Consider the following 144179-nt stretch of genomic DNA (forward strand, 5'->3'; position numbering starts at 1 on the left):
TCGGACTGCTAATCAGGACCCCAATCTCTCTGCCTTCTCCCTTAAATTGTTATGTAAAGTATTTAGGTACATCCCAGTTTGGATACTGGGGTACCCTTATAAGTCCTTAGTATATGGCACTAAGGTAACTAGGGCATAGGTGCCCCAGAGTTCCCCATGGGCTGAAGCATCCATGGAAGAACATTCAAGATGGAACTACAGGCCTGCCATTGCAGCCTGTGTAAGCTGGAGCTAGCACCACTTACTAAAGATATAGGTTTTCTATACCTAGGGTCACTGCACTTAAAACCTATAAGTCACCCCTCTAGCAGGCCTTTGCAGTCCTGAAGGCAGGGTGCTTGGTTCTAAGTGAGAGGGTGCCCCTGCATGAGCAGGACACCTCTCCAGCCTACGGAGTCGATTCTCCCAGGTTGTCAGTGAAGCAGCTATATACTATATAGAGGGGCACCGCGTAATTACGCAATTACTATCTTGAATCTGGCTGCAACGAATCCTATCATGTTTGGTATCAAACATGTTGGAATCATACCCCTATACCATAAACGGTGTGGGATGTATGATTCCAAGCACTGGAAGAGCCCTCCGTTAGGCTCTCATTGTTCCCGGTGCCAGCCTTCTAGACCCGGACAGCACAAAATGATTGCTGCCAACCATTTCTGCCTTCCTGCTTCTGAGCCAAGCTTGAGCAGGGGAAGGCAGAACAATAGGCATTCTGTCACAGGGAGGTGTGACCACCTCCCAGACAGGATTTAGTATATTGGGACCAGGGTGAGATTGCCAATGCCACTAAGTCTGCATGAGGGGCACATTTGGTGTCCCCGTGCACAGTCTAGTTCAAACCAGTCCTGGGAGCCGTTGGCTCCTGCTCTGGTGAGAAAGCTGACAAATGACCTGTCCAGACCGTCCCCTGGGAGGGTCCCCTAAATCGTCCCAACCCTTTCCTTAGGGTACTTAAGGGCTTACCTGGGTGTAGATCCCTAGATTCATCGTGGGACAAGATTCAGATCAGACACCACTTCTTCTTCGCAGGACTTTGTTTGGGCTCGACTTCGTCTCCCTTCCAGTCTGCTGCATCTTCTGTGCCCCGTACAGGAACATTCCAAAGCATGTGGGCATCAAAGACACCCAGAAGAATCTCCCTTGAAAAGAAGGAGTCACTTACCAGCATTTGCAGGCACCGCAAATATGTCCACTGGTCGGCTGATCCTGAGCTCCTCTGGACTCCGTAAGGTTCTGCAACACAGGTAGTGGTGTTCCCCTGCTCTCCAGGCCTGCTCTGCCCTCTCACCAAGTTTCAGGCCATTATCCCTTGTGGGGGCTGCAATAACGGAACCCCTGTGAACCGCATCAACTTGCAGTTGCAAAGGCTTGTTGGCTTCCTTCAAAGAAGATCTTTGGGCTCCAAGTACCCCACCTCACTTCCAGTGACCAAAGTCTTCATCCACATCGCATCGTTTGCATCGTGGCCTGCATCTTTTGGTGAGCTGCTCGAGGTCCTCTCGAGACTCCAGTGCCTCCGGCCTATGGGTCCATTTGAGGGTCACCTTTGTTTCTTTTGGGCTCCCCTGATTGCTCGGGGTCAGCCCTGACCTCCCTGCTTGTGGTGAGTTCCCTGGACCTTGCTGGTCCCGACGTTGCTCCTTCTTCAACTTCTGCATTGGTTGCATGTGCCAAGGCTTGTTGGTGCTCCCGTCGGACACCGACCCCTCAGCACTCGACATCCTTCGTGGGACAGCTCGTGCATGACTCCTGGTCTTCCCCAGCATCGCCAGGTCCTCACAGCTGCAGAGTCAAGGTCATCATCATCTCTCCTGCAACACCTGACATCGGAGGGAATTCGCCTTCCAAGTCTCCTGGTCACTCCTGAGTGACATAGACTCTGTCCCCTCTGCTTGGGACCACTTATCTAGAATTCACCTTCAGATTCCACCGGACACTTTCTCCTTCGTCAGCAGAGGCACTTTCCTGAAGTCATCCATTGGGTTCAACGGCAGTTTCTGACACCACTTCACACCAGTTCACACCTATGCACCGGTTTCTCTGGTGTAGGTAATGTGGGTACTAGGGTATCCACGAGTGGGGTGGCTCTCTAAACTTCTGTCTTCCACGGGGTTTCTTCAGGGTCCACTGGAAAGGGTCCTTAATCTTTAAAAATCCAACCGCAACTTACACATTGAGTTGTACGGATCACGCTGTCATGTTCCCACACTGCACACGCTCTCCGTGGGGTTCCTAGTCATTCACCTTGGGTGGTTCCTTGGGTCCCCAGCACTTCTACATCTTCTCGACATTGTCTTGACCCGGGTCGTGGTTCTTATACAACTTTCTTACTATATGGTTTGCCCCACCGGGGTCCACGGTGTATTTTGTGTTGTTTACTGTATTTCTATGTAAAGTATTGTGTGCATTGTGTTTATCTCCATGTAGGAGATATCTAAACATATTAGAGAGTCTTATATAATAAATATATATTTTTATAAATATATTGTGTGGTTCTTTTTTGATTAATCTATACTATAAGATTGCATTCTCCACAGCTACCACTTAAAGAGCTTTCTATGGTTGTCTAAGACCTCTTAAATCACCATAAGGGTTGTCTAGACTGGTGCAGGGGGCCCACTTACATAGGTGGACATCATATACCAGGCCAGCTTCTCACAGTTGTCTTCCCTAAGTTAGCATGAGCATGATGCAGATTGTCCGCTGCTTTGCGCACTACACAAGTTTATTTTGCAAATGCTTTATTGATATTTTCAAATGAGAACCTACTGCTCTGTTCACACTATGCAGGTTGCTGGGATTTAATCTGAACATTGTGAACAAGGTCGAGCAACAATGCCCCTTGTTATTCCGTTCTGATCAGGCCCTAGCACCTCGACAAACATACAGATGCGGCTGTTGTTTGGGAATACGTACTTTAGTCATATTGGAATACATGGATAGGTAGCACACCCTTGGAGATGGACCTTTCCAGGGAGCATGACACTACCTAGGATGTAGGTCCACCATCAATAGACAGGTACGGGGTCTGCAGATAACGCCCAGAGATCTTCTAAAATATAATCATCCTGTTTCTATACAAGGGGAGGGAGGTTAGGCTGTGCTATCTTTGACTTTGACTATGACAGCTCCTTTTATGATTTACAGACTACTTGCTATGCTGACCGTATTTGTGTTATGCATTTTTCTGCTTATTGTGGCACGTATACTGCATATTAGAGCACGTTAGTTAAAATAAATATTTTAAACGTATTCGTGTCTCTGTCAGATCTTATTGTGGATGAGTACAAGAGTGTGAGCGAAAGGGTGTGTCTTGTAACTGCGATTCCTGAGAGAGTCGGGAGTGTTGTGATCTGGGGTGTCCAATCACTTGTTCCTCTGTGAGTGAGTAGAAGGACAATTGAGGCACTATAGCTAGTTGTTCATGGGCTCATGGGTACTAAGGTGGTAGGATGACTCAGTCCCTATATACTAAGGTCCCATAATCCTATGCATAGTTCTTTGTTTGACCACAATCCCTGCAACCAGGGCTTTAAGTGGGATGAAAAAACTGGGGGGCATGAGGGGCGTGGCCAATGTAATTAAGGGTGTGGCTTAAAAACACGTAAGCTAGAAATCTGTGCTGAGCATAGTGTGCCGCCTGATTTGTATTTTGCTCTTTCTGTCATTGCATCCAGATTTATGATACAACAAGTAACATCATACCTGCAAGTCAGGACACTTGGCTTTGTCAATGGTTGTTAGTTGCATAAGATAAATAAGCAGCAACTATGTCTTGTATATAATATTAAAAAAGCTTCCACTTAAAGCCCTGGTGACACCACAACAATGTTGCTGCTCCTTAGTTTCCAAAAGGGAAGGGAAATCCAGAGAGAAAATGACTCTCTTTGCCGTCATGCGGTAACTTCTCCACTAGTGAGAAGTGAGCAGTGTGAGCACGCACACATCGATGTGCCTGCTGTCACTGCAGTCAGCAAAAAATGGACCGCCTGTGCCAGGGCACAATACGGAGCCCGATAGAAACCTGTTTCGAGGCCCCATTTAAAAACTGCCAGTGCTCAGCACCGGTGAGACCTGGCCCACTTAAAGCCCTACCTGCAACAGTGTCACTCATCAGAGGTTACAGTAACACAGATATGGAAATTTCCCTGCATCCCTCCAGTTAACATAAATGGTGTGCCAGGTGAAGTGCTATTTCCAGGTTCAGGCTTATTGGCCAAGACACTTTAACACTGACACCATGCTGCAAAGCTTTCATCAGTTAAATGAATCATGGCTAGCATTTAGCTGCTGCCTCTCGCCTCTGGTTGAGAAGCTGATTGCAATGGTTGCAGGTTTGGGCCCAGCACACTGAGCTAATAGCCATAGAAACAGTTTGGTAATTGATGCAAAAAGAAGGGAAAAAAGTGCAGTGCACGCTTTCTGCACTGGGACACTTTGGTGGAAGTAACTACGCGCTTTATAAATCACTTTATTATTATTATTTCTGCTGCCACTGACCTTCCAAATCGGTGACAATGAGGTGGTCCGGTCCTGGATGCCAACCTAAAGCTGTAAGCTCCGGACCACGCACCCCAGCGGCCATTGAGGCTGTGCTGGTTATTGATAAGCTGCAGGAGAGACAGGCGACTACCTAGTGCTGGATAGTGTGTGACCTATCATCATAGTTTATCCGTGCTCAGGGGTGATTACGCTAAATTGCACCCTTGTCTTCCTCCTACAATTAGCGCTCAGGATCTTTTATTTACCTACTAAATGTAGTGGAGGGGAAAAAACATTTCAGAACAAGAGGTTAATATCATACCTGGAAATACCACAGACTCTGACTTTAGGTTTGTCAATTTATTATAATGCCAAGAATAATAAGATGTATACACATCGTAAGATTAGCATGTATAGCTATAGAAAAATCAATACAGAACCGATTCTACGAATATGAGTAATTCAGCATAACAAGAATACAATAATAAATTCAAGGATTAGGATACAACTCAGAATAGAAGCAGAGTCTAAGTCTCTTCTCATTAGGAATAAAACAAATCTGTCCCTACACTATACTGATAGGAGATGCTATCTAATACCCTTCCATCTATTCCCAAAGGTGTCAGCACGTGTTGACTTCCTGAGAAGTACTCACATCAAATGGGTTAAAATGCTTAAGGCTAGGAGCGAGTTCTAAGATGCACCTTTCGCTCTGAAAGCCAGCAGAAGTCTGAGGTTTCTGTCCCTGCACATCATACAATATAGAAATCAATTCCTTGCTTCATCTTGGTAAAACTTTCCATTGCAACTTTTTCTATGTGGGGAGGTTCACACTCTTTTAATTAGTATTCCTTTGTTCAACAAGTGGCCTTGGTTCCCAGACCAGCCAGACACGAAAGACATCCTCCCTTTTCACTTCTAACTGTTTTCAAAGCATTCCTTGTATCTTTTCCAATCTGAAAATAACGAGTTGGCATTCCGATACCTGCAATAGGATGAAAACACTGCTATTTCTTGAAAACAACATGCATTTCATTATTTATTTCTCGAGAAGCCAAGGCGGTGCAAAAACAAGTACAGTCTTGGGCCTAGGAAGTCGGGCAACTTAAACAAGAAACGGTTACATTATATGGTTATAAGCTGTCCTGCTCTCGTTATATGAAGGCATGACGATACATACATGATCATATTAAGACATTGCACTACAATTAATGTTTAAATGAGTCTACTGGATACATGTTCATGATCATAAAACACTGCAAACGATATACTTGTATATAGGTGCATGGCAACCATGACTATAATGCACCCATACAAAATAGAGTGTTGAAAGCGCTCTATCAGGGGTGTAGCTATCACCAGTGCAGCAGATGTAGTGGCAGAGGGGCTTGAAGGGCCCACAACATCCCAACTACAGCTGTGATTTACTACCCAACGTACTACTGGACGTTGCCATTCAGGCATTTGGTGAGCATCCATGTGGCGACTTCTGTCATGCAGCATTTGAAGTTGTCTTTGGTTTCGATGGGGTCTTCTGAGAGGGACAGGATGAGTTGCGTGTTATCAGTGTATACCGTGTATATAAGGTACTGGGACTGCACACATTAGCACCCAGAGAACATACAAATGTCAAAGCGGAAACCCAAAAATTGGCAACTATGGCCAAAGATACTGCTGCACAGGGCACCATAACGGGCCATCGGGATAAAGCATACATAGTATTACAGGACAATAGGTAGCCCCTACAAATCACCCCCAGTCTACCCGCTCAGGAGAGCCCATTCTAATATTGATGATGCATAAAATAGTGGAGGGTATTAGTGCAGATGCACAGTCGGACTGCGACAGTAAAGAGGTTCGGGCACCAAAATAAAAGTAGCCCCATTAAAGTATCAGGCAGCTAAAGAAAAAGGGGCCCTCGTTTGCAAATTGGGGCAGTTTTGAACTTGTAAAGATGCTGGAGCGAGGTTTTCCCTAAGAAACGTATACCTCTTCCATTTCATCATTTTGAATCAACATGAATAACTGATTAACATTAATAGTATTAATTGTTTGCTGTGGGTTTAATTAATCAACATTACTAATTAGAAAATACACGTGGGAATCGCATTTGCATGGCTTGATTGATACGTAAACTAATTTCGTACGCATACTAATATCAGATATTTAGAATTTGCATGTTTAATGTTGCTTTTGTGATGTGACTTGTGAATCGTGCTTTAAATTGTGAGTATAAACTGCAATGCGTGTTGCTTTTGCTAGATAAATACATACACATAGTGGGTTTAGTGAGGGAATAACATTTTAATAGTCATTTCCATGTATTAATTACGTTTTATGTTTCTTTGCTTAAGTTGACCTTTCTGGAGTGGCCACAAAATGGCTGCCATCCCTATTCTGACGCCCCGACATAACACAGAAGTCACTGAGTGAAGTGCGCCTGCGCTAAAAGATGAGCAACAATAACCTCGTCCTGACCCCAGGCAGACTGTACCCGTGAAGGTCATCCTGGGAGAAGCGCCAAGCACCAAACAAAGGATTTACTTAAACTATGAACTGTTATAATTGATGACACAAAGGACACGACCCCACATGGGAATAAAACATGCCCTGAATGGACTAGAAACTGTTACAAATATACTCACAAATTGAGAAGTTGCATCAAATGCAACATTTGATGTATGAGAAGCAGGAAGAATGATCCTGGTTAACCAATTCAAATTGTTCTGTAACATGTATTGAAACATTTGCCGATAACAATTTACTATAAAAGTAGACTAGAGAGGGTAGGACATTAGTCGTCTTCTTCTTTTGCACACCATCACTTTACTAGATTGCCCGACGTTATGCTGACTGAGAGGACGGTGACACTGCTGGACAGCTGCTGCCAGAGACTCTGATGGACTGATCAGATGCCCAATTAATTTACGAACTGATTCTTTGATTTATGGGCATAGAGACGAAAGATCTGAAATTGACATAGAGGACGACATTTAGCCAGATTAGGTAAATATGCCAACCAAAAATATTGAATGCTATATGATTTCCTTATGCTTTAATTAGATAAACATATTGTTGCATTTAAAGAACTGTGTCGCGTTATTATTTGAAGTATTTCAATGTATATTGTTTAGAAGAATTAAGGGTTGCTATTCCCAGCAACTGGCTGATCCATGGCCAATAACATGGGAGGAACTGTTAGGTTTTAATGTATTTGAGATCCTGGTGAGGTAGGGAGGTATAGGTAAACTTGTCGGTACTCATCAGGTGGTGTACACTTCCTCCCATTTCCAGCGCATGAAGTAAAGAAAGAAACTCCCCTCTCTTGAGGACCATTGATACTGAAAGTAGAATGAATGATTGATTGGTGTTATGGGCCCCACCAGTGAATGAGTGAGTGAAATGTGGTCCGGTCTGTAGCGAGGGGATTTGTGGTGTTCAGCGCTGGAGCTGTTTTCTTGGTAGCAGAATGATAGTTAGCCATTGTTTTGGGTTTAGCGACGGTTACTTGTAAATAGCTTATTGATTATTGATTGGTATTGATTTATGTACTAACACTCTATGTTGAGTCGCGTCGAGTTATATGTTGTTTGCACGGCTTCTGGGATGTAGCAAGTCGGAAGTTTAACGGTTCCGTAGTAGAGCAGAGGCAGATGCTGCTCTCGGGAAAGACGGGATTGTTATAGCCCTGTAGGCACACAGGGGAAACGTGTGACAAGTGAAGTTGCACGGCGCATTGTCTGGGTTCGATTCGGTGACATCGTAGTGTGTTGCCAATAGAGACATTTCCTGTGTGAGAGAAGTGTGTATGATAGCGAAGGTTACCTGTGAAATTTTGGTCTTTAAGTACCAGGAAACCAATTGGCATACCGATAACGCTTATCACTGAAAAGGTAGCAGGTGTTCTCTGAGCTTGTTAGACGGACAAAGTAGAGGGAAGCGCTGCTTTGTTAACGAGTGTCATAATTCTGTAGTAGGACAGACTGTTCGCTGTTCTCGGGAAAGACAGGATTCTGTGCGTATGTACTACATTTTCTTGTATGAATAAGTGTGAATGAAAAGGCATTTGGGTTGATTGCGAAACTCTAGGTTATTTCTAAAATACCAGAGAAACAATTAGCTAATGCTTGCTAGAAGGGTGAAGTAGAGGGATGCGCTACTTTATCAACGGAAGTAACGATTCCGTAGTAGGGCAGAGGTAAGCACTGCTCTCGGGACAGACGGAATTCTTGTGAGAGAGGTCCTTTGCTGTTCTTTGGTTAGCGAAGCAGACAATGGAGATGTTTTAGTGTTGTTACTAATCGAATCATAAAAAGTTACAGTAAGAGTTCACGGAGCGGTCTTGTAAAGGAGGGATAGACGAGAGCAGAGCAAAGCGAGTTGCTGCAGCGGCTGCTGACGTCAGAACGACCGCGCTGGGATTGGACAGTAGGTTAGAGGCGTAAAACGCTCCGGATTGTTGCGTTAGTGTAATGCCGCGCTAGGAGTGGAAGAATACAGAGTGACGTAACGCTCCCTGATTGGTGCGTTAGTGTGAGTCGCGCTGAGACTGGAGGATTGGGATAGTGACGTAGACACTCCTGATTGGTGCGTTAGTAAGAGCCGCGCTGTGAGTGGACAGAATAGCGGTACCATTGTAAGTGGACTAAACGGTATACGAAAAACGAGAAAATGTTTTACCAACCACCAGAAAAGAAGAAATCGTGGTTTGGGAAAATTAAAAGATGGTTCAAGAAAGATAAAGTAGTTGAGACTAGGGAAGGACAGTTACTTCCTCCACCGAAAACCCCCGCATCTGCAATGATTGTGAAATATGGGTATCATACTTGTATTTGGTTAGATAATTGGGTAAAATACACCAAGGACGATGGAGTCCTGGCGTTTCCAGAACATGGTTCCTTTAATTTAGCTGTTTTGAGAAACCTCTGAGACAAGATGATGAACTTAGAACCGAGACCTAGACCGACGCAGTTTGAGGCATTGACGGAATGGGAAGACGAGATGCATGAACGAGAGAAACAGAGAAGTGGTAGGGGTTACAGATATATGTTTGGTAGATCATACGACATGAGACACATGACGATAGGATGAAAAGGTGGCGGAATGCAAGTATGACTGATGGTCTGTATCCCGTGAGAATGATAGGAGAAAATGAAGGGAGAAAATGTACTGAGAAAAGGTGGAATAAGGATTCGAGTGGGTATGAAGTGAATGAATCAGAAGATGATGTTCTTGATGAAGTGTTTTACAAAAACCCACCACCGTATCGACCAGAACCAGAGGCATTGACACCAAGTGCCCCAATGAGAGAAACCTTATGAATAATTAAAACAGAGGCCATGTCCCCAGAACTAGGGAAAAGTAACTCTGCGAGAGAGACAGAAAAACAGACAGGAAGTAGGGTAAATGATGAGAATTCAGTGGAACTGGCCAAAACTACCCTAGAGTTGACTGCGAAAATAAGAGAATTGACCAAGAATCTAGAAGCTGTAACAGTTCCAGTAACGATAGGTCCGGAAATGCCCATATTTGAGAAACAAAAAGATACTGAACATTGTTTGACAGTGCCATACAGAGGCCAAAATACAATTGAGAATACTGAACGGAGTCAAACTGACAATCCGTGGGGACCGACAATGAATATGTTTGAACCAAATGTTTCAACTAATCCATTTGTAAATCAGATTTACGCTGAAAAGAGCAGAATGACCATGGAAACATTATTAGAACCACAAAAAGCCCCAGAACAAAATAATGTAAATAATTCAGTGGGACCTTCCGTAGATGAGTTAAATGAATGGATCCGAGAGTTACAGAAAAAGGATCAAGAATCCCAGTCAATAGATGTGGCAAATTTACGAATGGTATTGGAAGAATTAATTTTAGGAACTATCCCTACTGAAAAATTGAAAAATTACCAGGATGAGGAATTGTTGTTTCTTTGCAAGAGTGCAACCTGGAGAGCGAAAAACTTGCATGAGAGATTAGAGGAAATTGCGAATGAAATGGGAATAGATTTTGAAAGAGTAAAAGCACTGCAAAAATCCTATCGAGTTGATTTCACTGAGAAGGATATAGAGAACCTGAATACCGCAGGTAGGATAGGTCAAATTAAGGACATAATTGGTTTGTTGAGAAAATGGGGAGATGTTGACAGATGGAGAAGCAAGTGGTGCAGAAGACGTGATAATATCACAGAAAAGACATTTTCAGCATTTCCTGTTAGAGAGAAAGAAAAAGTGACGACAGAATACCCCATGAGATAGATTCCAGGGGGAGGGTATGTCCATGTTCCATGGACAAGGCAGGACATTTTGTCTTTCACAAATGATTTCCCTCGACTACGCGAAAAGCCCGTCGAGTGGTACCGGCAGGTAGACAGATTTGTAAAATTGGCAAAGGTATTATGGATAGATTTTAAATAGTCTATTTGATATAATAGTACCAGCAGATCTGTGGACAGAATGCAAGCTGATGATAAATTGGCCCACTCAAGAGTATCCTAGGGACCCTAAGACAGGAGCTCCTGATCCAGAGGTAATGAAGAAATATGAGCAAGTTATGGCATTCCTGAAAAATGATTGGGTAAAGATTGACAGGACCCAACAGGAAAGCAAGGAGTCAGTACATGCATATTATGAGAGACTAATTCAGGCTTTTAAACAGTTCAGTGGAGATGAGAACCTGAGTGATAAAGACTTGTGCCATTTCGTATACAGGTTTGTATATGGTTTACGCCCAGAAATTGGTGATATGATAAAGCAGCATACAGTTGATTGGCAAAATATGAAAATAGATGAAGTTTTGAGACATGCAAAATATTTCAGTGATGAGATTGAGGCAAAACAACGAAAGCTGAAGGAAAAGGCAATGTGGGCACAGGTAAAGGTAGCCGAACGACAGGAAGCTCAATTGGTAGAACAAGCAAACAATCCAGAAGTGAGACCCCGATTTGATACAGGGACAGGGAAAGGTAATATAGAGGAAGCCAAAAAGAAATTCCCATGTCACAATTGCAGTGAGTTAGGGCATTGGAAATCCGAGTGTAAGAACCCTCCAAATACTAATATTGAAAATCGATCGTTGAATCCACAGGTGCGGAAAGAGGTGGGTGGTCAACTGCAGCAACAGCAGCAGGTGGTTACTTCCCAGAACCAGGTGCCAAAACCACCTTTACCACAGAACAGAAACTCACAGAAGTATAGTAGAGAATCGGGATTCTACAATGAAGAACAGGTAAATAAACCATCACGTGCTCGCAGTGTTTCGCAGTATTGGCTGCAACATGATGAGAGTGATTCGGAAATGGATTATTGACGGTGCCGAAAGGAGGAAGAAGAGTGCGTACTTGGCGCAACTCTAGAAGTAGACCAGACAGGACCATTTGTAGATGGGAAGATTAATGATGATAACATTATTTTCCTAGTGGATACTGGCGCTACTCGATCTACTGTTAGATCAGCAGATGTTAAGAACCTTCCTCTTTCGGATGAAACAATCCAAGTAGTTGGTGTATCTAACCAACAGTTAAAAACACATCTTACAGAACCTGTAAAGGTTAGTATAGGGAAATTTTCTGACATGCACCGATTTGTGGTGTGTGACACCAGTCCTGTGAACTTGCTAGGTAGGGACCTACTGTGCAAGATGAACTGCACTATATTTTGTACTCCAGATGGAATAGCTTTCGAAACACCAGATGAGGATGTATTGTACAAAATGACCATAGCTAACAGAGAATGTGAAACTATTGGAACATATGCAGTATTTAATCCAGATGAATTGCCCAGAGAATTGAAGCTGTCTCTAAAAGCAGAGGTTTGGGATTTTACTGGAGAAGATTTATGGCTAATGAGAAACGTAGACCCAGTGAAAATTACTATTAAAGATGGAGTTAGTTATCCAAACATTTCTCAGTACAGATTTACACCTGAAATAATTGAAGGAGTAACTCCAATAATTGAGAAAATGATCAAGCAAGGAATTCTGAGGGAAATATTGAGCAGTCCATGTAATTCACCCATAATGGGCCTGAAAAAGCCAAATGGGAAATTCAGAATAGTGCAAGACCTGAGAAAGGTAAACAAAATCGTTGTACCATGCTGTCCCATTGTGCCAATACTTCAGTGATTTTGTATCATATTCCCCATGATGCAGAATGGTATACAGTAATTGATTTGTGCCATGCGTTCTTTTCCGTTCCATTGCATCACGATAGTCAACAAATTTTTGCATTCCGGTTTGGAGACCGTATTTTGGCATGGTGCCGAATTCCACAGGGGTATACAGAAAGCCCCTCAATTTTAATCAGTTGTTGAAAAAGTCATTGGAAAGTCTGCAAATGCCCGAGAGTTCAATATTAGTACAATATATCGACGACCTCCTTGTGGGGTTGAAAACTCGTGAAGCTTGTGAGGAAGACACTATAGCCTTACTAAATCACTTGGCAGATGGAGGATTAAAAGTGTCCCCAGCCAAACTGCAGTACTGTAAGAAGGAAGTACAGTATCTGGGACATAACATTGAAAAAGGATTGAGGAAAATAACCATAGACAGAATCAGAATTATAAAAGGAATGAGAGCCCCCATGACTCAAAGAGAAGTGAGAATGTTTCTGGGAATGGTAGGGTACTGCCGCCAGTGGATCAGCAACTTTTCGCTGATTGCAAAACCTCTGGTACGGCTGACAAGGAGTGATGTAAAAGATCCCCTTGAATTGAACAAGGAAGAATTGGCAGCATTCAAACGATTGAAAGATGGGTTGTGTGAAGCCCTAGCATTGGGAATGCCTGATTATGAAAAAGAATTTGAGTTATATTGCAGTGAAAGAAATGGATGCGCACTTTCTGTGTTAATCCAGAAGCATGGAATATTGAGGAGACCAATTGCATATTATGGATGTATGACGTTACAGCGCGTGCTGTTACAACGCGTGCTGTTACAACGAAACTGTTACAACGCAAGTGGATTTACAACTCATGCCATTACAACACAAGTCTTTACATCGACTTGCGCTAGATGGCGTGCTAACATTAGAAAAGTGTAATTTACTATTCCAACTCCAGTCCACTTAATAGTAGGGAAGGTGTTGGGATAGTAAACTACACTATTTGTAATGTTAGCACGCCATCTAGCGCAAGTCAATGTAAAGACTTGCGTTGTAATGGCATGCGTTGTAAATTCACTTGCGTTGTAACAGTTTCGTTGCAATGGCAGTGCGTTGTAAAAGTTGTGTTGTAAAGGTTGTTCCCCCATATTACTCATCAATGCTTGACCCAGTAGCTGTAGGCTTACCTGGATGTCTGAAAGCAGTGACTGCAACATGTCGAAGTTTGGAGCAGAGTGAAGGAATCGTGATGGGATATCCTTTGAAAGTATTTGTACCTCATGATGTGGCGATTCTTTTAACAAGGAGTCGTACGCAGTATATGACACATAGTCGGCTGACTAAGTATGAGAAAGTCATATTAGGTGCAACGAATGTGAGCCTTGCAAGAGGTGTGAATGTGAATCCAGCAACGTTGTTACCGGATGCTGAGAATGTGGAAGTAAGAGATGAAGCAGATCATGATTGTTTGGATGTGCTTGAGTATTGTACGAAACCACGACCAGACATAAAAGATGTACCTTTGGCCGAAAATGAGTATGTAATGTTTGTTGATGGGTCATGTTTGAGAACAGAAGAAGGAGTGTTGAGTGCAGCATATGCAGTATGTACGGTTTCCACAGTGATGGAAGCATCCTATTTGAAAGGAGTAAAATCTGCCCAAGTAGCAGAGTTAGTGGCTCTGACTCGAGCATGCAAAATTGGGAAAGGTGTGAGAGTGACTGTGATAACTGACAGCCAGTATGGCTTCGGAGTTGTCCACGATTTTGGCCAGTTGTGGCTGCAAAGAGGTTTCCTGACCTCAAGTGGAACTCCTATAAAGAATGCTGAAGTGGTTGGAAAGTTGATTGAGGCGATACAGCTGCCTAAACAATTGGCTGTGGTGAAATGTGCTGCCCATAACCAAGGGGAGGATTATGTTACTGTTGGCAACCGTTATGCCAATGACATGGCACAGTACTGTGCTAGAAATCATTATTCAGTCAATCGGGCAAAGGAGAAAGAAATGACTTTCTATTCCTTAATGTTTACTAACGTTGTAGGGACATGGGAAGAAGTGAGACAATTGCAGGAGGAAGCAGGAGATGAGGAAACAAGGCAGTGGGTAAAAGCAGGATGTGCACCCAGGGAAAAGGATCATGTGTGGGTCTATTGAGATGGAAGACCAGTCATGCCTGATAGCATGTTGTCTACCATGGCACGGATGTATCATGGCCAGGGACACATAGGGAGAGATGCCATGATCAGGTCATTTAAGCAGACCTGGTACAACCCAAAATTCAGACTCATATCAGAAAGTCTATGTCAGAGATGCTTAATTTGTCAGCAGTACAATACTGGGAGAAAGACAGTGGTGAGTCTGGGAACTATAGGCCGAGAAGGAGGGCCTTTTACCAGAATGCAAATAGATTTCATTGAGATGCCAACATGTAACAGATTGAGGTACGTCCTGGTCATAGTCTGCCTATTCTCCAGGTGGGTAGAAGCATACCCGACAAGGAGAAATGATGGATTGACAGTGGCAAAGCTGCTTTTGAGGGAATTCATCCCCAGGTTTGGGTTCACAGTGACCCTTGAATCAGACAGAGGAGGGCATTTCTATAATGAGATTGTAAAATTGGTCAGTGAAGCATTGAATGAACAACAGGAACTGCACTGTGCCTACCGACCAGAGGCTTCTGGTGTGGTTGAGCAAATGAATGGTACAATCAAGAACAGAATTGGGAAAATGTGTTTAGCCACAGGAATGAAATGGCCTGTTGTCTTGCCTCTAGTTTTGATGACCATACGTGCAACCCCAGATAGAACTACAGGGCTAAGTCCTCATGAAATAATCATGGGACGTGCGATGAGGCATGCATACATACCAGTCAACAAGCTGATGATAATTTCTGATGACATGGTGTTGGAGTACTGCAAAGGCTTGGCTGACGCAGTTCATTATGTGTTTCATCAGGTTGGAGCGGATGCCACCACCCTTGAAAAGAAGCAAGCCCATGATTTAATCCCAGGAGATTGGATGAGGATAAAGGTCCACAGAAGAAGAAACTGTTTGGTTCCCAGGTGGGGAAAGACAAGACAAGTCATTCTGACCACGACAACAGCTGTGAAGTGTGCTGGACTGAAAAACTGGATCCATGCCAGCCATACCTTGAGAATACCAAATCCGCTGGATTGCAAGGAGAAAGAGTACTATGACGAATCAGAGTCAAGTACTGAATCAGATCACGAAGAACCAAAGACACGTGAAAATCCTGAAAGGGGGGAAAACTAACCAAAGCAGATTCTGGTCCCCAGAAGTGTCTCTCTGAGAAGAAGATTGCACATTTCTGACAGCTCAGATTCTGAAGACGAGCAGAGAAAGAAAGGTCCCAGTAAAGAACCTAAAAAGAAGGAAGGAAAAGACAAAGAAGAAGCAGTAAAAGAAAGTCAAAAAGAACAAATCCCAGATGAAAATTTGAGAGAAATTCCACCTGAACTAATAGATTTGAATGAAGAAGGGACAGTTACAGAGAGAGAGGGACAGATTGCGGAAGACCCCCGAGGAGGTGTAGGGAACTGCAACATCCAGCTAGGTGAAGGGACAAGTAGTCAGCAGGAAGATTGCATGCCGGAGATTCGAGGAGGGAAAGAAGTAGGGAAACCAGAACAAGTGGTGGATAAAGAAACTGGTGAAAAGGAAAAGCAAGTTGGGACAGAATCAGAAGAGAGTGGAAACGAAATACCTGAAGGTCGAGTTCTGAGAAAGAGAGCTTGGAGAGAAGAAAAGAATGAAAAGAATGTTAAAGAAAGTAAAGTGAGAAAAACAGTAAAACCAGAAGTTTGGCCGAACAAAATAAAAAGATTAAGATATCGACTGTCTCGAGTGAAATCACCCAGAGCTGAACAGGTGAATGAAGTCACAAGTCAGGAAAAATCAAAGGAAAAAGAAACAGTTGTAACAAAAGAATCCGGAAGAACAAGGAAACCTAACCAGAAGTATAAGTCGCCGGAATGGACGTATATGGCCCTGCCTGAAGAATCCCAAGAGGCAGATAGTCAAGAAAATCCAGAGGAGGCTTTACTGAAAGTGGTTAAAGAAGAAGAAGAATCAGAAATCCTGAGAGTTCTCTTGTCCGACATTGGAGAAGAAGAAGCGGAGATTCAGGAAATTCTGTATCCTGATTGGGTGAAGGAGACAAAGGACGATGAGATGCCAAACTGATTAATCAAAGAAGCTGTTGATGTGGAGAACGATAATAAAAGAAAAGAATTAGAAAACTAATAGAACCAAGTAGAGACTTAGAAGCTTTGGGGTAGAAACTGGTCACAAAGTAGAAGAGGCTAAGTCAAAAAACACGGTCTATTTTAGAAAAATGGCTAACATAGATGGTAGTAAAAGTAGATGTACATTCATGAAGAGATGGTGTAAAACATGTTGCTGTTGTACAGGATTATTAATGCTTTTATGTAGCATCTCAGCTCTTGTAATATCATTTAAAGTCACAATAGATACATGTGACGATGTCAGGGGGTACCTCGGACCAAACCCCAGTTGGTCACCCCTTTCTTCTCTCTCCCCACAGCCTCACGGGGAACAGACTCCGACCCCGTATTGGAGAACCGAGGCTGAGACACAAAAGGGCGACTGTTTCTTTAATTGGGCGGAGTTCGACTATCCCGGACCCGGCCCCCTTCGTGACGTCGTCTACCCGGAACCAGAAGTATCGGGAAAGGAGAACAGCCTGGCGTGTATTACACCCGGAGGATAGAAGTGTGGAGTACTACGAGTCGAACAGGAGAGCGGAGGAAGCGGAGGAGAACAGGAGAACGGAGGAACTGGAGGAGTACCGGTGAGCAGAGGGAGCGGAGGAGAACAGGAGAGTAGAGGAGGCGGAGGAGAACAGGTGAGCGGAGGAAGAGGAGGAAGAGACGGGAAGTCCGGGTGGGGGTGCTCGAAACATTGCCAGAAGAGATCATCATCGGCACCGATAATCCCCATTTTCATAGCCTCTTTACGGTGTCTATGAAGGGGCCCCCTTTCCCCCTCCCAAAAGCCGTTCCTACCCTACTCTCCCCTGATCCATGGGTCACCGACAGGAGCTTTAGGTTCGCGCAAACTAGCGACCCCTCGTTGTTCAACGAATGGGAACGAGCACACGCGGACCAAGCCAGCTCCTCCCCGAGTTATCCTCGCTTCATGATACAAGAGGGACTCCTCTACAGACAGGGAAAAGCGGACGACCCCTTACAATTATTGGTCCCCACGTCATTCAGGGAACAGATATTGTTTTATGCACATACTCACTTATTGGCCGGCCACGTGGGGAGTGAGAAAACCACCCACAACATCCTGAGATATTTTTATTGGCCAGGGGTGTATCAGGAGATAAAAAACCACTGCCTCTCCTGTGAAGTGTGCCAACGGAAGAACACTCATCGCCCCCCTGCGGTACCCCTACAACCCCTCCCCATTATCGGTACCCCTTTTGAGCGAGTTGGGATGGATCTCATCGGCCCCCTCCCAAAAAGTCGGAAAGGTAATCTTTACGCCCTGGTGGTAGTGGACTATGCCACACGATTTCCCGAAGCCTTTCCCCTCAAAAACCCAACCTCAAAGGCAATAGCAGAGAAAGTCATCGAACTATTTACGAGGGTAGGATTCCCAAAGGAGGTCTTAACAGACCAAGGGACTCCCTTCATGTCCCGCTTGATGCAGGAGGTATGCAAGATACTTAACGTGCAACAAATAAGAACCTCTGTGTACCACCCTCAAACCCACGGGCTCGTGGAGCGCTATAATGGGACCCTAAAGTCCACCCTCAAGAAAATGCTGTCAGTAGGTGGACGGGACTGGGATCAACTGCTGCCGCTGGCCTTGTACGTGATATGCGGACAAACACAGAGTAGTCTCGGCTGTTCTGCATTTGAGATGCTCTACGGACGCCAGCCCCGTTCTCTCCTGGAGATGACGAAGGAAGCCTGGGAGGAGGAAAAAAATGAGGAGAGAACAGTATTGGATTACAGCTTGACATCGTCACAATACAATAGAAGGAAATGGTCAAAACAAAACTAACATAGGTAAAATTTCAAAGGTAGCACCGACTGTAGCAACAAACATTCATTTGCATAAAGATAGGTCTATTAATGATTTCTCTAATAATGTGTTTTCAAAATTATTGTATGAATATGTAAAGACTATGGACGTAAGGGACTGCTACGTCTGCATGCAGTTACCTGCTTCTGTGGCAGAAGGAGTGACTTATCATCACCTTCCAGCTACTTATGGAATAACATGTAGTGTAATAGCTAGTTTGTTTTATGAGATTGGGAAATTAGAGTATTATTTTTCAGATGTAGATAACATTTTTGCATTAGTGCCTGCTAATAATAAGTTGAATAAGGTAAGACCTGCAAAGGTTTTAGGTGAATTGTTCCTAGAGACTAGTGAACTAACATTAGAAGCTGTGTTTAAATATAATTTGACATGCAGTTTGCAGAAAGAAGAAAAGACATTTTTGGATATGGTTGGGGAAAGAAGGCGATGCACAAAAAGGCATCAGAAGGAAAAGTTGAGAAAACAGCTTGGGATATAGAAATGGAGAAACACCTGACAAAAGGAGAGTCAACACCAACAATAGCTTTACACAGGCCTCAGAAAGGAAAACTTTGTATAAGAAGGAATCAAACTGCTTATGATAACCTGTTTGTAGGCAATAGTGAGTGCCATGATACATACCGAATCATGGGTGGATGGGGATTTAAAGGTGGAAGAGATCCAGTATTTCCTGGAATATATTTTATCTGTGGGAACAGGGCATATTATCGTTTGCCAGACCATTGGTATGGCACATGTTATGTAGGCCTGGTATTTTCAAAAATCTTTCACATAGACAGAGAGGAGGGTGTAAATAGTTTAAATAGTCATTTAGTGCGTAGAAAGAGAGAATCTTGGGCAGAAATTGTGGGTGACATCTTTTGTGCATTGATACCGGCAGTGGGAATAACTCTGAATGCAAATAAAATTAGAAGATTATCTACAATAGTGGATCGCTTGTCAACAAGCACTGCTCATTGATTCTTATTGGTTAATACTGAAATGGTTGCCATGCGTGCTATGGTGATGCAAAATCGACTTGCCCTTGATATTCTTTTGGCAAAAGAGGGTGGAGTCTGTGGAATGCTGAAAGTTCAACATTGTTGCACTTACATTCCAGATGAAAGTAAAGATCTAACAGTTTACATTAAAAATATTACTGAATTGCACAATGAACTTGTACCACTGAAGGTTGAAGATGTATGGACAAGAATGGGAAAGAAAATAGCTGCTATTAAAAATTTCTCAGCTAAAATAGGTAGTACTGTTATAGGTAAAATTTGGTTTCCATTAACATGTGTGATAGTTGCAGTATTAGTGATAAGATTAGGGTGCATGTGTTGCAGGAAAAAGAAAACAAATAATAAAATAAAAAGAGATAAACTTAAGAGAAAAGGAAAAGATTCAGAAAATGATTTTGAAGAAATAGCTTTAGATGAGTGGAAAGATAATATGTACAAGAAAACAAAAAGAGATGATTATGAAGAAACTGAATTTTGAGCTATGAGTAATAAGTCATTTCAAATCTTCATAAAAGGATCAAAATGTGGGTGTTTTGTGGTGATAAAATCACTAAAGGGGGGATTGCTGGAGCGAGGTTTTCCCTAAGAAACCTATACCTCCTCCATTTCATCATTTTGAATCAACATGAATAACTGATTAACATTAACAGTATTAATTGTTTGCTGTGGGTTTAATTAATCAACATTACTAATTAGAAAATACACGTGGGAATCGCATTTGCATGGCTTGATTGATACGTAAACTAATTTCGTACGCATACTAATATCAGATATTTAGAATTTGCATGTTTAATGTTGCTTTTGTGATGTGACTTGTGAATCGTGCTTTAAATTGTGAGTATAAACTGCAATGCGTGTTGCTTTTGCTAGATAAATACATACACATAGTGGGTTTAGTGAGGGAATAACATTTTAATAGTCATTTCCATGTATTAATTACGTTTTATGTTTCTTTGCTTAAGTTGACCTTTCTGGAGTGGCCACAAAATGGCTGCCATCCCTATTCTGACACCCCAACATAACACAGAAGAGTGAAGTGCGCCTGCGCTAAAAGATGAGCAGCAATAACCTCGTCCTGACCCCAGGCAGACTGTACCCGTGAAGGTCATCCTGGGAGGAGCGCCAAGCACCAAACAAAGGATTTACTTAAACTATGAACTGTTATAATTGATGACACAAAGGACACGACTCCGCATGGGAATAAAACATGCCCTGAATGGACTAGAAACTGTTACAAATATACTCACAAATTGAGAAGCTGCATCTAATGCAACATTTGATGTATGAGAAGCAGGAAGAATGATCCTGGTTAACCAATTAAAATTGTTCTGTAACATGTATTGAAACATTTGCCGATAACAATTTACTATAAAAGTAGACTAGAGAGGGTAGGACATTAGTCGTCTTCTTCTTTTGCACACCATCACTTTACTAGATTGCCCGACGTTATGCTGACGGAGAGGACGGTGACACTGCTGGACAGCTGCTGCCAGAGACTCTGATGGACTGATCAGATGCCCAATTAATTTACGAACTGATTCTTTGATTTATGGGCATAGAGACGAAAGATCTGAAATTGACATAGAGGACGACATTTAGCCAGATTAGGTAAATATGCCAACCAAAAATATTGAATGCTATATGATTTCCTTATGCTTTAATTAGATTAAAAATATTGTTGCATTTAAAGAACTGTGTTGGGTTATTATTTGAAGTATTTCAATGTATATTGTTTAGAAGAATTAAGGGTTTCTATTCCCAGCAACTGGCTGATCCATGGCCAATAACATGGGAGGAACTGTTAGGTTTTAATGTATTTGCGATCCTGGTGAGGTAGGGAGATATAGGTAAACTTGTCGATACTCATCAGGTGATTGGTGCACACTTCCTCCCATTTCCAGCGCATGAAGTAAAGAAAGAAACTCCCCTCTCTTGAGGACCATTGATACTGAAAGTAGAATGAATGATTGATTGGTGTTATGGGCCCCACCAGTGAATGAGTGAGTGAAATGTGGTCCGGTCTGTAGCGAGGGGATTTGTGGTGTTCAGCGCTGGAGCAAAGACACGCTATATGTGTTTTTCAAAGTATGGAAGATGCATGAATTTGTGTTTTCTGTATGCAATGTTTCAGTAATATCAGAGAACTGTAAAGGGGAACAAAACGGCCACTAAGCCACAAAACGTGCCAACAAACAGCCGAGCAACACCCATTGGACTCAAAGGGCTTCAGCCAACCCCCCCCCCCCCCCCACCGTGTGTGGCAGCCCGGGATGAGACAGCTTCCCGGGCGCTCACACAGCTGCACCCGAGCACTTCACAGGTCTGCCTATTGCTTAAAGATTCAGCCCCCCCCCAAAAAAATTCTTAGACCCCCCCCCCCCCCCCGAAATTTGGCTCTAGTTGCGCCTCTGCCAACAAACATCCAAAATCGGCCCACACTCTGACCTGTAAAGGCCAGCCATTCTGGCGCTGCCAGAGTGCTGTATAAGCTACTAGGATCCTGTGCAAATGCAATAGGAGATAAAGGCACGCCGACTTAAAAGAGCGCACTTGGCGAAGGTTGCCAGTGCAGACTACTTCAAAGGGGCCGCACACCAGCTCGAGTGCTGCCAAACATTCAACTTCGAGAAACATTGTAAAGGCAATGTGGTCTTCTAAGATGGCTGCCGCATAACACCCTATTTGCAAGTCTCCTTTCTGTAGCGACTGCAACGCTTCTCTTCCTTTTGACACGTATTTTCGCCCTCCCTTTGGCATTATAGGGATGTAGTCCCATTCCAACATGGTCGCTGCGCCCAACACTTGGTGACGTTTCTCAAGTGCAGGCAGTGACCTAAGGGCGAATAGCGAAATGAAAGTAGGCGGGGCTTTACAGAGCGTTCGCATCCAATGGCGCGGGAAGAAGGAAGAGAGGCGGGTGCTTAAGAAACTCGTAGATGCCGGGATGGCGGGTGAGTGAGGATGGAGCAAAAAGAGCGCACCTGGGGTGACCCTTGGCACGCGGCTGCAGTCCAGGTGGAATGCGATTGGTCGTTATGTGGGCCCCTCATTATCTGGGCACTCGTTGCAGGGATGTGATTGGTGTAGGTTACTTTGACGTGTTTCCGTTGATTATGGACCGGGCCATGCTGCCGCATCGTCTCCTTAATGTTTACCCCCCACTCCCACCCCCGATACTTCTTTCCGGCCCCTAGCAAGGGTCTGATTCCACAGCACAGTCTACGGACCCCAGGGTGAGGACCGTGTCTTTGGAAGCAGGGATAGTCAAAGAGGTTCAAGCATTTAAATGCTGCAGCTGTAAATGTTAACAGTGCAGCATCTCTGGGCCCCATGGCTCCCCAGAGAGCGGTCCTGCCAACCACCGGCTGTGCCCCAAGAGTCTGGGGTCAATGCTGGACGACCTGCTTCCTCTCAGTGCAGGTTTGTGCTGTGCATGCTGGGACTGGCAGTTCTAGTCTTGAGTATCCTACTATAAAACCAGAAGTCCAAGGATGTAAAGCTGAAAACTGTCCTAGGGGACATACGCGCATGGACCTGGGAAACGTGAGAACTCTGGCATCATGCTCTTTACCAGCACTGACCCAGGCTCTTTTATCTCTAATTCACCCCAGCTTTAGAGACACCTACAGCACAGATGCCAGGTCCCTGCTGCTTTGCGCACTCTCCTCCAGTCTCATTTTGCAGTTCCTCCCTTCGGCCACCTACAGAAATTGCATAACCTCCCGGCCCTACTACTTCCATTTACCTCTAGCCCCACTCCTTCCATGTAGCCTCTTGTGGTGCTCACTCATCCATATTTCTACAACACTAAGGCACTTGAAACCTCCATCATAGACTCTTCTCGCTGCAGTGGTTCCTACATTCAGGCATCTCCATACATTTTCTTAATTTTGACCCTAGAGAACTCCTTCCCTGCGGGTGCACAGAGATTCTTCCCATCTGGCACTTGCATCGTTGGACATCTGCTGCACGCCATCCATTTAAGATCATGAAAGACTCGCTTCACTTCAACACAGCCCTCAGTGCATAGCTGCCAAGCGGCTCTGTGTCATGTGTAATTAACTTCCAAGTTCATTCGGTTCTGACAGTCTACCCAACACCCCTCTGCATTCTGGGCTTTGAGGTTTTGTTGTTGCAGCTGTACCTGTAGGCTTAAACATACCAGCAGAGAGCTGCCCCCTAATAAGTCAGGAGTGTCTGAAACGTTCACGTGATATGGGACTACTGATCGTCTGTCTTTCTCGGGCCAGTCCTTAATACAGTATTTAAAATACCTGCCTTTTTGAATATTTTTTAAACATTTCTCCTAGGTATTTGGAGTTCTGGAAATAGCGTTTGAACATGTTAAAACAGCTGAACTAGCTAATTAAATTTGAACGTAAGAAGCCTTTTTGAGCCCATAACCTACTGCCATAGAACCATGATCATAAGATCCTTCTAAAACTTTCAACCTTCTTACAGAGACAGGCGGCCCACAGACTGATACAATCATTTTTAGATCTCGCCTACGCAGCGCGCATGCGCTGCATAAGAGACCTTTAGCCGTCGTACAGCTCTTTTTTCCAAGCACATACTCGTGGCGGCATACAGCTTGCGGGATTGAGTTACCCCAATCCTGTAATATCTGGCATTGTTCAGGGATTTAAACTCGAAGCTGCCACCAGGAAACCGTTTAACCCTCACATCTTATTCGTGTCTCGTGTATATGATTACTAAGAAGTTTTGCATAGCGCTGAGTTTAGATATGCAGTAATTTTAGAGTGCTATATTCGGCCACACATGCGCGAAGCACTCCTCCCACCTAACAAACAGCAGCGGCTTGTACCTTAGGGCCCCAGAGTGCCCCCCTCTGAACTGCAGGCATGTTCATTAAAATGTATTATTTATCTTTTTTAAACTATTGCATTTTAGGTACGTCACTACCGAGGTACATAGTGAGACTGGCAGGCCAGTCCTGTGCATTTGCGCATGCATCATCAAATCTCGATGCCTGGGTGACGGCATGACGCTGGGCTTACCTTTTTACAGCCCGTGTTTTCTCTTGAGACGAACTGGATACTTCATATTGTTCAGCGCTGATTAAACTGAGGCCTGGTTGGGCGCTGCAATCTGAAGCCCTGCGTGCTATAAGCCATGTCACACATGGGCAGACACTCCACTCGTTAGACTATTTCATTGGCCCCCCCACCGTTCATGGCAGTCTTTCTTTACGGCAATCTGTCTTCACTTAAAAAAAAAAAAACAGGCTGCCTGCCACCGAGATTGCCCTTCTTTTGCTACTAAGCACCGGATCGAAAGGAAGGCTTAACTCAGAGATCAGCAGAGCCTGATTGATGTGAGTGTCTAATTAATTGTGCCTCTTGGGTCAAATCTACTTCGATAACAGTAGGTACACCAACAGAGCTGTTGCTGCTGCCCCAGGTAAGACTTTCAGTAGGAGGAAGTAACTTATTGCAAGGGAAAGCCCTGGAGCGAAGTCGATCTGGTTTCCAAAGAGTCAATGCCACTATAATTATATAGTGCTTTTTTGTCTGTTAGCGCTTGCTGCTATGTCGCTATTTTGTTTTAAAATTGCATGCCTTTAAATAATACCAGCAAAGCTAGATCATTCATTCATTCAAAGGAACTGAAGGGGTGGCGAAAACCCATCTCGCGCGCATGCCAGTTTTTTCAGTCACCGCCTCTTTTCTCGGATCTGGAAGCATGCATGAGAACTTTAAAAAAAAATACTTTCTATGGCCTGCGTGGTCAACAATTTTGTGCACACACATGTACACAAACTCTGTCTCGCCTTGTAAAGTAATAAGCCTAACGGCCTTTGTGACTGGAGGTATAGATGAAATATTGCATTTGCTGACAGTGGCTTTAGGTGCGGTTGTTGAGCGTCTCTCGGAGACGCCGTAATGTGCACACGAGTGCACACAGCTGCTTTTAAACGAGGGGCAATGGTGCCATTGGCCCTGGTGCATGCACTCAAAATGTCCCAACTATTTCCTCGTTTTAAAGTAAAAGCATCTAAACTTTGTTTCTGGTTGAGGAAGAGCACATTTTCAATGTAAACAATACACAATAAAGTCCACAAAGCGAGTTTTGATATTCTTGGCAACGAAGCAAAAAAACAGTCAACGCATATCGTTCCTTCCGACTGTGGCACTTCGGGTGAGAGAATGTTTTTGTTCATCACATTGAACTGCTGATGCACTAATTCCTTGTCCGTATGTGTTTTTACATGCAGTCACAAGTCAATCAAGCTGCATGTGCTCCACATTTCATGTACAATTTGGTTGCATGGGGCACCTCTGACCTGGCAGCACGGAACGACTGATAGCTATGTGCATTTTCCTCTCACAAAGACTATGTGACAGACCATGTCTGAGCTCTCTCGTGAAAAACTTTCTCTGCACACTGTATGTACACAATGACCGTGCTCTAAGCCTCTCAAAACCAAACATGGGGCCACCCTTGAGCACTTACAACCACTGTACTTTGCACACAGACAACTATGCACAATTCCTTCTGTCATAGAGACAGTATTCCAGATGCACTCTTCTGCTGTCTACATGCCCATACCAAAGAGTGTCTCAATTCCACAGTTTTTTTTCACATGACACACATGCATACAACTTTATCATATTTTCATGAAATTGCACGGAGGCCCATCAGTGGCTGTGCAGCCCTTCACCAGTGCACCTGAAGTAGCAGTAGATGTTTCAGCACCCATGATAATGTGCTACATGGCTAAATACTTATAAGGTCCAAATGGCGATACCTATTGACTATGCCAATGCTTGTTCTTCATGCAGTATTTTTTACATTTTAATTGGTGGTTTGTAAGTTCTAAAATGGAGCCTTTGTAGAATTAAAAGTAAGGCTTCATCAGTTGTATAAACAAAGTTAATTGCCAAACTGTCTGCAAAAAAAATTCAGTGCGCCAGTCAGGATGATGAAAAACATGACAATTCCAGTTACACGCAGTGAAATATCTCCGAGGCAGAGATAATGCTGTTCTTTATAGATTGAAGTAGCAAAGGTTTTGAGAGAGAGGATTTTGTTGTCAACATTTTGCATCTTAGACAAAGGTTGAGACAGAATAACATATCGGTATGGTTCAATGTTTGTGACATCAGGTGTATTTGTCCGTGCAGGGGACTTGTGCCACGAGTCACTCCAACGGATGCTCAATAAACATTTGTTTTCCTCGCCCATACTGTGCTAGATTCTATGGACACAGGGTATACACCCGAAAGGGGACTCCTGTCCCTATGACCGGGCCATGACACAACGAACAGTTGGTGGCAGCTAATTAATATTCATGAGGTGCTGGGTTTGTGTGTGTGTAAATCTGAGTTGTCTTTCATGACTAGACCCCATGAACCCTGCTGACTGCATGTGATGTTAATGAATAGTTATTGGGAAGTGATATGCAGGGTAACTATACGTGTTTCTGTCTCCCTACGCTGCTCCTTCCTCTCCATGTCCTTGCACAAACATCATAATACCAAGTGTATGTATCTGAATTGAATTCACATGAACCCTGAATGTCTTATGACTGTCTATGCTTACCCTCCTGGAAAGAAGTCAGCTCCATCTGGTCAGCAAGTGGTCCCAGAGGTACAACGAGCGGCGGGCAAAGGCGCGACGAGAGCCGCACACCTACACAAAATAGATCAACTCCATGCCCTTGCCCCACATCCTGTGTACTAAGCTGCTGATGAAGCAAGAGCCCAGCAACAGCCCCACGTTGGCCAGCGGGCTGTCCACCTCCAGTCTATAAATAAAGGGGCATTATAGGGTGCCTGATAGCCCCATGAAAGTAAGGTGACCGTTCTTTTTTGGTAGCTGGTTGCCTATAACTAGAGCTAGGCAACACCTAAAAACAAATGCTCTTTTTAATGGTGTGTTCCCACTGGAACTTTCTGGACAATTTTAAATCTGGGTGCTCTCTTGCTCAGGGGTTAACCTCTACGTTTCTGAATACAAGCTAACTTGCTTTTTTCTGAGTTCACCTTCTTACTAGGAAGAGCACTGTACATCTGTGCAGAGATATAAGCTGGCAGCAGGGACAGGATCATGTGGCTGTCTAACCCGAGAGAGTAGGCAATTCACACCTGGACGGCGTTAGAGATTTTGATGCTGCTGCCTGAAGCGATTAGGAGATGAACTACTTGGCACACTGCCATATGTTATCTCAGAGCCAGAGTCTAGCTCTCCATTGTGCTGCTGAGACTGTAGAGACCAGAGATCTGCAACCACTGACCAACATGCCTTTGATTATAACTTTTGAGTGAGCCATGGGATGGATAGAGTGAAGATCTAGTTGACACAGATTGCAAGTGAAGGCTCTCCAACTTGGGCGTCGCAATCATCCATATGTCATCATGTGGGTGAGGACCCAGGAGCCTATGCACCTGCAGCCTCCACATCCATTCATGTGTTGCTTCTGATGCACAATCAACCAATCAATCAGGGTTTTGTAGTGGTGAGTGAAGAGTTGACTATGATGCCGAGGTTGCATGGGTGGTCCGTTTGTGTGTGTGGGTTTTTGAGCGTGGGGTGCCAGGTGTCGTCCCATGCGGAGGGGGTGGAGCTGTGTATGAGGACTTCTGTTTTCTCCGAGTTGAGCTTCAGCCAGCTGTTGCTCATCCAGGTCGTGACCTCTTTCATCCCTTCTTGGAAGTTGCGCCTGGTGATGTTGGGTTCCTTGGTGAGGGAGAGAATGAGCTGGGTGTCGTCGGTGTAGGAGACTATGTTGAGCCCGTGGTTTCTGATGATGGCTGCGAGGAGGGCCATATAGACGTTGAAGAGTGTGGGGCTGAGGGAGGATCCTTGGGGTACTCCACATCTGATCTCTGTCAATTCTGAGAGGAAGGGCGGGAGTCTTATGCTCTGTGTCCTGCCTGAGAGAAAGGATCGTATCCAGTCTAAGGCTTTTCCTTGGATGCCGGCGTCGTGGAGTCTGCTGGCTAGTGTGTGGTGGGAGATGGTGTCGAGGACTACTGATAGGTCCAGATGGATGTGGGCTGTCGTGTGCCTTTGTCAAGGAAGGCGCGGATATCGTCGGTAGCGGCGAGGAAGGCAGCCTTGGTGCTGTGGTTGCTGCGGAATCCGGATTGAGAGGTGTCTAGGATGTTGTTCGTTTCTATGAAGTGTGCTAGCTGGGCGTTGACGGCCTTCTCGATGACTTTGGCCACAAAAGGTAGTGAGATGGGCCTGAAGTTCTTGAGGTATGTTGGGTCTGCGGAGGGCTTCTTTAGTAGGCGGTTGACTTTGACGCACTTCCAGTTGTCTGGGAATGTGGCTGTGTCAAGGGAGCAGTTGGTAGTTCGGCGTAGTTGGGGTGCGATGGCAGTGGCGGCCCTGTGGAAGATTTGGGGCGGGCAGGGGTCGAAAGGTGCTGCGGAGTGGATGCTCTTCATTGTCTTTAAGGTGTCTTCTGCAGTGAGAGAGGTCCAAGTGAAAAGGTTCTGTTGGGTGCCGTCATTGGGGGTAGAAGTTGAGGCGTTGCCGTTGTCTTGTTAGTTGTCATAGAGCGTCTTGATCTTGAGGTGAAAGAAGGATCTGAGTTTGTTGCAGAGGTCTTGGAAGGGAGGGACGTCGGTTGTTTGCTGTTGGGTTTGGCGAATCCCTGTATGATGGGGAAGAGTTCCATGAATTTGTGAGCATTGGAGAGGATTATGTCTTGGGTGAAGTTTTTCTTTGTTGATTTGATGAGTTGGTGGTGTGCTGTGGTGGCTGTTTTGTAGGCAGAGCGAGCTTCTGGGGTTTTGCTGTTTCTCCACATCTTCTCCAGTCGTCAGCAGGAGCGATTGGATTCTCAGAGATCCGTGGTGAACCAGATGGCTTTCTTGTTGTCGTCTCGTGGTGTCCTGGAGAGGGGCAAAAGTGTTGGCGTAGTTGGCAAACCATTGGTGGAAGTTGCTCGCCGCTGTGTTGGCCTCTGTTGTAGTAGGGGGTGGAGTGCAGGTGAGGGCGGAGGTGAGGTGCTCTTTGGAGACTTTGTTCCAGCTTCTGCGTGGGAGGCGGCATGCAGGCTTGTGTGCGGTGGGATTCGTAAAGCAGAAGTGGATGCAGTGGTGGTCTGTCCAGAGCAGTTCCATGGTGTAGATGAAGCGAATATTGTTTCCTCCAGTGAAGATGGGGTCGAGTGTGTGTCCTGTTGTGTGCATGGGGGTGGAGACAAGTTGCTTCAGCCCTATGTTGGTGAGTTTCTCCAGGAGGGGGGTGGTTTTGGGATCAATGTAGTTGTCCAGGTGGAAGTTCAGGTCTTCGAATGGTATGTAGTCCATGGAGACGAGGGCGTGGGGTGCGATGTGGTTGGCGATGACGTTGGTGAAGGGGATGCGGGGTCCAGGAGGTCTGTAGGCGATGTTCCGCCGAGCATCGTTCTGGGGTTGGGATGATCTGGAAGTGGATGTGTTCCATGGGGGGCGAGGTGTCCTCTGTGTTGGTGGTTGTCAGTTGGAGTGAGCACTTGTGGACAATGGTTGGGCCTCCTCCTGGGTGGTGTTTTCTCATGCTCTTGTATCCGTCGGGGATGGCGCTTGCGATGTCTGGTGCGGAGCGGTCTCTGAGGAATGCGACGTCTGGCGTGAGAGTGTTGAGGAAGTCCCAGATTTCTACGGCCTGTCTGTGCAGGGAGCGTATGTTTAGGAGGATGCAGCTCGGTGGTTTGTGTGCATTGGCGTCCAGTGGTTTGGGGTAGCTGCTGGGGTCCAGAGGTGGGTGAAGGTGTGGCGGCATTGTTGGCAGGAGATGGGCCTTGGGTGTTGCTCGGTGTCGAGGGCTGGCAGTTGTTGTTGCGTACGGGGTTGAGTGCACTGATTAAATAAGAGGGACGAAGCGCAAGATATGTCTGAGTCTTCTTTAGAACTTGCGAGTCTTTGCAAGACTTATTTCACGGCTCATGCACCTTCACCTGTGAAAGACAGGATTCAAGAATAAACCTTCATTGGTTGGTTAAAAAATCTAAGCATTACAGATAGCAAAAAGTAATTAGTTATTAAATTAAGTATTAGCATCAATAAAATAGTCAAAAGACCGTTTTGCAACAGCACTGCCATAAGGTCAGCCTCTGAAGGAAACCCAATGATTGAACTAAGTATTAAGCAAATAGACAGACTAGCGCAGTGTCTGCCCCAAAGAAATAAGGCAGCTTCTATAATGTTTTCAGACCATTGAAAGACACAAATTCAAAGTATGACATTATGTACATGGGCTGTTCCTCTACGATGCTCTTCCATTGCAACAAATCAATTTATTAATTCACAATCACTAAACACATTGCCTACACCCAAATTAGTGTGATTGGTTAAACAAATACATGCTCTAAGTACAGAGAGGAAATGGACATGAAATGAAACTGCACAATGAGCTTCTTCTGCATAGTCAAAACCACGGACATACCCATGTAAATTACTACTTTTCATTGAAGTGGAAGGAAACTAATAAAATGTTATTTACCAAGTTAAAAACACAGAGACCTTGATTTGCTTCTGAATTAAAATTATTTTCTGAAAGATAACAAACACATGAGCGTGCGCTTAGCTTCTGCATAGTAGCAAATTAAGGAAATATTTTGACATTTTATTTAACACAGCATTACAATGGTTTGTTCAGCTAATGAAGAACAAAACCCATGCAATACACCACCAGGAAACCATGGCATGTTACGAAGGAAAAAACTGAACACTGCTTCCTAATAGAAGTGAGTCTGCAGCAGTATCCGTTTCCTGTAGTTTCAAGGACAATGGAATTATTGCCTTCCATAGGACCCAGAGAACTGGCACGGCACTTTATTTTTATGAATCCAAGCAAGAGCTTGGAGGCCAGCACTAGTATCTGATAGGTTGGATTTGGTCATGTACACTAAAATCATGTTTCGTACCTTTGTTTCCTTGTCTCTTAGTGACGAGCCATCACAAGTGGTGCGAGTAGGCTAGATTCTGCTTCAGTCGACAGTACTACAGGCTTATGTTGCCCAGTTTCGGACTGTTTCTTCCCCCATCTTGATGTTGTAACCCTGCTGATGCCGGTGTGCTGTGGGCATAATCGGCAGGCGGAGGCGTCTACTCACAATGAAGTGCATCGTCACTGGGGGCAACGTGAAAGGTGAGATGAATTTAAGTTTGAAAGGAAACCGGCTTCCCTGATCTTCTGGGACCCCACTCTGTGTGACATCCTTTTCGCTGTCTCTGTTGGTGCATCCTTCTGAGGCTTTTCTTTCTTCCAAACTCCCTTCCTTTTTTCCACCCTTACCACCCCTTCTCTTTGTTTAGCTCTAATTGTGGCATTTTCCCAAGCTGATCCCTCCTAGATCTGCAGTCTACCTCTGGGTCTGTGGAAGCTAGCCTTTGTCGTTCTTGATATCCAGCCTCTTGTCTCGCTATCTCTTTATGCCAGGATAACTCATAACCTTCCATGCAATCCAGAATTGCATCTCCGGCAGGTGCGCGCCCTCATGGAACAAAAGCTCCCTTTCATTGTACAGTAATAGCCCTCATAAATGTCCAGATTCAAGATTTTCTTCTTGGTACCATTTGTGTTACGAACAAGGAGCCAGATTTCAGCTGTTGAGCCAGAAGAGTACTCGTAGAACAATCAACAGGACTGCACACTAGGAAGCATAGTTTAGGAACAAGAACCCTAAAGGTTTGCCTTCCCATCTTGAGACTTTAAACTTAGGGTGGTGAATAGTTTGGCTGCTGCAGATCACTGAATCGGGAGTACCTAATAAGGTGCAGTTCCAGGTACACTGGGTGGGCATAATAGAAGATTCTGAACAAAATACAAAGAAGTTTTTTTTTTTCTTGTTCTCATTCAAGAAAGAAAGTGAGTGGTCAATAAAGCGGTACCAAGGCACCCTCCTGGACCCACTAGAGGGGACACGCTGACCTGTAGATCTTTTTCCACCTCAAGTGTTCCTAGAGTCGCCGACCGCATGACTCTTGGGAATTGACATGGATAGTATCGATCTCTCGGTTTCTGCATAAGCCATCTTCCCAAAAACTCACTTATTTCATAATCATTGGACTTTAATTTATTCTAGAAAGTTGCAATACCTACGTTATTAACCCACTCTTCCCATATCCCCCAAAATCTAGCTCTTTTCTTTGACATACATCCCATGTCCAATTTATGGACTCTTTTAATGGAAGTGACCCAATCTAAAAACTTTGCGGGTTCGGGGATACCCAGTTTAAACAGATTTCCCTTCTTGCCAGATGAAATTAAAACAAACAGAAGTGAGGCTTGGCCATTTGACAGCTTATTATTAATGCTGTCTTCAGACAAAAATCCAAAGATAACTAAAACCAAGCTTACCTTAATTTCTTGGCTAATTACATCGGAGATTGTCTTACCCACTTGCCTCCAGAAGCCCTGGATCTGAGGACACTGCATAAACATGTGCACATCATCAGCGCTCCCCGTGGTACATTTCACGCAGGACTTCTCTCCTCCTCCTCCCAGCTTGGAAAGCTTCTTCAGAGTCCAGTAGGCTCTATGAAGTGTAAAGAGTTGATTTCTCCTAAATTGTGCAGCCTTGACAACCCTCCATAAAGTGCATACTTGCCAACAGGATGTGACATCGCTGGAAGGCTGTTCTCTTCTCCAGGGCTCCTCCATAGGCAATGGCGGTGGATCTCCTTTAACCAGAAGCCAGTACCATTTAGAGACTTCTTTGCGTTGATGGAGGGGAACTAAGAGACTTGCCCGCGGCCATGTTCCCTCAAAATACAAATAACTTTTGAAAGCAATCCTTTCTGACTGGGAGCCGGCGCTGCAGTTTAAGCTTGCCTGAGCTGGATTCTAATTTATGAATATATTAAATGGTGACTTGGCTGAGACATTTTGTATGTGTTGAAGTGTGTGAAGTTTATTCGTATGAAAGCATATTCGTCCAGAGTGAGATGCTAAAATTTGGAGTCACAAGTACTAGGGACAATTAGTTGGGATCAGCACTTCAGTATTTGAAGGGTTTGATATGCATCCACTTTCTGAGCCCATGCAGTGCTTTAAGTGCCCCGGGGTCTGAATCCCCCGAACATCCAACAGTATCTGACTAGCGTCATCATGCATAATAAAACTGAGCCCTAGGCAACGCAGATGACAGGCCAGTGGTTATAGATACTTTCAGATTTCTTGAGGTGAAAAGGCCAAGTGAAACCAATTGCTTCCTATCGCTAAGAAAGAGGCAAATCATTTTAAAGTCAGCCTGCTTAGAGAGGTGTAAGTCAGTCAGTGAAGGAGGATCTGGTGGTCTGACGGCCACTGACAGCTCAAATAGGACCAAGGCTCCACGCCTGCTCTATCCATGATGGTTCTGAGGTCATCTAGAACTAACACGGTACTGAGACCAGAGCACAACCCTGACTTATGAGAATCAAGAATTTAGCTAGTCTCCATGTGGTCTTGCAGTTCAATAGTCACACATTTTTCCTACAGTATGAAGGTGTAGGGGGAAAATTATATGAGGCGAAAGTTAATTGGTTCCTCAGGAGACGTAGGTTCTTACTATCACTGTCTGAAATTCGGGTGGAAAAATCCCAGAATGAGCGAGGCATTGGCAGTACCTTAAATGAGAGGACTGATTGACAAAATCTAGCTCCCGTGACGAGGGAGTGCTCCAGATGGAGTGTCCAGGCTAGCAGATGTACACTTCTCTTCTATTTGCTCTTTTGAATCATTTTTTACATTGACCGCACAAGAAAAAAATGGAAATAAGATACATCGAGACCCCTATAAAGTATTGTGGCTAGACAACGAGATACTGTCCTGCTGATGTTGTTGTCTGCTGTCAATGCTCATTCCATGGCCGGGAAAGGAACGAGGGGGCCTTGTGAAATGAGGAAGAATCCTTAAACTCACAGCACACATGTTGGGGCCCTGGGTGTGTTACAGAGCCACACATTGATGGTTACTCTTCTTTCGCCTCGTTCATGAAGTTAATTCAAGCTACTCGACGGCCCTCTCTCCATCCGCTTTCTTTTCTCACGTTTTCCTTTCCTTTAGTCCGATTTCTGTCTGAATCTCTTTATTTCTCTCTTACATAGTCGTGTCTTTCCACTCCGGACCTCAATCATTTTTTGAATCTCCCGCTCCTTTATCTCTCAAAATGTCTCCTCCTCCACACCTTCTTGTTTGTTAAAGGTTTATGCTCTGTCCCCCTCTGCAGTGCTGGGGAGGGCGATCCATTCCCTCTCCCGGATTGGAGATGAACTGTACTTCGAGCCTTTAGAAGATGGGGTAAGCACTCCGTTTGCGTCTGTTTAATGTTGATGGTCGTTTTGCTTAACCTTGCTGTGTCTCTCCTTCAGGGGCTGACATTGGAATGGTGGGTGAATGTTGAGGACTCTCTTCACCTCTATCTCTCTTTTCAGGGTCTGTCTTTGGTGAACTTGTAAGATGTATGGCTGGATAACTAAGCTGCAAGGGAAGTCCTTGTTTCAATATGGTCTTTCGGCACAAATGTGTATCTGGTCAAGGCCTGTCTTCTGTCTAGTCTAGAGTATACCTCTGGTTGAACTGCACCTAGAACTCTGTCCTCATCATTGTCTTTATCTCTGGGTTGTTGAGAGCTATCTCTACTCTATTGTTTCTCCTTCCCATAGTGTGCCTTGGATCTAAGCAGCCAGTGTCTCAGAGGGCTTTGTTGTGTGCCTTCGGGAATGTTCGTATGCCATTCTTCAAGGTTTACAAGTACACTGTTGGTGTTGGAAATATGTCTGTTGTCTTATTGGTTTCTGTGTAAAGTATAGATTCTCTTCATGTTTCACCAATAGGCCATCGCTCCAGAGCAGAGGCCAACTACACTGCAGACAGGATCTCTTGAAATGCCATGCTTGACCCAAACACTTTGTATTGCATTGTGTGATCCTTGCACACATACCATCCACCCTGAGTTTCCTAGGATCACAAACCTCTCACATACTAACTGGTATTCTGTGTGGGATTTAAAAGACAGAATCATAGCTTACTTGTCTACCAACCAAACTGCAATTCAGATGGGAGTTCAGTGTCCCGGGCAAGCTTTCGGAAAAGTACACAAATAAGAAGAATTTATTAAGACCCCCCTTCCTGGGATTACGCAAAGATATGCAAACTCAAAAAAAGTAATCTTGAAATAAAACAATTTTGTAGCTATAGTAAACAAATGTAATTTCCTTTCTCATTTAAAAATAGCCAATTCAATTTAGCGAGTCGCGAGTATAAGTAAAGTGACTGAAACTGTCTTCCACAAATACTTTTTACGGTATCAAGAAAAAAAGATACTTTTTTGTAACGTTTTATATTTGCATAAAAAGTAAACACAAGCCCTGTACATATAAATGAATAACCAGGGCCAAGCCTAAATCAAAATTATTAAACATGTGCATTATAGTATTGCATAGCTAGACTACGATACACACCCGTAATAAGGAAATCTATACGTCATAGCATAGTCTATATCATGAATATTCTTATATGGACTCGCTAATCAACTGATTCTGAAAAAGGGAGTAGAAGGCGTATGTAGGTAATCCTGCAAGTAAAATAGGAAGGGAAGTAGAATAAAAAAATAATGGTGTGTGGCTAGACAAGAGCAGACTGCTACAAGCATTGCATAATGTGTGTATAATGCAATGTTCCCTGTATAGTGTTGACCAAACTGTTTCCATATGGTCTCAAGTATATGACATGAACCCCCTTTTCAGGCTCCATAATTACTCTTTTGCATGCATGGGAGGGTATGTATTAGACCACAGTGAAGGCCGTTAAATACTGAACGCTTGTTATTATCTGACGGCCTCATTCGGAGAAGTTCCTGTGGCAGCAATATGCGTTTAGTACATAGTAAAAAAACATTTTAGCATTCTCAGATCTTGTGATTTTGCAAATTGCAGGGTTTGCCAACTCATATTGTTTTTTTTTTTTTTTTACATCTGGCCCAAGGTTTTATAAACTACAATTTATAAATCCATAACCACCTGTCTTAGTTTTTTCCAGACTCTGTAGGAACGTCTAAAGCAACTTACACGCTGGCTTTAAATCTTTTTTCTTAATGTATTCATGACATGCCACTAAAATGGTATCCGAACAAGAGCAGTACATCTATTTTATTAGGATTTATCATACCCCATTAAGTGATATTAAGATTATCCCTTATTTAGTAGTCCCTTTCTTCTTTTTTTTTTATAGTGCCCTCTACATCAACCCTTGGAGGCCCAACAGAATGTTTGTACATAGACCCCAGATACATTTAGGAGACCATTTATTGTCTAAACTTTCCACGTACCCCTTATGGCAAGATTTAGGAATTTGGAGCACTTCCGTTTTAGAGAGATTGAGTCTGTATCCTGAGCACTGGCTGCAAGCCTCAATGTTTAAAGCTTGTGGTATAGAGCTGCCAGAGTTTGGGAGAAGTAGTAACATTCTGTTGGTGTAGGCTAGCATGTTGATATTAGATGTCAGGAGATGTACCTTCCAGACGGAGTACGGTCATTTCTTTGATGTAGAGGTAGGGGCTCTAAAACTAGATCAAGGAAAATTTGATATAATGGACAGCCAGAAGAGGTCCTTTTCTATATATGAAAGGTACTGAATATAAATCTACTGGCTGCTGACTTTGAAGGCTGAAAATGACATTGTTCCGTTAAAGTAAGCAGCATTAACAGTACAGCAGCTCACACGCTGTAGCAGCAGTTACTTCAGTCCGTAATAATCATCTCCGCATTACCACCACGAGGAAAGGGGGCCCTTTGACTGTGTTCATAGGCTATATATGTATATGGGTTAGTATACTACACCTGTACTTTATAAGGCTATTGCAAGTAAGTGAGACATTCCATGACCACATAAAGGCAGAAGACAGAAAGCAGAGTTTTTAGAAGGGGATGGAACGCTGTGGTGGGTTGCTATGGCCTCATAATGCACCTTGTTGGGGGTATGTTATCTCATATAATGGATGGCTTCATTATGGTGCTTCGATAAAGGCCTCTGCCCAGACACAATTCTTTCCTCTTTCAACTGACTCCCACTTCCCAGGGGCGAGGCAACAGAGGGAGTAAGTGGGATAATTGCATTTGCAGCAAATTTGCTTATGCCACTACTTGCATGCAAAGGTTTATTATAATTGAGTAGTGATGTCATTTTCTTTTTGTAATTGTATTCTGACATCAGCAGAATAAACCTCTCGCTTAGTAGCTGTTTTAAAAGTGCTATGGTATTCTTAGAAGTTAAATGAACTGTTAATTCCTAATGGCTTTAATAAGGAGAACTAGAATAATAGGTAACTAATCCTTTTGATGAAACCCTCCGATTTTAGAGATATGGCTGTAAACATGTTAACATTACCAGAATTGAGCTCTTGGGACAAGATTCTGTACAGTCACATTGTATTCCTTTGTAATAATTCCTTTTTAGGTTTCGGCCTGGCGAAAGCAGCACATGCGCTGCTCTGCCATGCAGAGGCCTTTTGGAATCGATACGATTCCAGCGTGCACGTGGGGAGACAAACAAGACAAAAGATATGCATGCGGGGTGCCATGCAGAGGCCTTTTGGAATCGATATGATTCCAGCGTGCACGCGGGGAGACAAACGAGACAAAAGATGTGCACGCGGGGATTGGATGCTTTACTGGCGGCGTGATACACTGGGGACTTTTTTCCCCCCCGCCAGTAAAGGCAGTCCCCGCGTGCACATCTTCTGTCCGTCCCATGACAGGCCGCGCTTGTTATGAAATGGCTAGTGTCCAAATACAAACATCACGGATATAAGTTGTCCACCATTGAACGCTACGCAAAATCTCATATTTCAGATTTGTCACTTCTTTATCTTGAAAATAATGAATCGTCGCTTTAATGATGAGTGCCGATTTTCAACGAAGTGGGTCTGTTGTAAAGAAAAACTTGCATTATTTGTCATTTTCGTGGGTAAAAAAGTTCTCTATCTTAAATCTTTTTCATGTGGTAATTTTAGGAAATAGACAGCAGATGGCAGTGTTGGTCAATACATAATGCATTAAACCTATTATTACTTTGAGATAAAATCTCGGCAGTGTTTCTCGTATGAACTTTCCGTTCTGTTTTCAAATCAGGTTTGCATTTAATTAATCTTTATAAACTCGTGTTGGCAAAAAAAAACATAGCTTATACCTGAAATAGAGGGCTTAGATGTTGCTGGCAGCGAGGGTGACACTTAATTTCTGCTTTAGTATAATGGGGAACCTTTTGCATTTTAAAGAAGAAACTAGAAAGAAACGGGCAAAACATTATTTTGTGAACGTTTAAGTGGCACTATGCAAAGTAACACTTTAAAAACAAGTATGATGTAGCCTCTAAGATTTGTGAACATGTTAGGTTTACCAAGGGCTTTGAAGCCTTGTCTGATTGGTTGAGTGCTATATGTTTGGACTGTGAGGCCTGATTGGTTGAGTGCTATATGTTTGGACTCTGAGGCCTGCCATTGGCATAAAATTCTCTATACGGATATGTAGAACAAAAGATAATGTCTCAAATCAACTAATGCAATAAATATAATTACTGATATAAACACAGAAAGAACATGTAGAGGCCATTACACCTTCTAACAAGCATTTGCACTGCTATAGGTTTCGCATTTACGCGAGTTTGAGCTATTGACATTGCAAATAACAATGCCTTTTATCTATTTTTTCGTTTTTAAAACATAACTAAAAGGCATTGTCATTTACAATGCCGATAGCTTAAACTCGCATAACTGCGAGACCTATTGCATTGCAAATGCTTGTTTAAACCAATGATTCTTTCCCAAAGTATGTCACCTGTCATTACTAACGAATGCCTTATTTTTGGACTAGTTTATTCTGTCTCAGCAGAGTGAACACACTAGGTGGGATGAGTTACCATGGATAGAACCTTTCCTCCACCTACAGTCCTCCACTGTTGAACTTGTAGCATCAGTCCCTCCTGTGGCCACTTCTTGTATTGTGCGGGCCTGTTGTGTGGTCTACCAGATTGTAGGCAAAGGATTATTTACCCAGCACTATCTCGTGCCTCATTGTCAGCCTCTAGTGGATATCGGCAGAGGCCTGTGATACTGTCATTCACATCAGTCTGTTGCCTAAGTCTATTTCTGACGACTAGTCGTTCTAGTCTCAGCTGTTATTTGATGGACAAGTGGCAGCTGTGAGCCTTCTACTCACCCTGGTCCTTCTCTCCCATAGCTCGCACTGCGCACAGTCAACTCCTCGCGCTCGGCCTACGCTTGCTTCTCCTTTGCGCCGCTCTTCTTCCAGCAGTTTGAATCTGGCATCGGGGAGGAGCAGGATGGAGACCAACCTTTCCGCTGTAAACTTCTCATGAAGGTACAGAGAGCCTCACATCGCAGACGGCCTACATGGCCACATTATTGTCACTTTTGTCCCCCTGTGCCTCCTGTCTTTCTTTCTTCTCCCTCAGGTATTGTCCCTTCCCGTTATGTTAATCGCTTGTCTGTGTTCAGCTTGATGGAATGGTGCAGGAAGGGAACAATTCCTGCAGGTCCTGAGGAGACTCCCAGGTAGATGGTCAGATTACAGAGCCCATCCAGATAGCTTTCTAGAGGAAGAATGTCCTGTTATTTAGCCTCTTTCTCTCATGCCCTGTAATTTGTATTTTCTTCACTGTCCTCTCTTACTCTTTGGCTTCTTTGCTCCGCCACCGCCCTTGCTTTTGACACATGCTCTGCTTCTCGTCCCCCGTTCTCCTTATTTCTCAGCCTCTGTCCACTCTGTCTCTTTGAACGTCTTGCTCTGCCATCTCGTTTGCGTTTTTCCTCTGTCTTAGCTCAATAACTTCCTTCACCTCCTACACTTTCATTGAATCTTAGTTCCCCACCTACTCTTCCCTCCATGTTCCGCCTCTTCTCCCTGCCTGGTTTCTTTGCTTTGCTCTGTGCCTTACCTCACCTCTGACCCTTTTTTAACCTTAATCCTTCTACTTTTCTTCCCTACTTGTTCTGCCTCTTCACCCTGCCTCGGTTTCTTTGCTCTGTGCCTTTCCTCACCTGATACTTTCTTTTAACCTATCCTACTGCCTCTTTTCTCTTCATGCTCTGGCTCTGCCATACCTTCCATCTCTTTTCTCTTTGGTCAGCCCCACCCCACACCTCTCTTTGTTCAGCCACCTCTCATTCCTAATGTGGCATCTCTTTCCTACAGTCGGTGCTAAGTGTGTTCCGCTCCCTTGCTTCTCTGGAAAAGACGGTGGAACGCTGTCGAATCACCCTGAACCCCAAAGCCAGCCGCCTCGTCATCCAACTTCTCTGCAAGTATGGTGAGTGCCCGGGGGCGGGGCTCGGGGTGCTAGTTTATCTACTGAGACCCTGTTCAGGCTTTCTCCATCACTCACTCCATCGCTTTTTTTCACTTTCTCATAGCTTATTTTCAAATGGGTATTTATCCACCTTTATGCAACAGATTGAAACTTGCACATTCAATTGCAGGTGCCTCATTTAGCAATGCTTGTTTATATACGCCACTTTAATGATATACAGTCTACCAAGAAACAAGTAGGTTGGCGAATACACTACAGCGCCGTACGTGTGCTGTAGATTATTACATGGTACGCATCAATTTATTTAAGAAAAAAATATATTGGCCCTATCCAACAGTTTGTTAGTGATGCATATTCCGATGCCACAGCACTCATTGGTCGCAGAAGCCTCACGTCTGGTTTTATTTGCTGGGCTAGTAACAGAGTTGCAATCTAGAGGATATTGTCGAAAGAGATACCGCCCGATGGCTGACACACGGGGCGATACTCCTACCCTTGAACATGATCGGGGAACGGACCACACTACCCAGGCAGCTCCACGCCCTTCATTCACCCTCAGACCGGGCGACCCAGCCCGTGAACCCTACCCTATCCTCGTTAGCAATTGCCTTTTAAAGTTTTTTTGTGTGTGGTTGACTGAGGGAGTGGGGATTATATGTATACTGACTGATTTCATCGGTTATTCCTTCCTCACTAGGAGAAGTGGATGGCTGTTTTCTTTTCTTATTGAAATTCTGTTCGACTACTATGCATGTAACTGTTGCTGCGGGAACACACAGTCTATGGTCTGAATTGTTTGAAAAACAAAGAATTGCAAACAAAAAAGGGTATTGCCCAGTTTTACGCCTCGGCACACCCATCTGACCTCTTTAATCACTCCTTGCTATCCCCTTCTTCAGTCTACGTAGCGTCTCCCTTTCCCGTTGTCTTACTACCAATTCACGCTCCTTACAGAGCCTCTCCCACAATTACACTGAAGATGGCGGCTCTGTGCTCTCCTGCATGATCGCTGCACGCCGCAGTCGAACCAACCTATTCCATGCTCAGCAGGGAACTGCCACAACCAGTGGCTTTCATCTGAATTTAAAGCAGAACTCCAGACTAGGCAAGCAGAAGGGAAGTGGACTTAAGGGTTGGAACTGAGAGGTGTCTACAGAAAACTGTATAATCACCATGAGCACTACTTACTTACACCATGGTTGAAAAAGAGGCCTTCATTTCGGAGCACATTACCTCTACTTCCAGGCTTCTTCCTCTCATGAGCGGGGTGAGAATGTGGGCACCTTCTTTACTTGAAGGATACTTTATACATATAATTCCCTGAAAGAAGGGGAGCCTGGGGGAGCCCAAGGGGCAAATGTTTTCTGAGGTGTTCGGGAGTCTAGTGAACTTGCAACCTTAATGTCAATGTTCTAGACCAATGGTTATACCACCATCGCTGTAATGCTCGCTTTTGCTGTGGTTTCCCTGGCGAGGAAGAGTAAGGTAGCTTCCACCACCCTGTCTACTAGGTGAGGAAGACTAATAGGAGTTCCATAACACTGGGCTAGAAGAACAAGACTAGTATGGCTTTTGTCTGGCCTAGGAGATGGAGACTAGGATGGTTTCCACTACCGAGTCCCCTAGATGAGGGAGCTTGACTGGCTTCTTTTAACTAGACAGCTTGGCAGTGGTTGAGGGCTAGGCCATGTGACCACTCTGTCCTAGGTGAAGGTGAGTCATATTGTGTGCAAGGCTGAATAAGCGTAGAATGACCCCTACTCTCAGACTGCTAATGTCTGAATACACTTCTGGATTGAGCTTTTTGGGACTTGGACAGATATATATATATATATATATTTTATGCTGTGTCATGGAGGACTTTATTCTCCTGCATTCCCGATCAATCGTTTTTCTGGAAAAATAAGCCCCAGCTCCAAAAAAAAGCATTTGCAATGCAATCGGTCTCACCTTTGGGACCTTATATGTATTTCGCTATGCAGCACATTAGCCTGGGTTCTGAAACCTCTAGGGGTCATGCATGGATTTCTATGAACCCCCAAGGCCAATCAAACCAGCCCTTGGAAAGAGACGAATATGAATTAAAGTCCTTTACTTCTAGGGTCAGCGACTTGATACCGCATTTACAGCCTACCTTCGCGAGGCCTTAAGCGAGGCATGGTCTAATAGATCCTATCAATGTTTCAGCAGCAAAGGCTTGACTTGTGAAGAACACTATTGCAGTCAGCTCTACAGCAGCCACACAGTCCGATCAGAGGCAGGGGCCTGACTTTTGACTCAGTCGTTCCTGGTACTACCACCATATCAAGAGCATGACTTTTGACGGCCACTGCACAAGCCCTAACAGGAAGCAGGTCAAGCATGACCTGCAGCTGTCTCTTCCCAAGCTCTACTGGTCTTTCAGATCCACTTGTCAGACATACAAATCCTTATGCAACAGCCCTATCAGAGGTGCTAGAATACCCATCTCTTACCACCCAAGCCCACTTATGTGGCCACACTAGAGCTGGGCTGTCCTTTAAGATTCATCCCGAATTGGATTAGTGCATCAAAAATGGGGTCAGGCATGAGAAGATCCAATGCCCCACCTACCACTGGACGCGTCTGCCACGATTCTCTCTCAGTCAAAACCCAGGTATGGACAATGGGGATCATAAACATCCCCTGCTGAATCTTTGTTCCAAAGATCCACAGATAATTCTTTACTTCCATACATTAGAATGCATTTATCAAATGGCTTTTGGAGTTCATACTGACAGCACTGTACACGGTGTGGTGGAGGAGCTCTGTGGAGACAGAGTTCAAGTTGGGTACACTGAGGTTACTGCACAGCTAGGCTACCATAGTAGAGGCCTGTGAAGCAGAAGTGTTGTTCTGGCAGTGAGTAAAAAAACTAAAGGCGAAGCAATGGCCAGACAGAGAACAGGAAGAGTTAGTGAAGTGCATTTTAAAGAGAATGAAGAGGGAGAAGGCCTATGCACTCATTGAGCCGGTAAAACACTGCAGACCGTGAACGGGGGGAAAGTGCTGTGCATACAGTGGTCAGTGTAGAATGGCTGGACAATGAGTTGAGGAGAATGTCTGTACAGACAGCGAGTTGGGCAATTTGTCGAGAGAAAGTAGGGTAAATGCACATGGGCAGACAGTGCCCCTTCCTTCCCCATGACATTTAATTTCCCAGAAGAACCTAGGACAGTTGCTCACGGTACCAATTACAAAACAGAGCATGGTATATTTCTAACCTACACTGGTCGTTGGAAATTCTGTTAGTTATTGCACGATTTGCTAGGAGTAGACTGTTGTTACTGACGTTTAAAAAAGTAACGACCTTTTTGGGGGGGTGGGGTTGGGGGTTGTATAGCTACTGCATACTGCAGTTAGCCAGGAACCACCAAAGGATTCGATTATGAAAATGGCCTTGGAATATTTTTAATCTGCAGCTTCTGTATTTTTTGCATAATTATGAATTGACTGCAGCGTCTACATAACCCACCACATGTTATACTACTTGTAGATTGCAACACAATTAAAGCTATAATTCTAGTTCAAAGAGATCAAAAGTTACTAAAAATGTACCACACGTGGAGCTGCCTATAGATCATCTTGTCACATTTCAGTTTATGATTGAAGCTTTCAAATGTTACGCTGATAGTAATAGAGTGAAACTTTTTCCCCATGCAGTAAGTGTGTTGAAATGACAAGAGTGTAATAAACCTGCCATAAAATGTACCGCGATATATTGCATAAAATGCATTTTTTTTGCCACTTATTCAAACCTACCACATAATTTTGTCAACCGCTGCCGCATATACTGACAAGAAGTTTTACACTTGGATCCGGACGGCAAGTACCAACTGGAGCAATTCAGGGCAGAAACCCCCCAACCTTGACTTTTGCCAAGAAGCAACAAATAGGGTGACATACTTAAAGACGGCCATGTCTAGACCACTGTACCACCCAACGATCCCAAAGTCTCACTATTGTCCGGCTTCACTTGCTACATTGACTTTAAGGGGGCACACACATGTAAATCGAGATACTCATTCCTAATATTAACTTTTGGTCACAACCCTGCAACGTCACCTCAGTATAATCCTGGAACACATGCTCTTTAACTCTACCCATGCCCAATAATCATCCAAAAGGCAAATGTGCTAATGTTTTTCCCTACAAAGCTCACCCATATCCCCACCCCCTCATCCCATAGGCACTTACAGGATGCCGGAACAAGACGTGCAAACGAAGGAGCCCACATTCATGTTGGAATAGGTGGGTCCACGTTGGTCACAGTCCAAGCACTTGCAGTTGTGCGGGAGGCTCGTCATCTCCCGTAGCAGCTTTAAGTGCTTTTCCTCTTACTTGTGCTTGGCGGTGGCGGCAGCGAAGGTGGGCTCAGTGCCAGTTCTGCAAATTCAAGGGGTGCACCTACTGACACATAACACCTACAGGAAGGCGGCACCGGGCCAGCAGCAGACAAGCAACGGCCTCCGCTCTAACCTCTAGCCCGGCAGCCGCTGCCTGGGCGACCGCGCAGGAGGCAGTCGGGCAGGGCGAGCGCTATAGACAGAGAAAAGGGACACATTTTTAGGTGGCGGCGGCAAGCATAGAAAATGGACAAGGATGCAGAGCTCAGGTGAACCTAACCCATTTTATAGTGATGTTTTTCCATTCCCTACAAAATAATTATTTCTCTTGTTAAAAATACTTTTCCAGGTGCGGCAATTAAACCATTTGAAATAGCACAATCTGCCTACCTTAATAGAAATTCAGTAACCCTAATGATCGCCCATTTATCTGATCATCTTTAGGTCTTCACTAAATAGGCTGAACGGTGGTGATGTGTGTGGTGGACAACATGAATAACCACACCGATCCTAAGCCTCAGTTTGAGCATGGAGACCGGATACTGGGGCCCTTTGGATAGTATATTTGTCTTTTTTGGGCGTTCAGTGCAAAATCGCCACTTCAACGATTCTAGTAGGGGTGTTACTTCTGTGAATGGCACAAATAACATAACATTTTTCTGCATGCCCCTTCTTCTCAATGACTTCAACTCATTAAAAAAGAAAGGGTTATTCTGAGCTAGAAGAGGGTTTAGGCAGAGAGCCACGGGCCATTGGAACTAGTAAACACGCTTTGGTCCAGTGCCAAAAAGAGTCATGTTTATGGCAGTGAAGGGAGACCATCCATCAAATAACTATTGGGATAAAGAGGCCTCCTTGTGTCTTTTCTCAAGGGACAGATTTTGTACAATCTCAGGTTTGAGGCAGTGCAACTCATCTGAGTGTTTCCCTTTTGATGTTCTGGGGCAAGGGTATCTAACAATATTTTAGGGTCAGGGGGGCTTATTCATGCCAGACAGTCAGGATAACCTTTGAGGTTCATTGTATATAAATGTATCTTACGTGACTATCATGAAAATGTGGCATGTGGCTTCCCTTCTAGACCTCATTGCAATCTCATACTCTAGAGCACATGCAATATATAAACCTTACCTTTTTTTACGGTCTTTTTATTAAGTTTCTACAAAACAAATATTGAAAGGGGGAACTAGTCACCATGTTTTTTACATAAAAGAACCTCTTCTCGAATTTCACCATCATCTGCCTTCCCTCAATCCCCAGGAAGCAGACTTGAGTGCCCAACCCCATAAACAGAGCAACGATTTTGAATGCCCCATGCAGAGTGGACATCTGTCTGCTGGAGAACTCCCCATGCACTTAGTGAAGACCTATTTTTGACTCTCTTGCAACAGCTGAGGCTGTCGCTCTATTGACATACAGCCGGCTATCCGTTCTTGGTTCTCCCTTTGTACCATCTATATGTCTTATCTGACCAGGGTCACCTAATGGCATGCTGATGCTTCATAAAAGGTTTCATTTATGTGTTCCTTCTTTAATCATTCATTCATGTAGCACCTTCCCATGTATTCAAAGTGGATAAGGTATGGTTTGTAGTAATAGCGTAGCTCCCTCCGTGGGCTCTGCTATAAACCCCACACTTGAAGGGTCAAGTGGCTTATGAGCCGGCCCAATGCTGATAGTGAAATGGATCCTGACATTTTGTCAGACGTTTTACTGTGCAGAGGGGACATATTTCTGCACTTTTTGCGTATCCCAATAATTCAGCGCAGGGGCAGGTTTTGACAGCTGTAATGTCCTTATTTATTGCACTTTGTAATAGGAAGTTGAAGATTAATACCCGAGGCAGAGCCAATAAACAGAGATATGATGTTAATTTAAATTTAAAATAACCTCTTGGTGGCCAAAATGAGTTGCAGCATACAGGGTAGTAAATGCCAGAACTTTCTTCTTTATATTTTATAGACACTTTTGAATTGTCTGGGTGCGATATAGCTGCCCCATATGAAGGTTAACCCCACCTCCACCCATAACTCCCTAATCTATGTGGCTCCCTTACATGTTTTTTTTTCATTTTAAAATCTAAATCACGCATATCTGGGGCACGCAAGTCTAAAAGGAAAGGTAGATTTGCTAAAGAAACTAATGTGGAAGTTCCAGTTACCCGGTGTAAGAAAAGAACGACATTAAAAGAGGAATTTATAGGTACGAAGGCACTTATATTTAGTGTTTCCCTACAATAATTGCCACACCGCTGTTTTGTTCTTAAGAAAAAAAGTGTCAATAGTAAAGGGCTGTTTTTTAAAAGGAGTAAATAGTTACATTTCTGCAATGTTACTAAATTTCGCAGACATTAACGCCAATCTTCTGCTCACTGGTGATTTGCAGCCATGTTGTTAATAACAAAGTACTTTTGGTAAGTTCTACACCATTTCAACGTGCTTCTGCACCAGCCCTTTAATGCTGCGTTGCACTGCCGTTAATTTACCGCCACTTCTTGAAATGCAGGGAGGGTACAAATGTGCAGTAGCTCATGACACCCATATACTTGTACACATGTGAAAAATCACAAAGGCATGACTCTGCCACTAAACCTCAAAGCGGCAGATATATTGGTGAATGTTCCACTAAACAAGCATGTACCCTGAATAAAAATACCCAGAAAAAGACTTGTTGGGCTACTATGCTGGTGGGTGGCTGGTTGAGGCCTGTGGCTCAGGGGTGTAGCTATTGGCCCACTGGATTGCTAGGCAGGCATTGCAACATGTCCACAGTCTCTGTGCACGGAGAGGTAAAGGAGTCCACCCCTCCGTGACGTATTTTCATTGCTGCAACTTAATCAGAAGTGTGAAAAAAATGCTTCTTTCTCACTCTCCTCTATCTCCAGGCGTCCTCACCTTCCTTCCGCCCCATATCTCACCGTTTGTTGAGCCGTTGATGGGCTTTCCTGCATTTAGAAGACCGTAGTAAACACCCATCCACGGAGGGGGAGAGAATGCGTACAATTCGACCAAAGAAGAGCCAAGCAGGGGGCAGGGTGGCTCAGTGAAAAGACAGACAGAAGGTGGCGAGCTGCTGCCGAGATCCGGCGCTTCTCAATCGCTGCAGCCCCCGCGGCTTCTCAGACCATCCACAGGGGATCAATTGTATCTGTTTATCGGATCTTACACTTGGGCTGCCAGACAATTATTCTGTCTCTGTCACTTTAGGTGTCACATTTATAGGGATGGAAAAGCAAGTACGGCGAGGCAGAAAAGAAAAAACATTAGACTCCACACACCACCGGCAACCCCCACCCAGCACAGCCTCAGTCTCCCGGGCCCGAGAGAGGGGAGCCTGCGATCACCAGCTGCGGGGGAAGTAGTGAGTGCTGCAACAGCGGGATGTGAGGCATGTCCGCGAGAGGTGAATGTGGTGTGCGCCTACCTCAGCGCTGGCAGGCCGGAACAAGCCTGTACCTGTGGTCTGAAAGAAGCAGCAGCCTCCCTCTGCGCATATGGAGAAGAGGTGTACGTGCCCCATCTACCTGATAGATACCACCCCCTGGGATTGCGGGACTTGGGGAGCACTACGGTGGGTGGGGGGGAAAAGGAGTCGGACTGCGGGAGGGGGGTACCTCGGGAAGAAAGTAGTCTGCAGTAAAGTGGCCAGTAGCCATGGAAGGACACGCATGACGACATCTCCGTCATAAGGAGGGACTAATGAGCCTACAACCAATCAGAAGGCAGCAATTACCACACAAGCCAATCAAAAAGATGGGCGGAGAGTGGGTGGAGCTTCCACAAAGCTTCCGGCTATAGTGTATACTGCATGCCTCGCAAAGCGTGCAGCGCATGCGCTGCAACGCTAGGCGAGACCTAAAAAGTTTCATCTCAGTAGGTGTTATGAACACTCCCCTAATGCGGCTGGTGAAGTGCTTTTCGTAAGTAGCAGGAGTCGCAGAGTATGTTCCACGGTAAAGACCAGGTTAATTGTGCTCTTGGAACACATTCCCCTCCAGAGGAACAAAGACCAGACTTTCCTCTTAACAGTCATCCGAAGTACTTTATACCCCGTGTAAGGAAGTGGGCTTCTGTTGCAGTAACCCCCCCACTTTTTGCCCGATACCTGATGCACTTTTACTTGGTGTGCCCTGGGTCCCTGCCAATCCGGTACCCAGGGCCTGTGTTCCTTCCCTAAAAACTGTACTAAAGCCTAAACCAAATTGGCATCTCTGGCCACATGTCATCCCCTGGTAAAGGGTACCCTAGGTACCCAGGGCATTGTGACCACAGAAGACCTCTAAGGGCTGCAGCACTTATTGTGCCACCCTTAGGGGCCTTGGAGCCTGAGTGTCCTGGTGCAAAACTAAACAAAGAGTCGACATGGCACACATCCCTGTGTGACATGCCTACAAACCCACTGCCCTGGCATACATCAGCCACCCCTCTAGCTGGGTGCCCTATGCCAGTGGTGTGGGCACAGGTGCATGAGCCCTGTACCCCTACAGTACCCAGGGCCATTCCTGGGCACTGTAAGTGCATTGATGCCATTAAGAGTATATGGTGCTGGGAGGTTGTCATTACGAACTCCACAGCACAATAATGCCTACACTGAAGACTGACCAGTTTGATATCAAACTTCTCAGCACATTAATCCCCACTGATGCCAGTGTGGGATTTAATCTTAGAGATGTCCCCTGAAACCTAACCTACAATCCACGTCTTGTCTGAGAGGCTGCCTAGGCTGCCACACAAGACATGTTTCTGGACCCTGGGTGGATAGCCCCCGCTTTCCTGGGACTGCAACAATGCACATCCTGGGCGAGGTGCTAGGTCTCCTCCCCCAGGATGGGCAGGGGTCGCTTCAAAGGCATGCCGCCTTTGTGAGCTTATCCAGGCCACTTGCTGTACTCAGCAACTGGCCCCCACCGGTTCTGACCCCCACTCTGGCGGGAAGACTGGCAGGAAACCCTACGTGAGGAAAGGGGGTGTGCCAGCCTGTGCCAACTCCACCCCTCAGGTGGGAGAGGCAAGGTGAAGCACAACTCCGGGCTCCGGTCATCTTGAGGATGGGGAGCCCTGCCCAATCAGAGATAGACTCCTGCCCCCCTCCCACAGGAGAGGAGCAGGATAGGGGGTGTACTCACCCCAGGACAGGGACCTATTGGTCCCTGCCCTTCCCTGACCTGTAACGCACCTAAATTTAGTATTTAGGGGCATCCTAAACCTTCCTTCCTCAGTTCCCGATACCGAAACAAGCAAGAAGATCAAGAAACAAGACCTGCTGTGCAGCTGCTAAGAAGAGGACGACACCAACTGACTTGGCCCCAGCCCTACAGGCCTGTCGACCCTCGAACCTGCTCCTGCAAAACCCCTTCTGTGGTCAGCAACCTCAAAAACCCCGGAGGACCTGACTGCCTTGTGACTCTACCAAGACTGGGAATCCCACGAGCAGTGGTTCTGCTCAAACAACAATACCCCTGGTGACAGCCAGGAACCGCGAATCCAGCCCACTCTGCACCCGCCGAGCCCGGCCTGTGCCTGAGTGAACAAAGACCCTGAGGAGGTCCCCCCGCCGATTCTGACCTGGAATACAGTGCCCAAGGACCCACCTCGACAACCCCTACGACGCCTGCAGCCTCAGGACAATGGTCCCCTCCAACCGCGACCAGCAGGGGGTAAGATTTCCCGACCTCAAAAGTAACCCCTGCACACGGCGCCCCACGGCCCCCTGTGCCCAACTCCTGGGTGCCTACCTATCCTCCAAGATCCTAACTTACCCCTCGAAGTGTTGGTTGCTCCAGAAGATCCTCCGTCCCCGAGCCTGCAGCCTTTGTTCACTTTCCAAGAGCTCCACTGAATAACATTGAGTGCCCGACGGCTCAAAAGCACCCTGCACTCAGCCGCCCAAGTGCCCCTGGCAGTGCAACCTATGTCCTAATCTACTTCCCCATTTGCCCTGAGCAAGTAACCAGGAGCCCAGCTCCCAAAGCCGTGTGGCCTGCTAGCCAGCAGCCACCAACCGAAGGCCCCCTGCCTCTCATTGGATAACATTGGGCCTAACTACCTCTGCACCCGGCTGCCCTGTGCCGCTGAGGGTGTACCAACTGTACCTACCTGACCCTGGGAGACCCCTGAGTCTATGCCCAGAACCATAACTCTGCCAGTCGAGTACTTACCTAAAAGCAGATAACTCACTTTTCTTCCATAGGCTAACATTGACTGGTTTCACTTGGAAATTCTTCTAAGTGTGGAGTTTTGGAACTTTAAAATATTCATCTAAAATCAGCCGAACAACGAATTCCGACTTACTCACCTGTTATCAGGAGAGACCTCAGTGCTGCGTCTTTTAGCCCAGTACTGACCCTGAAAAGTAATTTTAACCGTACTTACCAGTAAACTTGAATTTCCTTCCATAGGATATCATTGGCTGCTTTTTGCTGAAAAAGTCTCTAAGTGTCGATTTTTGAAACTTACAAATATTCTTTAAGAATCGTGCCAACGATAAAAACGTAATTACTTGCCTGTTTTAGATAGATGTCCCAGTGCTGAACCTAGGAGCCCAGCACTGGTTTACAAAAGTAACGCAAACATACTTTACCTGCAAACTGAATTCCCTTCCATAGGATAACATTGGTAATTTTACCTAGAAAAGTTTCTAAGTGTCAACTTTTAAAATACAATAATATTCCTTAAAAATCACTACTGTAACCAAAACGCTTTTACTTAACTGTTTACAGTGCATATCCCAGGACTGAATCTAGGATCCAGTCCTTTGGTTAGAAAAGTAATCTACAAAGTAATTAATTGCATTTAACTAGAAATTCCCATTGAGCTCAATGTTGCATTGTGTTTGAAATTGTGTTGCCTATTGCAACAACTGTAGCTATTGTAATCAAACAGTCTATTGCCTATTTGAATAGTATTTAACTAAAGAAATTCATTCTGAGAAAGTATATTTTGATACCTTGTTGGTTCTAAAATAAAACAACTATATCTTTTGATATAAAACAATTGGCCTAGAGTTCAGTTCTTGAGTGTGTGAGACCATTTGCTGACTGAGTGTGTACAACAAATGCTTTACACTGTCCTCTGATACTGCCTTACTGCTCGACCAAGCTACCACTTTAGAGAGTAAGGTTATATCTAACTATAGCCTCTGCCAAACCTCTGGGGACTGTGGACTCTGTACCTTACTTTGGTGCAGTATATATAGAGCCACTTTCTTACACCCCGCTCCTCACTTTACTTTCATTACACAACCGCTCTGGCTGCTTCTTCTGATTTTTCTCCGCTTTACTCGCAGCCTTCCCTTTACATTGTCTATTTCTTTCTGATACTCCCTTTGTCTCACCTGACTTTCTTGCCATTGCAGGAGTGACGAAGACCCACAACCTCTCTTTCCAGGAATCGGAGTCCCTGCAGGCCGTTTTTGCCAAGGACGCATGTCTCAATGTACTTTCTGCGCCAGCCAAGTACGTAGGGTTGTGTAGGAATGGGGAAGATAACCAGGGATAGGATGAAGGGACCCTGAGGAGAGGCAGGGAGTAGAAGGGGTAAAAAGGAAGCCCTTTGTAGTTATTTATTTGAGGTTTATGTCTCGCAGAGTATGTATAGGTGGACTTTGGAGGATTTAAAATGTGTGTTATATGTAAAGCACAGTGGTTAAATATAGTATTCACAATACCAGAGTAAGAAATTGCATTTTAGAACAATGGTGGTTATATTGTATATCAGTCAGTCAGTCAAAAAGCTTTTATTTCGGCATAATGCCATAAAAAGACATAAATAATTCTGTACAATAAAACACAATTAAATCACATATACATAGAGTGCAAGCCATAAAAACATTAAAACTTTATGCTAAAAAATTTGCACAGAGAAACAAGATAGATTATTTCCACAAGGAGCCAATTGTTGAAACTGTGACCAAAACCCCAGGTAATCTCAAAACACCGGCAGATTCTAGAATTACAATAATAATAATACCGGAATCAAAAGGGTTATGGGACAATGATCATCTTTTTGGACCTGGTGAGCCACATGGAAAAAAGAAATTTAGCCATCGCAAAGACTATCAATGGGGTGGTATCATATTTTAAAATTCTAAAGACTAGCTGGTAGTCCCTAAGGCCCCTAGACTTACATAGCTGAATAATCCATTTCTTCCTAGCCTTGATATAAAGGGGACAAAAAAGAACAACATGCATCTCGGTTTCACAAGTGTCAATACAAGCAGGACACATGCTTGAACGATCAGATGCGTTAGACCATCTATAAGTGAGGGCCCTCAAAGGTAACGAACTGTGACGAAACTGGATGTAGAGTTTCTTTGCCAGGGGGGGTTGGATAACATCCAGGAAGGTTTCGTACTGGGGGCTGGACTTAATGTCCAAAAAGATGTCAGTGAGCCTACCCAGAGAAGAATGTAATAACATTTCCTTCCGATAGAGACACAAGGCCTCACTCAAGGCTTTCTTGGATAATGTGCCGCTTGTCTCTTCCGGGGCGGTCCAAAGGTCCCCCTTCCCTATGGCATAACACAAGGTCTTAACGTATGTTAACCAGGGAATCTTGTTCAGTTTCCCCCTTGTCAATATATCGGCCAGGTCAAGCCTATAGCTTGCAAGCTCAGGTGTTGACCAAAGTCGTCTCCAAAACAGGAGAGGGCGATTCAGGGCAATTTCTTCTATAGGAACTAAGCCTAAATCCCATCTCAAGGGGATTAGGGGGGTGCTTGCAGGTAGTTTCAGTAGACGCCTGATAAAGGAGTTCTCAATTACCGCTAAAGAAGCAGGAGTAGAATACCCCCAAAGCTCAGCGCCATATAGCGCGCCCCCTCTTGCTTGGGATTTATAGATTTCCATGGGGGGGCCCAAAGGTTTGGAAGAAGTGTTATTAAAAACCTTCAGTAAACCCCCCACTGATTGAGCTAGCTTCAGGTTTGCCTTTGCCATGTGAGACCCCCATTTCATTTTATCATTGAGGGTCACCCCTAGATAGTCAAAGGTAGCAACCCTGTCTAGTTCTACATCTCCCATCTTAGGGTGGGGGCAATTGATTGACTTGGGACTAAAACCCATAAATTTTGTTTTGGATAAGATCAGTTCCAAATCCCTTTTTTCACAGAAAGAGCAAAAGGCCTCCAATGTGCGCTGGACGCCCATGAAAGATTTAGATAACAAGAGCGTGTCATCCGCGAACATAAGGGCCGGTATCCTACGCCCCGCGAGGATAGGAGAATCCAAATTAGCGGAGCGCAGGCGATGCTCAATCATCCCATTGATAAAAAGGGAGAAAAGGGTGGGGGCCAGGACACAACCCTGCCGCACACCCTTTTCAACCGGAAAAGGCCCTGAAATTTCCCCACATCTCCCATATCTCACCCTTGCATAGGTGCCTTGGTGTAGGCGTTTGAATAGATGACAAAGGTAGGGGGGGAACACCCATCTCTAATAACAAAAGCCACAGTTTTTCCCTTTGGACCAAATCGAATGCGGAGCGAAGGTCCACAAAGATCAAATAAAGATTACCAGCTCCCATAGTGACTGTCTTCCAATAGATCAACTGCAGCCTAAACAGTTGGTCGATGGTAGAAACCTTTGCTCGGAACCCTGCCTGGAGCGAGGTTAAGATTTGATGATCCTCCATCCAGGACTGCAACCTTGTTAAAAGGACTCGGGCAAACAGCTTCTGCAGGACGTCAATCAAACTAATGGGGCGGTAGTTGACTGGGTCCAGGGGGGAGGATTTTTTATGGATAGGTATTATTTCTGCTCCCAACCAGGTATCCGGGATCTCAAGGCCCTGCAAAATGGCATTGAAGTATACCAAAATGTAAGGGGCCCAAATATTTGGCTCACTTCTAAACAGATCACCGGGGATCCTGTCAAGCCCTGGAGCCTTCCCTGCAGCTAAGGTGCTAAGAGCCAACTCTATTTCTGGGAGGGAGAAAGAACGACTCGCAGAGTCTTCTTGGTCCTTCTGGTTCAATGGAGTAGCATTAGGCGGGGTTACCAGAACAGATCCTCCCCAGGGGACACTTAAAGAGTATAGGGGTTTGAAATGGGCAAGCCAGACCTCCTCACTAAGGTTAGGAATGATAGCGGGACTACAAGCTGCTGAACCAGTTCGGACAATGTTCCAGAAGGCCCTCGAGTCATGCACTGCTAGTGCTTGTTTCATGTTTTGCCACCTAAGATCCTCCCACTCCGATTTTGCCTCCTTAATCAAATTTTTATAAAAGGCCCTTGCCACCTGGATACTCGACAATGTGCCGTTTTTTACCTCATTAATCAGGGCAGTCTTGGCCAGCCTGCAGGAACTGTTGTACTAATGCTCAGGCCTTGGGGCCCGTGGCCTTGAAACAGAGGCACTATAGAAAAAAACGGCCAGGCCACCGAGGAGTTCCTTATGGATGTTTTGGAGATCAAGGAGATGGTTCTGTTCAATATCCCCGTTGGGGCTCAATAGGAGGGAAACCGCCTCCAAGGAACGAGTAACACTACTATATAAGGCTGCAAGCTTTATTTCATCGGTCACAACCCTTGCCCACCTAATCCGTCTACCACCTGCAGCTAAAACCAAGTTCTCACTATTATGTGGCGGCTGGCCGTGTAGGCTTGCACTGCCACCAATATTACTTATCAACTCTAGTGACAGTAGGTTATGATCGCTATCGACCCGCGGAATAGCAGAAAATGCTGCTAGATAGCCCCAAAATTCCACGTTCACCAAAATATAGTCGATAGTTGAACAACTCCCGGGTCTATTGAAGGTGAAAGCTCCCGGTATGTCAGGGCACAATCTACCATTACAAGCCCTCAAGGAATGTGCAATAGCTAACTTATTGATCTCGAGGGCTAAAGGGAGGAGACGCTTGGCCGGGTAGATGGTAGGGACGGGGATTTTATAGTTTTCGTCCTCATCACAGGTAAGGGGAGGGATCCCGAGGAGAGGTTCGTAATGGCAGTTAAAATCCGCACCTAGTAATTTGTGCGACGCAGGAGGAAGGGAGTGTAGTACCTCATCCAAAGCTCCCAAAATCGACAACCCCAGCTGAGCCGGATAGGGGCGTAAGTAAACGTTTAGGACTACCAGCGAATATCCGGCAGGGAAGGTAAGTAACAGGCACAAGATATCAGGGGATTTTGTATCAATTGATTTTACAGAGCAACCTAAATGGGTTGCAACCCAAATAACTAACCCCCCCGATGGTCTACCCCTTGCGCCTTGAACCGCGGGAATAGAATAAGTTGCGTAACCCACCCTCGCTGGGCTGTACCGGAGCCAAGTTTCTTGAAATAAACAGATATCAAATTGGTCCATTAGCTCTCCCCACTCAGGGTCAGAGAGTTTGGTCTCTAGTCCGGCCACATTCCAGGACCCTACTAGTGGTCTACGAGAGGGTGTGGAACAAGGACTGGCCACCAAGTGGGGGGAAGTAGGGGACTCATGCGAGGCAGTATGTTCAGGGAGACCTAGCTCAGGGTATCCTTCCATAGGGCTATTGTTCAGATGGGAAAGGGGGAGGGAAGTAGGACGACTCCCGGTACCAGATGTAATCAGGGAAGAATCCCTCACCATTCCATAAGCCTCTCTACCAAAGTTCCCCTCTATACGCATGTGCCTACCCTTGGTGTTCCTTCCGGATGATGGTCAATCCACGGAACTAAGCACATCAAAACGGTTAGTAACCGGGATATTGAATAAAAAAATTATGAGAAAGATGGTGGGAGTGTGAGAGTCCTACCGGGTTCCGGACATTAGGATGAGAATAAAAATACCCCAAATGGAAAGTATCAATAGAACCTAGTTTAAGCTTCCCACCCAAATCCAGTATATGTCCCACTACTCTAGGGTCCCTAAAGTTGATCAAAACACAATCCCCACTAATGTCCTTTGGGCGGGTCCCTAGCCAACTAACCCTACGAACAAACAGAATCTCCCCATTACCAGCTCCATTCAGTGGTCTATTTTTGGACAACCAATGTGTGACTTTGTTTTTTAATTCATAGTAGGTTTCCCCCTTAGTACTAGGTAACGGAGGAACTCCTGTGAGCACAATCACATACGGGGCAGACTCGGGGGGGAGCTGTACAAATGGCAGAGGATTAACCAGATTCTGAGAGGCTAAATTCCCTCCCGTAATAGGAAGGGTCCTACCCCCACCAGAACCCCGTGGGCTATGTTCCTTATTGCTCAGAGGCTGATCACATGCTGATGGAGCAATAGAGATTCGGGGAGCGTTCCGGGGAGTAGGGGAACCAACAAAAGGAGAAGGGGCAGTTGGTAGAGCCAGAGGAGGCTGGGCTAAAATAGAAGAAGTTGGGGGCAAGCAGGCACTAGGCTGACCCTGGGGAGCAGGATTAGTACTCTTAGCTTGGGTAATACTGCCTACCGTACAGCGAGAATTGGGCAATGGAACAGGATGTGACTGTTGTGGCCCTATACCTTTGGTATTAACAAGGGATACCAACCTGTCTATTTTAGATGACAGGGTTTTTAGGAGAAGGTTTAGGGAGTGATCAATATGCGATTGAAGATCTAATAATAAGTTAGAAGCCCAAACCGGTGGATTAATAGTAGCAGGTTGTTGGATCTGGTCTAGAGAGGCAAGGCCAGGAACAGGGTGGGCAGAGTTGAAGGTCCTTTGTTTTGTTTTCTGTTTATTTTTCTTTGGCTTTACCCGTTTCGTGGGGGCCACTATAGAAACAAAAGAGGAAGATAATGGACCAATTTCTGAGCGCTCAGGCTCATCTGCAATCACCTGCGCACAAGGTAAGTGGGTAAAAGATGGCAGCATAGATGTCATAGCTTCCATATCCACCTGATATGTGGACACATCAGCCGAGCCCTCGTGTGGGGGTTCCATGGTAAATGCAGGAGTAATGGACAGCCGTCTTTCCGTATTTTCAATGGCTGTAGCAACCACCCCAATTGTTTTCTGCAACATTTTATCTATCGCTGTCAAACTTGGCAGCGGAGGATTCAAATTAGCTAATTGTCTAGTCATGGGACGACTCGAAGTGGGTTTAGTATGTTTCCCCATAACTCAGTTGGGGACTAGCAGACTGGTGCGGTGCAGTTAGAAACCCCTCTAGGTACAATAACTGAATACTAAAACAAACCAGAATAAAATAACATAAAACACGCTATGTAAGCTTATGACTGTATACTGTGTAACGATTAAAACACTACTCGTTGTTAGTGAGATTTTACAGTCCAAACTAACCCGAAGTCCACAGCCAAGAGGTATTGCCCGGCCCGGCCTCTTCCGGCCCCGGACGGCCACAGACGGTCCCGCCCTTGTCCCGGGCTTAGCCCGGCGTCGCCCGGGCGCGTCCCGCGATGCGGAGGGCAGAGTCAGTTTTGAAGCGTCTTCTGGCGCGAAAATGCGGCACTTCCGGGTTGGCAAGGCTCTTGGGAAATGTAGTTTCCACTACTCTCCCCCCACACGGCGGTCGCGTTTGTCCGGCGACGGCGGGAGGGAGACTCGCAATCCACAGGGGCAGCTCCACGGAATGAAAGGCAGGTAAGAGCACACCGAGGCACCCTCTAGCTCGCAGCAACAGCCCCCGCTCAGCCGAGGGCAGAGTCAGTTTTGAAGCGTCTTCTGGCGCGAAAATGCGGCACTTCCGGGTTGGCAAGGCTCTTGGGAAATGTAGTTTCCACTACTCTCCCCCCACACGGCGGTCGCGTTTGTACGGCGACGGCGGGAGGGAGACTCGCAATCCACAGGGGCAGCTCCACGGAATGAAAGGCGGGTAAGAGCACACCGAGGCACCCTCTAGCTCGCAGCAACATACAGTATATACAGTGGGTATAAGTGCATCTTTTTTTAGAGCGCCTTTTCAGTTTACATAAATTGTGTGGCGAGATGAATCTGTTCGAAGCACTTTTTCATAAGATGCTTTCCAACAGTCAGTTGCATCTTATGACTGCAGCTTTTTTAATTTGCATGAGTGTTGTGCGTTGTCAGATGTTACTGCTCTGAATTCCCTTTTCAGATAGAAATCTTCCTTTTCAGTTTTTCAACAAGTTTACTACAGAAGGTTGTATCTCTTGGGCCTTGATTGCATTTTTCAAAAAAGTACAACAGGCTTTCCAAAGATTGTTATGCCAATTGCAGTGACTTAGATCTTGGAAATGTGGCTCTTGTGACCTAATTTTATGTATTTGTATGCACAGTATCTTGTGATGTGCTTATCTCCAGTTTTGAATCTCTCATTCAGCCGCTAGGTCTGCTTCTTATCCTATTTGAGTTGGCCCATTAGGGGCTGTTCTGCCGACCACAGAGTTGTTGTACGTTGATCTTGCATAGTTGGCAATAGGAAGTAAGATATTTGTTCCCCTTCATCGCTTGTGGCATGCGATGCAGATGGCCCGTGGCCCAGCTCACTCTCCATTAACACATTCCTTGTCCACTCTGTTTCCAGGGTACTGGTGGATGCTGTGGTCCATTTTCCACCGATGCTGGCGGAGGTGACGCTTGTCCCGAGTCGCTCTGGAAAAGTTCTCTTTAGGAACTACCTGGAAGAAGAGACGGGTGAGAGAAAGAGGAAGTTCAGTTCTTTATGAGGGTGAAGTATAAAGAGGGAGCACACAGAAATCTGGACAGTGGAAAACTGGTGTAGAAGGAGAATGGGAGTCAACACAGTGGGCAACATGGACAACGTAATGGTCTCTGGGATGGTAGAACGAACAGAGATGAAGAGAGACGAGGGAGTGCGTCACGAACCAGTCCTGACCCCTGGTATTTCCTAGCACAGGGGTATGTTTCTCTCCTGATTATATTATTTCTTCTACTATAAATTAATGGAATTAGTTTCCAAATACCTGAGGTCTTAAAAAATAGTTTGAAAACCCCGATCAGAAACCTGCTCATCAGCAAACACAGTGCCTGCATCTGTAGCCCCTGGTTTGCTTTGTAAATATTGACATGGTGCTGTCTATTGTTAAGTGTCTTGTTGGGGCATACAAAAGACTGGACTAGTCATCAGTAAAACGGTTAGGGATGTGTTCCTCCGAAGCCATGAAAAAATCCCTTCTTATGGCACCTATCGGATTCACGCAGACGCACACATTTGTGTGGCCTAGGTAGGCATACTTGTGTGTCTGGTGCACTCCTTGACTGATCTCAGGGAATGTTTCTGTGATGCATGAGTGCTGAACGTGTCCTGAGCTCATGGCTCAGAAGGTTCAACTTCTTACTTATTTTCTTTTGTTGTAGCTCTGCTCCGCGTGGACCAGCAGTCAAGATTCATTCATTTGAATGCCAGAGGTGCTCCCAGTATCTCTGAGCCAAGGTGCTATGTAGGATGAGGTGATGCTGCTCTTTCCTGCTTAGATTTAATGTTGACTCTGCCTGGCATCAATGTGTGGTCCGATATAAAGAGGGTGGATTGGTAGCCGCCTTCATCCTGGGAGGACACACAACAACTGTGGCCAGGAGAAGGCGCGCCATGCGCAAGAGAGTGACTGGGCTCAGCGATGGTCCTGAGGCAGGCTCACCTGCGTACAGATTCCCGTTAAGAGCTCAGCGATGGTCCTGATGTGGGCTCACTTGTGTACAGATTCCCATTAAGGGCTCGGTGATGGTCCTGAAGCCGGCTCACCTGCGTGCAGATTCCCATTATGGGCTCAGCGATGGTCCTGAGGTGGTCTCACTTGCGTACAGATTCCCATTAAGGGCTCGGTGATGATCCTGAGGTGGGCTCCCCCGCGTACAGATTCCCATTAAGGGCTCAGCGATGGTCCGGAGGCAGGCTCACCTGCGTACAGATTCCCGTTACGAGCTCAGCGATGGTCCTGATGTGGGCTCACTTGTGTACAGATTCCCATTAAGGGCTCAGCGATGGTCCTGAGGCGGGCTCACCTGCATGCAGATTCCCATTACGGGGTCAGCGATGGTCCTGAGGCGGGCTCACTTGCGTGCAGATTTCAATTAAGGGCTCAGCGATGGTCCTGAGGCGGGCTCACCTGCATACAGATTCCCATTAAGGGCTCAGCGATGGTCCTGAGGCGGGCTCACCTGCGTACAGATTCCCATTGAGGGCTCAGCGATGGTCCTGAGGCGGGCTCACTTGCGTACAGATTCCGGTTAAGAGCTCAGCGATGGTCCTGAGGCGGGCTCACCCGCATACAAATTCCCATTATGGGCTCAGCGATGGTCCTGAGGCGGTCTCACTTGCGTACAGATTCCCATTAAGGGCTCGGCGATGTTCCTGAGATGGTCTCACTTGCGTACAGATTCCCATTAAGGGCTCGGCTATGGTCCTGATGCGGGCTCACCTGTGTACAGATTCCCATTAAGGGATCAGCAGTGGTCCTGATGCGGGCTCACCTGCGTACAGATTCCCATTAAGGGATCAGCAGTGGTCCTGAGTCAGGCTCACCTGCGTGCAGATTCCCACTAAGGGCTCAGCAATGGTCCTGAGGCGGGTTCACCTGCGTAGATTCCTAATAAGGGCTCAATGATGGTCCTGAGGCGGGCTCACTTGCGTACAGATTTCAATTAAGGGCTGAGCGATGGTCCTGAGGCGGGCTCACCTGTGTACAGATTCCCATTAAGTAAGATTAAGTGGAGGTCCCATCCACAAAGCCTGCAATGTGCAAGTCTGAGCTTCGGTCCAGTAGCTTCTATTCCAGCTTGAAACAAAGCTGTTCCTTGAAGACAATTCCGCTAGAAGCAGGTGGAGAGAGATGTTTTATTTACATATCGATCATGACTGGCACTCCCGCCTGTGTGGCTGACAGGGACTCTTATCAAGATAGAAACGCAGAAGAAGCCCTAAGAAAATAAATAAAATGTAATTCCTAAAACCAGCATCCTACCTGTTAATTAAATTGCTTCCTTTTAACAACTGCTAACTAGCACAGCTTTAGAACATCCAATAAGTGCCTCTCACTGGTTTCAGCCAACCCCCTCTAAAAACCGGGAAATTAGCCACAATTGCCGAAATTTGCCGGCACAGCTGGTGAAAACCCAGGACTGTCCGGGCAAATCCGGGACGCCTGGTCACACACACTACAGCCAAGATGCCATCAGATGAAGGTGAAGATGGGCAAGAATGGGAAAACAAGACGACAGTCCTTCTCCGTCTCTGTACACAGGATCTGGAAGGGCGTCCGCTTATCCATCAGGACTGCGGCAAGAGCTGAAGACGCAACTATTTAAAGAACACCGTCCACTTCCTGTCTCGGGACCCAGCCACACATCCTGTCACTAGTTCACTGAATTTCTGCGTTTGATCCTGCACATCGCTCCATTTCCTTTTGGCCAGGAACGGAATTCACAAATGCTACATACTTTCATGGTGCTATCTTTACGCTCCAGGCCAATCTTATGATAAGCTCATGGTTGTACGTGCCACCTCAGCAGACATACTGTGTTTATGCTTTACTACTCGGCCTCTTTTACTTTTCCCCTTTTTCTGTGTAACACTTGCCTTTTCTCTGTGCTGCAGTGCTTACTGTGGAACAGAAAGCAACACAATCTAACACCATTTCAGCAGTTGCCGCAACAGTGACTTTTTCCACCTACCATGTGGTCACATTTTTTGACAAAAGTATATTTTCGACCATGATTATAATTCCATTCATTATGGAAGTGGAATAAAAAAAATTGAGCAACCAAGGTGTGACTGGAGGACAGGCCCTGCGGCTGATGAATGCAGTCTGCAGCCATCTCCCTCTGTGCAGGGTCTGGCTGGAGGACAGGCTCTGTGGCTGATGAATGCAGTCTGCAGCCATCTCCCTCTGTGCAGGGTCTGGCTGGAGGACAGGCCCTGCGGCTGCCCCCGTTATGCAAGGCTGAAGGCTTGTGCACCTGGGCTTGGCCTCCTCTGGCTAATGAATGCGGTCTGCAGCCATGTACCACTGTGCAGGGTCTGACTGGAGGACAGGCCCTGCGGCTGATGAATGCAGTCTGCAGCCATCTCCCTCTGTGCAGGGTCTGATGGAGGACAGGCCCTGCGGCTGATGAATACAGTCTGCAGCCACCTCCCTCTGTGCAGGGTCTGGCTGGAGGACCAGCCCTGCGGCTGATGAATGCAGTCTGCAGCCATCTCCCTCTGTGCAGGGTCTGGCTGGAGGACAGGCCCTGCGGCTGTCTCCGTATGCAAGACTGAAGGCTTGTGCACCTGGGCTTAGCCTCCTCTGGCTCATGAATGCAGTCTGCAGCCATCTCCCTCTGTGCAGGGTCTGGCTGGAGGACAGGCCCTGCGGCTGATGAATGCAGTCTGCAGCCATCTCCCTCTGTGCAGGGTCTGGCTGGAGGACAGGCCCTGCGGCTGATGAATGCTGTCTGCAGCTATCTCCCTCTGTACAGGGTCTGGCTGGAGGACCAGCCCTACAGGTGATGAATGCAGTCTGCAGCCACCTCCCTCTATGCAGGGTCTGGCTGGAGGACAGGGCCTGCGGCTGCCCCCGTTATGCAAGGCTGAAGGCTTGTGCACCTGGGCTTGGCCTCCTCTGGCTAATGAATGCGGTCTGCAGCCATGTACCACTGTGCAGGATCTGACTGGAGGACAGGCCCTGCGGCTGATGAATGCTGTCTGCAGCTATCTCCCTCTGTACAGGGTCTGGCTGGAGGACAGGCCCTGCGGCTGATGAATGCAGTCTGCAGCCATCTCCCTCTGTGCAGGGTCTGCTGGAGGACAGGCCCTGGGGCTGATGAATGCAGTCTGCAGCCATCTCCCTCTGTGCAGGGTCTGGCTGGAGGACCAGCCCTGCGGCTGATGAATGCAGTCTCCAGCCACCTCCCTCTGTGCAGGGTCTGGCTGGAGGACCAGCCCTGCGGCTGATGAATGCAGTCTGCAGCGCCCTCCCTCTGTGCAGGGTCTGGCTCGAGGACCAGCCCTGCGGCTGATGAATGCAGTCTGCAGCCATCTCCCTCTGTGCAGGGTCTGGCTGGAGGACAGGCCCTGCGGCTGTCTCCGTATGCAAGGCTGAAGGCTTGTGCACCTGGGCTTAGCCTCCTCTGGCTCATGAATGCAGTCTGCAGCCATCTCCCTCTGTGCAGGGTCTGGCTGGAGGACAGGCCCTGCGGCTGATGAATGCAGTCTGCAGCCATCTCCCTCTGTGCAGGGTCTGGCTGGAGGACAGGACCTGCGGCTGATGAATGCTGTCTGCAGCTATCTCCCTCTGTACAGGGTCTGGCTGGAGGACCAGCCCTACAGGTGATGAATGCAGTCTGCAGCCACCTCCCTCTATGCAGGGTCTGGCTGGAGGACAGGCCCTGCGGCTGCCCCCGTTATGCAAGGCTGAAGGCTTGTGCACCTGGGCTTGGCCTCCTCTGGCTAATGAATGCGGTCTGCAGCCATGTACCACTGTGCAGGGTCTGACTGGAGGACAGGCCCTGCGGCTGATGAATGCTGTCTGCAGCTATCTCCCTCTGTACAGGGTCTGGCTGGAGGACCAGCCCTGCAGGTGATGAATGCAGTCTGCAGCCACCTCCCTCTGTGCAGGGTCTGGCTGGAGGACAGGCCCTGCGGCTGATGAATGCAGTCTGCAGCCACCTCCCTCTATGCAGGGTCTGGCTGGAGGACAGGCCCTGCGGCTGCCCCCGTTATGCAAGGCTGAAGGCTTGTGCACCTGGGCTTAGCCTCCTCTGGCTCATGAATGCAGTCTGCAGCCATCTCCCTCTGTGCAGGGTCTGGCTGGAGGACAGGCCCTGCGGCTGATGAATGCAGTCTGCAGCCATCTCCCTCTGTGCAGGGTCTGCTGGAGGACAGGCCCTGGGGCTGACGAATGCAGTCTGCAGCCACCTCCCTCTGTGCAGGGTCTGCTGGAGGACAGGCCCTGCGGCTGATGAATGCTGTCTGCAGCTATCTCCCTCTGTACAGGGTCTGGCTAGAGGACCAGCCCTGTGGCTGATGAATGCAGTCTGCAGCCACCTCCCTCTGTGCAGGGTCTGGCTGGAGGACAGGCCCTGCGGCTGCCCCCGTTATGCAAGGCTGAAGGCTTGTACACCTGGGCTTGGCCTCCTCTGGCTAATGAATGCGGTCTGCAGCCATGTACCACTGTGCAGGGTCTGACTGGAGGACAGGCCCTGCGGCTGATGAATGCAGTCTGCAGCCATCTCCCTCTGTGCAGGGTCTGCTGGAGGACAGGCCCTGCGGTTGATGAATGCAGTCTGCAGCCACCTCCCTCTGTGCAGGGTCTGGCTGGAGGACCAGCCCTGCGGCTGATGAATGCAGTCTGCAGCCATCTCCCTCTGTGCAGGGTCTGGCTGGAGGACAGGCCCTGCGGCTGCCTCCGTATGCAAGGCTGAAGGCTTGTGCACCTGGGCTTAGCCTCCTCTGGCTCATGAATGCAGTCTGCAGCCATCTCCCTCTGTGCAGGGTCTGGCTGGAGGACAGGCCCTGCGGCTGATGAATGCAGTCTGCAGCCATCTCCCTCTGTGCAGGGTCTGGCTGGAGGACAGGCCCTGCGGCTGATGAATGCAGTCTGCAGCCATCTCCCTCTGTGCAGGATCTGGCTGGAGGACAGGCCCTGCGGCTGATGAATGCTGTCTGCAGCTATCTCCCTCTGTACAGGGTCTGGCTGGAGGACCAGCCCTACAGGTGATGAATGCAGTCTGCAGCCACCTCCCTCTATGCAGGGTCTGGCTGGAGGACAGGCCCTGCGGCTGCCCACGTTATGCAAGGCTGAAGGCTTGTGCACCTGGGCTTGGCCTCCTCTGGCTAATGAATGCGGTCTGCAGCCACCTCCCTCTGTGCAGGGTCTGGCTGGAGGACAGGCCCTGCGGCTGATGAATGCAGTCTGCAGCCATCTCCCTCTGTGCAGGGTCTGGCTGGAGGACAGGCCCTGCGGCTGATGAATGCTGTCTGCAGCTATCTCCCTCTGTACAGGGTCTGGCTGGAGGACCAGCCCTACAGGTGATGAATGCAGTCTGCAGCCACCTCCCTCTATGCAGGGTCTGGCTGGAGGACAGGCCCTGCGGCTGCCCCCGTTATGCAAGGCTGAAGGCTTGTGCACCTGGGCTTGGCCTCCTCTGGCTAATGAATGCGGTCTGCAGCCATGTACCACTGTGCAGGGTCTGCTGAAGGACCGGCCCTGCGGCTGATGAATGCAGTCTCCAGCCACCTCCCTCTGTGCAGGGTCTGGCTGGAGGACCAGCCCTGCGGCTGATGAATGCTGTCTGCAGCTATCTCCCTCTGTACAGGGTCTGGCTGGAGGACCAGCCCTGCAGGTGATGAATGCAGTCTGCAGCCACCTCCCTCTGTGCAGGGTCTGGCTGGAGGAAAGGCCCTGCGGCTGATGAATGCAGTCTGCAGCCACCTCCCTCTATGCAGGGTCTGGCTGGAGGACAGGCCCTGCGGCTGCCCCCGTTATGCAAGGCTGAAGGCTTGTGCACCTGGGCTTAGCCTCCTCTCGCTCACGAATGCAGTCTGCAGCCATCTCCCTCTGTGCAGGGTCTGGCTGGAGGACAGGCCCTGCGGCTGATGAATGCTGTCTGCAGCTATCTCCCTCTGTACAGGGTCTGGCTGGAGGACCAGCCCTGCAGGTGATGAATGCAGTCTGCAGCCACCTCCCTCTGTGCAGGGTCTGGCTGGAGGACAGGCCCTGCGGCTGATGAATGCAGTCTGCAGCCACCTCCCTCTATGCAGGGTCTGGCTGGAGGACAGGCCCTGCGGCTGCCCCCGTTATGCAAGGCTGAAGGCTTGTGCACCTGGGCTTAGCCTCCTCTCGCTCACGAATGCAGTCTGCAGCCATCTCCCTCTGTGCAGGGTCTGGCTGGAGGACAGGCCCTGCGGCTGATGAATGCAGTCTGCAGCCACCTCCCTCTGTGCAGGGTCTGCTGGAGGACAGGCCCTGCGGCTGATGAATGCTGTCTGCAGCTATCTCCCTCTGTACAGGGTCTGGCTGGAGGACCAGCCCTGCGGCTGATGAATGCAGTCTGCAGCCACCTCCCTCTGTGCAGGGTCTGGCTGGAGGACAGGCCCTGCGGCTGCCCCCGTTATGCAAGGCTGAAGGCTTGTGCACCTGGGCTTGGCCTCCTCTGGCTAATGAATGCGGTCTGCAGCCATGTACCACTGTGCAGGGTCTGACTGGAGGACAGGCCCTGCGGCTGATGAATGCAGTCTGCAGCCATCTCCCTCTGTGCAGGGTCTGCTGGAGGACAGGCCCTGCGGCTGATGAATGCAGTCTGCAGCCACCTCCCTCTGTGCAGGGTCTGGCTGGAGGACCAGCCCTGCGGCTGATGAATGCAGTCTGCAGCCACCTCCCTCTGTGCAGGGTCTGGCTGGAGGACAGGCCCTGCGGCTGCCCCCGTTATGCAAGGCTGAAGGCTTGTGCACCTGGGCTTGGCCTCCTCTGGCTAATGAATGCGGTCTGCAGCCATGTACCACTGTGCAGGGTCTGACTGGAGGACAGGCCCTGCGGCTGATGAATGCAGTCTGCAGCCATCTCCCTCTGTGCAGGATCTGGCTGGAGGACAGGCTCTGCGGCTGATGAATGCTGTCTGCAGCTATCTCCCTCTGTACGGGGTCTGGCTGGAGGACCAGCCCTACAGGTGATGAATGCAGTCTGCAGCCACATCCCTCTATGCAGGGTCTGGCTGGAGGACAGGCCCTGCGGCTGCCCCCGTTATGCAAGGCTGAAGGCTTGTGCACCTGGGCTTGGCCTCCTCTGGCTAATGAATGCCTTCTGCAGCCATGTACCACTGTGCAGGGTCTGACTGGAGGACAGGCCCTGCGGCTGATGAATGCTGTCTGCAGCTATCTCCCTCTGTACAGGGTCTGGCTGGAGGACCAGCCCTGCAGGTGATGAATGCAGTCTGCAGCCACCTCCCTCTGTGCAGGGTCTGGCTGGAGGACAGGCCCTGCGGCTGATGAATGCAGTCTGCAGCCACCTCCCTCTATGCAGGGTCTGGCTGGAGGACAGGCCCTGCGGCTGCCCCCGTTATGCAAGGCTGAAGGCTTGTGCACCTGGGCTTAGCCTCCTCTGGCTCTTGAATGCAGTCTGCAGCCATCTCCCTCTGTGCAGGGTCTGCTGGAGGACAGGCCCTGGGGCTGATGAATGCAGTCTGCAGCCACCTCCCTCTGTGCAGGGTCTGCTGGAGGACAGGCCCTGCGGCTGATGAATGCTGTCTGCAGCTATCTCCCTCTGTACAGGGTCTGGCTGGAGGACCAGCCCTGCGGCTGATGAATGCAGTCTGCAGCCACCTCCCTCTGTGCAGGGTCTGGCTGGAGGACAGGCCCTGCGGCTGCCCCCGTTATGCAAGGCTGAAGGCTTGTGCACCTGGGCTTGGCCTCCTCTGGCTAATGAATGCGGTCTGCAGCCATGTACCACTGTGCAGGGTCTGCTGAAGGACAGGCCCTGCGGCTGATGAATGCAGTCTCCAGCCACCTCCCTCTGTGCAGGGTCTGGCTGGAGGACCAGCCCTGCGGCTGATGAATGCAGTCTGCAGCCATCTCCCTCTGTGCAGGATCTGGCTGGAGGACAGGCCCTGCGGCTGATGAATGCAGTCTGCAGCCATCTCCCTCTGTTCCTGGTCTGGCTGGAGGACAGGCCCTGCAGCTGATGAATGCAGTCTGCAGCCATCTCCCTCTGTGCAGGGTCTGGCTGGCGGACAGGCCCTGGAGCTGATGAATGCAGTCTGCAGCCATCTCCCTCTGTGCAGGGTCTGGCTGGAGGACCAGCCCTGCAGGTGATGAATGCAGTCTGCAGCCACCTCCCTCTCTGCAGGGTCTGGCTGGAGGACCAGCCCTGCGGCTGATGAATGCAGTCTGCAGCCACCTCCCTCTGTGCAGGGTCTGGCCGGAGGACAGGCCCCGCGGCTGATGAATGCTGTCTGCAGCTATCTCCCTCTGTACAGGGTCTGGCTGGAGGACCAGCCCTGCAGGTGATGAATGCAGTCTGCAGCCACCTCCCTCTGTGCAGGGTCTGGCTGGAGGACAGGCCCTGCGGCTGCCCCCGTTATGCAAGGCTGAAGGCTTGTGCACCTGGGCTTGGCCTCCTCTGGCTAATGAATGCGGTCTGCAGTCATGTACCACTGTGCAGGGTCTGACTGGAGGACAGGCCCTGCGGCTGATGAATGCAGTCTGCAGCCATCTCCCTCTGTGCAGGGTCTGGCTGAAGGACAGGCCCTGCGGCTGATGAATGCAGTCTGTAGCCATCTCCCTCTGTGCAGGGTCTGGCTGGAGGACAGGCCCTGCGGCTGATGAATGCAGTCTACAGCCATCTCCCTCTGTGCAGGGTCTGGCTGGAGGACAGGCCCTGCGGCTGATGAATGCAGTCTGCAGCCATCTCCCTCTGTGCAGGGTCTGGCTGGAGGACAGGCCCTGCGGCTGATGAATGCAGTCTGCAGCCATCTCCCTCTGTGCAGGGTCTGCTGGAGGACAGGCCCTGGGGCTGATGAATGCAGTCTGCAGCCATCTTCCTCTGTGCAGGGTCTGCTGGAGGACAGGCCCTGGGGTTGATGAATGCAGTCTGCAGCCATCTCCCTCTGTGCAGGGTCTGCTGGAGGACAGGCCCTGGGGCTGATGAATGCAGTCTGCAACCACCTCCCTCTGTGCAGGGTCTGGCTGGAGGACAGGCTCTGTGGCTGATGAATGCAGTCTGTAGCCATCTCCCTCTGTGCAGGGTCTGGCTGGAGGACAGTCCCTGCGGCTGATGAATGCAGTCTGTAGCCATCTCCCTCTGTGCAGGGTCTGGCTGGAGGACAGGCCCTGCAGCTGATGAATGCAGTCTGCAGCCATCTCCCTCTCTGCAGGGTCTTGCTGGAGGACCAGCCCTGCGGCTGATGAATGCAGTCTGCAGCCATCTCCCTCTGTGCAGGGTCTGATTGGAGGATAGGCCCTGCGGCTGATGAATGCAGTCTGCAGCCATCTCCCTCTGTGCAGGGTCTGCTGGAGGACAGGCCCTGGGGCTGATGAATGCAGTCTGCAGCCATCTCCCTCTGTGCAGGGTCTGGCTGGAGGACAGGCCGTGCAGCTGATGAATGCAGTCTGCAGCCATCTCCCTCTCTGCAGGGTCTGGCTGGAGGACCAGCCCTGCGGCTGATGAATGCTGTCTGCAGCCATCTCCCTCTCTGCAGGGTCTGGCTGGAGGACCAGCCCTGCGGCTGATGAATGCTGTCTGCAGCCATCTCCCTCTGTGCAGGGTCTGGCTGGAGGACAGGCCCTGCGGCTGGTGAATGCAGTCTGCAGCAATCTCCCTCTGTGCAGGGTCTGGCTGGAGGACAGGCCCTGCAGCTGATGAATGCAGTCTGCAGCCATCTCCCTCTCTGCAGGGTCTGGCTGGAGGACCAGCCCTGCGGCTGATGAATGCAGTCTGCAACCATCTCCCACTGTGCAGAGTCTGACTGGAGGACAGGCCCTGCGGCTGATGAATGCAGTCTGCAGCCATCTCCCTCTGTGCAGGGTCTGGCTGGAGGACAGGCCCTGCGGCTGATGAATGCAGTCTGCAGCCATCTCCCTCTACAGGTTCTGCTGGAGGACAGGCCCTGCGGCTGATGAATGCATTCTGCAGCCATCTCCCTCTGTACAGGTTCTGCTGGAGGACAGGCCCTGCGGCTGATGAATGCAGTCTGCAGCCATCTCCCTCTGTGCAGGGTCTGGCTGGAGGACCGGCCCTGCGGCTGATGAATGCAGTCTGCAGCCATCTCCCTCTGTGCAGGGTCTGCTGGAGGACAGGCCCTGGGGCTGATGAATGCAGTCTGCAGCCATCTCCCTCTGTGCAGGGTCTGGCTGGAGGACCAGCCCTGCGGCTGATGAATGCATTCTGCAGCCACCTCCCTCTCTGCAGGGTCTGGCTGGAGGACAGGCCCTGCGGCTGCCCCTGCCATGCACGGCTGAGGGCTTGTGCACCTGGGGGTGGCTTCCTCTGGTTGATGAATGCAGTCTGCAGCCATCTCCCACTGTGCAGGGTGAAAGGCCTTGCACAGCGCTGGTAGCCCCCGCAGCTACCCCCGCTGCAGTTTTCTATGAGGAATTTTCCCAAACATTTGTTCATTATTTTGAACAAAGTCTCAGACTTTTCTTAGTCTTTAGGGGTGTTGCTTTCTTATCCTGGTTTTCATAACACTTTATATTTTGTTTGATCGAGTTTCAGTCCTTGAGTTGTGGGTTAGGTTTGAAAGTAAGGCCTGTGGAAGGAGAAAATAACAATCGCTGAAGGAGTAAAACATTTTAAAGCCTCAAAGGGAATTCTCTTTATCTCGGAGTATCTTGAGCACAAGGTTTAAGACTGTTCTTTTGCAAATTCATGTTTGTGGAATGTATTGGCGTCGCCAGTTAAAGCATTGTTATTGTTGCTGTTCAGTTTTGAAAGTCTGCGGCTTGCAGCACCTCCCACTCCTCCACCTGCTAGCATCTTCCCACTGCACTGCACACCCTGACAAAATCCTCCCGCTGCAACTGCTGCCTTCAGCCTCTTTTGCACAACATTGCCATAGTTCCCGTGCTACACAAGCTGCCAGCATCTCTATGCTGCACCACTCAGCATACCTTCTGCACAGCCTGTAAGCTTCCCTAAGCTGCAATGAAAGGGGCAAAACCATGGCGCATTCGTGGCGGGAATACTGGAAGCAGCAGAAATGGCAGGGATGTATGCCCTGCATGCGCCTAGAAGAGACCGTTGTCAAATACCTAGTCGGAGATTACTGGGCCGGATCATGTGTGGGTATAATAGTTTACCACTGATGGACCAGAACTACGGTGTTGGTACACGCTGAATAAGCAAGCTACCTTCTAATAGAAGAATGAACCTTTTATTTGCAGGTGCGTAAACCGTGCTAGCTCTTGCGACTTTAATTTGTTTGCTTGTGCTTATGTCTCTCGCACTGTTTTTTCCCTAACTGTGACCCTGTGGCACAATGCTCGGGAAAGCTCTTGCAACTCTTCTTTTTACTACAAACTCAGTCGATGGGCAGAGGTGCCGACAAAAGGGTACAGCGTGGCAGCATCGCTCTGATGTGTCTGGCCCTCCAACGCCTTTACATGCTCGGTGGGGTGTTGGGAGCATTTGGGAAGCATTTCTGGATGTACTGTTGACCAAGGATACTTCTCCTTGACCCCTTGTCTTCTCCTTTCCCCCTCATTTGGGTTCTGGCCCTGGCTTGTCTGATGCCCTTTATACATTGCTGCATAGTTGAGATTCTACAAACATACATTGTGCTTGTATTACAATTGTCAAGGCTGTGTTCCCTTAACTTGTATGTCAATAAGGGTAACCTTGTGTTGTATTGTCGCAAGATAACCTGTTTTTAAAGCAAACCGTATCAGGATCTGTACTGGTCTCTAGTTCTGGGTTCATTACGAACAGCTCAGTGGGCTTAAGCCTCTGTTACTCTGTTTCTAGGCAGAATTCGTAACCAATGTTTGCTACTTAAAGCCATCCCCCCCCCCGCCAAAACAAGGGCCCCACCCGCGCAAATTCAAGGGCGAAGTTTCAAGGTGCCAAAAGTCTTGTTGTCTAGTTTGTTGGTGACCGGGGAGTGGGTGGGGGCGGTTCTGGTAACAAATGTCCAGATGGGACATAGTTTACTTAAGAGACCAGTTAAGCACCTGCTAGTGCTCTGAGTCTATTCAGTGGGGTTCAGATGAAGGTGTGGGGTTCTAAGAAACCACAACGATGCTTCAAGGGTGGGCAACTTTAGGGTCCCATATCTCAAATGGCCAACGGAGCAGAGATTGGTTTTCTTTTGTGGAGGCAACCAGTTCACTGGGAGCACCCAGCAGAAACCAAAGCTTCACCAGTTTGAAATGGGGGTTGGACTTAAGGTTTACAGACCAACAGTGAATTGAAACTGCAGTATCTCCGGAAGCATCAGGGATAGAAAAGGGGTACTGAAGTCAGGCCAGAGGCTCCAGCCAGTGAGACCAATCGCCACCCGAGAGAGGTGAAGGCTCAGAACTTCAGATCCGTTTGGACCTGGAAGGTACCTACGGGTATGGAGTGTCAATGGTGCCAGCTCACCAGTTATGATGCAATAAAGTATTTCTGCGGCTCCATGACCTGGTGATGCTTGTCTGTGGTCTTTATCATGCTTGCAGAGATCTTGGTTCCCAGAGGCATCCTCCTTGTAGGCCAGTCAGTCCTCTGGACCATGTGCAGATCTTCCAGCAGTCAGGGCAGCTCCTCTCCTCACATGGCCATCCAGCCCCTCTTCTTCCACGTTTCACAGCACTAGTGTCTCGAGGAAACAAGGTTTGTCCTCCACCTGATAAAAAAGAGAGTAACTCTTCTATGTACTTTGGGGCAGATTTATGAGGTTTTGCCGTAGGGAAGCGCAGCAGGCCTTCCTGCTGTGCTTCTCTACAGCAAAAGAAAAGGGCAGGGATGCGCCGTATCTATAAAATGCGGCGCATTCCTGTCCTTTTTCCCTGCGCCGGCGCACAATGGGCTGCCTGCGCCAACGCAGGCACCTCTGCACCATGGTGCAAGGGTGCCTGCGTTGCGGGGATGAATATTTTTGTACAGGAAGGGAAACCTTTCTGTACAAAAATAATCAGAGGCTTTTTCCTCTTTGTATGGGTGCTGCAGAATGCAGCACACATAGAAAAAGGAAAAACGAGGAGAAATAAACATATTTCTCCCCGTTGCGCCTCCCTTACGCCTCTCCTGGGGAGGCGTAAGCTTTTAAGCGCTGCCTCAGATTTACGATTTCTCGTAAATCTGGGGCAGTGTCAAAAGGCCATGGATGTTGCTGGGAACGCCCCCAGCAACACCCATTACACGCCCCTTTAACGCAGAACACTGCGTTAAAGGGACTGATATTTATGAGGCAGTATTAAGCCAAAATAAGTGGCTTAGTGCTGCCTGATAAATATCACGCAGGCTTCTGCGCCACGGAACGTCACAAAAAATGACGTTCCGATGGCGCAACGGGCCTCATAAATGAGGCCCTTTGTATCTAGAGGATGTATGAGTTACTGTCTCGAGTGGGCCAGTATTTATCCAGCGGGAAGCCTGAACCAGTCTTGGAGACCTGCATCTTCCTTCTTTGTGTCCTCTGTTCTTGACTTCTTGGGCAGAGCCCAGGGTCGGATTAGTAAGGACTGGGTCACAGTGTGTCTGTAGATTCACTCCTGATGGAGCCGAAGGGCAGGCAACTGTAACTAGGTGACCTGTAGCAACACAGAAAGAGAAGAGTGCCGGGACTCACTGCAAGAGGAAATAGACTTTTCATAAGGCAAGGACATGTCGAGACTTCCAGCACTTCCCACCCACAGGCAAGCGCCGGTAGTCGGCCATCCCGCTTGGGACACGTGCAAAGGCCTGTGGCACTTTACTGGGCTCACACTTCCACTGACGATGGTCACCTCCGCTTGGGAGGAGGGGCAGTAACTACCCTACCCAGGTTTGAGGTTCACTGCAAGTGGTCCCAGCCAGCAGAGCTTAGGTCTGCTGACAAACAGCACAGCAGAAATTCTGGACATGTGATTGAATGCACCATGGGTGTAGGAGGCTGACTCTCTTTCCTCTCTTCCCAGATCCCACCAAAGTGATGCTGACAGAAATGACTCTTCACGCAGAGGAATTCCTTCACTTCCAGGTCCAGACAGAAACGGAAATTACCTTCTGTCTGAAGGAGTTCAGGGTGAGTAGCCGAGGTCAGACCCTAGGACTGAAGATGCCTATGGAAAATTGGGGGAAGGAAGAAGAGGCCATGAAAGAGAACTGTGATCTGCGCCATCTTGGGGAAAGGTGCCCGCTGGCCTGGTGACAGAGGGATAGGGGACCTCTGTACAGTGGGAGAACTGGGGGTGGGGGCTGCTGGCCTTGGGAGAGAGGGAGCCTATGGGAGGCATGATGACTGAAGTCTGGGTGAAAAGGCTATGTGGTTAACCCTGGGAGCTAGGTGGACTGTTATATGTGAGGGCATTGCATCTGACATGTAGGACAAACCAGAACTACTGACACCTGAGACAGGGATGCTGCCACATGAGGTGGGGGGGAGACCCTCCTGGCACTTGAGAGAGGGATGGTACCACATGAGGTGGGGGGAGGCACTACTGACACCTGAGAGAGGGATGCTGCCACATGAGGTGGGGGAAGGCACTACTGACACCTGAGAGTGGGATGCTGCCTCATGAGGTGGGGGGGGGGGGGAGACCCTACTGGCACCTGAGAGGGGGATGCTGCCACATGAGGTGGGGGGAGGCACTACTGACACCTGAGACAGGGATGCTGCCACACGAGGTGGGGGGAAGACCCTACTGGCACCTGAGAGGGGGATGGTACCACATGAGGTGGGGGGAGGCACTACTGACACCTGAGAGAGGGATGCTGCCACATGAGGTGGGGGAGGCACTACTGAGCCCTGAGAGAGGGATGCTGCCACGTGGGGATGGGGGGGGGCAGACTCTTCAATCTTGAAGGTATTAATGGTGAGTGTATTGGACTCCTTGGAGACTGAGGGGCTGTAATTTCTTGGGAATCGAAGGACTCTGACTCCTAAGAGATCAATGGGGCTCAGATTCCTCGGCGGAAGAGTTGGCACAGATGCCTATGGAAGTTGGAATCTGACTCCTAGGAGGACGTCCGAATCCTACTTGTGAAGGTCTCTGTTGCCTTAGAGCGGGCGCGCTATAAACCCCAGGAGAGTGAGATGCTTTTACCGTGAGGATCTGAGTCCTCAGGGAGTAGGAGAGAGTGTGACTCCCAGGCTAGTGGTGGCTTTGATTGTAAATAAAGCAGGATCTCTGATTACTCAGGAAGGGGTGGGTTGACTTCAGGGAGGGATCTGCCACACTTGGGAGAGAGGGGGTTTCGGACACCTAGGATAGTCGGTGGCCTCTGACCCCTGTATTTAGGAGGGCTAAAGGAAGGTGGCTCTGTGGCACCTGGTGAATGGGCAAAGGTGTGTGAATTAGGAGAACAGACTTCATCATTCTCCTCTCCAGCACCTAGGGGGCGCTGTCGATGAGGACCTCCAAGACCTGGATGGCCTTCACCACCAGAAGAGGTTTCTCGGTCCATGACCCATTTCAGATGGCATTTAGCCCTTCATCCTGAGGCCTGCATCATCTGCACTGGATGCTAATAAACTGCTTGCATTTTATTTCAGGGTCTACTGAGTTTCGCCGAGTCCGCCAACCTTCCTGTCAATATTCACTTTGACTCAGCTGGACGGTGAGTTCCAAGCTTGCTTTCTAACCATTCAAAGGAGAGGAGGGGAGAAAGCGTAACAATGTTCTGAAACAATGTCCTACCTCATGTAAAGCGCTCTGATACCTCCGGGTCTAGCCAGCGCTATATAAAACTTTTCAAATAAATAAAAGCGAAAGAGGGAGAGATAAACGGAGAGCTAGAGAAGATAAAGTGAGAGATAAAAAAGACTATTCCAGGATTTTAAATTCTGCAAGTCCCTGATCCTCCGCATCCCTTCAGTTCACCGCTGTTGTCACCTCCTGCATCTCCAGCCTGCAGTACCTGGAAGTGTTTCTCAGCAGAAGGTGCCTGAGTGGTGTATCGTTCTGCTTAATCAACACTTCTGGGAGTGATATTTCCATGAGTGAAAGATTCAAGTCTGGCCTCTTCATTGCCTCCATCCTCAGACCACCATGACACTCTCTGCAGCTGCCGCATAAACCTCCACATAATGCTGCATGCCGCATTCGCCTCTTCCACAAATCCGGTCAGTCGGCTGTAAATGGTTTGCCTTCAGTCTGGCTACAGGGAGGTTTGCAGGAATGTTTCCAAAATGGATCAAAAAAAGAGGAAGCAGGACCATGTTAGAGAGCGCCACCCGACCCATCGCTGGAAGCGAGAGCTTTTTCAAAATGCCAAGTGTTTTGAGATGCCGATATCGCTGTGGCAAGACCAGCTTCAGTAATCTGAAGCATGGTTTGGCATATTTGTATGCCTATTTATTTAAATAAATGTTTCCAATTTTCATTCAGGTGGCGTTTCAGGATGTTCCCATTAGTACAAATGACTGGCTGGCCATAATGGAAATACGCAGGATTTGTCTGTGTTGCTTTTCAGACCAGACCGGTTACTGAAGGTCTCCAGTTTGAAAAAGGCATGTAGCAGGCCATTCAGTACACTACGAATGTATAGGAGCCCATTAGCTGCATACAGGGTGAAAACAAAACGTCAAAAACAATATATATCCCCATGCAGTTTGTTCCCCTATTTAATACCTTGCTACCTTCCTTCCTTATCCACTCACCTAACCGCTCCATTGCCTTTGGAAATAGTGGTGGCGACAGTGGCTTGACTGTTTCTAGCTTAGCAGTTGGACTCCCATGTAGAAATGTATTCCAACTTGTTTTTCCTTTCCAAATCCCATTCCTTTGAGGACTGCACACACGTAGTTCCAATTTAAGTAGTCAAATGCCTTCTCCAGGTCTAGAAGCCACTGCCAACAGAGGGCATCACGAATGGACTGGCTAATACACAAAACAATCTTTTGACATACGTAGAAGTGCTTGTTTGGTGCACAGTCTGATGCATCTGGTTGCACCAAACATAGTGGAACTCCAGATGTTCTGCTTGCCAGCATCATCCTTTGCTTCATACAATCTAGGTTTAATAGTGATAAAAGTAGACCTGCGCCAGCATCTCGTGGGTCCCTTCTGGGTTTCGGATTAGGCACAATTGCTTCTCCCCTAGTGGGAGGCAAGCAACTGTGTTCTTTTGCTGCATGAAACATTTCTAACATGTGCAACTAGTAGGTCTTCGTATGTCTTCTAGAAATCCGAGGGTAGTTTGTTGCTGCCTGGTGATTTGGCTGTCGCCAGTCGTATACCTGCATCTTCGCGAGTGGAGCGCCTGGCCCCTCTACTTGTATCTGTGTTACTCATTTCAGAATAACAGATTTGACATAACCTTGTACTGAATATTTCTCTCTTTCCCGCATAGCTGCATGCACCATTTTGTAGTACTCTGTAAATTTATTAGTGATCCTCAAATGTGAATAGGCCGCAGGACCTTCAGGAGCCAACAGAGCAGAAGCCAGGGCACGCAATGCTGCCCTCTTTAGAAAGCAGGTGACCAGTCGTGACCTCTTCCTCATGCTGTCTGGCTGGGTATTATCATAGTCTTGAGTTCTTGATCTCTTCAATACTTTCAACTATTTTACATGTATTTACATCAGCTTTGACCCATCGTGTCATTTAGTCAGTGCTTCCCCTTTCAGTACCTTTATACCTTGCTCTATTTTTCCAATCTCGGTTTAGTGTTTTCCTCACTTCACTTGTGGGTCCCATACACTCCCACCTCGCTTCCACTTTAAGCTTCTCCCATTCAGTCGGCACGGCTCTGAAGATCCAGCATTCTCTTGACCGACGTTTTCACTTACTTATGTGAGGTTGGCGTCTTTGTGGCTGCCTGAAGACATGCCACTAAGTCTCTTCGCACTGGATGCTTGGAAAAGTTTGTCTTTTGGTGCCACCCTGCAGGTTTGAACCCTTTTAATACTTGTTAATCTGATGTTCTGTGCTTTCCCTCACAACAGCGATTGGCAGTGTCTCCCGTCAAAAACAGTGATGGCCGACCACCAAACTTTAGGTACGTTTGAAGGATCTGCCATGATGGTGGTTCCGCTGGGCTAGTGGCCATCTCTCAATGTGGCGGGGGCACCTTCTAGATGGCAAAGGCAATGTCCTCTTCCATCTCAACGCACTACTCTTGCGAGGCTCTAATTCAGGCCCTTATTTTGACTCATAATGGTTCTGGTTGGTTTTGACCGTCAAGACTACTTCTGGTGGCAGTTGCTTCAGCCCGCAGGGTCCGAGAGTTGCAGGTCTGTCCGCCTGCCTGCTATTTTACTGTATTCTTCCCAGACAAGCAGGTTCTGCGTACTTGGCCTCCCTTTCTGCGAAAGGTGATGCTTGCCTTCTGCGTCGGTCAGTCTGTCACTCTTTTATCTTTTTTCCCATGCTCTCCTTTCCATGGAAGCAGGGCAGTTGCACATGCGGTCCCCTAGGTGATCATCTCCTGCTGCAGTGACCCATGAGATCAGAGCTTTGCTTTACATATAATTATATATTATACGACCGGAAGGTTGAGACCTTGTAAAGATTTCCACCCAGCCCGCCGTATTTACTTTCGCACTGTGCCATCCATTTTTATTTTTTTTAAACCTTTTTTAATTGATGGCCGTCAACACATTCATTCCTTTAACAAAAACAGATGCCTGAAGAAGCGTTTTTTTTTTAATAGAAAAATTCTAATGCCCCTGGTGTGGTAGGAGTTTTCTCCTAGCTCATGAGATCTCTGCTGTTTGGAAGTACTGGATATAACAAAAAGGTGGGTGGTCTTGGCATCTGAGAAGCAACCGCAATGTACACCAGCCAGTGCCTGCACAAAAGAGATTTCCCTTTGATGGAGCCAGTAAGGTGTCCACCTTTAGGAGATCTGTTTTCCCTGACTGCTAAATGTAGGAGGAAGGCAGCAGGTGGCCAGTCTGGCATCCACCCGTTTTTGGCAAATGCCCCGATATTTCCCACCTTTAAATAAACACCTCCATGAGTTCCCCAGAAAAGAATTATTTTCTTGTTCAAGTGCCAAAGCTTTCATTAGTACCCAGGGCTTCAGGTACCAAAGTCAGATAAGGAGTTTATTTTTTGCTAATGTAATTTTGAATAAACATTAGCTAACATGTTTTTCTGCTAAAACGCCTACAACTGCTTTGCTACTCTGAATGAGGGGTACTTCTGTTTTTGGCATGCAGCAGTCATTAAGTGATATTGGAGTCATGCTGTTGTGTAGTCTCACACCTCTGTACAATTATTTGTGGTTGTGAGTTACTGTGGCACGCCGGTGTACAACAGTTTCCAGTGCCTGTGATACAGCAAAGATACAAGTTCACTCTGAGGTTATTTAAACAGTCTTTCCCAGGAGGCCACAGGCTGATTGAATGGGCAGATTGGCATGAGGGCTGACCTAGATTTGACACTGAGCAGATTCCCTCATAGGGCAGAAAGCAGTCCGATTGGTGGTTCATACCAAACCTAGATGCACTAGCCTCGATGATCCCATTCGATAAGCTAATATTTTTTGTGTATTTCTTCTGTTTTTCAGGCCAGCGGTGTTCAGTGTGGAGGACTCTGTGTTGGAGGTGCACTTTGTTCTAGCCACTCTGGAGACAAATACTCTTAGCTCCCAACATTCGTTAAGGGGAGCAGATACAAAGACGGAACAAAGGTACGGGGACTTGATGTCACATGGATTACGCTGCTGCCACCTACCCTCTCTCTCTTTTGTGTCTTGCTCGAGCTCTGATGATTTTTCTTGTGATATTGAGAAAGTTTTCGTCAAGTTGTATGTGTGGACGTGACCACCCACCTCTCATCTCAGTAGAGTGAGGCCTTTCCAAGTTTCTTTTGGTGGCGATGAGGAAGTGTGCTTGCTTGTACACCTGAAGATGTTCAGGACTGAGTGAACATTACCACCTCCAGGTCAGGGGTGGACTCTATGGTGGAGTGATATGTTCATATTGTTGGTCCCATTGCTGGTGGTAGCGGTGGTGTGGGAAGTGCATGTGTGTCATCCAGGGTGGGCTGCATTGGTGGGAGTATTGTTTGTGAAGAAATTTCCTGCAAGTTCATCTTGGTTCCCTTGGTAAAGCGAATTATGTGTGTGGACTTACCGGTTTTGTCTCTCTGCAGACCTTCAAACAAAAAAGAGGCTGCACCGCTTTCTGATGACTTCCTGAATGACGACATAGACTCCTACATGATAGCTATGGAGACTACGATAGCGGAAGAGGCAGCAGCCCAGTCCTTGCCACCTCCTCGAAGCCCCACGTTTCCTGTGAAAGCCTCTGACCGCTGTGGGGACAGTGCCAGCTCTGTGATAACCATAGACACTCCACAGAGGAACGAGCTGTCTGTACTTCATCTGGCGACTGACAGCGAGGGGGAGGCCGACGAGGAAGAAGATGAAGAGGTGCCCGGGACACCCCCCAATAAAAAGGTACACTACTGGTGACCATCCTGATAGTCACAGCCTCCCATTCTTGAGACGATGAGGGTTTAAAATAGTTTTTAGATTCAGATTAAGGGCCAGGCGGGGCTTTGGTAGTGGAGACTCTGCCACAGCGGAACATCCATTCTAATAAGTCTGCCAGAAGTGGATGGATTTTACTTTCTTATTGGAGTGTTCATTTTTCCCAACATCTGCAAGGATCTCTTTACACTTTTAAAACGTGGCCATCTGGTTGGTGCCCTTCCAGGTTCATGAAACGCTTGGCTGTGGCCAGTTTGCTTGAATGTTTTTTTGATGCCAACAGAATGGAGAGTTGAATCTTCCTTTTTAGTGCTTAACTTTATTTTTGTTTGCATTGTTAGTGTCACAATCTCGAAGTTAGATTTTCTTTAAATTCATGTCCATTGTAATGTATGCCACTGATTATGCTTGTCAATGAGCCACAAATAACTAGGTTTTGGTAGCAAAGACATTTTGAATAATCTGAGGCAGCTAACCTGGGGGTTCTCACTTTCACCACCTGGAATTCCTGTTCTGAATAGTTTGCCTCTGATTGGGTTCTGTGTCTGAGTAACTTTGATTTTGACCTTCGGTAGATATTTTGTGTGCTAAGTTAGTTGTTTCGGTTGAGTGCAGCTTCTGCTCTGAAGTGAAAATGTCCTTGCACACAACCTGCAGGGGGCCTCTGTGGACATCCCAGTGTTCCCTTTGGGTTTTAGGGGTGTGTACCACTAACTGAACATTGCCCTTCCGTTCAGCCTTACCTACCTCCAAGGATATTTACACAGTCCCTGCGTGTAGTAACCGAGCATCTTGGTCTGTAATAGTTGGGTACCTGTTGTGAATAGAACTTAAGTCTGCTTTGAGAATCTTCTCCATTCCTGCTTCTTTAAACATGGTCTTGGAGCTCTTCTATTCAGTGGGTTTGCAAATGAACAGGCATAAACTGTGCATTCAATCACTGTGTTCCATCCCAGAGAAGAGACTTTTAGGTCCTTTTAGGTACACAGTGAGTGGTCCTTTTTTATAAAGTAAGACTTCTTGACAGGACACAATTAGTTGAGTGTGTTTTTTTTCTTCTTTACCTCAGTGGGCGTACAAACTTTCTTTTGTCCAATCCTTGTACCCTACCATGACATGGACCCATTGCTTCTCTTCCAGATGACTCTCTGTTTATATGAGGTTAGGGCATCTAGGGCTCCCTGTGGGAGATGGGTATGGTGTGTGTGTGTGTGTGTTTGTGCGTGTCTCTAAGTGGGTCACCACGGAAAACACTTGTAGCCCTACTTGGTGGCTGTCTCTGTCTCACTGCAGCTGTTCCTCATACCCACCAATGCGCAAGCCAGTGTAGCAGGCATTCTGGTGTGTCTGTGTTGGGTTGATAAATACTACAGTGTAGCAGAGAAGATATCTTTGTGTTTACTCCATGGATCAGGGCGAGCACCAGCAGGTCAGTCTTTAGCCTACAAGAAATGAGGAGTGTGAAAAGAATGGCAATGGTATGACCACGTGAGACCAAGAGATCTCCCCTTTACCTATCCTTGCACCTGCGGTCGTTGCAGGTAACAGCAGTGGGGCGGGGGGGCAGGTAATGGGGGATTTCGAGTGACGATGCAGAGGGAAAATTAAATAATGAATTTTCCCTTGGCATCGTCCCTCGAAATCCCCTCTTACCCGGCCCCCCCTGCTGTTACCAGCACCGACCGCAGCTGCAAGGATGGGTAAAGGGAAGATCTCGTGGTCTCATGTGGTCATACCATTTGCCAACCCAGGCAGTGACTGGCTTACCCTAGAACTGCTGTAATTCACTGTATTTTTGTCTTCTGCTTTGTTTGATTGATCCACTACAGAAGGTCCAAAGAGCTGCAGCTCGCTTGTTGCTTGACCTCCGACAGTGTGCTTCTATTTCTGGGCCCCAGCACTGGCCTTAACTGGTTGCTAGTTGTGAATTGCGCTATATTTGAGCTGTTACACTTGTCACAGGGATCCATCGTTCTACAAAGGGTGATGGGTCTTCTCCCCGTATGTCCTGTCAATGAGACCTCATATTCCATCTCTGAGACGTTGCTCACCATCCAGACAGTTCAGCATTCCAATCTGAAAGTTCTCCATTGGTGACGGGTCTTCCACTTCTTGACCGCTAAAAAGCAAAACTTTTTGTCAATTGTCATTCTTATTGAGACTAATAATCTTATTTTCCAGAAATTGTCAAAAACGTTATTAACTTTAATCTGATTCACTCACTTTAAGGTTGGCTTTTTCAACCCTCACTAGAGCCAGGACAACCACTTGACCAATTGAGTTTAGTGCAAATGTGGTACATGAATGAACGAGTAAATAAATAAATACCTGGAGTCTGACGCAAAACATGACTCTGCTGATGCAAGCAACACTGGGAATTTAATGATTTCTTCAGTGTTTAACACACATCCTTAAGAAAGTAACCATTGTCACAATGTGCAAGATATATTAGGCATGTCACTGTATGGGAATCTGGTTGAGGATTTTTGTGAGGGACACCTCTGCGTCCTATAGAGGGTTCTGATTGTAGTTGCACATGTCGTCATTTGAGCTTTCTCCAATCAAACTAAAAAAGACCATTACAGATCCAAGACCTACCTCGCGAGTCTGTGACCTTGTGTACTGCGGAACCAGGTTTTGAACTACAGAAGATCATTGAACTCTTGATGTACCAAGGAACATATGTCTTTGCTACCAAATCAGGGCATGATTCACAATTTTGTGTAAGTTTAAGATTGTTTGCAATTCACAAAGGGATTTACGAGTAGTACCTTTACGAGTGCGGAGACTCTGCACATAAAAAGATGGGACAATCCTGTATTTTTATGTTATTATAGCTATTTGGTGTAATCTTTTGATTCGAGGTCGACCGCCCTAGCCGTTAGGCCATCTCCTCTCTTGGGGGAGAGGAGTTGGACTAGCGTCTAAGGCGGTCGACCTCGAATCTGGGGAACTGGGTTTGAGTCTCGGCAATGACGTGAAAGAATTGTGCTGTGACTGCCAGCTTTGGAATTTGTGCTAGAGTCCAGACTGTTTTATAACTGAGGAGGTGGGATGTGGCACTTTGGTGAATGGGTTTCGTAAGAGGTGGAGTTAAAGGGGTTGGGAAAAGAGAGATGTAGCATGTGTCTGTCAGATCATGAAGTTTGATAGACCTGAGTTAGGGCTATCCCAAGAGGCACTTTGTTGGGCAGACTTAACTCACCCTCCATCACAGTTTTGTCATGGTGTAGTTGTGACTGCCCCATCCAGAACTATGATAGATGGGGAAGTTAGGATTAAAAGCACTGAGATGATGGTTGCCCTTTAGGTCTGGTGCTGGTGGTGAAGCGAGGACTAGCACATCAGGGAATATTAGGACAGTGAGCTGGGAGTAGCAGATCATGGGGATTGAAGGGAGGGGGATTAGTACAGAATTTTCAAATCAAATGTAAATCCTTGTCTTCTCTTTTCCCAGTTCCGTTCTTTGTTCTTCGGTTCTGTTCTGTCTCAGACGAGCACTGCAAACCGGACCGGCGTCAGCCAGGAGGTATTGGCAGAAGACAGCGACGGAGATCAATAACATCTTTGGATCACCCTGGAGGTTTGCACCATCACTGAAGGGGATGCAGTAAGACGGAAGATGAAACGGATTGTTTTCTCCCGGTCTTGAATTACTGCTCGCCCTGAGCGTGAGCCCAAGTGCTTGTTATTCTTGCGTCTTACGGCGACTTTGAATCAGCAGGAGCCAGTGTCAATCTATTTGGGGAAACCATTCTTTGCATCCGCTCGGTTCTAATTGACTGGTGGAATAGCTTGTTTGCTCAGTCGAGAGATCGAGGACATCGTAACTAAAGCAATATGGCTTTGAAATTTAATGTGATCTGGGGTTGTTACAATAGAATCCTATTTTCAGAAGTAAATAAAATAAACTATTTTTTGACGTACTGATGATGTGTGAATCCATCGTTGACAGAGAAAACACATTTATTGGTACTGCCGTCCTAGAGGAGATGCTTCACGTTACCATCGCTCTGCACGCACATACCTGGAGTGACCTCTTTGCAGTGACAGTTCTCTTGCCACTCGCATCTGTCAGACAAAAAATCTATTCATGTGTTTCATACATTTCTAAATCTGACAAGTTAACCTTATGGCCACCTCAAACTGTCTTAAAAAATATAAAATGAGAACGGAGATGATGGTTTACGTGGAAAGCTGATGTGTTACGGCAGCTAGAACCTGTGTATGGTGGTTTTGCAGGTTCATCTTAACGGACTGATTTCTCTAGGGGAGTTTATCTACTAGTGCTTTCACTAAGTGTCGAATGCTTTCTGAACAAGGTAGGTCTTAGATGTTTATTGTAAGGCAGGGCTACATTAGGTCAGGGATCTCCAACCTTTACTGTAGGGAGAGCTACTTCTGATCATTTTTTTTTTTTACGGAGTTTTATATAGCGCGAACTTGACCCAAAGGTATCGGGTATCATATCGCTTTACACAAGCACCTGTTGCATTACACGAGAACACATTCATTTTTGTTAGGCACGCGGAGATGAAGTGATTTGCCCAGAATCGCAGGATGTTGTGCGTCCTTGCCAAGACTCCAACCCGGTTCCCCAGAATCTAGGTCGACCGCCCTAGTCAACTCATCTCCCCAAAGTGAAAATCAGTGTGAGTTACTGAAAGCCAAGTAACTTGCACAATGTTACCAGACACCTCTACACCCAGTTTCACTGAATTTAAGCCTAATGTCCATACAGCCAAAGACTAATGCTCTCCCATTTGAAAAAAATGACAGTAGTTTTCAGGTATAAATATGGCACAGGGTCTACTGGCCACTGGGAGCGGGAGTCCTGCTGTTTGTAAATGCAACACTTTGAAGTGGGATAAAATTAATTTTCTCCCCATTTAAAAACGTCATTTTGTTCTCATGCTCAAATATTGAGTTGGCAAGGGCTTTTAAAAAAAGATTTAAATACCCCAGTGCTTCAGTTCTTCACGTCTGTGCCCTGGTGCATAACTCTGACTCCAACACTGCTCATTATCAGGCCCTGCTATCTGCAGCCTGAAGATAATAATGTAAAATAAACACTGAACTTTAAAAGGAAAATGTGCCTTGTGCTTATTTAAAAAAAGTGAGCTACTGGTAGCTGGCGAGACTGGTTGGAGACACTGCATTAGGTACTGAGCTCAGGTCATCAGCTCTCCCCACGCACCTCCACTGCAGCCTTTCTCCAAACATTAATTCAGAACTTTCTCAAAGAAGAATTCTAACTTTCTTCCTACATATCTTTCTCCGATGATCCCTCCATGCCTCCTCTCCACAAAGCTCCGTCCCTCTTTTTGATAGTAATAGAAAGAAGACCTTTGTCTGCTAAACAAAAGACCAAAGCCCTGTAGAGAGAGGTGTTATCGACAAAACCAACACCTGATATCGTACCTTCAAGATGAACTTCCATGGTTTTGACCGCAGGGAACTCTGTGGCACGGGCTAACATCAGTATGTTGTGTGTTGGATAATTCCTGGAGAATCTACTTGTTTCTCTGACCTTGTTTGGACGTAGGTTATCATTTATTATTTCCAACCCTTTTATTACTTTTTCTTAAAGCTTGTGTGGGGGTAAGTAGCCAATACTGTAACTCCATCCGTCTTCCCCATCACACTCCTTACTGGTAGGGTAAGTGCGTGTCTAGGAAACTGGAAGCCACATTATCATCTACATTTCAAACTTACTTTTAGTGTCTTCACCTCGTCTTGTTCTGAAGACCTTTATACTTGGCTTCTACCTTGGAAGTACGTCTGTTTCCCTGAAATCCAGGTTCATTTCTAGCGCTGGTTGCTTGCAGTGGTATCTAGTAAAGTTATTTCTGCTTCCAAATGTAGGTATAGCCCTTGGGTTCTCCTAGTTTTCTATTATGGCAGTGTCAATCCGATGGGGAGTAGCATTCTTCACAAACGGGCAGAATCTAGAGTTGGTGCAACCTGTACTGTGAGCAGGTGATGGCTTCCCAGGACTACAGCTGTGGAGCTGACTGCCTGATCGATGTTCAGTACTTGCACACCGTCCTACTTTTTCCTTGTTGGGAGATGCATTGCCCGCTTTTGCAGTTTTGATTTAATAGCAAAAAGAGTTACTTTGTAGTATCCACGAAATGCCTACTCAGAGCATCATACCAGCCTACTGCTGATAGGCGTGTGCTGCTGCTGCTTCTGGACCTTGCTGCTCTCTGCCGCCAGCTAACAGCCCCCGGCTCCAACCACGTCGTAGCCCGTCATCGGTGCAAGTTGATCTAGGCAGGTCGCGGGCGAAGCAGGGAAAGCATAAGTTGGGCGGTAAGCGGGGGGGAACAGGGGGGTACAGCGAGCGCACCGCCTTTAGTTGACAGGTGCTGATAATGAGCCCGGGCTGTACCACGGTAGCGGCCCTACTAGGTAGGGTGTGGCTTGTGGTTGCTCCAGATGCCCCGTTCGTCAGGTTTCCCTCTGGGCAAATGGGCTAAACACAACAACCAAAGCAGCCCGTGGAAGTCTAGTAAGCTAACAGCAGTGCAGCATTGCAGACTGAACTGCAAACCGAAATTCAACGCAGAAGGAGTAGTAGGACCCTGTGCCTCGCACCTCACCACACTTTTCTATTTTGTTGTGCACCCGGTGAAGAGTTCTGGACCCAGCGGTATTCCATAGCTCCAACCGCTTTTACTGCTGCTCAATTAGACTCAACTTTCCATCAGCCATCTCACGGCTCTCTCACGGTGTGGTGGCTCCCAAGCGCACCCGGGGAGAACTGGATCAGGGTTTTGTAACTACGAGCATTTGTTTAAGACCACGCTGATTACTTTTTTGGTCTTGACGAAACGCCCTCCCACACCACTGCCCCGGAAAAGTCTTGAAAGTCTAGAGGTTGCAGGTCAGAGACTAAGGAGCTAAAGTATCACACGTCAGAATCTCCTTTATGTGCCTTGCCTGCCTGACTTGACTTTGTGCGTGGTTCGAGGTGGATGCTGGGGTTAGTTCTAAAAATGAACCCTAGAAGATCCTAGATCACAGACCGACAAAAGGGCAAAAGTGCAAAAGCTCGCCAGGAGGTGCGCACCGTTTAGATCTGTCCAGAACTCCCGAATACCGGTGCCCATGAACGAGCACAAGAAACTAGCATGAGGCTCAAAAAGAAACAGTTAAATGACAAGGTCCCAGACTGGGCCGAGGGTGAGGACGCAGGGCTCGCTCTAAGGAGGATAACAAGAAGCATAGCTACCTTACAAACACAGGAACTAAACAACTGCGAGACCTTCCACCAAGGGCTCATTACTCAAGTCTTCCATGCCTCTGGTAGCCCAACAGACATGCTGGCAAGCCTCTTGGAAGGGGGAGTAAGGCGAGGCTGTGTCCACTCTTAAATCGTCAGGACCCTCAGGGGATAACAAGGGTCTATGTGGTGTCCACTCCAGAGAGCCTGCTGCCATACAGATAATAGGAAGCCCTGAGAACATTCAAAAGTTCGCAGCCAAGGCCAAAAGCCCAATACGGACCACAGCAGAAATCCACCAGTGGCGATGGAGGAGGAGAAGGACATGGAGAACAAGGAGGTGCTCATGGCCAACCCACTGACCAATACAGATATGAGAATTGCTTCTACAGCAACAGCCCGGAACGGCGGTCAGGCCAACTCTCTAGGTACGGAAGACCTAACCTCCTCCTTCCTACAAAACTAGAGCTGACCATTGAAAGAACATTGAATGCGGTCCCAGTAAATCTAGGAAGGAATCTGGACGCGAGAACGCAACAAATAGAGGGTTGGAGCCCGATGGGACAAGAAGCCCAGCAACATGCGACAGTAGAAGTAACTCTGGAAGAGTTAAATCTGTCATCATTGAGGGAAACGCAGGATACAAGGGCAAGGGCCCTGTTATGGCAGTCCACAAAAATGGAAGTACTTATTGATCTACTGCAGTCGATTGCACAGCATCTGGTGCGCCAAGACAACAAGCTGGCAAAATTGGAGGCTTCCCTCGAAACTCAAAGCTAACTCAGCCGGCACTAGCTCTTGTGCAAACATTATTGGTAAGTGGGCAGGACTACCTGTAGTTCTAAAGGATATGTTGGCATTAGCCAGGGGACACAGTGATAGGACCTCCCTAGAAAAAATCACCCCAACGGCACCGGGGTGGGGCGGGGGGGGGGGGGAGATTTTGTGAACCTAGATAACTCCACAACCCATGCCCCTGAAGAAAGCACAGCAATCGAGGAACCTCAGGAATGGCCAGGCAACAAGAGCAAAAGTAACACCCTCGTAGCCCAAGGGAATGAGGACAATGAGGTCCGACCGTGCAGCATAACCGATGTCCCACAAGAAGTAGCCCAGATGGGAAAGGCGGAAGGAGCTGCGGCAGGGGCTGAAGCCCCATTGTCAAGGAGGGCCAAGAAGAAGCTGAAGAAATACAAAATACAAAAAGATCACTATTAGCAACAACATCAAATCCTGGTGGCACGGAGAACACAAACAACTCCAAGCCACTCTTCCCCATTTCTAACTTCAGACGGCCAACTAAGTCCAAGATGACAAGCGAAGCACTCACCAAGACAGGTGAGGACCAAAGCCGACGGAACTCTCATTTGGAGGAGGGCCCACAAATTCCAGGGCAAATAATGGTGAAGACCAGAGAAGAGGCAGCTCGGCAGCCGATATCTCAGGAGTTCGCTGGCACACAAGCCAGGGCCATTAACTCCCCGAGCCCGAGGCCCCAATACAGTGCGGTCGAAACACCTTTTAAGCAACCAGACTGAGCAGCACAAGGATCAATCCTGGGCGGAGCAGCCAAAAGGGGCCACAGACAGACTTCCGGCAAGAGATGCCCATAATAATCAACTAAATCTGAACTTCCAGAAGACAACTCTGTGGAAGGATGGTTCGATTTTGTGCACCGCCAACTATAACAACCAACAAGCAAGCTACGAGGTTCTGTTCACCCCCAGATATAAAGACAAAGGTTCCTATGATATTTTGAACAGGTCCAATATTTTACGACTCTTAGGACACCTCGACTCCTTGGCACAGATCACCTCGGACAACATAGAGTGGGTAAAGTTTAGAAGTCTGGAGAGGGGCACACTTGGAGAGTCTACCATAGTTGGCTTCACCCAACAGCAAGTACAACAGGCTGTTCTTGGTGAAGCCCTACTTCTCGCCGAATGGGGAATCTAAGTCACCGCACTCAGCATGCTGAAATATTCACACATTCTCATACACAAACATGATCAACATCAATCTTCAAAGGCACAATGAATAAAAACTTAGGAGAGAGGGAGAAAGTCGGTCGACCCCAAGAACCACGATAAAAATTTATATCACGCACAGGGACACGCAGTGTAGAGTGCAGCCGCTCCAGCAAGAGCAGGCACAAATGGCAGAGCCATTGTGAGCAAGTGCCATCTTTCTTGCATGGTATGCCCGCACTTTTTGCTGAATGTACTTTGACTGAGTGTGCCCTGGACTCCTGCCAATCAGGTGCCCAGGGCCTATGTTCCTTCCCTAAAACACACAAAACCCAAATTGGCAAACCCTGGCCACATGTCAGCCCCTGGTACATGGTACCCTAGGTACCCAGGGCCTTGTGACCAGGGAAGGCCCCTAAGGGCTGCAGCACTCATTGTGCCACCCTTAGGGGCCCTGTACCCTTACCCTTACACACACACACACTGCCTTTGCAGGCTGGGTGTCTGGGTTCAAGACAAAACAAAGTCGACCTGGCACACATCCCTGTGTGCCATGCCCATAACCTACACTGCCATGGCATACATCAGCCACCCCTCTAGCTGGGTGCCTTATGCCAATGGTGTGGGCACAGGAGCAGGAGCCCTGTGCCCCTACAGTACCCAGGTCCATTCCTGAGCACTGTAAGTGCAGTGCTGCCATTTAAGAGTACATGGTGCTGAGAGCTCGTCGTACACTAACTCCACAGCACCATAATGGCAACACTGAAGACTGAGAAGTTTGGTATCAAACTTCCCAGCACATTAAACCCACACTGATGCCAATGTGGGATTTAGTGTACCAAGCACCCCAGAGGGCATCTTAGAGATGCCCCCTTAAACCTAACCTACAATCCACGTCTGCTCTGAGGCTGCCTAGGCTGCCACACAGCAGACATGTTGCTGGACCCCTGGGTGGGAGAGCCCCTGCTCTCCTGGGCCTGCAACAATGCAAATCCTGGGCGAGGTGCTAAATCCCCTCCCCCAGGATGGGCAGGGGAGGGGCTTCAAAGGCATGCCGCCTCTGTGAGCTTCTCCAGGCCACTGCAACCCCCCACTCTGGCGGGAAGCTTAGCCGGAAACCCCAAATAAGGACAGGGGATGTGCCAGCCTGCCAACCCCACCCCTCAGGTGGGGGAGGCGAGGTGAAACACATCTCCGGGCTCTCGCCATCTTGAAGATGGGAAGCCCTACCCTATCAGGACTAGGCTACTGCCCCCTTCCCACAGGAGAGAGGCAGGATAGGGGGGGTACCCACCCCAGGACAGGGACCCATACCTGTAACGCCCCTAACTCTAGTATTTAGGGTCACCCTGAACCTTCCTTTTCCAGATTCCAAAATACAAAGAAGAGCAAGAAGAAAGAAGACCTGACCTGCAGCCGCTAAGAAGAGGAAGACACCAACTGCTTTGGCCCCAGCCCTACCGGCCTGTCGACCCTCAAACCTGCTCCTGCTCCAACCCGGCATCTCTTGTGGCCAGCAACCTCACAAACCCCGGAGGACCTGGCTACCTTTTGGCTCTAAGCCCCTGGGACTCCCATGAGTAGAGGTTCTACTCAAAAACTACCTCTAATCCCTGGCAGCAGCCCGGAACCGCGATCCCAGCACACTCTGCACCAGCCAAGCCTGGCCAGTGCCAGAGTGAACAAAGACCATGAGGACGACCCCACGGCGACTGCGACCCCGAGTCCAGCACCCAAGGACCTCCCTCGACACTCCTGAAGAAGCCTGCAGCCTCAGAACAAGGTGCCCCCCCCTACCGCGATCAACAGAGGGTAAGATTTCCCGACCCTGCACGCGGCACCCCGCGGCCCCCTGTGCCCAATCACGGGGTACCTACCTATCCTCCAACTACCCAACTTACCTCTCGAAGTGGTGGTGGCACCTGAAGAATCCTCGTCCCCGAGCTTGCAGTCTTTTTCTAAACCGGAGATTTCCCATTGAAATCAATTGAGCGCCCCAAGGCTCAAAAGCACCCTGCACCCAGCCGCCCGAGTGGCCCTGGCAGTGCAACCTCTACACCTACCTACTTCCCACTTGCCCTGAATAAGTGACCAGGAGCCCAGCTCCCACAGCCGCGTGGCTTGCTCGTCAGCAGCCACCAACCAAGGCCCCCCCTATCCCTCATAGGATAACATTGGGCCTAACTCTCTCTGCACCCGGCTGCCCTAGAGTCGCTGAGGGTGAACCAACTGTACCTACCTGACCCTAGAGGACCCCTGAGTCTATGCCCAGAACCTCAACTCTGCCAGGCGAGTACTTACCTTTAAACCGATAACTCTATTTTCTTCATAGGGTAACATTGACTGGCTTTTTCCTGAAATTTCTTCAGTGTGGAATTTTAAAATCTTAAAATATTCACCAAAAATCCGCTGAGTAACGAAAACACTCACCTGCTCTTAGGTGAGCTCCCAGTGCTGGATCTTGGTGCCCAGCACTGACTCTGAAAAATACTTACAACTGTACTTACCAGTAACCCAATTTTCTCCCATAGGAAATCATTGACTGTTTTTCTGTTAAATTTCTTTTAAGTGTCAATTTCTGCAATCTTTAAATATTCTTTAAAAATCGTATAATATCTGAAAACGTAATTACTTACCTGTTTTGGATAAAGGTCCCAGTACTGAGTCTAGGCACCCAGTACTGGATTACAAAAGTAACAAGAACATACTGTACCTGCAACTTGAATTTTCTTCCATACGGAATCATTGACTGTTTTCTTTGAAATATTTTCTAAGTGTCAACTTTTAAAATAGCTAAATATTGTTTAAAAATCATCACAGTAATTAAGTCGACTTTCATCACTTGATTCTAAGTACTGACCCAGGACTGAATCTAGGATCTAGTCCTGGAACTCCAAAAGTAATCCTAAAAGTAATCTGTTGCAAATAACTTGAATTTTCCAATGAGCTCAAGGCATTGTGTGTTTAAAATAGAGTTGCCTATTGCAACCACTTGTAACTGTTTACAAAAGTCAATTGCATATTGCAAAAGTATTTATATAAAGCATCTCATTCTGAGAAAGTATATTTTAATGCCAATTGTTGGTTCTAAAATAAAACAAGCATATATTTTTTATATATAAACTATTGGCCTAGAGTTCAGTTATTGAGTGTGTGAGACCATTTGCTGACTGAGTGTGTGCAACAAATGCTTTACACTGTCCTCTGATACTGCCTTACTGTTTGACCAAGCTACCACTTTAGAGAGTAAGGTTATATCTAACTTTAACCTCTGTCAACCCTGGGGGACTGTGGACTCTGTACACCCTGTACCTATTAAGGAACAGTATATACAGAGCCACTTTCTCACAGCCATGGCAACAGTGTTCCTAACCAAAGAAATGAGAATGCCAGAAGAGGATTCTCAACCTCCAGTATTGGAGAACATGGTAAACTAACTTATTTCATGGAACATCGCTGTGCTAAGCAACATCTTTAAGGACAAGGCTACGCAAGACTATCGACAAAGGGGGACATTTTGTGCTTCCAGGAGACCTGGGCCAAGTCAACTACCCCAATAAGCGGCTTCTATGAATGTCATATACCAGCTAACAAAAAGAACATCTTGGGACGTCCATCTGGAGGTCTTTTCATTTTCTTAAATCATGCCTGCAAATTCAAATCCACAGCTGTAAAAGTAGAAACACAAGAACTTCAAGTTGTTACAATTGAGGGGCTGAAAAATGTCCCCAGCGCCTACTATTAATCAATTGCTATATTAATCGAACAAAACTTCAAACACAACAGGCAATGGAATCCTTCATTAACATTGTGAAAGATATATTCATAAGATTTGAGCAATGCAATGTGATAATTGCTGGATATTTCAAAACAAGGGGTCTAGAGCAGTGGGATGAAGGCAGGCCTGCTGTCCTCCTTTCTCAAAAACTTCAAGCTTTAATCCACCCAAGGAATAAAAAAAAAACTGTTGCCCCGTATGGACCCCACAGCCGAACTTTAGCAATGTATCCACTATAGATTACATTTTAATCAAAGAAGAGGAGGCACACAAACTAATTGATTTTGCAGTGGATGACCGAGACGAAAGCTACCATAGGCCACTTCGTGCCATCTTCAATCTGGCCCCAGAACCAGCGGAAGTTCAGGAAACAACTGGCGCATCCCTAGGCGAAGAACAATACCTAGTACTTTAAAGATTAAAATGCACCGCTAACCTACCTCCAGCCTTCTGGAGTACGTAGCCGGAAGGGAGGAGGCACAGCAGACTAAGGAGAAGTCCCAATCCTAAAGAACCTTCGCCAGAATATAGACCACCGAAATGCCTGAAACAATGCAAACGTGCGCTTAAAGTTTATAAAGGCAAAAAAGAAAGGAGCCCCTGTGTCACAGATGACCTCGATTGCGGCCCTGCGAACCGCATCTAAAAAGAAAGTGTGAGAGCTGAAAATATTGCAGACGGAAAGGAACTGGCTCAAAGTATTCTCACTAATCAAAGAGAAAGACAACGGAAAGTTATGAAGATATAACAACAACCTGAGCTCCCGAAGCTCGCCAAAAGAAAATAGTATTGCTGGTAACGTGTGGGAACAGTACATGAAGGGTTTGTACACAGGTGATTCAAACAAGGTGGGCCCTCCCACCACAGAGTGGCCTCAGGCCGCAGCTAAAGTTAACAAACTACATAAGGCGCAGGGCGAACCCACAGTGCCCAGTCAGTCCGATGTTTACACAGTGGTCGAGACCGCCAGGTATATCAAGGCACTAAGAACCAACGGAGCCCCAGGACCAAACGGTATTCCCGCTCAAGTTTTTAAGTCCGCCCTAGCTTTTTTGTGTGCATCTGCCCTTACTCGATTATACATCATTCATACTTCACAGCCAGCAACAGACCACAATCTTGGAAAGGCTCTATCCTGTTTCCAATACTCAATACTTAAGAAGGGAGATCACTCGAATCCTGCAGATTCTAGGCTAATAGCCCTGCTTGATATTGAACCAAAGGTCTATGCCCGCCCATTATTAAGGGACTTAAAAGACAGAGCGGACAAGAATGGCATCCTTACGCCTTATCAAACTGGCTTCAGAGCAAACAGCTCTACTATGAACAACATCTTAGCGATACCCTCCCTCGAAGCAAGCGGCAATGAGGAACAAGCTGCCGCTGTTTCGCTGCTTTATAGACTATTCCATGGCCTTCGATAGTTAATCGAGGACAGCTATGGGCAAAGCTTGAAGCCTGGGGGTTCCAGACAACCCTCTTAAAAGCGATAAAAGCCCACTACGAGGGGACATGGGTCCGGGTCAAATTAAGTCCAACAACTGTAACCCCAAGAATCGATACTAACACTGGGCTAAAGCAATCTATACACGGCAGACCTGGGACACGCCATGAAAGACACCAGCTCAGCAGCACCGAGATTGGACCAGAAGACCTTGGGAACCCCCCAGTATGTGGACGACACAGCGATCATGGATCACACCATGGTGGGGCTCCATGGAGCATTAAAAAGTCTAGCAGCATACTATCAGGTAAACAGCCTGCAAATCAATGAAAATTAGACAAAGATAATTATCTTTGCAAATACCCTCACAAAAAGGAAGCAACCTGGTCCTTAGGCGAGCACCGAATTAGAACAGCCACATCCTATAAGTATTTGGGGGTATGGGTAACAGAGAGGGCTACAGCATCTAAAACACATAAGAGAGCTAAAGCCGAGAATTAACAAAATAATACTGGCAATGACAATTAAGTTATTGCCTAGAAAGTCCATCTATAGAGCCAATGTTGACTGTACTGAGGGCAAAACTAATGCCTGCAATTACTTACGGTTACTTAGCCCTTCCAGGCGCACTAGCGAAAGTCATCATCGCAGCTCAGAAAAAAGCTTACAATACTGTGCTACAGGTGCCCAGACAAGCTAAAAACACCAGGCTAAGGGTGGAAATAGGTCTGAATAGACCAGACTTGGCACTTCAGGGGGACCTAATAAAATATTACATCAGAGTTCTGAAAGCCCCCGAAAAGAATCTTAAACACTCTTTAAAGACGATTTTCAGATAGAGGCAGGAAGTATGCCCCTTCCTGAAATACCTTACTCTGCATGGGCTAAAGCCGTGAAACGGCAAGTCCAGACCGTCTTTTTCGAACTGGATCGAGCCTTACTCCGATACAGTTCTCTCACATTGTTATTAGACAGCTCATACTCTCTTGGGAAAGCTCAACCCTACATGCGTGACCCACTCTCAGCTAAAGCGAGAAAGAAAATCCTGGTCTTCCGCCTCTCTGCCCTTAAGATCTCAGACTTCAACCATAAATGGGCGCAAAATGACAATATTGTTTCCTGCAACTACCACAGGGAATCCTGGCTACATCTCTTATGCTGCTGCCCAAAACTAGCCGCAGACCGCCATCGTTTGCTGCGCCCAGCCCCAAAGGATAAGGGCTTGAGAACTTGCAGGGAGGCCTCGGAATGGTGATTTTCATAAACATCTACCTGCTTACTTGCTAGAGTCTGCAAGTTTACTTATCAAATAAGAATAGCACTCCACCCCCAATAACAGGTCGCAGACCCCAGGACCTCAACGTCTCAGTAATCAAATCAGCTGGCACCCCAACCAAGACGAAAGCTACTCAGTTCAGTTTCAAAAGCTTTATTCGGTTTGTAAAATACAACCATATAAGCATAATAAACAATTTAAAAGATTATGTTAAAATAAAACAATAAAATTTAATCACAAAGAGGTTTGGATTATCTAACAGGAGGATACCATATGAAGCAAGCAGAATGCATTACGATGTAAAGGTTCAACCACTTTCAGTACGGATAAAATATTCCGTTAGTATTAATTAACAGTATACAATTTCCATAAATGGAGGCAGATATATAATAACTGTGCAAATCAGCAAAGTGCAAAATACGCAAAAATATTTGTATAATAGCAGTACAAAAGTGCAATGTGCAATGAAGACATTTTTAGAATGTAGTTTCCGACCGTACATAGTCTCCTTAAAATTAAAAAATGTTGACCTCAGTACATAGTAATGTGCAAATATGCAAATGGTTAAAAATTACACAGTGCAAATTATTGACTTCCTAATAGATATACATTTTAACACATAAGATGCAGTAAAAAAGCAGATATCTGGACTTCCTTAAGATGATATTAACTTCATTGCTATTTTGGTGGACCGAACATTATATTTTATAAAAATGGGTTTAAGATAAAATTTCCTAAAATAGTAATAAAACTTGCAGAACAATAGAAAATGACAGCTACTTTGTTTTGAGATATTGTCACAAGGACATTTAGAATTAGATCTAATTGTCATGTGCGGGAATGACACTAAGTGGTGGACAATCCCCAACCTCAACCGGGTTAAAACAAATCGATGTGAATTGCATGTTACTGCGGTAAGGTATGTCTGATAACCTTTATTTAAGTTTAAATCATAATAAAATACTGCAGTTGGATGATTTCTTGACTGCTTCTCTCTGGCCGACCTCTTATGTGACAAAAACCTCACTTTTAAATCTTTCTTTGATATCAATGCTGCAGCTTCTGGTTTCAAATAGATATTACAATTATATAGAAGATTAAACCAATAGTAAATGTAGCTCAGCCAAGGTATACGTAGTGAATGGTCAAGCCTCAAGCAGTCTTTAATGATTGTTTGCGTAAACAATGTTTCAGATTTAGACCAGATAGAGCGCCAAAGTAATAAAGGACGTAGTGCAGCTAAATCCGTGACATATTCTATCCCAACTTCCTCGTGAATTAACACAGTTGATGCTGAGGGGGGGGGGGGGACACATAATAATTTTTTGTAAAACTTATTTTCATCATTCTGTAGAGGGTTCACACAATGGTGGCCCCACACGCCCGCCCCATACGGTGCTGATGAAACACACCTGGCATTATAAATAGCCATCATTTCTTTTATTCTTCTTTGCCCCAACTTGGCAGAAAATCTGAATATGCCATTAGTGTTTCTGCTCATCTTCATTCTCACATTCTCATCCTCTTTTATCCATTTTCCCATCTCTGGAGAATGTTATTCCTAGGTAGCAGAAACTATTGACCGTTTGCATTTTAACTTTGTCAATATAGAAAGTGCTAGACGGCTTTACTTTCTTGCCACAAATCATCGCGAAACTCTTGGATTTATTGACTATCAGTTTTCTGTTTTCAATAAATAACACAAACTTATCAATAAGGCGTTGTAATCCAACCTGTGTTCGCGATAAGAGGACAGCATCATCCGCATATAGTAAAATCGGGATAGCACTCCCATCTATAGTAGGGGCATCCGCCGATAACTGGCTTAAAATAGAGTCAATCTGATTAATAAAAAGTGAAAATAAAAAAGGTGCTAAAACACAACCCTGTCGGATTCCTCTAGCAACTTTAAAAACAGAGTACATTCCCCTAATGGTCCATAGTGGACTTTACATGACAGTCTAGAGTAGAGCCGTGCCAAAAAGTATACACATTCTTTTGGGGCACCTAGTTCTAATAGGATTTCCCATAGGATTTTATGATCTACAAGATCAAAAGCACTGCTCAGGTCTGCGAAACAGAGGAACAGGTTACCCTCCTTAGCAATTGTGTATTTATTGATAAGGAGGTCCAAATTTACACACTGTTCCAGTGTCCCAAAACCTTTTCTAAAACCATATTGTGCTTTTGATAAAATTGTGTTATCCATGGCCCAAGTTTCTAATCTCTTAAGCATAATTCTACTCATTATTTTAATTGAGGAGTCCAAAAGAGAGATGGGGCGATAATTACTAGCCTCCGATTTGGAATCTTTTTTAAAGAGGGGAATAATTATGGATTGGCCCCATGATATAGGTATCTGTCCCTCCGCTGTTGCGTTAAAGAACCTGGTCAGAATAGGGGCCCACAGGTGTAATTCACTTTTATAGAAGTCCAACGGGACCCCATCAGGTCCAGGGGCTTTACCTCCTTTGCTATTGGTTAGGCCCTCATATACCTCATCTAGACTTATATCTAGGGGTAACATTGGCCAAGTACAATCATTATATATTAAAGGATCTAAAACTATCCTACCAGGGTTAAAAATATTTTAAAAATGTTCGGTCCATGAATTGCAATCTACATGTGAAATTATTTCGGGCGCTCTGTCGTTTTTAAAAAAAGCACTATTTATGGTTTCCCAATAAAGTTTACTGTTATTTGTGTTTGCCGCTAGGTTAAGGTTGTTCCAGGCCTCTTCTTGAAGGTCTCTTTTCCTATTAGCAACAGTTGTTTTGTAAATACTGCGAAGGTATTTAATACTAGTAAAATTACGCGGTTTAGTACTCCAAGCTTGTTTTAGATTGTGTAGAGCATGAGTACAGCTTTTATCGAACCACCCCAAGTTAGTTTCTTTTTTCCCATTACTTTTCTTAGTGAGCAAGCTTTCTATTGTTTCGTTAATCCTCAGAAAGTTAGTAAGTATAATGTTGGAGTTAACTTCCTCGCCTAGACAATAATCTATCTCATTGCTACATTTTCACCTCCTCATGTATTTTATGTGGGACAATCCTTGTCCATCTGATCCTGGTCCCATTTGGTCTCACGGCTTCAATGTTGTTAATACAATTATTTCCCTTAGTTTGTTTATTACCCCAGCATTTTAGTACTATGGATATGCTGTTATGGTCACTTAATGCTTGCTCATTGACCCATAGGTTAGAATAAGCAGTGTTGTTAGAGAGCAAAATATGGTCAATGTAAGTATTAGCATTTCTCCCCGAAAAAGTTGGACAGTCGAGGTTTCCCCTATTTTTCGTGCAACTTAACATTTCCAGATCAAACTTTGCTATCATATTATTCAGCAGTGAACCATAAGTACAATGTGGAAAATGCAAATAGTCAACATCTTCCACATTTCCACTTTCCCTTCTAAACCCGCACAGGTCATTCATTGCAAATGGGCATGGACTAATATTAAAATCTCCAGCCCATAAAATAGTGGACTGGTTGCGTGATAACGCCAAAGTCCTTTCAATTTCATTTTCCAATGGGACTAGGATTTTACATCTATCGTTGCTAAAAATATTATTATAAAAATTAATCAATATTAAATCATTTCCTTTATTAAATTCTAGCTGTAACACCTGGGAGAGTATATCCACTGAGGTGTAACTGCTAGTTTTACAAATATTAAGTTTAGTTGATATGAGGATTAATAAACCGCCTTTAGCCCTACCAGCAACTGAGCTAACTGCATTCAGGCAATATGAGGTATAACCCTCGATGAAAATAGGTTCCTTGCACCAAGTTTCTTGGAGACATATTATATCATAACCAGTTGTTATGAAATCCTTCCAAAATGGAGTATCCAGTTTTCTATTTATACCTGCTATATTCCAGGTAACAATTCTATAGCCCGAATCCGAATCTAAGTTAACCGCTGCACATCCATTATTTACTAGTACAGGAATTTCTGTAGGTAGGGCGGTATCTTCTGTATGAGACTTTCCTGGTATGCTGGTAGATTCCAATCCCTTTAATGTGTTGGCAGCTTCATCTATGTTAAATTTAAGTGCAGTAGATATTTGTGTAGCTATTACTGCACTAGATGTATGGCAGGTATCCTGACTACAGTGACTCTTTACCTCCTCACATTCTGCGGGTGTTACAATTGGTACGGAACTTATATGATAACTAACCTGTTCTATACCTTTTGATGGATTAAGTCAATCAATATCCTCCAAGGATTCTAAGGCCTTGAATCTATTGTATATTGGGATAGAAAAATTAGAACAGTGTCTCGGGTGGTTCACAAAATTGGTGTTGGTTAAATGGCTGGGTTCCAATAGGTGCCTGTAGAAGTAGCCTAATGGTAATAGAGTTGTATTGAATTCCCACGCCGAAGGTAATGGAGCATTTTTTAGGGTACTTTTAGCCCAGAAACAGGATTTAAAATGAATTATAACGCAGTCCCCCTCAAAGTTTTTCCTCAGCTGGCCTACCCAACCCACCCTTTGTGTTAGTATGATCTGGCTGGCCCCCTCCATAGGGAAATTACAATTTTTGGCCAGCCAGTGAATGATTTTGTTTTTTAGTGTATCATGGTTCTCTACTTGCCCATTTCTTAGCTTAGGTACATTTGCAAGCACTGCCACTTAAGCACTGCATTCCGGGGGCAAATTGATACAAGGTGGGGGCTGTCTGGTAGTTATTGCTGTCCCTTGTGCTTCCTTGTCCCTACGTATTTGGTCTATGGGTGTAGTATTTACATTAAGTTTCGCGCCCTGATTTATGCTCACTGTTAAATTTCCTCCCATGGGTATTTGAGGACTTATAACTGAACCTACGCAGGGTTGATGTATAACATGTTGTACACTAACAGGAATACTGCTAGTAATTGTGGTAGGAACCATAGAGGGTTTATTCTTAGACATGTTTAATTTACTTGTACTTCCTGCGTTGGCGCCCTCTGGTATAGTGGTTCCTGCTACACCAATTCTTTGTGGTTCATACAACCTGTCTCTGTCAATAGAACCTCTTAATTTATGAACTTCCCTCACCAAATTATCTACTTTTTCATGTAAGGGTCTAATCAGTTCAGCCAATTTATCAAAAATTACTTCCATGTTACATATGCCCACAGAATTTTGCTTAGCCCTTGTGCGTGTAGTGACCATACTCTCCGTAGTAGTTAATTTTTTTCCCCTTTTCCTCATGTTGTTGCCCTGTCCTATGATTTTTTTCCGAGCACCTTTCGGGTTAACTGATGGGGGTAATGAAGGGGCAGGACTATCATCTGTGTCGGATAAGCTAGGAGTATTCGTGATCTTAGACTGAATACTATCGTTAATAACAACTCCATCTGAGATAGTCGTACCTATGGCCGCATCACTGGTGTGTGTAGTTGCTCGACTAAGATTTCCTTGATCTATTGGTTGCGGAATACTTAATCCCATTGATAGTCGCCTTTCTGTTCGGTCTATTTCTTGAGTAAGGGCACTAACAGCTTTAACTAAGTATGTGTCAATAGTATTGCATGCTGTGTCAGCTAGCGCTTTGGCTCGACGCCTTGCCATGTCCAGAGATTTAGATATGATGGCCTCCCCCTACCTTTTAGTTCAGGATTGTCACAGCAAACTCATATGCACAGTTAATAGTCAAATAAAACGGTTATGCGTCTCACGTGACCCACTTATTAGAGGGGTGGCCCAGCCCGGTCTCCTTCGGCCTTAGACGGCCCGCCCTTTGCCCGGGCTTAGCCCGGCGCGACCCGCGCGCGATCCCGCGACGCGCATCCTTTCGTTGTTTTATAGCGCCTCCGGGCGCGTGACCATCGATTCGGGAAGCAGGGCAGGCTGGGAGGTGAAGTCCCCTCCTCTCTGCGGCCGCTAGATGTCCAGCTGCGGCGGCGGGAGGAAAGACGCTGATGGCGGCGGCAGCAGGCAGGTATGAATTTCCCCAATCGTAGAGCACACGCTCCACCGAGCCTTTCGCTGTTTTATAGCGCCTCCGGGCGCGTGACCATCGATTCGAGAAGCAGGGCAGGCTGGGAGGTGAAGTCCCCCCCCTCTCTGCGGCCGCTAGATGTCCAGCTGCAGCGGCGGGAGGGAAGATGCTGATGGCGGCGGCAGCAGGCAGGTATGAATTTCCCCAATAGTAGAGCACACGCTCCACCGAGCCTTTCGCTGTTTTATAGCGCCTCCGGGCACGTGACCATCGATTCGGGAAGCAGGGCAGGCTGGGAGGTGAAGTCTCCCTCCTCTCTGTGGCCGCTAGATGTCCAGCTGCGGCGGCGGGAGGAAAGGCGCTGATGGCGGCAGCAGGCAGGTATGAATTTCCCCAATAGTAGAGCACACGCTCCACCGATCTCTATGTTGTGGGGACTAACGTTGGAGGCATTGGCTATCACCTGTGTTGTGTTGCTATGACACCCCCTAACACTCGCTCCTAATTCGCGAGTGAAGTAGGAGGGTCTCTTCCGTATTTGGCCACGCCCCCTTACTCCACCGGCTGCTACTTATTCAACCGGATGCAAGCGCGCAGCGGGCGCGCCGATGGTGCGCCGGAGGCGCGCCAGAGGCAAGCCCGTCTGCGCCCGTCCGCGCTCGTCCGCGCCCCAGAGCGACCAGCGGCCAGAGATAACGTTCCTGACGAGAGGGACAGTAGCTCACGCCGCATATACTCTGCTGGGGAACTGTATCAGCTACGGGGTAAGGAATGCACTTGTATACCCCCTGACTTGTCAGTTAGACCTTTGGCCAATTGCACAGGCTGGGATTTTATATTTAGCTATAACAGAGGCAAAACTCAATCTGTACCCTATACAACAAAAGCCTCATCGGGGTCAGTAAGCGCCACTTTTAATTTCTGTAGTATTAACTGCAGGTCCCTCCCAAAAAATAAGGAACATATATTTGATCTTTTAAGCACCATTCTCCCGGATGCACTATTTCTTACAGAAACCTGGCTTCCCCCTAGTTCCTGTGCGGATGTGGCCAGTGCTCTTCCACCTGGCTATGTTATATTGAGAAGAGACTGTAGTTATGGGAGAGGTGGCGGGATCGCAATTATATTTAAAGACATCTACACCTGCCGGTTAGAAGCTTTGCCATTTCCAGACTGTGAAGCTGGGCTGTTTAAATTGGCACTTTCACCCCACCTGACCCTATCGGGTATTCTCCTTTATCGTCCCCCAGATAAATCCACCCAGTGGCTCTCTTCATTCTCAGAGCAGATAGCTCCTTATGTTTTGAAGGCTGCAAACTTTGTTATCCTAGGAGATCTCAATCTTCATTTAGAAGACGCTAATAACAACTTGAGTAAAGCGTTCCTTGCTGACTGTGAGGCAATCAATCTAGTTTTATGTAATCAGGGACCTACCCATCAGGCAGGACACTTGCTAGATCCAGTTCTATCCAATATTTTGCTTGACTGCAGTATCCCGCCCCTCCCCCTTATCTGGTCCGACCACTTTGCTGTTCAATTCTGTTTTACTTCAGACAGTGTTGTCCCACCAGCCTTGCCCCTTAATGCTGTTAGGTTCAGAGCTTGGTCTAAACTGAATTTGGATAAGTTCAATGCTGAGCTGACATCTACATGCCCTGACATCTCTCTTCCTGTGTCCTCCCTGAATTTGGAGGTGTCGCAATGGCTGTTGTCCACAATCGAGCACCATCTTCCTTTATGCACCAAGTGTCCTCCTGTACACCTGCCCCCTGCCCCTTGGTTCACGCAGGACCTTAAAATAATGAAGGCTAAGTGCAAACACCTGGAAAGGTGTTGGAGGAAAACTTACTCAGCAGAGAGTAAATTAACTTATAGGTTAGCTTTAAAACACTACCATCTAGCCTGTAGGAAAACAAAAGGGACTTTCATCTCTGGTTCTATTTCCAAGGCCAACAATCGCCCTAAGGCTCTTTTCTCTATGATAAAGAAGTTGGCAGGGGCTGACACATCTCTGAAAAACCTGGGGCGGATCCTAAAATGTTTGCTAACTTTCGGCTTATTTCCCTGCTACCCATGTTTTCAAAAATCTTGGAGAAACATGTTAACATTCATCTAACTGCCCATGTAGAGGCAACAGGCTATCTTCACTCCTCTCAGTCAGGCTTCCGCACAAACTTCTCCATAGAAACTGCCTTACTAGGGGTTACCGAGACTTTACGTGCTCATCTGGATCAAGGCGAAACTATGGCGCTGATCCTGCTTGACTTGAGCGCCGCCTTTGATACGGTGTCCCATTCTATTCTTCTCACCGCACTAAAAAATGCTGGGGTGGCTGGGTCTGCTTTGTCCTGGCTAGCCTCGTTTTTGTGTCAGCGCTCATTTCAGGTTTGTTCATCAAGTTGCTCCTCCTCTATTCGTGCATCTGCTTATGGGGTTCCCCAGGGGTCTACGCTAAGCCCTATGCTTTTTAACATCTACGTACGACCCCTGGCCTCGATTGTGGAGGAGGCGGGACTTTCCCTCTACTCTTACGCAGATGATACGCAGATCATCTTCTCCCTATCCTCAAACAAGGAGTGCTCCTTTTCAACACTACAGGAGGGACTTGGTCGTGTGGCTGAATGGATGCAGGTGAATCTATTAAAACTCAACGGCGATAAAACCGAAATAGTTATATTGGGCAAGGACAAACATCTCTGGGGCCCGAATCACTGGCCCTTGGTAATGGGCCCACTACCCCAACCGGTTACGCATGTACGCAACCTGGGCTTCTTGCTGGACGATTCTCTATCTATGCGTCAACAAGTTGTCAGCATCTCAGCCACCTGTTTTACCATCCTAAGGTGGCTCCGAAAAATCCTCTGGCTACTTTCCGTTTCAACAAGACGTACCGTGGTCCAAGCACTTGTCACCTCTCGCCTCGACTATAGTAATGTACTTTATCTGGGTTGTAGCCAGGAGGTACGTAAGAAGCTCCAGTTGGTGCAGAATTCTGCCGCCCGGCTCCTTTGCAAGGTCCCTAAGAGATCTTCCATCTCTCCTTGTTTGTGGGACTTACATTGGCTGCGTATGGAGAGCCGTATTAAATTTAAGGCTCTTTGCTTAATGTTTAAAATTAAACAAGGCTCGGCACCTCTGTACCTACGTTCACTGGTCCATCCCTATGCCCCTTCCCGTGCCCTTAGATCAGCCTCTCTGGGTAATTACGTGATCCCCACATTCAGACTGGTTAGAATGGGGGGCCGTTCCTTCTCTCACCTTGCCCCTAAACTTTGGAATTCTCTTCCAAATCTCAATCTATTTTTACACAGTTCCGTAGGGACCTGAAAACTTGGCTCTTCTCTCAGTAGACAGTTGTCTCAGTTGGTCTTCTCATCTATGGCGCCGGGAGACCCCATGGTGGGTAGCTGTGCGCCCTATAAATTTATTTATAATACAATACAATACAATAACGAGCCTTTCGCTGTTTTATAGCGCCTCTGGGCGCGTGACCATCGATTCGGGAAGCAGGGCAGGCTGGGAGGTGAAGTCCCCCTCCTCTCTGCGGCCGCTAGATGTCCAGCTGCGGCGGCGGGAGGAAAGACGCTGATGGCGGCGGCAGCAGGCAGGTATGAATTTCCCCAATAGTAGAGCACACGCTCCACCGAGCCTTTCGCTGTTTTATAGCGCCTTCGGGCGCGTGACCATCGATTCGGGAAGCAGGGCAGGCTGGGAGGTGAAGTCCCCCTCCTCTCTGCGGCCGCTAGATGTCCAGCTGCGGCGGCGGGAGGGAAGACGCTGATGGCGGCGGCAGCAGGCAGGTATGAATTTCCCCAATAGTAGAGCACACGCTCCACCGAGCCTTTCGCTGTTTTATAGCGCCTTCGGGCGCGTGACCATCGATTCGGGAAGCAGGGCAGGCTGGGAGGTGAAGTCCCCCTCCTCTCTGCGGCCGCTAGATGTCCAGCTGCGGCGGCGGGAGGAAAGACACTGATGGCGGCGGCAGCAGGCAGGTATGAATTTCCCCAATAGTAGAGCACACGCTCCACCGAGCCTTTCGCTGTTTTATAGCGCCTCCGGGCGCGTGACCATCGATTCGGGAAGCAGGGCAGGCTGGGAGGTGAAGTCCCCCTCCTCTCTGCGGCCGCTAGATGTCCAGCTGCGGCGGCGGGAGGGAAGACGCTGATGGCGGCGGCAGCAGGCAGGTATGAATTTCCCCAATAGTAGAGCACACGCTCCACCGAGCCTTTCGCTGTTTTATAGCGCCTTCGGGCGCGTGACCATCGATTCGGGAAGCAGGGCAGGCTGGGAGGTGAAGTCCCCCTCCTCTCTGCGGCTGCTAGATGTCCAGCTGCGGCGGCGGGAGGAAAGACGCTGATGGCGGCGGCAGCAGGCAGGTATGAATTTCCCCAATAGTAGAGCACACGCTCCACCGAGCCTTTCGCTGTTTTATAGCGCCTTCGGGCGCGTGACCATCGATTCGGGAAGCAAGGCAGGCTGGGAGGTGAAGTCCCCCTCCTCTCTGCGGCCGCTAGATGTCCAGCTGCGGCGGCGGGAGGGAAGACGCTGATGGCGGCGGCAGCAGGCAGGTATGAATTTCCCCAATAGTAGAGCACCTAAGCTACTCAATCTAGGGGCCCGCAGCGTGGACAACTAGACTACAAGAGAGTGTGGGGCCAAGTAGGGGGCACAACTAGAACTTTTAACATTGACTGATGGATTTTACATAATCAGGGATTTTCATAGATCTAAACAAAAATTGGCATGTACTTTAAAAAAAAATAGTTTTATATAGCGCGAACTTGAACCGAATCGGGTATCAGAGCGCTTTACATAGCACCAGTTGTGTTACATTAGGACACATTCATTTTTGTTAGGCAGGGGGAGATTAAGTGATTTGCCCAGAATCACAGGATGTTCAACGTCATTGCCGAGACTTGAACCCAGTTCCCCAGATTCAAGGTCGACCACCTCAGCCGCTAGGCCAACACCTCTCCCCCAAGAGAGGAGTTGGCCTAACGGCTAGGGCGGTCGACCTCGAATCAAGAGATGAAACCAAATAGCTATAATAACATAAAAATATAGGATTGTCCCATCTTTTTATGTGCAGAGTCTCCGCACTCGTAAAGATACTACTCGTAAATCCCTTTGTGAATTGCAAACAATCTTAAACTTACACAAAAGTGTAAGTTTACTTTTGTGAACCATGCCCTGATTTGGTAGCAAAGACATATGTTCCTTGGTACATCAAGAGTTCCATGATCTTCTGTAGTTCAAAACCTGGTTCTGCAGTACACAAGGTCACAGACTCACGAGGTAGGTCTTGGATCTGTAATGGTATTTTTTAGTTTGATTGGAGAAAGTTACCTGGTCTGACCATTATTTTGTTCCTTTTTGAGAAACATGGCCTACGTGTTGTCAACTATGCGGATGACACTCAGCTCCTTTTCTCGTTTCATGAAAAGGATGAGGGAAGGATGTTGAGTGTTAAGAGATGTATGTTGGACATAGTATCTTGGATGTCGGACAACTGTTTAAAGTTGAACACAGAAAAGACGGAGGTCCTATTTTTTAATAATCATTCTCCATTGTCCTCAGACTGTTGGTGGCCTACCACCCTAAATCCCGCACCGTCCCCAGTTAGGGTGGCTCGGAACCTAGGCGTTAAGATGGATATAGAGCTCTCAGGAAAGGATCACATTGCTCAGCTCTCCGCAGTTTGTTTTTGGAAGCTTAGAATGTTGCGCCGTCTTCTTCACTTTCTGCCTGTAGACTGTCGTCAAACGGTGGTACATGCCACCATTACTTCACGTCTGGATTACGCAAATAGTCTATTTATTGGACTTCCAGACTATCTGATAGCCAGGCTTCAGCTAATTCAAAACGCAGCAGCTAGATTAATTAGAAATATCCCTGTCCGCCACAGAATTTCTCCTCATCTGGCCAGTCTACACTGGTTACCTATAAAGAAAAGAGTGATTTTTAAGGCGATGGTACTAACCAATCGTGCCTTGTATAATACCGGCCCTCCATATCTTAGAGCCAGAATTCAAAGGTACGTACAAAACAGATCTCTAAGATCTAATAATTTGAATATTCTTAAGGTACCTAAATTTAGAAAGGTCAGAATGGGTGGTCGGTCATTTTCTGTCCGGGCACCTACCATTTGGAATTCCATGCCGAAGGATCTTAGAGCACTTGAGAAAGAAAATGTTTTCAGAAAGGCCTTGAAAACCTGGCTTTTTCTCTTGCATGGATTCTCCTCCCTACTGATCACATCTCTTTTTTCTGTTCAGGTCCTCATGATTAGGAACAGCGCCGGGACACTTCCGTTGGAGGTAGCTGCGCGCTATACAAGCTTTTATAACATAACATAACAAAAGCTCAAATGACGACAGGTGCAACTGCAATCAGAACCCTCTATAAGACGCAGAGGTGTCCCTCACAAAAATCCTCAACCAGATTCCCATACAGTGACATGCCTAATATATCTTGCACATTGTGACAATGGTTACTTTCTTAAGGATGTGTGTTAAACACTGAAGAAATCATTAAATTCCCAGTATTGCTTGCATCAGCAGAGTCATGTTTGCGTCAGACTCCAGGTATTTATTTATTTACTCGTTCATTCATATACCACATTTGCACTAAACTCAATTGGGCAAGTGGTTGTCCTGGCTCTAGTGAAGGTTGAAAAAGCTAACCTTAAAGCGAGTGAATCAGATTAAAGTTAATAAAGTTTTTGACAATTTCTGGAAAATAAGATCATTAGTCTCAATAAGACTGGAGTGTTCTCACATTTTACCTTACTTTAACTCCGTGTCTCAAAGGGACATACTGCTATAAACTCCACCCATGCAAGCATGGTGCATTTTTTACTTAGAACTTTGGGAAGCTCTTTGGGGTGGGTTTTATTTATTCATGTGTTTTACTGTAAAGATTTTAAGTAATCGTACGGTTCATAAAGAATACAAGTAGATGGGCGCGGCTTGTAGCAGGGGATTTCTATCGGAAGGTGAACTTGGATCCACCGCTCATCCCTCACCAGGGAGCATTCACATTATTGAGATGAGCAGAAGCCGCCTGTAGATTCCTCCCGCTGTTACTAGTGGATCACAAGCTAACCCCTGTGAGCCACATCCTGCAACACTGGCACCTTTAGGGTCAGTCTGGTACTCTCTGGCAAGGTCCTCTGACCTGTGATTGACCACATCACCCCTGCACAGAACCTTCACCACTGTCTAAGGAAGATCCTTGCACCATGATTGAGCTATGAGGTCTCGCCTGCTACCAAAGTGATGTCGCTTTTCAACTATTTTTTTTCCACCTCATATTTATCGTAGTGGAGGATGCAACCCTGGCTGGAGCAGGATGGTTTAGTGGAAGCCGGTTTAAGCAAGCATAGGTTGATGATGCTCTTCGGGAGGGCGCAGGATGGGAGGGCGCAGGATGGAAGGGATGCTATTTCACCTATATTTCTAGTCTTGTGATGTGTTGAGGGCAACAACAAAACATGATAGACAAATTAAATCTCAGAGTAAAAGTGAACATTGGAGGAGGTCCAGTATGCTTGGGGGTTTGGTGGGTGCGGCTGTCTTCAGGGGCCGTGCTCGTTCAATCTGTCCTTCCATCTTTATACGCTGTCCAAATTTGTGGGCACAGACGGATGCATTTATGTGTGAGGATGAACCTCCCTAAAAGGCAGCGGACCGTGCCACAGGGTCACAGGCAAAGATAGAGTCAACGAGTGATGGAGTGGGGAGGGGGAGTGGGCGCGTTACCTTACTGGTGTGGTTAATACTGGGCAGAACACTTGGTGGTAATTAACAACTGGACATATTCCTCCTTGAAGGAGCCTTCAGTGTGCCTGAAGGACTGACTGTTGGTGGCAAGACATACCTGCTCTTTCTATACAGGGGCAGAGTCGAGAGGACTTGAGGGCAAGCCATGACCCTGGTCCTTCGGGCCTGGACAGTGGTGGAGATGGCCATTAAATAAAGCTGTAAGATTAGGAAGGAGGCACTAATATGGGCAGGCATGAGATTGGGGAGTTGGTTGGTATGAACGACTGCATCTCTCATTTAAACTCCAACTGTAACTCAATTTGGCAGGAGGAAATTGATTTTAGCGGAAAGGGTGGCACGAGCTGGTTTCCTTACGTCCCACCTACAGACTGCAGATAATCGCAGCATTCTAGCCATGCTTCAATGTTATGGGGAAGGGCCTTTGTGAAGCAAGAGCTGAAATTCACACCTGCAGCCCTGTACAGGATCTGACAGGGCTTCAGCATTCAATCACCACCAGTATTCTATGGAGTCCCTTTTTAATCGGTGCTCTGAATGATTTCGTACAATTTTCAATGCAGGTGCCGGTAGAGAAGTGCAAGCATCAGGAAATATCCACAGACAAACCAGTGGAGCCACACCAGAACCATGCAACCTGCAATGCAAGCAACATCAGAACCCTGCAACACGAGGAACATCAGGACCCTGCAACACGAGCAACATCACATATCTGCAGCATCAGTACCCTGCAACACAAGCAACATCAGGACCGTGCAACACAAGCAACATCACATATCTGCAGCATCAGGACCCTGCATCACAAGCAACATCAGGACTGTGCAACACAAGCAACATCATATCTGCAGCATCAGGACCCTGCAACACAAGCAACATCAGAACCCTGCAACACGAGCAACATCAGGACCGTGCAACACGAGAACCCTACAACACGAGCAACATCACATATCTGCAGCATCAGGACCCTGCAACACAAGCAACATCAGGACCGTGCAACACAAGCAACATCACATATCTGCAGCATCAGGACCCTGCATCACAAGCAACATCAGGACCGTGGAACACAAGCAACATCATATCTGCAGCATCAGGACCATGCAACACAAGCAACATCAGGACCGTGCAACACGAGCAACATCAGGACCGTGCAACACGAGAACCCTACAACACGAGCAACATCACATATCTGCAGCATCAGGACCCTGCAACACAAGCAACATCAGAACCCTGCAACACGAGCAACATCAGGACCGTGCAACACGAGAACCCTACAACACGAGCAACATCACATATCTGCAGCATCAGGACCCTGCAACACAAGCAACATCAGGACCGTGCAACACAAGCAACATCACATATCTGCAGCATCAGGACCCTGCATCACAAGCAACATCAGGACCGTGGAACACAAGCAACATCATATCTGCAGCATCAGGACCATGCAACACAAGCAACATCAGGACCGTGCAACACGAGCAACATCAGGACCGTGCAACACGAGAACCCTACAACACGAGCAACATCACATATCTGCAGCATCAGGACCCTGCAACACAAGCAACATCAGGACCGTGCAACACAAGCAACATCACATATCTGCAGCATCAGGACCCTGCATCACAAGCAACATCAGGACCGTGGAACACAAGCAACATCATATCTGCAGCATCAGGACCATGCAACACAAGCAACATCAGGACCGTGCAACACAAGCAACATCACATATCTGCAGCATCAGGACCCTGCATCATCGGATACTATTGGGGTGAATGCTGTACAGTTGTAGTTCATATGCTGGGGTGATTACTGCAATGCGTCCTGACTTGGTTGGAGGGCGGAATATCGGGGACGGGGATTGACTGCATTTTGTTCTGTGACCTAATAAAGTCTGTTTAAAAAAAAAAAAAAAAATCAGGACCCTGCATCACAAGCAACATCAGGACCGTGCAACACAAGCAACATCATATCTGCAGCATCAGGACCCTGCAACACAAGCAACATCAGGACCGTACAACACGAGAACCCTGCAACACGAGCAACATCACATATCTGCAGCATCAGGACCTTGCAACACAAGCAACATCAGGACCGTGCAATACAAGCAACATCACATATCTGCAGCATCAGGACCGTGCAACACAAGCAACATCACATATCTGCAGCATCAGGACCCTGCCACATTAGTTTGTTTATGAGCAGATTTAGGAGTAATGAGGGTACTTGACAACTTCAGTGGTGGATCTAACCAAGGTCGTCCTCTCTTAGGGCAACACACTCAAGCAACACCCTACATAGCAGGCAGTCTGGCTGCTGACAGTGGTTACACCTCTCCGTTCCCACACTGCCAGACTACAGAACTCATTTTCATTACAATTGAGTTCTGAGATGACAAGATCAGAAGCTTCTAATGTCGCTTGTGAACAGCCAGGGTACCCCACATCACCCCCGTTAGGTTTCATTCATGAAGGTCACTGGGTGGGGGGGCTGAAGATTGATACCTCAATCTACACTCCCGACTTGGTATTAATTCTTATTGAGGGGGTATTTAATGTCTCTGGGTTCATCGGTGACTCTTATTTTAAGCTCTGCCCCTCATCTGTGACAACAAAGGCCATACTTGCCAACATTCAAGATTGGAATCTTCCTCCGCTCCAGTGCAAGGTTACAGGAACACAACATTCTTAAAAATCTCTCTCCGAGGTGTTCTCAAATACTGGTATGTATGTAAAGGTGTGAGCTGTGTACAGCGCCTCGCGTGCACTCTGGAACATACATGATGTGACACACATACTTTGCCAATACTGAGAATCAAGGAGTAAAGCTTTGGCTTTCCAGCCAACCGTATCCTCTACAGACTTGTGGATGATATCCTGCACCTTTTTTGCGAGACGACCTAGCTGCAATGAATCGCAGTACTCCTAGAGCAGCGAGCCAGCAGTGTGAGTGAGTGAGTGCGTGCAATGTCCTTCTCAGAATATAAACCTTTGCAGCCTAGTTCAAGAGTACGCCAACAAACTGGATTTCTGGCCAGTTGTCAGGAGCTCTTTGGGGGCCACTGGGCAAACAAGGATTACTGGTCCTCGGGTGATGATGTTATGGCCTTTTACCACGGAGGTCTCAGGGCACTGAAAACTGGGCTCCAAGAGAACCCTTTCTGCATTTGTAGTGAGGACGAGCAGGTCATGGGCTTCTCATGAATGTAGAGTGGAGGGGGGAAGAGAAAATAAAATACTGTCTAGCCCAGTGCTTATCTTTTTTTATTTTTTATTTTAACTGTTGTTATTAATAACAAAATGCAGTGTTGTAGGGATTCTGCGTATGCTCAGAACTATGCGCAGGAAACCAGAACCTTAGAGAATTGTGGTGTACCAGAAACTCCCCTCAGAACTAAGAACCCCTTATCCGACTAGCTTAGTGTCACATTCGTTATCCGAGATTTAGCTCGGCGGTCCCAATGTATAGACAACCCAGAACAAGCGACTTAGTTATTCTCAGGAATGGTGGGAACCCGAAATACCTGTTTGCACATATATATCAGTCCACAACAGAATAACTAAGACACAGTAAAGTTTAAAGAATTTATTCATAAACCTCGAGTCCTGTTAAACAATACTTTGGCTAACATAAGTAGACAAATGGTTAAGATCATTACCATTAACATTGTTACAATACCATAGAATATAAAAGGAGCGATCATATTATAATGACAGTGGAAAATAACCACCCTCCTTTCTCTAGTTACTAATAAAATATTATTAGACTATTAGAAGGTCTCATAGGCTTGCATAGGGGACCCCATACCGTATAGATCAGCTCAGATGTATCACATCACAGGATCAGCTCAGTGTTCTCTGCAACAGCTCTTCTATTGAATGCCCTAACAACATGCTGCGCTGTGTTATTAAAGCCCTCGACTTTCTGGTATTTGCAGCTGCGTGCATGTTGTGACTAAACAGTGGTACGATCACCCTGAACATAATCAGCCGGCACCGTCTAGTGTCCTAGAACAGTTCTTTACTCGATGTACAGACCAAGGGCACTAGCAACTGTTAAGGATGTATTAATAACATTCACTTGAGACAAGAGCGAGTCTGCATTTCTCAAAGTAATAACATGTAACAACAGTGTCGGGTGCAAAGGCAGTGAAAGCAACAAGATGGTTTTCCAACAGCTAACGTGATTAAGCTAACTTAGCACTGTAAATAGGGAGTGGCCTAAAACCACATGACATCCCCCTTTGATCGAACCACAGTATAACCAGGGGCGAATATTTTTACAGAACGCAGAGTTCAAGATCAATGAGGCAGACAAAAGAGCTTGAAATGAGAGTTCAGAAAAATGAGAGGAAAAGAAAAATGTAAAAACACAATCCATCGTCCATAGAAGCCAACGATCGTTTGTGAAAAGATGGAGAAAAAAAAAAACTTTATTCGACTCGCCATCTGGCAGTCAATGTAGGAAAGTATAAGCAGCATACGCAGCTGCGGCTTCCAGTAGAAAATCATTTGAGTCATCCGCAAAATTTTCGGACATCCAGTTCAGCAAAGAAAAAGAACACACGTGTTCCACAGGGAAATGAGCATCAAGCACTCCACGTGGACAAGAAGCAGGCATCTCGATGTAACTTCGTGCCAGGAAGTCAACTGCTGCTCTCTCGATATCCCATAATCCAAGGACTCCATGCGCCGCACCCAAGGCCATAAACCCGACTCCAGAACAGTCAAACTCATGAACCACTAAGGGATACATCAGTCGATCAAAATCCAGGTCAGGTGACACCAAGTTTGACAGACACATATCCAGAGCCCATTGGAACGGACATTCGAGACAGTGAAAGACAGGCTGTACACAAGTGAAAAACGGGAATCGGAAGGATAATCCATAAGCGACACTCAAGGTAGCCAGTGGCAGAGTTCCATAAGATTCCCACATCCGGCTACGCAGATGGAACATGCTGGATCCGTGGTCGAGAAGCGCAAGTCGTGCAGCCATAGCGTAGTGCGCAGACCAACAGGAGTATGCCAGCAATTAATGCGAGTATCAGAGGAAACCCTCCGAAGACGCCAGAAAAAATAGAATGAAAAATAGCTGGTATTACACCAAAGATAGACTGGAAAGACGTCACAAGGCCAGAGCCAACAATTTTAAAAAAGTGCACCAGACCAGTCGTAGAAGAAGCATTGAAGATAGTGTGTATTAGTGTGCCAAAATGTAGGGGAAGGTCAGTATTCAAAAGCGCTTGAACTTCCGTGCGAGTGTTCGCAACTTGAAGGAGAAATGTTTCTCGTGATGAAGTCAACGCAACCTCCTTTTGAGACAAAAGAGCCCTTATTCTGCTCATCCTATTGAACTCTGCTTTCAAGGTTGGAATCGTCGGCCAGATGGATATATCCAGCCGGCCTTGCGGGGGCGGGAAAAGCACGTTATTACAGCAAACTACTCTTCGTGAAACTGAAACAATATAGGGAATTCCTGCTAACATCCCACAGCAAGCCTCACTATTTAGAAGCAGATAACTACCATTAGCAAGCAGCGTAAATGACGGCGTTATAACTTGTACAGGAATGCCCTTCAACACGCAAGCTAAATTAGGGGCATTCATATTACATGATCCATGTAATTGGATATGTCTACACACTACTGAATGATCTGGAGCAGTCGTACACTCCTCACCCTTCAAATAAACTTCTTTTCCGTCTCTCTCACACCGATATGTAAATGGGAGAGACCAGACTTCATGCAAAAATGCAGAACCAAGTTTTTCAAATCTGCCTAAGGCATAATGTTTCATACAAGAACTAAACTTATACATAGAAATTGGTAAAGTTATCATTCCATGTACGAGCCACACTGAATAATCCGACTCAGCAACAGAAAAAGGCAAAGGTTCTAACTTTTCTATATGTAGTAGTGAATATGTAGCATCTTTCATGGACATGAATTGTTGCTTTGCTGACAGATTAAACGGGCGGAATAAAGACGAAACATTCATGTAATCCCATGGTACTCTCCCCGCCTTTAACGTCTGCAAAGTCCAAGCAAATTGCATAATCGATCGTAATTGATTTTGACCATGATACAACACAGACACATCGTCCTGGACTATATCTACAACAGATGAAATAATGTTGTCCAATGTATATATTCTTGAAGATAAAGTATTAATACTATTATCTATTACTGCCAATACTTTTTCCATATTGGCTTGGTCAATAGCACGGAGTCTGGAAGCAGCCTCAATCTGTGACAACTTCCAAACCTCGTTGTAAACCGCATACACCCATCTTTTGGATCTTCCTAATGCGGGACCCTTAACAAAATCATTCAAATCAACGTTGTCATGCAAACGTGACAAGTGAAGTTTAACAGAATCTAATGTGGAATGTTGCAACCATGTCTGACATAATTTACCTACCGAATAGGTAGTGACAGTATGTGAGGACAGAAAACGTGGGTCTACTCTATCCTGTATGTACCCGGGAATTAACCCCAAAAATCTACGTTGACAGGTATCCGAACTTTTTTGCCATATCAACCAACCTGTAGGGTCTAATGCACTAATATTGAAGGTGGAATTGGAGACAAAAGACTGCAACATAGTAAGGGACAGATCTGTGTGATTCTCCCAACCGGGATAAGCTCTCAGATCCGGGATCGAGGGGGAATTTAAGTTTTTAGATATAGCCAATCCAAAACAGGTTGTCTGAAAAACAGTAGAATTTAAAAACAACATGTGGTTTGGGATCAGGCAGGCACGATGTAAAGCTTCTGTACCTTGTACCTGCCAAGATTTAGTACCCCAAACTGACTTGAGATCAATAGCCTGTTTCCAAACGTCATACCCACCAATTGCCAAATCATCCATGAAGGACTTAGAAAACAACAATTTTGTGTGGGTCAAACGCACCTTCGAAACAGGGTCTTTGTTAAGCTTAAAATAAAAAGAAGCATTATTAGTCACACTAAAATCAGAAAAATATGAAAACTTTGCGATCAATGTTTTTGAACTTCCAATTTTCGGGGCAGGGCAATGTTCCCACTGTGTGAAGTTAACCAAACTACGAAATGTGTTTGCCCTATGTAGAAAATGTGTGCCATAATGTTGATAACAAAATTGCTCTGCATAGTTCTCATTATTCAAATACAAATCCTCAGCATCAAAAGCGGCATAGTATTTTAAATCAGAAAACAGTGTCTCTATAGTTTTAACATCCCAATCATCAGATCGAATGTCCTGCTTCACCACATCACCCATAGAGACACGATATACAGACGGCACATTAATCACTTCCGTGGGGCCATGAATTTGAAATTTAACTGCATCCCATGCTATTCCATCACGAACAGGCCAGGCGGTGATATTAACAAAGGTCAGGTCCCTCTTCATGATGTGCGACGATGAATGTGGGGCCAGAGTTCCATTAATTAATCTAATTGTAGAACGTTCATTCAGGTAGTGTCCATTTATCAACCTAAAAAATACCACCACAAAACCAATGGACATGAACAAAAAAATACAAATTAGCACCAGCCAGGTGTAAATCCAGGGGGGAACCAAAAATTGTCTCTTGAACCAGGCAAAAAATTTAGAAAATTTGGAAGGGGCAGTGGAAGTCAATGATTCAGTTCCAAGGGAAAAATTAGACTGGACAATGTCAGTTGAATGTAAATGGGGCAATGGGACATCAGTAGGATATGAATATTCAGCATCATCAGGTAAAGCACCATCCGTAGGTGAAACAGCAGAATCAGAAAGTACTTGCATTTCAATGGCAACCTCAGGTACTACGTCAGATGGTCGCACCACAACAGCACTGCGCATCATTGAAGGGCAAGAAACTGAAGGTGTCAGACTATGAAGTATCGGCCACCCTGTGTAGCTTGACATTGTCAACCGAAATGTACCTGTTGTCTCTGTGACCAGGAAGTGGAGGCAAAACAATTGTGCGGGTACCCTCAACTCCAAGCACCGGCACTGGTGCACGATAAGAGGGTCCAAACTCCTTTTTCTTCTCCACCTTCTCACGGACCAGATCACCAACTCGGGGTAGCCAGCCGACTACCGGAATCTGCAATCCAGCCTCGGTCGCAGAAGATACGTGCTCTTTTGCTAGAGTGTCTCTTGTTTCTTGAAGATTCTGTAAAACAGTACAGTGGTCATCTAAGTCAAAAGGCGCGGCAGCCGCCGCCATGTCGAGACCCTCAAGGTCAGGAACAAACATTCGAACTCCGAAGAGCATCATGTACGGGGTCCTCACACCCAGAGACCTTCTAGGGAGATTATTAAGTGCACGTTGGACGTCATACAAATGGGCTAGCCAGTTCTTGCCAGTACCTAACACCCGGGCCGTCAATGATTGCTTTAGGTCACGGTTCATTCGTTCCACAACACTATTGCCCTCAGGCCGATATGGAGACGAAAATTTGACTTGGACCCCCAAACTTTTCATGGCTTCTTTGTAAGCCTTAGAGGCAAACGCAGGGCCCTGATCAGAGTGAAGGGTGCCACATGCAAAACTCCCTACAAAGACACGCAATGCTTTGATGACAGTCCTGGCGTCAGCACTCCTTTGTGGCCATACCCAAAGAAAACGTGTGCACGAATCTACTGCAACCAAGATATACTTGTACGCAGTGTCTGAGGAAAAAGGACCGCAGTGATCTAAATAAACACACGCAAGTGGTTGATTAGATATATGCAGCTGCGTTTGTGGTGGACGTGCCACCGTTGATGGCTTAATTTGTTGGCAAATTCCACAATTTAGGACATAAGTCCGTGTATGTTTGTACAAACCGTACCACCAATAACGCTGTTGCAACAGTGACACAGTTGCGGACACTCCGGCGTGCGCTGACGCAACACCCTCATGTGCAGCTTGAACCAAAGCAGGTCTGCAGTCCGAATTGGGAATAACCCTATCCCCAACTTCATTAATCCTCACTAACGGGACGTTATCAGGACTTAAGTGATAATGGTATCGAGAAGGGAAACCTCTAGGGAAGTTTGTCCCAGTCTCTGTTGCAGCAATAGCTGCCAAGATGTCATCATCTATCTTAGTTTTGGATCTTGTAACTGCTGCTACTAAGTATGTTGCCACTGCTGTTTTAGCTGCCTCGTCAGCCAAACTGTTACCGACAGCATGGACACCAACTCGTTGGTGACCAAGAGTGTGAATAACACTCACAAGGGGTAGACTGCCTTTTAGTTCAGCCACCCTAGCCCAAAGCGTTTTATGCTTTACTGTGCTACCTTTTGAATCACGAAAACCATTCGTGATCCAAAACATCAGATTGTCGTTGTAAGATTGAACACAATAGTAAGAATCACTCACTATAAGAGTAGTGACTTTATAATCAGCAAACTCCAGTGCAAGCACCAGAGCTCTAAGCTCTGCCAATTGTGCGGTACAATCACCCAAGGTCTGCGTATGCACCGCATCCTGAACGAATTCTCCATTCACGAAAGTACCAACCACAATTGCGCAAGCCGCTGAATAAGCGTGCCGTGATCCAGTTGCGGGTTGCGCAGACCCGTCAGTGTAAATGACACAATGGAAGTCCTCCAACGGGCGCAATGTAAGTGGAGCCGGATGAACTAATTCATACTCCAAACTCTCCTGAGTCTGAAGTCCTGCGTCAAAAATGTATTCGACATCAGGTGAGGCTAAGGAGGTTGCCCATTGTATCCACCGTGGATGCAAAGCTTTAGAATTCGGCACACTTGCTTTAGTGACTGCCTCTAGGGCAGGGAATGGTGTTACCACCATCATGCGTTTCCCCTGTGATAGCGCTCGTTCTTTCAGGATTGCCATCTGAACAGCTGTCAAAACCTTTTCGACAGTGGAGAAACGCATTTCAGCCGAAGTATATAAATGAGATTTGTAAGCAATGGGGACTGTGTCGCCTTCATTGTAAGTTAAGTACGTGAACCCCTCAGCACCCGGCACAATTCTAATTACCAGGTTTTTGTGGTTATCACGAGTTTGTAAATATATCGCAGTAAGAAGGTCAGACTGCAAAGAGTGTAATGCAGCCGAATGTTCTGGCAGCCAGCAAGATTTGGTAAAAGTAGGTTGTACCAAGGCATATAATGGCTTGATACGCTGGGCATATTCAGGAATGTAGGTTCGACCGAAATTCAGAAAGCCCAGCAATGATTGAAGTTGTTTCAGTGTCGTAGGGATACGAAGGCGTGCGCATTTCTCAAGGAACTGCGGAGCCAAGCCTCGGCCCTCATTGTTGAGTTCGTACCCCAAGAATAAAACAGTGTACTCGGCAATGTGGGACTTCTTAAAGTTAAACTTGTAACCAAAGTCCGCAAACATACAAATTATGTTGTCCACGCGAGCAAGGTGAGGAAGCAACTCGTCGTCAGTTAAGTAGATGTCATCAACGTACGAGTATGCCTCCGGGTCTACCATCTCTAAGAGAGAGACCACACGGGCAGCAAAGACCCCAGGACTATTTTTATAGCCCATTGGAAGCCTTTTGAACACTTTTTGTTTACCACCCGAAGTAAAAGCGGTCCACTCATAACTATGAGGGGATATGTTATGGCAATAAAAACCATTGGACAAGTCAAGTGTGGTTTTGAACCTTTTTCTCACAAGACTATCAACGAGAGCTGAACTATGGGTATTTTGCACCGCACAATTCCGGCAGTGCGAGTTTAAGTGCCGGTAATCCAAAACTAGGCGGTACGATCCGTCAGGCTTCGTTACAGTGAATAAAGGATTATTCATGGATGACACACATGTTTCAATTACACCCTGATATTCCAATTGTTCAAGGATAGCCGCGACATGAGACCTAGCCTCACGTCGCATAGGGTATTGGGGTTGTGGCTGGGGGTCGGACCGCAATGGAAAATCGTGGAGGGTAGAACTTTTATCCCACCCCACCTGATTACGATACAACGCAGGTGCAAGCACCCGCGCCCACTCCTCGGCTAACTTCTCAGACTCCTCCTTGGGCACTACGTGTCCAAAAGAAGGAAGAATGACTTCTTCCCCCCTTGGAGCGTTTAGAACGAAAACCGGGGGCCAATCTTTCTCCGCCAATAGTATATCATAGGTGGTCGTTAGATTATCCCAAAATACCGCGTTAATTTTACGTTGTATGTCACCCTCAATATTGAGGACTATGTCAAATAATCTCTCAGGGGGGGCTACGCGAGTATCAGCAGTTTCTACTGTTACATAGATTTTAGTTGCTGTCGCCTCCAGAAATGGACGCAGTGCTCCCCGCACTACTGTAACTTCCGCCGCGCTGTCTAGCAGCGTCAAAGCCCATTTCATGTTCAGAAGCTGTGTCCGCACCATCTGAGGCATACTTCGCTGAGATAGCAGCAACTTTCTTTTTCTGAAACGGAGGACGCGGATGTGCAGAAGCCTCCTGTTTGCCTTTTACGTCCGCTTGTCTGGGTTGCTCACGTCCTTGAGCACTCCGACCTCTCCCACGGTCTCCGCCACCAAAGTGTGTAGCCGCTGATTCCTGTGAAGAACGAGGAGAGCGCTGGTCAGGAACCTGAAACCTATCAGGTGACTTAATACGAGAACGATCACGCAAATCATAAGTTCGTTCAACATATGCCTGAACCGGGGAAGCTGGACGGGTCTCCTGTTTCTGTTGCTGTTTATCTTGTTTTTTGGCTCTCCAATTTTGTTTTGGAAAGTTAGGTTTATCGTCTTTTGTAGACGAACTCACTTTAGTGTGCTGTACTACATCAGGAATTTTGATGACGGGTTTCACGCCCAGGGCACTACGTCCAACCATCCTATAGGCTTTTGCAATAACTTTTGCAAACTCCCTCGGCTTATCATCATCCGCAATAAGTGCCATCATGTTTCCCACTTGAAACTGCATGGCATCTCCTTTGAGATTTCCCATAATCATGGAACATACTACATCGAAGCTGTCGATAAGCCGCATTCCCAATTCAATAGCTGCTTCCGCACCATGGTCGTCCTGGACTTTCTTGATAACGGAAGGTAGTACCGACATAGACGTAGTACCGAAGCACTTCGAATAGGTCGCGGCAAAGACCTTGCCCCAATTGTCACAATCGACAATGTCTGGGACTAGTTCTTTTGGCAAAGTAATAGTGAGAATCCTGTGTTTATCCACCGGACTAGTGTTAGGAAACACGGCTTCTAGTTGATCGAATTTCTCTGCAAGCCAATAAGGATACTCATCCTTATTCTGGGGGCGCTTGCCAACAACCGCGTTTACCATTACAGGACTGATCACAACCGCATGATGATGATCAGCCCCGTGTCCCGCAACTGCAGGTGCCCCCACCTGTACAGTGCGCGACACATACTGCACTAACGCCCTATGGACCGTAATCAGGGTAGTGTGTAGTATACGTAAGCTATCCACTCCTACCGTCAGGTAGCGTGGATGAGGTGTATGTCCGGCCAGCACCGGCCAAGTAGCTCCTTCAATAGACAAAGGACCCAGTCTCGCCGGGGTGACCGTGTGGGGGAGGGTGTGGTAAATAAAATAAATATTACCGGACTGAATTTCATGCGGAATCTTAAAATAAAGTAAAAATAGCTCAAAATAACAAGAGGCAGAATCCGTGGTATAAGAGGTTTTCTAATGGGCTTTATTCCATTCAAAATGGCCGACTCGAGTCGCGGCCCTCAGGTTCCGTCACCACGAGGGTTCAGGAAGTGAAGTACAATAATTTGTTGATAGACATACATTTTTATAATAAGTGCATTACAATGAAACGAATGTAGAAGGCGTAACATTTGATAAGAAAAATGACGTGACAGTGACATAATCGAAACTAGGCGTAATAAGGAATAAAAGAAACATGATTGGTTTGCATTATCAGACATAGGTGGATCTATAAGATAATACTTGGCATAGATGCGCGCGCGGCAGCATGACGTGTAATTGACGTGCAACTAGGGGGTGAAGGGGACTTGACATTTAGCTCTACATGTGGAGACGAGAAGTCTGGGGGGTCAAGTCAACCTAATCCCAAATCATATCTAACATCCTATGTTTAAAGAACTATGTTATCCACAAGGAAGGACACTCGGACAGAATCTATTCTATACTGACTGTGTACGTGTACAAGCGTCTAAGTGTCTATATGAGATGCGAGAGGCAGAAAACTTTCCATGGCAGCAGGGCTATGAATCACTTGCATGAAGACAGAGAAACCGGGCCTTTTGCTTGGTAACTGGAAGAATGTTTACTTAAACTACTGGACAGGAATGCATCGGCTGGAGAGCAAAATAGATAATTCGAAGGTGAAATACATCTTCTTGGCAGGCATGCGAAAAACTGGCCGAGGCAGGCACCGTTAGCTGCACAGGGAGTAGGACAAAGTTCATGGATACAGATGCGAGCTCAAGCTGAAGCCGTCAGAGACAGAGAGCAGGGAAAGGCTTTGAGGACAGAATCGGGCCTACTCGCCTGAACTGTAAAAATGGAGTAACTTAGCCATATAAAGTCGGTGGCCTGTCATGCTTAGGAATCGAATATCCAGCCCATAGATGGCGGATCTGACAGAGAACATGTTGACGGTAGACACACATATGTTTGCGTCTTAGAAACTGGAACTGGAGGGAACATACATGTACTTGTAACATGCATATAGAACCGTTGGGGTCCAAGATAGGGGACATAACTGATCAGGAAAATCCACATTTCCACATTCCCTCCTTGTCCCCTTCTTGCCCTTCACGAGACATCAATCTTCATCATTCCATTGATTTGCTCATGGAGCATCATTTCTTCTTCCTTCTTCTTCCGGCATTTTGAACGAGAACTGTGATATGGATTGCATGATGTGGCACACAGACCACAAATCGCTGGTCCACATTGTAGGCATAAACAACAACTGAAGAGCATAAGAAGGCCAATACCTAGGAAGGATAGAACTCTCCATCCCCAGGCTGATATCACATTCCAAAACCACCCGGACCACGTCCAAGTGCCTGGATTCTCGTGTATCTGGCTTACAATCTTATGAAGGCGTGTTATAGCTTTATATACAGATGGCGAATTTTCTGGTATGAATATGCAGCAGCTGGATCCGATGACCCTGCAAGCTCCGCCCCTATCGGCCAGGATGACGTCAAGGACAAGACGATTCTGGAGAACAACAATTCTCATCACTGATTGTTCCTCTGTCAGATTGCCTAGGGCGGCTATAGTCTCGTTTACTACGGCTTCAAGAGTCTTGGTGAGTCTGCGTATCAGCTTACTATTTGATATTGTACCTATATAGGGAAAGATACCTTTATTGAAATCTACATACTTGTCCCATGCTGTCTCAGTATAATCGACAACTGGGAGATCTCTCCGCTCTCTTTTGTGTACTAAATGAACATGTCGATAATAATCAGGGGGAGCTAGGAAAACAGGTGGTAAAAGGAATGCTATGTAACAGGTACCATCCCAATCTGGAGGCAGACGCATATATGCCGTCTGACCACATATAAAGTAAGAATGGCGAGAAGCTCTAAATGAAGATTTACCTTGATCACTATATTCTACTGTAGTAACACATTGGCTATGGCCCACATGTATGGAACCAACTTTTCTTACACATAATTCACCCTTTACTGGAAATACTGACATAGTGGGCAGAATTAGTTCAACTTCGGATTTGACATTCAAAATCATAAGATTAGGCGTAAAATTACCTAATTTATACACTTCATTTTCTAAATCAGTTCCTGTTCTACTGGGGTGACCCTCCTTATTAGGGTGACAGACTTTGAATAAAACTAGATTCAGATTTCCCCATATCCAATGTTGTTGATAAACTGCTGTGTCTGGGTCTATGGAATTTAATAAACTAAACCATGCTCCACAGGAGCCATTGTGTGTGAACGGATGTGGAAAGAAAGGCAGAACTCCTTTGTTATTCTGATAGGGAGGGAGTCGGCCACACACCCAACAATTGGTGGCATTACTAGTCTGATGGGAATGATGTAACATACTAATGAATGTGTTATTACGCAGCGCAAGTCTATAGGACAACTCATGTGGCGGTAGGTCACTAAAAGAATGTTCATCAGTTATATTGAAAACACGTTTAGAAACAGGATAATACATATGCAACAATATACTTGCAGCAACTATTAAAAAACTCAAGGAAAACAAAATTAATAAAGTCACAATACAGTGGCTACGCAGTAATTTACAATAAGCATGTCGTTTCATTATGATTCTGGACTCTACGTGATTCAGACCTAAGGGGTACATGTCGGGACAGATTCAACCGCTTCACCTTGGAGAGGACTTAAACAATCAAATCGTCCGACAGTTTAGATCTGGACCTGAGTTTCTGTTTATAGCACTGAGAGTCATTCTGTTCAACAAAAGGAAGTTTTGAATCAGTCTGTGAGGGAGTGCAGGGCACAGTGTCTATATCTGAAGGTAGTCCATGAAATTTTTTGACGTGACTTGAATGAATCCACCCTTTGCGTCCCTCGATCTTCACGGCTGTTCTTGTGGTCAACAGGACCAACTTGGGTGCTTTCCACCTGGGCTCCAATTGACTTTTCCTGTCGAAATTTCTCACAAAGACAAGATTACCCGGAACAACGTCATGGGGTTTTGCCTCAGTGTTGTCGGGAAAGGCTGCAGCTACCTGTGAACGAGAAGATTGTAGTGCAGACATCAAGGAAGCCAAGTAATCTGTCAGCATGTTACAGTCAATGTCAGTTATTTTACGTGGTATAGGCGTCCCCCACATATTCGGTGGTCTACCGAAGATCACCTCATACGGGGATAGCCCTGTTCTAGAGTGTGCTACCATTCTCATGTAAAAGAGTGCAACTGGTAATGCTACTATCCAGTCGACACCTTTCTCTCTACATATTTTGGACAGTCTGATTTTCAGTGTCTGGTTATGTCTTTCTACGAGACCTGCTGCCTCGGGGTGTCGGACACAGTGGAATTTCCACTGATATCCCAACAAGAGTGAGACATGTTTCATTAATTCGGATGAGAAAGGCTGACCGTTATCTGAATATACAACACGTGGTAAACCGTACCGTGGGAAGAATTCTCGAACTAACTGCTTGGCAGTAGTCGGGGCAGTGTAATCTGATACGGGATACGCCTCTGTCCAACGGGAGAGAGCGCAGACAACTACGAGAACATATTTGAATCCTCGACAACGTTCCATCTGAATATAATCCATCTGGAGGACTTCAAAAGGATGGTCAGGAGGCTGAAATCCACCCTGCTCTACGGGAACACTCTTTCCTGGATTAAACTGACAACATATCATACAGGTACGAACTTTTTGTTTAGCTGCTGCTCGTAAATGTTTGTTGAACCAAATGTGCTGAATGCTGTCTAGCATAGCCTTCTCTCCTAAATGTGCTGGACTGTGAACTGTAGCTATAATGGCTTGAACCATGGAATCAGGGAGAAACCATACAGATTTCTCCTTCGTCATCCATCCTTGATCTGTCTGGATCCCTCCTAGTTCAGTCCACTTCTTTATTTCTTCTGCTGTGGCATGTGTCTGTATGTCAATTACGTCAAGTGTGGGATCCTTAATTGTCATACACTGTGTTGGTGTCTGAACTATTGGCTTTGTCATGTCTAATGTGCGATTCTGAGCAGTCTGTTTAGCTGTTCTGTCAGCTAAATCATTTCCTTGAGAAATGGTATCAGTAACCTTCGTGTGTGCTTTACATTTCATAATCGATATAGCAGTGGGTAAATGTATTGCGTCTAACAAGGCATGAATGAGGGGTCCGTGCTGAATGTGGGCACCATGGGATGTTAAATAACCTCTCTCTCGCCATAGCACGCCGAAGTCGTGTACAACTCCGAATGCATAACGTGAGTCAGTGTATACATTAACTTTCTTATTTGTGGCTTGAATACAGGCTTTTGTTAGAGCAATAAGTTCTGCTGCTTGGGCTGACAGAGTATCTATACAATGTGTCTCAATAATTTCAGTGTCTGTTGTGACTGCATACGCGGCCACTAAATCTCCTGTACTTGTTCTCATGCACGATCCGTCTACATACAACGTCAGGTCTGGATCTAACAATGGAACGTCTGTCAAGTCTTGTCTAGGTTTCGTCTTTATTTCAATGATTTCAACACAATCATGAGCTAGTGGGTCTGTTCCAATTACAGGTAATAGTGTAGCAGGATTCAATGTATTACACCGTCGGATCTCTATGTGTGGTTGAAACAATGTCAGTTCATAACCGGTAAGTCTTGCTATGGTCAAGTGTTGTGTTTGTGTTCGGTTCACAAGAACCTCTACTGCATGTGGTACTTGTACTGTCAATGGGTGTCCTAATACTATGGCATCGCTTTGTCTGATTGCTAAAGCTGTTGCTGCCACTGACTTCAGGCATGCAGGCAAAGCCTGAGCTACGGGATCTAATGTACTGGAAAAATAAGCACATGGCTTGCGTGATCCTGCTTGATCCTGAGTGAGTACTGACAAGGCAGTACCTTCGCGTTCTGTAACAAAGAGTGTAAAATGTTTGCTATAACATGGTGTTGCTAAAACAGGTGCTTGACATAAAGCTTCCTTTAGGCTTTCAAAAGCTTGTGTATGTTCCTGAGTCCAAGGGAGAACAGTCGATGTGGCTGCCTCCTGTGTGGTTAACTGAATGAGTGGTTTTGCTAGAAATGCGTACTGAGGGATCCACTGCCTACAATATGAAGTGAGGCCTATAAAAGCTCGCACCTCCTTCTGTGTCTGGGGTATTGACATATTAGCAATTAACTGGATGCGATCTGGTGTAAGCTGCCTTCCCTCCTTGGACAGCGAGTGACCAAGATAAATAACTCGCTGAACACAGAATTGCAGCTTAGAAGGGGACACCTTGTGCCCCTTGTCGGCTAGGAAATGTAAAACTGTCAGAGAAGCTTTTTCACATTCTGGCTCGCTTCTCGCGGTGATCAGCAGATCATCGACATATTGAAGCAGTGCTGTATTGACTGGCATGTGGATACTGTCAAGTTCTCGTTTCAGTGCTTGGCTGTAGATGCTGGGGCTTTCTGTGAATCCTTGGGGAGCGCGTGAGAATTTAAAGCTGCGCCCATTTAAACTGAATCCGAACAAGTATTGGCTTTCCGGATCTATTGGGACGCTGAAAAAGGCATTCTTGAGATCAATTACAGTAAAAAATGTTGCTTCGGAATCAATTGCTGTCAACAATGATGATATATCAGGGACCACAGGGAATTGTGGTACAATACACTTGTTTAGTTCACGCAAATCAATAACCAATCGATACACTGGTGGGGCCGTAGGATCAGTTCGTTTAAGAATCGGAATTATCGGTGAATTACATACATTGGAGTCTGTTTCTACAACTACTCCCTGGGCAATTAGCTCATCAATGATTTTCAGCAAAGCCACTACAGCATCATGCGGTAGCTTGTATTGTCGCATTCGTGGTAGTACCACTCCTGCTTTCAATGTAACTCGATAGGGTGTAATGTTCATGCAGCCAACATCCGTAGGGCCTTGTGCCCATAGATGTACTGGTAAAGTCTGTAGTCGGGGATCCATGTCTCTAGACACATAGTGACCTTTAAAATCACGCAAAAACAACCTTACTCCTTCCGGAGAACAACATATTATGGCTCCTAGTGCTTTCAGAGTTTTAATTCCTAACAGATTTTCTGGGCATGATTTAGTAAGCAATAAATCTGTAGTTCGTGTCAAAGGTCCTATCGTAAGTGGTAGAGGCTGTGATACTTCATTAACAATAGGTTTTCCCGAAAAACCAAGGGAAACATTTTGAGAGCCTGAGAGGGGTGCCCCTGGAACTTCACTACGTTTTATGGTTGTTCGACTTGCCCCTGTATCGAGTAAGAATTTTCTATCTTGACCTAATAATTCACTATGTACATAAGGTCCTTCTTGATCTACCGGAATCTCGATAAGCGGTAAGTCAACTTCCCTCTCTAGGCTGGTTCATGCGTAACGCTGATACTCAGGGTATTCATACTGTGCAGTCTGATACATTTGTCGTGTTGTGGTTTGTGTGGCAGTAGCAGGCAACGGTGGTGCAGCTGGCACAAACTGTATGGGTTGCTGTGAGGCTGGCATGGACTGTTGCTGAACTGGCATGGACTGTCCATGCTGCATAGCTCCTTGTTCATTCTGATCTTGTCTAACTAATCGTGGTCTCTCTTTTGCAATACCTGTAGCTATATTACGTTTCAGGACTGGACAATCGTGTACATAATGGCCTAGTTGTTTACAGTAATTGCAGGTTCCTTTTACAGGAACTGCAGAATCACCAGAATGTGTCACACCCTTTTTGTGACCATCTGCTGGTACTGTCTGAGAAACTAGCATTTTCATTTTTGTATCCTTCATGCGTCTATGCTCGTGTTCTTGTTCATCCCTAATTCTATTGTGATGATACTGTAACATTTGTAGCATTTGCGACGGAGTGTTACTTTGCCAGGTACTCTCGAATTTCAATATTCTATTCTTTACTGGAGGTAATGCATTTTCCACTAATTTCGTCACAAATAAATGTGGATATGAATCACTACTTGCTTTTATACCACTATTTATACCAAAACATTTTTCAAATCGGGCATAATAATCGCTTGTGTCTTCATCTTGCTTTTGTTTACAGGCTGTGATTGCACCCCAATCTTCTTTTTTTGTAGTTAATAAACGTGGCAGTACCTGTACTAGTAAACCTGGTAACAGTTTAACTTTATCCCCGAGCCCCGAACCTGCAGTTCGGCCCCTTTCTTCCTCTGCTAATGCTGTCCAGTCTATCTTTTGGTCTCCCACTTCCCACTCTTTTTCTTTCAGTTTTTCATAAATGCCAGCAGGCAAAAGCACCTTTAATATCGTCATAATATCAGGAAAGGTGTACTCTCCCATCAGTAACATGTCTTTAATTTCTCGGTGGAAACCCGCTGGGTCCTTGTCGTGACTAGGTACTACTTTCTTCATTTCTAATAATTCCATTTTTGATATGGGTGTGTAAACAAATACACGGTGAAACTCATTGTCTTCGCCTTTTATTGGGTGCACTTCCCGTAAAGGATTTTGTCTATCCATGTAGTACGGTGCTCTTTCTCTGGGGGGCAGGGAGAGAGAATCTGGATTTACAAAAAGGACGTACTGCTTACGTGACACTAATATCTCTTTAATTAGCTTGTTACTAGAACCTCTCCATCTGTACGTGAGTAGTTCCGTTAATATATCAGGTAAAGGACCAGGGTCAGCATGTTGGCTCTTATAAAATATAAGGAGTTGCTGAATCATATAGATTCCAGCTAAACGTTGTTCATCTGTACTGAGGTTGAGAAACGTGTGTGCTACGGTCTCATCACCGTATTTTTCAGGACTAACAATCCAGTGAACGGCTGATCTGGCTAATTCTTGCTCATCCATGGAATCGAGGAGGTGGTAACCCCTTCGTTCTCGTAGTATTTTATCTGCGGCTTGAAACGAATGTTCAGGAGATTTCAGATTTATTACAGGCGTCGGATACGTTCTGCTATTATTTGGGTATACAGAGTGTATTGGATCAGAAAAACATCTAGTATTTTCACAGGATCTTCCTCTGCCTACATAGGCTATGGTCTCTGACTGTCTTGCGGAATTCCCTGATTCGGACACTTCATCTTGCTCAAACTCGTCTGTTCCCAATCTTTCTTCATGAATACGCTCTATTTCTTTACGGATTTTTCGGCACATGGCTATTATACAATTTTGCTTATCGTGTCTCCCTTCTGATATATTCTGACTCCATCGTGTAAGAGTAAGCATTACATTCGGGTCTACCCCCGGACGATCTTGATTTCTGATCACACAGTTTATGAGGAAACGTAACAGTTCCCCCTGTATCTCTACTTTCTGGAATTCCATAGCTCTGTTAATACATCCTGGATCTCGTCCTGTTTGAACAAAATGATATATGTTATCCAGATGCGTAGTCATTCCTGGTAACCTTGCTAAATACTCTGCGGCTCGTCTGATACGTAATGATGCCAGAACCATTTCGTCCTCTTTACCAACCACTGGGTCATATCTACAATTTACAAGGAGTTCCTTAAGCGTACGTTCATTTACGAATTTTGGTGTACGTGAATGTGTTGACTCTTGAAAGACAAGTTTATTTATTCTAGGTGGTGTAAAAGTACTGCTAGCACCTCCCGTGGCCCCATCTGGGGCGGCGGGTGTGAATGGGTTCGTCGAACGTGACACCGCAACTATGGGTGTCGATACCTCTGTAGAGTCGACTGCGGAGACAGATGCAGAAACAGATGTGTTTGCCGACGCTTGTGTCGGAACTTGCTGTTGCACGGGGACAGATACCTGATCCTGACGTTGAACCCCTCCGCCAGACGGTCTATGTAGTGTGGCGTTAGCATACTCGGGAGCTGCGTCATCTAGATATGAGGAAAGAAAAACATCTTCTGCGGTTCTGGGAAGCCCCTTTGGATGTACCTTAATTGGAAATAATGGGGGTGGCAAGTCTTTTGGTATCTCTGGAGCAGCCTTAGGTAATCCTTCGGCTAGTAGGGGATACATACCATTCATAAGAGCATTTCTTTGTCTATTTACTTGTTCTGATTTCACTCGGATACCTTCCTCAATTAATAGATTTTCTTGAACTTTATTTGAACTTTCTTTACTCCTCTCTTCTTGTCTACGTGCTTTTTCTGTTCGTCTATGAGATTCTTTACGCCATAACTCGACAGCGTCTTTCTGTGACTGTCTGACCTTTCTTTTCCATAACTCTTCCTCCACTTTCATGATGCACTCTGCATCCCAGGTTCCCGCTGCGGGCCACCTTTGACTTTCTGGTAATCCCTTGGTATAATCTACCCATAGATCAAGAAACAATATGGCATCTAAGCCATGTTTATGGTACATGAAATGTCCTGGAGTGTCTCTAGGAGGAATAGGAACTGCTTCTTCAAGCACCCCTTTTCTGGTAGTAATCTGTCTTAACTTCGAGAAGAGCGGCATATTGACAACTGACCTGATACTTACTCTTGAACTTACTTAATACGAGAAACACAATAATGAACAGTGAACAATGAACAATCATTCATACCACAATATGCAAGACATTTTCTGAATACTTTAAACATTAAACATTAAACATTTAATAATGGTCGACAATGATGACAGTCTGCTTAACTAATCACCACGCTGAATTCTTGACAATAACTGAATACTTCGGAATACTTGATATACTGCTAAACAGTACATATACACTGCTAAACAGTGCAGACCGGATTTGTGTACCCAAATCCGTCTTGACCGGCACAACCTATGTGCGCGTCAACACGCCTCCCCGGCGATGGTACTCACCGAGTAGCTCCTTGAAACGGAAGGCCTCAGAGAATGGACAGGACTCGATAACTGCGGACAGCGGACCCTCTGGACGTCGGGATTTCGGAAAACCTGGTGGGCCTCTGTATACCTCGGATCTTGCTCTCTCAGCTAGGCTCTGGTCGGGATACTTCGCACTTCTCACCGCCTCGTCTGGGTTGATCGCAGCCTCAGTCGCCCCCGCTTGACCGGAGGGAGCTTACAGGAAATCCTGCTGGTACGCGTTTATGGTCCGTCCAGCTGTGGCAGGAGACCGGGCCTGCAACGCACCGCCGGCGCGTGAGATGAGAAAGTGTCCCTGTTCGGGCGCCATTATGTGGTAAATAAAATAAATATTACCGGACTGAATTTCATGCGGAATCTTAAAATAAAGTAAAAATAGCTCAAAATAACAAGAGGCAGAATCCGTGGTATAAGAGGTTTTCTAATGGGCTTTATTCCATTCAAAATGGCCGACTCGAGTCGCGGCCCTCAGGTTCCGTCACCACGAGGGTTCAGGAAGTGAAGTACAATAATTTGTTGATAGACATACATTTTTATAATAAGTGCATTACAATGAAACGAATGTAGAAGGCGTAACATTTGATAAGAAAAATGACGTGACAGTGACATAATCGAAACTAGGCGTAATAAGGAATAAAAGAAACATGATTGGTTTGCATTATCAGACATAGGTGGATCTATAAGATAATACTTGGCATAGATGCGCGCGCGGCAGCATGACGTGTAATTGACGTGCAACTAGGGGGTGAAGGGGACTTGACATTTAGCTCTACATGTGGAGACGAGAAGTCTGGGGGGTCAAGTCAACCTAATCCCAAATCATATCTAACATCCTATGTTTAAAGAACTATGTTATCCACAAGGAAGGACACTCGGACAGAATCTATTCTATACTGACTGTGTACGTGTACAAGCGTCTAAGTGTCTATATGAGATGCGAGAGGCAGAAAACTTTCCATGGCAGCAGGGCTATGAATCACTTGCATGAAGACAGAGAAACCGGGCCTTTTGCTTGGTAACTGGAAGAATGTTTACTTAAACTACTGGACAGGAATGCATCGGCTGGAGAGCAAAATAGATAATTCGAAGGTGAAATACATCTTCTTGGCAGGCATGCGAAAAACTGGCCGAGGCAGGCACCGTTAGCTGCACAGGGAGTAGGACAAAGTTCATGGATACAGATGCGAGCTCAAGCTGAAGCCGTCAGAGACAGAGAGCAGGGAAAGGCTTTGAGGACAGAATCGGGCCTACTCGCCTGAACTGTAAAAATGGAGTAACTTAGCCATATAAAGTCGGTGGCCTGTCATGCTTAGGAATCGAATATCCAGCCCATAGATGGCGGATCTGACAGAGAACATGTTGACGGTAGACACACATATGTTTGCGTCTTAGAAACTGGAACTGGAGGGAACATACATGTACTTGTAACATGCATATAGAACCGTTGGGGTCCAAGATAGGGGACATAACTGATCAGGAAAATCCACATTTCCACAAGGGCGCCATTAAACCAAATAGTGTGTTGCCAGGTAGAGATAGGAATTTCCAGAGCCATATATGGCGTATACCTTAGAGGCACCGGTGTAGCAGTGTATTTGTGGAATGTTTTATCAACATCTTCCACAGCCTCAAAGGTAACCCAAGAGTAAAACAACTCATAAGGGTAAGTAGCACTTGCACTTACGACAAATACCACTGCCATCCCGTCATCAGGCACCCCATACGTCCTTAAATGAGCACGCAGAGACACCCTACTGTGAGCGGGAATATCTACCGCCATAAGGACTCAGAGAGAAAAAAAAGATACAACGAGATCTTTAGTAGCACTTGGGCTTATATTATTTTAACCTTTTTTATTATCAAGCTTGAAAGAACCTATAGCCTAAAACCTAGGTAGGCTAAGCCGTCACTCCTGTTATCCGGAAACCAGAGTGAGGGCGTTGTGGACTAATAAAAAGCACTACTAAGGCATCTCAGATATTAAGACCAAACGTTAGGGGCGCCATGTTGTAGGGATTCTGCGTATGCTCAGAACTATGCGCAGGAAACCAGAACCTTAGAGAATTGTGGTGTACCAGAAACTCCCCTCAGAACTAAGAACCCCTTATCCGACTAGCTTAGTGTCACATTCGTTATCCGAGATTTAGCTCGGCGGTCCCAATGTATAGACAACCCAGAACAAGCGACTTAGTTATTCTCAGGAATGGTGGGAACCCGAAATACCCGTTTGCACATATATATCAGTCCACAACAGAATAACTAAGACACAGTAAAGTTTAAAGAATTTATTCATAAACCTCGAGTCCTGTTAAACAATACTTTGGCTAACATAAGTAGACAAATGGTTAAGATCATTACCATTAACATTGTTACAATACCATAGAATATAAAAGGAGCGATCATATTATAATGAAAGTGGAAAATAACCACCCTCCTTTCTCTAGTTACTAATAAAATATTATTAGACTATTAGAAGGTCTCATAGGCTTGCATAGGGGACCCCATACCGTATAGATCAGCTCAGATGTATCACATCACAGGATCAGCTCAGTGTTCTCTGCAACAGCTCTTCTATCGAATGCCCTAACAACATGCTGCGCTGTGTTATTAAAGCCCTCGACTTTCTGGTATTTGCAGCTGCGTGCATGTTGTGACTAAACAGTGGTACGATCACCCTGAACATAATCAGCCGGCACCGTCTAGTGTCCTAGAACAGTTCTTTACTCGATGTACAGACCAAGGGCACTAGCAACTGTTAAGGATGTATTAATAACATTCACTTGAGACAAGAGCGAGTCTGCATTTCTCAAAGTAATAACATGTAACAACAGTGTCGGGTGCAAAGGCAGTGAAAGCAACAAGATGGTTTTCCAACAGCTAACGTGATTAAGCTAACTTAGCACTGTAAATAGGGAGTGGCCTAAAACCACATGACAGCAGCAGTGCAAGGCATTATACACTCATCTTTGGCAAGGTAACACAAGATCTCCGCATAGTTTCACAACATTTTCAGGATCAGTAATACATAAATCCGCTATCATCAAAGGGCGTACCTTCTTCCATGGTTAGAGCAGTGTACCCGGGACAAAACTGTGAGAAAACCATCAACTGGTCCATCTGCTATAACATCTTCTCCTCGGCCGCCCGGTGTGGAGGCTACCATTGTCTCATCCTCTCTTTCCAACAATGTTCGTCTCTCCCTCCTCAATTCCACCGTAGGAGAAATGCAAATCTCACCCGTATATTTGTTCCACTTATGGAACCATTTTCGAGGGCACCCCCTCCCTTTGAACACCGTTTTTTCAGCAATCATGGCATGGTCCATGTCTTTCGCCCAGTCCCTTACGTGTGATGTTGTGTCCACCCCCCATTTCTGGGCGATATTGCATTTGGCGATAGTCCAACCCATTGTGGCCCACCAGTGCTTATCTTTTGATTAAAAGAGAAGTACTTTCATTACGCACCAGAACGAAATACCATACAAAATAAGATATTTGAGGCACAAGGTCCTAAAACAGATACTACAGGGTTATACCAGCTCCCTAATGCATACGCAAACAGTCCTCATCAATGACCCTTATGTCAGTTTACTCGTGTCCCACTATTAAAGCTTTCTCTTAGGCCTATTTTCATAAAGAGAAGTCTTCCCCATGTATTTCCCTGGAGGCGGCACACCGTCCATGTTAAGTTCACTGGCTTGCATTGAACTTGCAGCTGTTGCAGTTGGGGTCTCCACTGCAATGCCTGCCGGCCACAGCAGCGGGAGTGTTCCTGCTCATGGTTCTTCAGCATGAGCACGGTACGCGGACCCCATCTCTATCTCCAGTATCAGTTGAGGATGTACCAGCTCCTGTTGGTTCCATCTCGGGCTTCAATGGTCCCACCACAGTGTCAGGTCCGACAGTCAGCACAGAGGGTCTTCTGCTACAAGTGGGTTGCATTGTCGAAGTCATGCTGGCGGTAGTCCTCTCACGTAGCCCGCTGTGCAGGCTTGCAATGCGTGTTCAGGTATCTTGCAGGGAGGCTGGGAATCCAAATCCTAGAGTTAGACCGGTGCAGGTCCACTCTACTCCATTCCTCGGGTTTGAAGGCGTTAGATTGCTTGTGGCCCATTCGTATAGTCCTTTTTCAGACAGGGGCTGTAGATCTGACTGTCAATATACTGGAACCGGTTTGAGGCAGTTCCCTTTCAAGATGTCACTCTTCTGCAGAGAAGACACAAGTGATGACTCACACAGCAGGGAAGAGTGATGTTGCCTCCATCTGGAGCACCCAGAGCAGAAGCACGGTGTAGCATGAAGACTGCATCTGGCTGTGATCAGCCTTTCGGAGCATCACTCTGGGGAGATACAAAGGACCGGGCCTGGCTAGAGGAGTCCCTCTGCACGACTAGAGGGAGGCCCTCCCTCCTATCCACACTCTTTATCGGCCTAATGGCTGTGATGAGGAAGAGCTGGTCAGCAGGCCATTGCTCACAAGGTCACTGCTGCATTTGTAAAGACCTGTTTCCATCCTCCTGCACCTTACTGCCTGAGCTGCAACCTCTCAGCAACGCAAGTAATGTGTGATCCCTGGGAAAGGTATACAACAACCTCCATCTTGTTCTAGGCTTTTATCCAGCATGGAATCTAATGGTCTCTGCAATCATTCAGTCACCAGTACATTGGAGTCGTGCTAAGTCACCAGCATAATGGCCCGGTTACTTACCGGTAATCTTCATTACTCTGAGTACAGTCTTCCTCGCCACATGGGTGTGGAGCTAATGCACATTGCGTAACTCTGGTGGCGAGGAAGAATTACGAGGAGGTAATGCCAGATATACATATATCTCTCTATCTCCCTCTTCAGTGGAACTCGAGTGATTTTGTGCCACATAACAATGTGTGCCACACAAAACTGCATAAAAATAAATACAAATGTTCACTCCTAAATTTTGGCTTGGCGCCCTCAGACCTCCAGCATCTGACCCAAACATGAGCCTCAAACACAAGGTCTGTCCCCATAGAGAGCCTATATGCGCCTTTCTTTACGGTTAAAGCTCTTTGATGCTGCATCCACACGGCCAGAGGTTGACAGGAAAAGGTGTAAAACCTTTGATATATTTTTTACATTCACAAAAACTACAAGGTGATTTTGAGGAAGCGAAGTGGAGCTGTTGCTAATTCCCAGGTTTAAAAAAAACGTAATTCATAGATCTCCGAAGGGTTAAAGGCGGAGTTGACCTTGCCGGGACTTGAACCATACACTGAGCAGCCCTGCTATGTTTTGCTCTCAAAGGTTGTTTGAATAGAACATAAATCCATTGGTTTTCAAAACTTACTGGGTGGTTATAGTTCTTACCACTTGACAGCAGGAGTTGTACAACCCTTGTCAACTATTCGACAAAGTCATGGAGAACTCTTCACCAGATTGTCGAGAAGCTCAGTCTCACGAGGCAGCAGGCCCAGCGAGTCCCCAGTCAGTAAATGACCTCAGCTTTTGTGTCAAGTCTATTAAGAACACAGAGCTGAGGATTATGCTGCTCCCCTTATTACTGAAAACTGACTGCAGTCAATCAGAGATCAGCAAACGTAAAGCTATACCTCCCATGACGTAACCGCAGCAGTCCACCAATCACCGCCCTTTCTGCTCCTCCAATACGACCAGCAGCATCTTGACTGCCACTTTCTTTATCTTCCTTCAGTTCCAATCAGTTCAACCAGAATCGACGGATCATCAGCAGAACTTGCCATCCTTGACTAACGCGAAACACCGCGACAGCGGAATAATTCCACTTGCCTAGACGCAGATCGTACAAAGTCAAGACATCTGAATCCACCAGATTCCCTCATTCTTGCTTCTATTTCCCTTCTAGGAAAAAAAAAATGCCGAAACACTGTCTGCATAAGACAGAATCAAAAGAGGCAGAAGCAATAACTAGAAGCACAAAACCCCTGAATCTGGAGGGCAATACTTTCATCAATTACTAACAGAACCCCTGAAATGCATTTTATCTGGGGATTTGATGATCCTCCCCTCAGTGTCCTTAATAGATTTGAAAATTCTTGGCGCAATAGCTAGAAATTGTTTTATTCAACGTCGGGCCTGTAGGCTCAGATTATGCATGTTCAAAGCTGGCCAACTACCACAGAAGCTACATCAGCAATGGGTTTGTAATAAAATGTACGAAAAGTAGATTTGGCAGACCAATCCGCCACCATTATGATATCTTCCAATCATGAAGCAAAAGAATGCCTCTTGGATGCTATTACGCCCTGAACTGAATGAGCCCCAAACACAAAGATTGATTCCTGCTTCCGATAACCAGCTAAGCCACTTTGACAACTTTGCAGACAATACCAGTTAAATGGTTTCTGCAGGGCAATAAGCAACTGCCCTGCCGAATCCAGCCCATTAGCTTTAGTAACATCTTCATATTCTTTGAGGCAGCGACCAACATATAGGTTATAATTATTAGGGAGGGCACAGTAATGAACATACCGGATTTTAGGTCCTCATACGCTTAGAAACGTAAAATTACTCCATCAGTAGAAAAACCCAACCTGCAATATCTAACACTCGCACATCGGAAACCCTTTTATGAGATCAGACTTAAAAGCATACTCAATTTAGTCGACAAGTGTTTGTGAGAATGATTAGAGTTATCCCACATTATAGAATAATGTGGCTTAGAGAAAACCGAATTCCTCTTAATTTAATGATCAGGCCATGCTCCCCCACTAGATAACCCTCCACGTAAGAATGTCGCACCGAAATAGCAGACAGAACATTATTAATTGTCCTAGAAGTAAGACGTAAGACCGCTAGTGGTCAACTCAGATAGAACATTTATCACCACTGTGACAGGCGCTTCCACGGGATCCAAACTCCACTTGCTGCACCAATGTACCCATCGAGCCTAGGCTGTAGAATATCGTTCCTCTTAGGGTTCTGGCAGAGCAGGCTTGCTTGATAAAGAGAGAAGCCTGTTCCAAAAGTCCCAGCTCTTTCCAGCGACTCTGGAAAATCTCTAAGCCATAAGCCGAAGGAGACTGGACTGGACCAATTGACGAGTAAGCCCCACTGGGTCCAGTAGTGGTAAAAACAATTGGGAGGAGGATCAGCAACTCACAGAACATCTGTGGGACTGTAAACAATGCCTGAGTCTTCCAAGTCGGCGTCACCAGAACGAAATCTTATTTTTGTCTTCTCAACGGAGTTGCAACCCTAGGAATCATCATGAACAGAGGGACTGCATAACGTCTTCTCCCTCCCCAATGCAGTAGCAAAGCATTGGTTGCCAGGGCTTCTGGATCTGGCCTCAAACTGAGTCTTTCAGTTGTCAATTCAACCTAAACGCAAAACAAATCCACCTTGCATGGACCCCATCGGTGGTTGGGCTTCAGGAAAACCTAAGAGTCCAACTTCCGATCGCTGTAGTCCGTTAGATGTCTGGAATGCCAGTCTGCCACTGTGACAGCCCGGCAGATACTCTGCTATAACCGAAAAGCAATGTTCAAAGCAGAAGTGCCAAAAGTCCTTGGCTACATCTTCAATTTTGTACCAGCCAACTTGTGGATATAACATACAGCAGATCTGTTGTCCATATTCAACAAAATATAACATGCTCTGTTTGTAGATAAAGACATTAATGCAAAAGAGCCCACCAGCCATTTGAGGCAATTGATATGCATTTTCAACTCTTCTGATGACCATCAGACGGCATCTGACTCTAGTGAGACGTCCGTCAGGTATCCAAAGATTGCTCTGCCATTCCACACCTCCTTATGCTCGAGCCACCATGTCAGTTCTGTCCTGGCCCCGAGTGATAATGTGACTTTATTGGCCCATGCAAGACCCTTGCAAAGATACTGTATACTTAACCACTGCAATGCTCTGCATTGAAGCGCGCCCGGAAATATTGCCTGAATCGACTAGGCTTAAAAGCCCCACTATTCTGGCTAGTAAGCGCATAGATATTGTCTCCCTGCTCAATGCCGATTGAAGCTCCTTCTTGATTACCTTAATTTGGTGAGTGGGGAGTTACAATTGGGCCTTTATGGAATCCACCCGAAAGTCCAGAAACTCTGTGGATTGCACAGGAGTCAGAATCATTTTTTCTAAATTTATGAAAAGAACAAGGTTCTGAAGCAAAAAGATGTTGCATCACCGCTTTTGGATCCTAAGCTAGGATGATTAGGTAATCGAGATACACTATTAATCAAATCTTGTTCGTAGTTGCTCCACAATTGGCCTTATCAACTTTGTGAAGCACCAAGGGGCTAACAACAGCCCAAATGAGGGACCTTGACCACGTACCAATCGTCTCTCCATTTAAACTTTTTAAGGGAAGGGAGGGTGTGGAGAGACAAACATTTCAATAGTCAGAAACACATCCTTTAGATCTAATCTGACCATCCAATCCTTAACTTATAGAATATCTCGTAAAATTGAATCCCTTCCATCTTGAAGTGTCTGTGGACTATAAAGTGATTGAACTTCCGAAGGTTCAATACCAAATGATATTGCCCTCCAACAGGAAACCCATCTAAATACAGCTGAATCAGAAACGTTTAGGGGGCTTGGGTTGGTAGAGTAGTTAGCAGTCCCATCAAGAAGGCTGCTGCTAACTCTTCCCAGGAAGCAAGGTCTACCTCACTCAAAAATGTGGAGCGACTGTTCTCTTTCTGAAATCTCTCTCATATGCCATCCAAAAGTTTGGACAGAAACCCATCTATCTACAGCTGTATCAGAAACGTTTAGGGGGAATTGGGTTGGTAGAGTAGTTAGTAGCAGCATTCTTGATGGGACTGCTAGCTCATCCCAGGAAGCAAGGTCTACCTCATCACTCAAAAAATATGGAGTGGCTATTCTCTTTCTGAAATCTCTCCCAAATGCCATCCACAAAGTTTGGACAGACACAATGGGCAGATACGTTTTTGTTAAATTAAAGACCATGGTAGCTACAAGGATAGTGGGCTCCATATATGCCCTAATCACAACAGGACAGCTTTTTTCACATCTCTCAAGACTGTTCACAGAATTTAGTTGCACTAAAGTGGTAGTGGGTGAAATTGGAATTTGTCTTGGGACCCATATATAAACAGGTCCAGACCATGAACAAATCCAATGCCAAAGATAGGGCAATATTAGGAGACCTGTGGAAAGATTATGGCCTAGAGAACCCCTGGCGCCTACTACACCCAAGAGATGAAGAATAGACTTTTCTCTCCTGGGTACCCGGTACCCGTTCTAGAAATGACTATTACCTTATTGCTCATCTCACTCTAACCTTTCTGTGAGACCGCACAATTGCTGGAGGTGCCAGGAATCTAGGTGCACCCATCTCTATATAATGTGGTCCTACACAAAATTATCCATCTACTGGAACACATTGCAAAATACTAGCGCGGTTCCTTTTATAGCATCTGCCAAACCTGCCGCCTTACATGATGTTCCAGAGGTGAATAACAGTGCTATTCATTGGGAGAGATGGATATTGTTGGCCTTAATGATGGTAAAGGTCAGGATTCTTCCGCACGGGCGTCTGATGACACTTCCAGCGCACCAAGAATGGACAACCAAACTGTTTCGTTTAGCCACTTATAAGAGGCACATATATGAAATTCAAGACAGACTGGCAGCGTTGGTTGGCCATAGGAAGGTCAAGTACCTCAACAGCCCTCTGCATTACCACAGCAAAACTTCTCAGTCTGTCCCCAAAAAAGGTTGTGAAGAATGTGAGCCCTTAGAGGAGGCAAGGGCAATCTTTCTAATTGTTTGCCAGATAACTGCAGCCTCTGTCGAGGTAGTGCTGAGGTCAGAGAGAACTATCTGTTTTGCTTCTTTCTCTAGTTTTAGCAATGCTAGAGAGGAGGGCGCAGGAACCGAACAAAGCACCAAAGCCAGTGTGGAACCTGCAGCAGGTTCAGAGAGTTCAGCTGGTGACAAGGGCAGACCCGCCAGAGGGATTCCAGTTGGAGGTCCTTGCAGTTCCTTGTGGCCAGAGGCATGCCAGATTAATTATTCTACTTGCTGCAACATCCTGATGGGCCTGGAATTTCAGGTTGCCCCAGGAGTCTAGTTTGAATCTGCTATGACGGTGACAATGTTTTGAAGCAAAACAGAGGCACGTTGACGCCCTCGCGCCTACTCTGGAGTTCAGGAGCAGTGGGAAGGGCTAGGGTCCTGCTTGGACTTAGGCTTCTTTTACTTACCCGATGATGACTGCGATCATGATCTGCTATGAAAACAACTTTGGGAAGGAGACCTCCCTTTTAACCTCAAAGCAGTCATTGTGTGGGGTCTTCAGATGTTTGGCAACGTAAAGCTTCTCCTCACAATGCTGAACGGTCACTGCTTTGGAGTCATGTTCTAACCTCAATTATTAAATGCATACCGGATGAGGATCTGGCAGAAATGTTTGCAACATTTCCTACAAGGCTTGAACTCTGTAGTCTTGAGGGGGTGACCATGCCCTTAAACACTGGTATATTTTCTATTTGGAGAGAAAATTGTCTTGTCAGATGCAAGAGGCTAAGCTTCAGCTCCAGGCCTGGTGGCACAGCAAGAAAGAAAGCAACTGACGTCAGTGTGCATGGAAGTGCTTCTATGTGGTTGCACATGCCATTTACGGAACAACATTGGCACAAAGCCACACAACAACACCTATCAGCACATAGATGTAGTGCTGAGACATTTCTGGATCCGATCCAGTACAATGGCAGGGTGAATTTTCACAAGGCGAGGCATCTGCAATTAGAAATATCCATTAGAATAAGCTTGTCACAAAAAGCTTCATGAAGGGGAGATTAGACACCAATGACCATAGACTCTTTGGCCACATCAGGGAAGGCCAAGCTTCTGTCCTCTCCTACAGTCACCATGGCACTGGACGGGGAACAGGCCTTTGATCAGGTTTCCGGGGTTTTTCTGCATGCAGTGCTGAATAGAATTCTCCCTGTGGTCCTAGCTTTATATCAAAATCCCTTAGCGAGTCTTACTGATCACCAATCAATCCAAAAGCTTTACTCTTCAGTAATTGGTAACACAAGGACACACTCTCTCCCCTCCGGCATTCTTCTCAACTTAGCCAACTTTCATCAATATCGAACTGCCTTTCGGGAGAGACCTGGAATTCAATCCAGTCTTGATAATAATCATAGTCCCCTCCCTGGCTCGCATGAAATCTAACTTACTCCCTCTGATTAATTTAGACCACAGTGAAAAACTAAAGTCTCAAACTCC

At 46.4% G+C, this 144179-nt stretch overlaps 1 protein-coding gene across 5 annotated transcripts; it reads left to right on the forward strand.

Annotated features, from left to right (window-relative positions):
• The first annotated feature begins 22445 nt into the window (after nucleotides 1-22445).
• On the forward strand, nucleotides 22446-85135 carry RAD9A (RAD9 checkpoint clamp component A). 5 transcript variants are annotated; one of them, XM_085651631.1, is made up of 12 exons: nucleotides 22446-22638; nucleotides 31593-31795; nucleotides 34860-34930; nucleotides 39868-40008; nucleotides 40843-40957; nucleotides 52675-52774; nucleotides 59738-59847; nucleotides 74744-74850; nucleotides 76321-76385; nucleotides 80283-80405; nucleotides 80870-81176; nucleotides 84667-85135. In XM_085651631.1, the coding sequence occupies exons 2-12, from the start codon at nucleotides 31762-31764 to the stop codon at nucleotides 84769-84771; spliced, it is 1278 nt and encodes a 425-aa protein (XP_085507757.1). In that variant the 5' UTR covers nucleotides 22446-22638; nucleotides 31593-31761; the 3' UTR covers nucleotides 84772-85135. The 5 variants fall into 5 exon arrangements, with proteins under 5 accessions (XP_085507757.1, XP_085507760.1, XP_085507758.1 ...); XM_085651632.1 differs by having other exon boundaries at nucleotides 22620-22770; XM_085651630.1 differs by lacking the exon at nucleotides 22446-22638 and adding an exon at nucleotides 22783-22920.
• Nucleotides 85136-144179: the final 59044 nt, after the last annotated feature.

The sequence above is a fragment of the Triturus cristatus genome, chromosome 4_1 (genome assembly GCF_964204655.1).
Source record: "Triturus cristatus chromosome 4_1, aTriCri1.1, whole genome shotgun sequence".
NCBI lineage: Eukaryota > Metazoa > Chordata > Amphibia > Caudata > Salamandridae > Triturus > Triturus cristatus.

Bases quoted from the DNA above. Each gene is read 5' to 3' on its own strand.
- RAD9A (XM_085651631.1), top strand. From the start codon at position 31,762: ATGAAGTGCATCGTCACTGGGGGCAACGTGAAAG. The intron at 31,796-34,859 runs GTGAGATGAATT...CCCCCTCTGCAG, and splicing joins CACTGGGGGCAACGTGAAAG to TGCTGGGGAGGGCGATCCAT. The intron at 59,848-74,743 runs GTGAGAGAAAGA...CTCTCTTCCCAG, and splicing joins CTACCTGGAAGAAGAGACGG to ATCCCACCAAAGTGATGCTG.